This window comes from Micromys minutus, assembly GCF_963924665.1.
Source record: "Micromys minutus genome assembly, chromosome: 1".
Lineage (NCBI taxonomy): Eukaryota > Metazoa > Chordata > Mammalia > Rodentia > Muridae > Micromys > Micromys minutus.
The window spans coordinates 10470167-10614345 of NC_137969.1; the positions used below are offsets into that span (position 1 = coordinate 10470167).

General features: G+C 39.3%; 1 protein-coding gene across 2 annotated transcripts; it reads left to right on the forward strand.

Moving 5' to 3' along the window:
• Positions 1-1842: 1842 nt before the first annotated feature.
• On the forward strand, positions 1843-96302 carry PPARGC1A (PPARG coactivator 1 alpha). Of its 2 annotated transcripts, none has more exons than XM_080932576.1 (13): positions 1843-1966; positions 7036-7215; positions 55490-55684; positions 57771-57893; positions 58743-58947; positions 63026-63071; positions 63181-63254; positions 77659-78574; positions 79057-79164; positions 79312-79432; positions 88844-88965; positions 89310-89461; positions 93866-96302. In XM_080932576.1, the coding sequence occupies exons 1-13, from the start codon at positions 1919-1921 to the stop codon at positions 93967-93969; spliced, it is 2394 nt and encodes a 797-aa protein (XP_080788702.1). In that variant the 5' UTR covers positions 1843-1918; the 3' UTR covers positions 93970-96302. The 2 variants fall into 2 exon arrangements, with proteins under 2 accessions (XP_080788702.1, XP_080788703.1); XM_080932577.1 differs by lacking the exon at positions 1843-1966 and adding an exon at positions 2938-3036.
• Positions 96303-144179: the final 47877 nt, after the last annotated feature.

Below are 144179 nucleotides of genomic sequence, written 5' to 3' on the forward strand. Positions count from 1 at the left end.
ATGCTACTAATTGCCTGTAGAAAGTGATCCCAGGGTTGTCTTTTATTTATTTATCTTTTTTGAATTAGAAAACGAAATGCATACCTTTCTGCTCTTTTGAAGAGCAGTTGTTGGAGTATATTCACCTAATTTAGAATGTCCAGGCTGTCGGCCATCTTGTTCTGTTCACTGATTGATAAACTGTCGATTTCTTTACCTTCTTCACTGGCTCAGAGTTATGGACATCCCAGAAAACAGAGCCTTCTGCAGGGTCTGCAGTAAGCAGCTGGTGGGCTCTGCCTTGTGCTGTATTTCTTGCTTTCACTTTACTGTTTGTATAACCGATAGAAGTCACCCATGTTTTCCTTCGAAGTGCTAGACAATAAAGAACACATTAAATTAACCTCAGAGGAACAGGAGTTTAGATGACTGGAGTTTTATAAATTAGATTTAGATGCATAGGACCTTTTTATTCTTTCCTTCTTCTTCTAAATTATTGTCAAGTAAAGGAAGTGAGCTGGTTTTTGAGTCTCTGGGGTTCAAAGAGTTGTGAAAAGATAAGTTCTCAAAGATCTCCTGGGTACTGCTCACTGTGTCTGGAAGGGTTAAGTCTGAGCACCCAAATGTTAGGGAAAGAGCTGAGCGTTGGTTGTGAGCTCCGTGTGCAATGCCACAGTGAATCGTTGCACACGTGCTGCTCCTCGCTGACTCGGGTACAAGAAAAAAAATATTAATGTGCAAAGCTCAAGACATGAGTATCTCTGCTGACACATTTTCACTGCTTCCCCTCATCCCCAGGACAGTTCAAAAACAAGCTGTACAACCCAGGCGTAGGGTTGGAATCCAATGCTTATTCAAAAAAGGCTCCTGAGACGATGAGGAAGAAAATGCTACATGTAGGAAAAGTAAAAAAAAAAAAAGGGGGGGGGGTAATTTTGTATCCAAGCTGTTTCCCGGATGGCAGAGGCAACTCTATTTACTAACATTTGTTTTCTGGGAGCCTGTGAGAGCCATGGAAAGAATCACGAGGGGAAGGCTGGAGTCTAATGTACTGTGGCTTGCTGGACTTACAAGGAGCAAAGCAAACTGCTTTGAGAGTTTTGGAGACCGCATTCCCTACTGCCAAGGAGACAGCTGATTTGGGGTAGAGGAGTTTGTTTAGACCTAAACAAATGAGACTGTTTTGTTGAGCAAACAAGAAAGAAGGAAAGAAAGAAAGGAAGACAGAGAGACAGACTGATAGAAAGACAGGAAGAATGAATGAAAGAAAAAAAGAAGGAAAGAGAAAAAGAAAGGGGGATTCATTGCTTTCAGACACTCCCCAAGTAGGAAGAAAAAAAAAAGAATCACATGAAAATCTACCACAGGAGAAGCTTTTGCTTTAGTTCCAAACTGAGTCTGAGTCCACTCGGAACCAGTCCTTAAAGCATACACATTTTAGGCAAGGGTGTAGTTACTGTGTCAGTAACAGGGGACCTTTGCTATTTTCCTGTTTTGGATGGAAAAAAAAAAAAAGATTGCAGGAGCTTTGAGTTATTATATGCCGAGGGCTCCGGTTTAGAGTTGGTGGCATTCAAAGCTGGCTTTAGTCACAGTGTGATGCTTGAAGCCTCCCAAAGGCCAAGTGTTTCCTTTCTTTCTTCTTCTTCTTCTTCTTCTTCTTCTTCTTTTTCCCTCTCTCTAAACGTTACTTCACTGAGGCAGAGGGCTGCCTCGGAGTGACGTCAGGAGTTTGAGCAGCAAGCTGCACAGGAGAAGGGAGGCTGGGTGAGTGACAGCCCAGCCTACTTTTTAATAGCTTTGTCATGTGACTGGGGACTGTAGTAAGACAGGTGCCTTCGGTTCACTCTCAGTAAGGGGCTGGTTGCCTGCATGAGTGTGCTGTGTGTCAGAGTGGATTGGAGTTGAAAAAGCTTGACTGGCGACATTCAGGAGCTGGATGGCTTGGGACATGTGCAGCCAAGACTCTGTATGGAGTGACATAGAGGTGAGCAGGGGCTGAGCATTGCAGGACCGGAGCTTCCCTCAGACGCGATCCCTGGAGGGGGGATGGGCTAGGGGAAAGGAGGGGACAGGGGAAGTAGCTCGGGCGGCAGGAGCCTCTGGGGGGGGGGGATCTCAGTCTTATCTTAACTCCAATAAGTTTGCTATTTTAAGGTGGCTCGGAGATGCCTTGAGCAAATCAAAGCTTAGCTGCTGTCATCAGTATCTGTAGCAGTTAGAAACTCTTTCCATGTGCCTTTGGCTCTGTTTCTACTCATATGCAATATTTATGCTCTAAGATATTGATATGAATCAGGAGCTGAAGTCTTTCCAGTGTTCAGTGCCCTGCTTGGAAAACTGCCATTTCTATTTATAAGAAAATGAAGATAAACACTAAAATGGATGTGTTAAAAGAGAGTCCGTTTTGACTCTCGTCGGGATTTCTTTCTTTTTTTTTTTTTTTTTTTTTTTTTTTTTTTTTATGTTTCCGCCCTCCTCTCTCTGTTCATTAAACAGAGAATTTACAAGATCCTAAATAATCCTGCTGGGGCTGAGTTAGATTGCTTTTCCAAAAGAACACACAAAACGACAGTGCTGTTTCCTTTAAAACACTTGTGTGTGGCTGAAAAGGTTGGCTAGCGAGTTTAAAAAAAAAAAAAAAAATTCCCAGCCTTAAGAGAGCAGGGCTTTCTGTTTGCTTCTGTGGAGAGAAACCGAACGGTTAAATCTCTACCACGGAGAGCTGCCTGAAGCCGGGAGCCTGGAGAGAATGGAGTTTATGCAGACCGTGTGTGGAGCTGCTCGCTGCTTGTGTAAAAATAGACCGCAATACATCAATTCCACAGTCTCTGCTGGCTACAATTCATACAGGGGAGGACAAAACACACGCAGTTTCCTCGTAATCTCTGGAGTCGAGCTGGGGCCAGAGGACTTCAGCGTGTTTGCATTCAGTACAATGGAATGTTCTCGGGGAAAGTTTGGGCAAGTTGGAAAACAAGTGAAACTTTTTGTGGACTCTGGTGAGATGGACCCGAATTGAATTGCGCGGAGGATCGGAGCTGCGAAGTAACAATGGTGCTTCCTCTCGGTAGCGGGGGCACGTAGGGTAAGGGGGAGGGTCAAGTGCCACACGTGATTTGATTAAATAAGATGTCCGTGTGGTGCAGTGATACACATCTAAAGTGAAAATGATTTGGCGAGGCCGCCTGCGAATGCATTTTTCCTATCTAGCCAGGCGTGCCCTGGGTTCTTAACTCTTTGCTGGGTCTGCAGATGTTGGCTCCGTTTGCTTTCCCCAGGCTTTGGCAGATCGGATTTGTGGGTTATAATTATTGTTATCTTGTGATTTCTTGGCGCGGCAGAATAGATATGGATAATTCATGTGTCCTGTGGCTATTGGAAGTCAGAGTTCTAAGTGGCTTCAAAGTCCTAATTGTTGGAGTAGCCAGCGTAACCCGTGGGTGGTTGTCTGGCTGGCACCATAAGTCCCCTCGGAATCACTTTCATTTTTACCTCTTGGATTGTTCGGATGCTGCTCAGGGATTGAAGTGCTGGGATCTGAAGGAGATGAGGGAGATTTGCCTTAGTAGTCAAAATTCCTGCAGTTGTTTGCAAATAAACAACATAGCCATTTCTAACCAGGGCTTTAAGTTTGTTCCTTGTTTTTTTTAAGGAGCTGGGGATAAGGGCTCAGAGTCCAGCCTCAGGCTGAGTCTTGGGTCAGTTGTGACTGGCCAGTTAGTGCGGCATAGTAGACAGTTAGCTGCTAGAAACCCGTGCCTTCAAGGCTGTAACTCTGGGAATCATCCCTGCCTGTGGAAATACTAGCAGGTAGCGTGGGCACCTTTCATTTTTTGAATCATTAATGTTTGCTGTCATCTTAAAACCTATTATGCCCTTTCATACATAATGACAGGACAGCGTATTGGCTAATAAAAACCCAAACCACCAGAGCTGCTCAGAGTCTCCTGGCATCTCACAGCTTAATGGAGGTGACGTACAATAGGTTACAGAGATTGATAGGGACAGTTCACATGACACACTTCACGAAGACTGTCATTCTTTACTGTCTCCACCCCTCCTCCCGGCTCCACAAATGTTTTTATCAGAAGTCAAGATTCTTTTTTTTTTTACATATTAAAATAATTAATGCTGCCAAGTCCATTCTCCCCCCTCTCTCTTTTTAAGATTTACCATCAATGGCACCAAAACCTCTGAAAGGTTAATGGAGAATTATACTTAATTATAATGAATCATTATCAGCCACGCAGTTAAGCTAATTTATTGTCTGCTCCTTAACTAAGGGAAAAGACTGTCTGTTGGGGTGAAATAACGCACAATAATTAGCCTTTTGTGTTTAGAGACTGCGTTAGCCTCTTAAATCTTACTGTAAAAACTAAGACAGCAGTTGTGAAATGGCTTTCACAGTTACAAAGTGGCTGCAGACTGTCTGTGTAATTGAGGCAGGACACACCTGTTACAGACAGACAGGGGACCCGTCAATACCAGCATGCCAGGCAATACCAGCTCAGCCTGCTAAGTCTGGCATTGTCCAAGTCCAGATATGAACTTGTAGCGGGAGGAATTGTTTCTATGAATGTGCTTTAGATAAGCAGGTCCAGGCCATATTCAGAAGCATAGATTTGCTCAGGATGTCAACGTTGGCAAGAACAAACACTTGTTTTGAGCCATAGTGTAAGAGTTAAGCAGGAACACACACCACACATACATACACACACATACACACATACACACAGACTGAGACACAGAGGGGGGAAGGAGGGAGGGAGGGAGGGAGGGAAAGCAAAATAGAGAATGTTGAAACAAATTAACCTTATGTGTTCCATGGTTGTCTGAAGTTATATTCAAATAGATATTATCCTTTTCTGGAAGGTTAAATGGTCTTTAAACTAGTCTCCCTTAGAGTATGTGGTTAAAGAGAGACAGCAAAGACTGTCTCCAAGGATGTCAGTGTGACAATTCACCATCCCCAGCCATGACTCCTGAGCTTCAGACCAGAAGTAGAGCCAGAGTTACTCTGGGCTGTGTCCTGCTTCAGTTTTCATGTGGATGCTCCTTTCGGTTGTGGTCCTTCATGTTTCTCACAGGAATCTTCCACCAGTGACATCCTGTGTGTTGTTCGGCACTGTTGACAAAGTTCTTCCCCTCATCTCTGGGCTGACAGTGTTGAGGAAGAGTTAATAAAACGGGGTCGTGCTCTGGGGATGTGTAGGGTGGGTAAGAACTGAGCCTTGGAAGTGTTACAGCCATAACAAAACACTAACTGCCTCCGGACAAGATCCACTCTTTTTAGTCAGATTTCCGCTTACAAACCCAGCCAGGTTTTCTGATCTGTAATTTTGGGCTAACTCGGGTATTACAGAGAAAAGTCCAATGAGATGAGAAGGAAGGCAGCTCTCATGTGCCGGCCTTTGGGAATCCTCTGGGGCCTGGTGGTCTTCCAAAGTACAATGATTCGCAGACTCTCTTTCCGTCTCTCCTCACTCTGTGCCTGCTCCTTGGTGCGTGGCTTCCAATCACACTGTGCCATATGACCTGTGTGATCCAGCCTGCCAGGGGTGACAGGGGGGCTCCAGAAATAAAATCTGCATAAAACTTATTTTATTCAAAATCTAAATGTCAAGGAAGTTTATCAGCTTTATGTCTCACTGCTGCCGGTATAGGAACCAGTAAATCCCTTCTCCACAGACCTCGGAAAGGGGAGGCAGGAGAGCCTTGTTTCTCTCTGTGTGAGAAATGCCTTGATTCAGGCAGCTGGCAGGTGAGAGGTGAAAGTCCTGATAATCCCACTGTCATCAGACCCCCAGAGTAAGAGCTTCTGTAGGGTTCTTTAGCCCATAGGGAGCTGGCTCAACAGCTATGCATCCAGTTACACAGGAAACCATCTCATCGGTAAGGGATTCGGATAGCTGCAGAAGGCAACAGGTCATGGGTTGCAAAAACTATCTAAAATATGTATATATATATATGTATATATATATATATATACACATATGTATACACACATATGTATGTGTATATATGTATATATATATATTGATTTAAAATAGTTTTTCTGATAAGTATTTAAACCTTTCAGTATATTGAAACCATTTTGTATCTCTATACAAATCTAATCATTTTAAAATTCACCATAATTTTTTGACATACCTCAATAAAATACAAAGTGTAAACATGGTACAGAACTTCTGTTTATCTTTCCTTTTAGGTGACAGGTTACCCCACACCCAACACACACACATACACACACACACACACACACACACACACACACAGAGAGAGAGAGAGAGAGAGAGAGAGAGAGAGAGAGAGAGAGAGAGAGAGACCTTGCAAACCATCTCTAGTGAAGGTTACGAGGGCCACATAGAAAAATAATACGAATTTAGTTTTTTAACTCAAGGGACTTGCATTTGACCTGTTAAGGATGAAGTCAGGGAACTCATAAAAAGTCAAGTGAAAGTAAATGATTTAAATAACAATTCTAGAGAGCTGGAGATGAGCTAGTGGGCTTGCATCATTAGTTGCTAAATGAATGGTACAGATTATAATATGTAGAGGGAGTGGGCCTAGAGGAAGTGTTTCTTGTCTAATCCTTGAGTTCTGTTAGCTCAGTGACCAGCTGTTCATAGCAATCTCCATTATATATCTGATGGTGATTCCAAGGTGTTCATCCACTCGAAAACGTCTCTCAAACAGTCCGATGATAAGGACAAAATTAATCCATCTGTATAGGTGATCTAGAAGTGGGTTAAAGCTCATCAAGTGTAACTATCCCTCAGGTAGAAAAATTCCTGTTAGTTTCTATGTGGAAAACTCAAGGAGGCCTTCTTGGGAACATGGTACTTAGCTTGGGTTTAGTGTGTGGATGGAAGAAATTTAACAAAATACCCCTTGGGAGCCAAGGGACAAAAGAATGGAAGGTGTTTCCCCTGGTGATTAAAGCCTCAGAGGCCAGCTTTGGTGCTGTCATTGAATTAACCAGATTTAATTCCCATCACATGGCACTGCTGTTTAGTTTAATAACTGCTGTGTTTCCTTTACTGCCTCCTGCAGTGTGCTGCCCTGGTTGGTGAGGACCAGCCTCTTTGCCCAGATCTTCCTGAACTTGACCTTTCTGAACTTGATGTGAATGACTTGGACACAGACAGCTTCCTGGGTGGATTGAAGTGGTGTAGCGACCAATCAGAAATCATATCCAACCAGTACAACAATGAGCCTGCCAACATATTCGAGGTAAGCGTCTCGGCGGGAGAAATGAACTCTCTGTCCACGCCTTGTGTCAGGTCAACGTGGTGCTGGGCCCAGAGCATATTGGGGCTCTTACAGTGTTACCAACAGGAGAACATATCATCACAGCTAGAGGGTTTCTGTCATGGAAAAAACGATATTTGGTAAACAGTGCTTTTTAGAATTAAAGTGCTAAGGACCACAGAGTGTGTTGAACTGTGTTGTAATACACGGGGTTGTGAAAGCTTTGGAGACAAGGAAGAAAAATTTGTCAAGCTGTTTATGCCTCTCTGTTCCCACAGAAAGGGACCCAGGAGCAAAGGGCGCCTGATAGAAATTAATACGGAAGAAGGCATTTCTGGTCACTAAGGGGTTAATGTCTATCGCGTTTGTTTTACTTTGTCAGTGAGTGGTTTGGATTATTGCTATTATATTATTGTTTCAGACCCCTAATTTTCTCACATGATGGAAAATTTCTAAACTCAAAAAAAATCTAGTATGTACTTATAAATTAGTCAAAATTCATTTTCCTTTCAGTAGTGAGAATTACCTCCCAGACTCTAGACGCCTATTATGAGTCTACCCTATAATAAAGAATGTTAATCTACCCCTATTAAAGTGTTACTCAGAGAAACGAAGTTCACTCTCACAAGATCGGGAGTCATTTACTTGAAAATAAATCATTTCTGATAGTGCGAAGCATTCAGAGAGTACGGCGACAAGTGAATTGGGTGCAAATTGCCAAATCAGCTAATTTTCAGCATCAAAATCAGCATTAGCAGCACCATCATCCGAGAGTTTCTAAGCCCCTCTGTGCCAGGCTGCACAAAATATCTTCTGTTAGTCACCAGTCTGCAAATTACTGATTATCTTCCTACTTACTTCATTAAAATCTCCATCCTTCAAGAGATCACATTTTTATAAGGATTCAATTTTTCTATCACTGGGTTCATAGGTGATACTTAATAAATGATTGTTTAATGAGTGAATGATCAAAACGATTCTGTTGAGAAGAACTAATTAGTGACAATAATGGCCACCATTCTGGAACACTTCTGCCTTTTGTGTATTGTTCCACACATCTCTTTTATTTTCATACAGTATTTCATATGGAGGCACCGAGTTTTAAAGAAAGATAAGTAGTTTCACCAAAATCACACAGTTGACCAATAAAGACCCAACATTGAATTTCTAAATTTGTCTGACCTCAAAGTCTATATTGTTGATAAAAATGGGGAGATGGTACTTCTTGGGTGACAACCACCCTTTACCAAGATGCATCAAGCTGCTTCTTTGCTTAATATATTTAAAAATAGAACGGAATGTCTCCTCTTTGCGTTGGCCTGTGTGGAGGCACTGTGTAGTTGACGAGCTGATGTTCTATGGCTTGGTAAGATTCTGTCATGTGCCTGGAACATTGCATGGGTTTGAAGAGAATGCTCCAGGTGTGTGTGGTGGTGGTGGGGGTGGGGAATGTGTGTGGTGGTAGGGGGGGTGTGTGTGGTGGTGGTGGTGGTGGGGTAGGGGAATCAGGGCTGAGGAGCAAGCAACAAACAAAGGCTTGTGGTTGGTTATTACTTTCCCAGGCTTCTCTGCTGGGTCTTAGAAAGTTCATGCAAGGACTTGGCCGGTTAGAACTGGTAAACTGAACATTCCTCATCCAGTCCACTTGTCAGGTTACAGGGCCATTCTAAGTCGTGCAGCATTAAATAAACAGCTCTTTTAGAACATGCCCATCCCTATAGACCTTCTATCACATGATTAGCTATGGCCCCTCCATATTGGGTGAATGCCACACATTTTGCAGATGACAGTTAATGTGGGGGTAACTGGAAAGCAGGGGAGATTATGTTGTAATTCTCACCTCCCAGGGAGGCTGGTTTCAGAACTTTCCCTATGACCTCATGTCCCCATATTTCATCTTGTGGAATCTGCATGGAATACTTCTCATTTATAGCTTCAGGAGTATTGGCCCCACAGCCAGTCAGTTGTCTATATATAGACACTTAATCTGTGCTACGCCACTCCTTTTGTTTCCCTATATAACTTCCCACACTGATAGAATCCTTTGCCATGCTCTAAAACGCATGGTTCATTTAATTTCATCTCTCATTAGGTCATTTTAAGACAATGATTCTCAACCAAAGGCTATTTTGCACCCCCAGGGGACATTTGACAGTGTCTGGAGAGATGCTCAATTGGTAAGAGCAGGTTATAAGGTGATACCCCTGGTACTTTGTAGGCAGAGACAAGGAATGACAATAAGTACCCTACATATAGAGAGCAAACAAGGAACCGCTGATTACAAATGACTGGTGCTGAGCTTAGGAAGCCCTGGCTGATTGTTGTTGTTGTTGTTGTTGTTGTTGTTGTTGTTGTTGTTGTTGCTGCTGTTGTTGTTGTTGTTGTTGTTGCTGCTGTTGCTGGTCACTGAAGTTTCCCTTTATGAAGTGGTTTGGTCAGATTGCTAAGGAGAAAGTCTTGCAGTGACGAGTGAGTTTCCTCATAACACTGTAGAGAGGCCCGGGCCTGAGGACTCATGTGTCAGCTGTTCTCCACCACAGAGAACTAGAGAGACTGTTTGGAAAGAGGCTCAGAGCAATCCTCTCTGATGTCACAGGATCCCTTCTTCTTTGTCCAGGCAAAGGGTAAGGTCATATGTGGCAACACTGTCACCAGCAAGGGCAGCAGCGTCACGAGCCCTTTCAGAGCACACTGACTCCCTTACTCTTTCCACTATAGTGTTAAACTCACACACATCCCTCCCACGATGAAAAAAAAGAGTGAGCATCAGTGAATTCTAAAACAGAGTCCTTCCATATTTAGGGACAGTCTTCTTTGCTGGCCATTGCCTTGTGTGCCCTCTGCCAAGGAGCTTCTCACAAGAGCTGTTTCCCAGGGCCATCTACTCCCATGGACTTTCCTCCTGTGTTCCTTCCCCTTCTGCTGACCCTCAAAGTCCTGCCTCATCACATTTGAGAAGGCCGTAGCCTTGAGCAAGCCAAATCGTCCCAGCGTTGCCTGTGCTGATCTGTCAATTATGAGCATTATGATGTACCTCTACCTCCCAGGATAAAATAAGCTATTGAGGAGTTAAACATTTTTCCCTGACTCAAGTTGCACATTGATGACATTGCTGGAATCCGGCCATAGGGTTTTAAATCACTATCAGAACAGCGGGTGAGGTGTAGGCTGGGATGATGGTACAGCTGAACCATCACACGATGTTGGTCGAGTGTTGGGAGTATGGAATATTCACTTCCTTTGGTCTCTAGCGTATGTGTGAATCTGAAGTTTAGTTTTTGCTCCACATTACAAACATAAAATAAGGGATGGGAATGAGCGCCTGGGAATATAGCTCAGTGGATAAAGTACTCGGTGCACAAGCAGGAGAACCTACATTTGAACCATAAGTACCCCTGTCCGAAGACGAGCATGGTAGTACCTGGAATACTGATTGGTAGGCAGAGACAGGAGGTTCCCAGGATCCTCCTAGCCAGTCAGTCTATTTAACTTGTCATCTCCAGGTTTGGCGAGAGATCTTGTGCCAAAATGAAGATTGAAGTCGATTAATGACAACTTCTAACCTCCATATCAGCATACTTAAGCATACACACACACACACACACACACACACACACACACACACACACACACTATTCACAAACACCCTATACAAATATAAATTATTTATACACATAAAATAACACATATAAATCTCACAATTTAAGGAAGAACAAGTACTAAATATGGCAAAAGCACTGGTTAAGTCATTCTCTGGACACAGATGAACCAGTGCCTACAAAACTCATAGTTGGATGTGTCAGCGAAGGTGACTACCTAAATCACCCAGAACCCATTTGGAGAACAGGGCATAGAGCCCACAAGGACAGCCTCCAGTGCTTGATCCATGTGTAAGGAAAACAGGATGCTGTCTGTGAACACACTGGTAGCAAGATTTATGTTTTAGAATATTGCAACATGACTTCCTTCCCCAGTTGCTTTGTGCATTGTTCAGTGGAGAATAAAGAAGGGCTTTCAGGGAACAGTGCTTGTAAAGATGGGTGGCATGGACTTCATTTAAGCAGCTCCCTGGCCTTTCTGGGTCACCGGGAGCCACCTTGTCTGTGCTTCATTTTAACACCTGCTTTAGTGCCTTCATGGTACGAGTGAAGGGACATCTTTCATTCATTCCTTTGGTACTTCTGAACGAAGCTGCTTAGGATTCCTTAGAACGCTGGTATGTGGGAGTACAGTTGTCTTGAGGTCATTTTCCACAAAGGACATAGAGGAGAGCCTATGGAAGAGGACTCAACAGTTTTAGCCAGCACTCAGAGTGAGGTTTGAGGTTCTGAACTTGTGTGGGTGAAGGATGAATGGAAACTCCTTGTCCGTGTGGAAGGTGTTCTCCTGTGCAGTGCCTAGGAAGTGTGTGATGGAATCTCTCAAAATACTTGATTATCTTGGGAGGACTACAGGTGGCTTCATTATATTTTCCCTGTGGCTTTCTATTATGGCCTAATATTTTCAATCATGGTTATAGATTATACACATTTTTAAAAGTTAAAACAACCAATCTTGGCAAATTCACTAGACCCTTATTTCTGATTCAGAAGGATTGAGGCTGATTGTTGTCGCTGAAGATTTCCCAGCTTAAAAGTGATTAAAAAAAAGTCAGGTACTTATACAGCTCAAAAAGAGATCTGTCTTCATTTTCTAAGGAAACTTAATGCCAGTTTGGGAGGCCAAATGCAAAAATGTAAAACAATTAGCCCAAAATGGAATGCTATATGAGAGTATATGTGCACAAGTGCACGCATACTTTTGTATGTTAACAAATGGAAAATAATATAGAATTGTAAGTCATATACGTACATATATGTGCATAATAGGATTGTCTAACACATGTAGACATACATATAGAACAAGTACTATATTTATATTGGCAACTAGCAAACATTACATGATCATATTTACACGTGTACATGTATGTGTGTATTTCTATCTAAGGAAGGAAACAATAGGGTAAATTCACCAAGGCTGGTGAGAGAGTGAAAGTAAGGTGTTTAGAGAGTAGGGCTGAAACTGAAGAATTTGGTTCACTCAAAAGAAAATCTGGACCCACAGGAAGATGTGCTGTGAGTTTAGATTTAATATAGTTGTGCTGCTATGGCAGGCCAAATTCTGAAGTATTCATGAGTTCACATGACAGAAATTAGTGCCCCACGGGGGGCAAATACCATGGAGGATGTACCAAAGAAAGATCTGGAAGATCTAAAAGGTAGAAGCAAGTAGGAAATAGGAGAAACCAGACAGTATGCATGCAATACTAAGACAGGCAATAGAGGGCTGAAAAGCATAGGGTACAGGGAAAGAGTCAAAGAACCTTGAAGAACAATTCCATCAGCCCTGATAACATGAGTTATATATAGAAGGAGCTGACAAGCAATGTTGCCTTGAACACATTCCAAAGGAATCAGGTCTTCATGGATAGCTCTCCTGGTCACAGCTGCACCGTGTTACAAACTGAAGTACTTCCTTCAACTGTAAATTATTTCACAAACAGTGCTTCATGGCCCTATGGCTTCAAGAAGACCATATGCACCCTAATGTACATGATGTCTGCTCTTCCTCTCTTGTGTGCTTGGAGGACATTTTACAGCCTTCTATGGTCATGAGTTCCTACTGCTGACTGCACTGGTGCCCAGGAAGAATACACCATGAATGGTGATCCCTCTGGAATTTTAACAAAATAAGCAAGAAAACCAAGTATGTAAAAACAAACACACAGACTTCCATTCATTTAATTGTCAAAAAAATTCCCCTTTGTTGTGCAGAGAGAGTGAATTCATTTACAATAATCACTTTTTAAAGATTTCCAGGATTCCCAATTTGCAACCAATAAATGTTTGCCATTTAAATTAAATTTACAGCCCACAACCAGATTTTTTGCCACACTTGGTAATGACACTTTCCAAGAGCGTAGACTTCAAGTAAGAAAATAATAGCCATTTAAATGGGGAGATAATTGGCTGTAACATAAGAACATTGAAGAATGTTGAAGCTCACGGAGACTTATGGAGTATTTTAAAAATTTATGTTGTACTTATCTTCGCATTTGTAGTCTACCACAAAATTCCAAATTCTAAGCATAAATCAGTTAGATGTTCATCTTGGAGACTTGCAAATCAGAAACCAACAATCTGATCCATCCAGTCTGTGTGCTTGTGTGCTGTTGCTGTTACTGTTGCATTACTACTACCATCAGCTTATCATATAGACCAACTGGGGCTTGTCCTATGTGTGCATGCTTTCTCTCTCTCTCTCTCTCTCTCTCTCTCTGTGTGTGTGTGTGTGTGTGTGTATTCATTCATGCCCCTTAGGTAAACACTATTTTAGACCTCTTGGCTCGATAACATCTGGCTTATCTTGGGAACATCTGGTTTATCGCCCGATTTCTCCCTGCCATTATGCTGACCACTGGAAAATATGGCTTAGGAGTTCTGCCCCACAAGGCTGTGTCTTTTGGCATCCACCCTTGCTAATAAATAGCGAGTCACAGGATTCAGGTTGCATGACCATGGGTCACTAACACATACTTCTTCAGTCGTGGGTCTTGTTAATAAAAGTGGTAATTGCGAGGGATGAAGCTGGCTACTCTTCATCATGAAAGCTGATCCAGTTACTAGCCTTTGTAGTCTAGAAAGCAAGAATCTATATGTTTAATTAGACGCACTGATTATTTTTTATTATTTTTTAATCATTGCCTTTGGCAGTGCTTGAGATTGAACTCAGGGTTTCCTGCATGCAAAGCATGCAATCTACCTGCTGAGCCTCATCTCCAGCCTAAACTTTATATAGTAGTGATTATCTTGTGATTAGGTGAGGGGTGTTAGAACACATTTTTTGTCAGAGACTCTGTATTCTTAGAAGTGGGTAAGACATTCGTTTGTCTTAATGCTTTTAGGTTTCCCAGAATCTCAAGCGAGTTATCTTTAAGTAAACATTTCTTTGCTTGGATATGTTTAGGGCTTAGAAAGAGTTGAGAAAGAGAGAGAGAGAGAGAGAGAGAGAGAGAGAGAGAGAGAGAGAGAGAGAGAGAGAGAGAAAGAAAGGAGACCCACATTCACAGGAAGAAAATCCTGAAGTTGAATCAGGAAAAGAATAACTTGCTGACTCCTTTGGTTACTTCAAAGCTGTCCATCTAAGTTAAAGCAAACACTATTCTGGGTTCTGCATTGGGCAAACAGTCCTGTGCACAGCACCTGGGTGCTATGTGGAAGTCTCATACATATGCTGTTTTTATTTGTCCATAGACATCTGCTATGTGTATTGTCATAGACACACAGCCCAGCAGATGGCTCACCTAGGAACAAGAAGAACCCACAAAGCTGATACAAAGAATGTTGTTAAAGCAAGAGCCAAATTGTTCTTGCCGTCTTTTGTTCTAGACTTCACACTTTTTAAAACAAGGTTAATTTGTCCCTATAATTATGTGCCTATTCTTTTAGCAATGAAAACTTTTATTGTGATTTTAATAAAATGAATTGCCTGTGATATGAAATGATTCTGGAAGGCTTAGTTTTATCATTTTCCTTAACCTCTCAAGCCTCCTTTTATGATTCTTTCCTGTGCAGTTCAAATGGAAAGCAAATCATGAAACCTCATTTTAATGTCAAAGATGCTGACTTATAAGTAGCCAGAATGAGAAAAGGGGGAAATCAGAGAGAAAGCCACGGTGAGGTATCCATAGCTTACTCTTCCTAAGGGTACAATTTTCAAAGCAAAAGTAACTTCTTATCCATGAAACCATACAGTCTGAAATGATGTTAGATGTTACTTGTGTGCCTGTTCTTTCCAAAAATGTTGAGGAATCACACAGTTTTGGATTCACACCTGGCCTTCAGCAACTATTCCTACTGCAAACTGCTCATTCAAGGTTCACAGCCAGATAGATTAATGAATTACCAGATCTTGGGGAAAATATCTTCACCTGACTTTTATATACAACTTTCTCTTTCCCTGACTCTTTAGTCTTGTGATTGGTGTTATCACTTCTACAACCCAAGCCTCTGTAGAATTTCCCCCCAGAAATATCTTCTTTTGAGCATATTCATTCCTATTCCGTGTCAACCTCTGTTCACAGGCAGTTAGTTATTTAGAGGAGCAACAGTACATCGAGGTTGGTCCGGCAGGGATGGGAGAGAAGGCCCAATAGCCAAATCTTTGGTACCCAGTGACCTTCCTGATGTCAAATGTGCAGCATTTCCTCTCCACTCAGCCTTGAGAATGAGTTGTGTAGGGTTCCTTGCTCAATGCGTATAACTGGTGCTCTGAACTTTTCAGGAAGTCCTTAGAGCTATTTGAAAAGTGCTGGTGCTTGGTGAATACTAAATTACATGTAGGAGATAGTCTACAGTACTAGTTACACTTCATTTATATTCTTGACACAGACACCTAAATCAGAGAACAGTAACATTTTAGAGATTATGCAAGCAGTTTGGGTATGTTCCAACACCATCATAGGATCAGAATTTTAAGGCTTTTTGTATTATTACCAATACTCGCTTAGTTTCTACCGCAGTGTACTTTGTAGGGAATTACAGCTTTTACTAAAAAGATTAAAATGCTATTATGCAAATGATTGCAGTATGTTATTATGTTTACAAATTAACATCCATGGCTCAACACACAAATTAACTAACTATTCTATCTGTGTTATTAAGGATTTAATAAAGTAACTGTTAATAAAAATGGGTAGCTTGGAACACTTAATAAGAAACAATTGTGATTTAACACACACAACTAAGAGTCTGGTGTTTAATGTTCTAGGTGATCTAATAGTAAAATCAAGTTGAGCAAAGGCTTTAGAAAAACCACCATTGTGTGAATGGTAGAAATGTTTGCTTGAGATGCTAATGAGCAACAACAAAATAGCTTCAGGCTCCAATATACAGTGGGCAGCATATCAATATATCTTAGCAGCACATACAAACATCTTCTATTAAGAAGGATCTCCTTCAAATGATAATTGCCCTCTGTTCCATGTCTGATATGTTCCACACTCCTGGAGAATACGTACATTATTCTAAAATGGAGCTCAGAGCCCATTTTGCTGTGGCAACTGGGACTTAGCTGCAGAGTATCACCGTGTGATAAAAGAGGAAAAGGCTAGCTTCAGACTAAGATGGCTTTACAAACAGTCTCCAGATTGCTATTCCTGGCTGCTCATGAGAGATCATAAAAGCCAGTAGATAAGAGCCGCCAAGGTCTCTGAGAAATGAATGTGTGTGATTATGTTATCTCTCACTTCGGATTTACTAGATGGACCGACAGCACCTTCACATTAGCTTCACAGGAACCGTAGGGAGAGGTACAGATTTCAGATGGTAAACTTGTCTGGGGTGGTTTAAATACTAACACCATATCAAGTACTTTTTCGTATAAATGTGTCCTTCTATAACTCAACACCAAATGCAATGGATTATGTGTAATAAAAATTTATATTAAAAATGATTCTAAAATATCTTGTTTTGAAGAAATGGGACTCAAGACAGATCTGGAATTCCAGTATTAGAATCTCCCGATAGGTCACATGATAAGAGGTAGGGGGTATTACCTAAAATTAAGCAAGCCAACAGACAGGAGACACAGGAATTACTCAAGAAGGTACCAGAAAACTCAGTTTACATTTCCAATATTTTGAATATATTTCCCCATTCATCAAAGATGAAGATAACTTTAGAGTCTGAAAACAGTTACCTGTTTAGATCTAACAGCTGAGATTAGTACCCTGACCTTCCAAAATGGAAGAGCTAAATGTACTTAGGGGATCTACAGGCAGGGAAGCCATCACAAAGTTGGCCAAGGTTTGTATAATTTATTTTGTTCCAAATAACACCTCTGTTGTTGTTGGGAAACTGCTTATGCAAATTCTTGATATCTAGCTTTAGCAAGGTGCCTGGCTCCTTCATTTCCTTCCTCATTTGGATAAATTGTGTTGTTCCTCACCATTCCAAATTTGTCCTTGTGGAAGTGAACACTTGCAAATTGTTTGAAGCTTCCTAAGAGAAAGAAAGCAAAGGGAGGAAAGGAGGGGGTGATCCTGACCAAAACCAGTTTCTGTGACAGCTTATGATTTGATGGTGTGTGGCCTTGTCCTGTTCTCAGGCACCTGATCGAGAAAGTAGTACAATCCTGCTATGCAGGCATTCCGGAAATCTTGCCAACATTCACCTGACATGACCAGGGTTTAAAGTCCTTGAGGCAACTTTATGAAACAGGATGGAATGCTCTGCTTCTGGATGTGGGTGATGGTATTCTCACATTATCTTATTTTATAAAGATGAGGTGGGGACGGGGGGGGGGGGCGTCCGGGATCCTTGCCACCAAAGGGCAGTAAGATAATTAGTCCAGGAGACAAATGTCTTGGACCATGTTTAAACAGAGCTTTAAGGACACCGTGTTCCCAACACTCACATATCTAAATACAAACGGGTGTCAGCTGTTATACAGACTCCAGCCTAGCAGCCTGCTTCCACATGGGGCGACGTCAGTCCATTTTGGTCACAGTCACACTGCACATCTGTTTCTGCTACAGCTTCTTAAGGTGGCACTTGGACTTCATAAGAGCACAAACAACCGAGCTATAAATTGCCACTGCTGGAGTTATTTTGAATAAGTGTATACTGTTTCATATTTATAATGGCGAGGCTTCATAATAGTCGCAGTGAATATATAACACCCATCAGTTCAACAAGCATGAAATTGTGTGTTGTCAACTTGTCTCATAAATAGAGTCATCTTCTGGCTCACGATAATGTCAAACTAACATCTTTTTCCCCCAGAATTGTCGGAAGGGTCGTAAAAAATTAAAATTAAAATTAAAACAGGAAGGAAATTTTTAAAAAAGCAAGTAAAAAAAAGCAAAGGGGGAGGTGCTTCCTTTATGTAGTTTTTGTAGCTGAATCTACCTTCCTTGTTCTGTTCCTCTCTCTCCTTCTCTCTCTCTCTCTCTTTCTCCCTCTCCCTCCCCTTCCCTTCTCTCTCTTCCTCTCCCCACTTCTCCCCCTTCTCCCCCCTAAGAAGCTTCCTTTCTTTAAATGAATGCTAATTTGGTTAATTGGAGGTGTTTTCTCTGTCATCCAGTGATGCCATTTCTACCCAAACCTTTTGGGCTTGGTACATTGTGCAGGTCTTGCTGAGTTGCGCATTTGTGACTATTTTTATTTTTTTAAAGAAGTTTTTTTTTTTTTTTAATTCTATTCTTGTGATGAGAATCAGCGCTAATTGTTGCAAAACTCTCTAACCCTTGTGTTCTGTTGAGCTTTCTGCTTGCCTTTGCGCCCCAGTTAACTATTCATTCATCTTCAGGGCAATAGGAAGAAGCGACAGGAAGACACTTGGTTCAAACTTTTCTGAGTCAGAAAATGTAGAAATGGAGGCAGAAAAGAAATGATCATACCAAATTTGCAACTTGCTGTAAGGAAAAAAGACAAATGAAAAGTGCTCGCCGGCAGCTAGGGAACAACTCAGACTGGTTTTCACGGTGGTTGGAATTTCTGCACCAGAGGCACGAGGAGAAACCAGTGCAAGTCTTTCTCTGCTTTTGAGAAATTCTTAGATGTGTTCGGCTCTCCCCATCTTTCTTCAAATGGCCCGAAGACAAGAAAGCATTGCCGCCTGTGTCTGCAATCATTCTGACTTAGCCAGTTAAGTTGCTAACTTTAAGACCTCAGGACACTGTCTTGTCTTAAATCAAACACTATGCAGATAGGACCGAGGCTTATGGCTAACCCTGCTCTCTTCATTGCGGGTTGTCGGCGAGATGGATGGCCACGTCTTCTTGTGGGAGAAACGATTTGCTGGTCAAAGCCCTTGCTCTCAGTTTTGCATTTCTTTGTGCTTTTAAGTTTAGAAGTTCACCCATTCCTTCTCTGATTTATGTATCCATTCACCAGAAAATAATTATTATCATTCTGTACCATGTTCAGCTACTTGTCGATTTCTAGGGAGACAAGACAGGCTTTGAACAGGGCATGTCCCCCGACTCCAGGTAGCTCATGATGAGTGATGTGAACAGACTAATGCTGAGGGGGGTAAACACTGTACTAAAGAGAGCACAGCAGTCTGATAAAGACAGCATAGCAAGGGCTAATTTCACCTTAGTATACTGTTCATCAAAACAATGCAGTCTGCTCTTCTTTCTCGTTCAAAAATACCTCCAACTTGAAGTGTTTGCTGCTGCTGTCTTTTCTGGGGACCACGTCCCTCAGCTGCAGGACCTTTCTCTTTCCAACTAAGAGCTGAGAGGCAGGATCTAAGGACTCTCTGGCAGGGGCTGAGAATTTCGAACTGAGGAGACTTGAGGTAGGCGAATCAGGAAACTCACTGGGTAAAATGAGAATTTGCTCATTGGAATTGTGGAGGGGGGTCTGGAGGAAGGCAACCTAAAAGAAAGCAACCCCTCTGTCAGCAGGGAGCTCTGGCAGTGTGTGTTGGGGTTACCATGGACCACAACCATTTCATACCATTTCAGGCTTGGTGACCTTTCTCTCTGAGAATGATATTTCAGTCCAATTGGAAAGGCCAGCATGCTTTTGGCTGGTAAGAAGCACCCTGCATAAGAGGCATTGCTCTCTCTGAGCAAACTGTCTCTAACCCCTGTTAACTGACATCCCATTATCTCTTTCAGTAGAGCAACCGATGGACTGTCCTGTCCCCTTTAGCAAGGCACTGTGGGAAGAATGTCCTGTATCCCCCTACTCTCCTCTCTGGAAAAACCAAATATCATTTCCCTAAAAGCATTGTCCAATTAGATCCCATTCAGATTTCTATAATGCTCTGACTCAAATCTCTTCTCCCCAGTCCCCTTTGAAAAGTCTTTTTCTCCAGTTGAACAGCTTTTTTTTTTTTTTTTTTTATCTAGATGAAAAGAGACCTCTATTAAAGGAGTGCCCTTGCTTTTTCCATGGTGTCTTTGGACTAAGGATATTACCTTCCCTGGGTGTCAACTCATCTGCTCAGATGTGAACTTAGAGCTCCTGTATTCCAGACATAGTTCTCTTGGGTGTCCAAGGAACCTCGCCAGCTCAGATTATGTCCAGAAAGGTTCTTGTGTCAGGATCCTCTTGTGTCTTGCCAGCCAATTCTTAGCAGGGACACCCTGCTCTCCTTTGAGCTGCATGTCTCCACCTGGTATTTTTGGTAGTGCAGCCTAGTGGTAGGCTTACTTTTTTATTCATATTGGAGCAGAGCCTAGCAAATGCCCGGGAACTGGAACACAGTGATTCTTCACAAGATAAGTGGCTTCTTTTTTCCTGCTGGTTCCCAATTCCAGGTCTCTGCATGCCGCAGATTGGAGGGTTACTTTAGGTCATGATGCTACCGTCTAGCCCCTTTAATCCTCAATCCTAGCTGCTTGGCTGTCATGTCAATTTCTCCTGGGATAGATCTAGCCTGGGCTGCTTTGCCATATTTGTCGAAACTGACAATTTTGACAAAGGCATTCTGTCCACCCTGAGCTAAGTATGCCTACATGTGCAGACATACTTGGAGGTGACTAGATACGGCCTGGTCTTCACAGATAATTGAGCCTGTGGCTCTGCATAGCTCAGGCCTCACCCTGTTTAATTTGACTCTGAATGGCAAATGCGTTCCTTCTCTGAGTCAGCAGGCATGGTGACCCGCCTGCCACTTTAGGATGCAGCAGAACAAAATACGAATCTTCCATTTTACCTTCAGCATCTGGCTCACTGTGACTCCTGGGTCCATAGACTATGGCGGAAAGCGAGGTTGTCTTTCATATAGAAGATGCGTGTCGAACTCAGTCCCAGCAGTTATTTTTGTAACTTGCACCAGAAGACCTCATTTCTCTGACCATTATTAATGTGATTAATTGTCTGAATCCGAGCTGAGAAACACACCATCTTGTAAAGTTGTCTTAGAGAAGCCGAACTAGGTTCAGATAGAATTCCTCATATGTAACATGTTTTATGCCCAGATAAACTTTCCCAGTTCTCGCCTCACACTTGCTATCTTGTTGTTATGAGCATGTGAAACATGCAGTACCAATGACTTTAAAACCCATAAGATGGAAGAGACACAGTGATTGTGGGGAGATTTTTAGGCTGACCAAAAGAGGAGACTAAAAAAAAAATTATAAGAATCAACACCCAGAACCAAGTTATCTGGGATTATTTACTATGAGGTCAGCGAAGCTCTGTGTGCCTCATCTGTTCCCCATGATTATTTTGTAAGAGCAAATGGTGCCAAGAGTATCAATTCTTATCATTTATAGCATGGCCAATCCTTCAAACCTTCCCATGTGTGCCGGGACATGTATGCCCACACTCAAGTGGGCAAATGAGTGTAAAAAGAAGCTTGCAGTGGACAAACATCTTTGCTTCATCACACAGGGCCAACTGGGTTAATTCCAGATTATTCTTCTCAGTGGCAAATGGGAGAATGCTCTTTGAAAAGTGGCAGTGTTTGTTATTATTAATCATTGTTGTTCGTAGTAGTAATAGCGTAGTAGTCATAGCAATCTCTTGCAACACTTCTTCCCTCAACAAACCCATCTATTTAGATGCTCAGCAATAACGACACCTCTGGTTATTTTACTTGTTAATCACAAAACTCTTTGGAGACAGAAAAGCTTGTTTTGGGGAATTCAAATACAACTCAGCCCGCTTACTACCATTCTTCACACTACAATGAAATTACTGTTTTCCCCTCCACTGCCTTCATCTTCATGTAGACCCCAATAACCCACAGCCACCCACCCCAGTGAGCAGCCCAGACACATGGTGCCATTTAGAACATGTAAAATATCGGCACCAACAATTCCCCCCCTTCGCAATCTTCCTATTTTGCTTAAAGATTCATATAAGCAAATCAGCAGACCTGTAAAGAGATTATTAAAATTCACTACTTGCCTTTGGACAGAGGATTTTAGTTAATGTATAAGACAAAGTTCCTTAAGTCTAATCTTCCCTTAGGAACCCTGGGACTCCTCCAGCTGCACCTTCCTCTAGATTTTCCTGATTAGTTCCCATACCTTGTACCTAAAAGTGAACAGCCCGAGTTTCCCCAGTGTGGACCCTCAGCCGTGGTTAGGCCATGACCCCTCATTAATATTCAAACTTTGATAATATCAAAGAGTGCTGTCTTGGCCACCACTGCCCCCCCTGGCCCTTTCTCGAGCTTATTCTTTGTAGAGAGGCATTTGTGTCTTTCTTCATGTCCCTTTTAGGAGCAATTCTTTCCCGTGTCCAATTTTTCCCCTTCTCTTTATGGCTGTCATAATGGTGCCTAATACTATCAGGCAGCCATGACCCCGCCCATCACTCACCTGCAAGCGATTCCTAGGCTTGTAGATGGTCCCCGAGTGACCAGATTAATTGTGCCAGCACTAGCCCTTTCCACCTGACCTTTCTGTCCAGTGGCAGAAGAGCTGATTCCAGGCTGTGTGTGAGGCAGGCTGTCCTGCTCTCTTTCTGTTCTCCGTGGATCTCATTGGTGGCAAGGGCAGCATCCATGCAAATGAAGTACAGAAGCTGGGCTGGAAGAAAGTGCCTGGTTGCAGGCTGCCCAAGACCAAATCATCCCTTGCCAAGGGCCATTGGAAGTAAATCTTAGGGGAAAGGATCCTAGAGAAATTTTCTATGGACATCATTTCCATAAGCAGTACTGTAACCATGTGCTGTTTTAAAGATGGGTTTTTTCATCTCCTTTGAGCCTGGGGCTTTATCAGTCACAGGATAAACTTTTAATTTCCCCACATTTAGGAAGGTCGGTGTGGTCCTTCTTGGAATACAGTGAGTTGTAGGCTCAACAGTGTCTTTTTCTATAAGTTTCTGGGCTATGACACAAGTCATTGATTCCATGTCTGGATGCATTGTGGGTCACGTGAAAGAAAGCTGGCTGTGTGTTGGCCTCATCCTTACCCAATGTCGTGCACACCGGGACTGCCTCCAGTGCTTCTTAATGAAAGGCTTTACAGTGGTTTTCCTGAATTCAGAAAGAGAAAACAAAGTGACCTTCCTAGCCATTCTGACCAATCGGGCTAAAAATAAGACATGTCAAAGATCTGAGAACCTGTTCTCCAGGAGATGGTTTATAAACAGAGCCAACGTTGGCCGTGGCATGCTGAGTGCCTGCCAACATGGCCGAAAACCTACCTTCTAACTCATTGAACAGAGCTGCTGTTCAGATGAAGATGTGAGGGAGACTTCGGTGCTGATGAGATGTGCATCGGTGTTGGGCTATGTGTGTACACAACACACTGCTCAGGGTACGTGTCATCTGCTTTTCACCTGAATTGTATGAGATTAAGGTGGGGTGATGCTCCCCAATCATTCAGTGAAGTGCTGGTGATCTGGTACAGTTCCAGAGTTCAAGGATCAACTGGGCACCTCTGCCTGTATGTAAGGAACTAGCTAACTCTCACCTGGGTTCATAATGATGAAGTTCTGCAGCCTTACAATACACCGTTCCCAACACGGAATTCCTATCTCTAGGTCTCTTCTGACTCCCAATATTTTGCAAGCATCTGATCATCATTCTTGTAGTTTTCTTGTCAGCAATCACAGTGAAAAGAATTTGTGTCTTGTGGATAAGTGTTCACGAGACTGCAGTTTAGAGTGACATGTGTGTAGTTGTTACCCGTACTCTTAGAAGAATCAAGGTCAGGCTCTAGTAAGGAAACCTGGAGGGTGGAGGAAGATGGCTAATTCTTAAGGTCTGTGGGTTTCTGGAAGTTGTGAATGTTCCCGTTCTTGCTTTCTTTTATGAGCTGTGCCAGAGTTGAGGATGCAGAGGGGACAAAAGTAGATTGGTGGCTTTTCTTGGTTTCTCCTGTGAAGCTGCCATTTTGGTCTCCATTGTAGTTTTTTTAAGGGCTGTGGTCAACATTCTTTAGATGTTCTGTCTACAAGTTGAGGACATCAGGACAACTTTTTTGTTGTCAGGCAGTCTGTTCTTTTATTAAATGTCCTAGGACAGGTCTGATCTCCTTTATTTGTTAATGGACAGAGTTATCAGTCATTTAAGGAGCAGCTGCCTCTGCGCTTACTCCAACGCAATGACTATGTACGAGACAGGGACTCCCCTTAGGCATTGCTTGTCTACTGAAGTTGATACTCCTGAGTTAAACGACAGAAGATGAATCCTGCAGCAAAGGAGGAGGAAGCATCAAGGAGACTTCACAAAGGCTGCAATGTCTCCTGAAAAGGACTGAGAGGAAGATCGGTCACTGTTATATCATATTTTTACCTCTGAGACATGAACAAATCAGAGGTGATACAAATGTCTGCCTGTGTATAAATTACATTTCCAGAAAGTAGACATAAATGTGAGTATGTCAGTTATGCTGTTTTTGAGACAGGGCACGCTGTAGGTCAGGCTGGCAGCTATAAATGCTCGCATATAGTCAAGAATGACCTTGAACTTACGTTCCTCTTGCCTTCCTCTCCTAAACACTGGGATTACAGAGGGATGTCACCCATACAGTGATGGATATTTGTGCATGCTAAGCAAGACCCCATATGGACTGAGTTGCAGCCCCAGCCCCACGTAGTAGGTTTTTAATGACATGTTTTGATGAATTTAACTTCTATCCACCTCCGTCTACTCTGTGGCTGTGCTTGGCAATCCAACAGCTCATTAGATTTCAACAAAAGCAGCCCAGCTAAATAAGAAGGGTTCCTTAGTCAAACACCCCTGGGCGATATCTCTGAAAGCAAATGTGACAAATAGAATCAGGAATGAATTAAATAGTCAGCTACAGCAAGCCAAACTAAGAAGAGGGGGAAAAAAGCTCTAAAATGACCAAAAATGGAAACATTACAGTTATCTGCATTCACCGTACAGAGCAAGTTTGGTCATATTTAAGGTAATTCTCTAGTGCCTGCTATTTTTAGCCCAAGGGTAATCTCCCTTAAGAGCCTTTCCAAGCTGCATCCCTTTAACCTGGCCCAAAAGACTAAGCCAATAAGCTGTCTGCCTTGCCTTGTCCATCCACGAGGAAAAGCAGTGGCTAAAACAAATCATTTACGGGGAGAACGCTCAGCCTATCATGTATTAATGGCTTCCTTCATATAGATTTTTAAAACACCCCACTATTGAGTGTTGCCTGTCAGGGACCAAAATGTCCAGCTTTGCTGTTTGGAAATTGTAGACTCACAGTTATGAAAAGAGGATTTTATAGGCCAGATCTAATGGAAATAAACATTACCCCATTACCTTCAGTAGAAGCAAATCTTTACAGTTCAAGCTATCATTATTAATGGCTATAAGAAGAAAGAAACGTTTCCAGGAGGTTATTTATTTAATTTTTTTTTTTTTTAGGCAAAGGAAAACCGGCGAGCTGTACCATAGCAAATGAAAGTTTTCTTAAAGCTTTCTCCTTGGTGACTTTGCAATGTGTAATTTAAAAGCAGAAAGCAAAGAAGAAGCCGTTTAAAACAGTAGGCTGTGCTTCTCGGCCCAACCAGTCCTGGGGCTTATGCTTAATAAACTATCCCTATCTGACTGAGAAAAAAAAGTGCTCTGGCTATTTTCTAGTATCTTTCTTACATATTCAAAAGCTTTTGTGAGACTTTTGCTCTGTCAGCTCTTGTCTGTCTGTCTGCCTGTCTGTCTCTATATAGTGTATTCCAACAACTCCATCATTTCTTAGCATTTACTATCTTTATCAGAGAAAGTGTGTGTGTGTGTGTGTGAGAGAGAGAGAGAGAGAGAGAGAGAGAGAGAGAGAGAGAGAGGAGAAGGGAAGAGGAAAGAAGGAGAGAGGAGAGAGAGGGGAGAGGAGAGGGTAGTGTTTATTCATAAATGTACATAGGTGTAGATGTAAGCTGTCCAACCATGGGTCACAGCATCATAAAATTTGTTACCTGCTCAGGTCCTGAGAAACAATGGTTCTGACTATTCAAGTTCCAGATTAATCCCAGGTTGGCTAGTTTATCCCAGTCAGAAGACTGCAAGAGCTACTTCAGCATGAAGTCAAGTTCAGCTGCAGATGCTAAGCATGAGGCATCGATTGCCAGATGCTTTCTGAGCTCATGCGTTTTACATCCCATTACTTGGTGCAGTGGGAGAAACATGGCTGTAACCCAGGGCCTCAATTTTCGGCAGTTGTGTTCCAGGGCTGTACAATTGAGATGTTTTTACCCACAGAAGAGCCAAGCAGACAGAGGACACTTACAGAGGCCTTCCTCTGTCTGAGACCCCATACGTGCATCTTCCAAGGCATCTTCCAAGGTAGAGAGCAACACTTCCTACAATACCAGCCTTCTTATAAATGTTTTATGGGGACCCTTGGTTATGTATGCTTTCAGTCTTTTTACAGATTAGGAATTTAGAAGTTAGTATTTAATCAGGCTCCATTCCTGGTTCCTACTCTTTCTCTTCAGTGGCAGAAAGGTAAGATTGCCATTCTTCCTCTGGAAGTCTAGGAGCACTGGCTACACTCATGGCTGTTTCCAGGGACATAGTTGGACCACCCCGGCTATCAAAACGAGACCTGAGATCTTCTGACAGTCAGGGTCCTGCAGGGCAGACTGCCAGGAGGTGTTTGGTGGTGCTTTGCTGGCCCTGCCTGATCTTTAGTCCTCTTTGAGTCTGGCTGTTAATCTTTAGCACAGGGCTGACACTGCAACATGGGGCACACAAGGTTGCCTAACTTCTTGTTTGTGTGCTCTTAGGGATCAGAAGCCAGGGCGTTGTTTCCCCTAAATCTCAAACCTCCAGTCTCTCTCTCTCTCTCCTTTGCTGTTGTTTTACCACCTCCTGTGTAGTCCATTTAAAAAAGTCTGTTGCAGGCTACCTTTCTGCTCTTTGATGAACACTCACAGTCTTTGTCGCTTTGAACCTTCTCTATCTAGTGTTTAAGTTATCACGCCTGTCCCCACACCCCCACTGCTTACTCAGCCCTGCTTGCTGCTGTTCCTGCGAGGTCCACATTCTATACATATATCACTTGAATATGAATCCAAAGGCTGTAACTTTACAGCTCCTGCTATGACCCTTGAACTTTGCAGGAAGCTATGGTACTTAAAAAAAATTATCTAGGATTCAATGATTCCCTTCCTAACCTTAGTAGTTTAGCAGATTTACATATGTGGCACAGCCACCAGTCACAGCTACACTATAGGTCATTGTTTGACAACACTAGGCCTCATATGGAATACATACCTTCATTAGCTAGCCCCTGCACTCAGTATCCATCAGAGGCTAATCATTGCATGAGGAAGCATGTGGCCATTGGTAAAGGATTAGCAGACTTTTAGGGGTGGGAGGTGAACCTTTAAATTTGTAGGACAAAGGGAAAGCAGCTATGCAGAGGACACATCTTCTTATACAGGAAGTATTTTCATTGGTAGAGTAGAAGGTAGGCATTTCAGGCATCGAAGTTTCTTCGCAGTATTCCTTTAATATATATTTAACACCTTTTCTGTGCAAGGATATAGATTATGTGTTAAAAGAAAAAAACTGCAAGGAAAATGGTAGCAAGGCTGTGGTGCAGGACACTCTGAGATGAACAAGAGATGGAACTAACCTGGGGAGGGGGAAGGAACAGTAGCTACAATGGGACAGAATTTTTGCGTTGGTGAACACTGATGATGTTTCAGTCATACGGAGTCTTGTATGCTCATTTTAAGTGGGGAAGGTGAGGTCCAAGAGCTTTCCGTTGCTTGCAGCAAGAAACCATCAGATGGCTTCTTAGAGACCAAACAGAAGATGACTCAGGAGAAAAGCGGCAGAGAAGGGCTGAGGGACGTCTACTTAGGAAGCCTGAAGTCATGCAAATGGGAGGGTAATGGAAACACTGAAAAGAAGGGGTGGATATTACAGATGTTGGGGAGGGGAATAAAACTGCTCGATGCAGATTTTTCAGTACAGAAAGTGATAGGTTCGATGTCGGAGTGTAACAAGGGTTAAAATGACTCTAGTTACATAGTTTGAGTGATTTGGGAAACTGAGGATTAGTTAATAAAACTAGAATCATGTGGTGAGGGGTTGTGTGTGTGTGTGTGTGTGTGTGTGTGTGTGTGTGTGTGTGGCTGTTGCAAGTAATTTTGTTCACAGAGTATGGCAGCTATGGAAGGCCGCTTGGAGAAGGTTGTCCTCAAGGAAATAGTCACAAGATAGATCTGTTGTGGAAGAGATGTCAGGGCTTTCTTTTGCCCTGGATATCAAAGATGTGTCACTCCTGAGTTCCAAAATTGGCAGACTAGATTTCTCTTAGCCAATAGTAGTAGAAGTTTGATATGTGTGCATATGAGGTGGGGTGGGGGATCATCTGCAGGTCAGGCTCTTGGGCTATACATATTTGAACAGTGTTTTAATGGAAAATGAAAACTTTAGTTTTATCCAATTATTTACTAAAAATGCTACTCCTGGTTAATTCTCATAATCGCCATAACTGTTTTGGAAGTATTCCCTGATTTTACAGTTTGGAAATTGAGATTGGGTAAGCACCTTGCCCAGGGCCAAGTCTCAGAGCAGATACCAGAAGGAATAAGCATTTCTGAACCACGACTACGAAACTGAAGTTTTCAGCCGTTCCCTATGCGGCCTCTAATTAGGTCGGGCATTGGCAGGTATTGAGCTTCTCATCCCTTCACTCCCCACCACTTTCACAATTTCCAAATACCTACGTTTAATTCTGTCTCCTTCTTTTCAGTCCCCCTAATTTAAAAACCACAGGAGACGCTGAAGTTCTGGAATTGCTCTCTGCTGAATTCTACTTCCACTTGAACAGCTAGCATAGTCAGGGATGCTTTCCTTCCCAGTGTGCACTGGAAAGAGCACCTTGAGCATCCATTGTTCTGCAGCAGTCAGCAGATGAGCCCCCATGTTCCTGCAGCTCCTAGAGCCATGGGTGTTTCCATATACGTAAGAACAGGTATTTTCTTTTAAGGAGATACTACCATTGGGAGGCTTGGAGGCTTAGTTTTCATCCCTAATCTGAATGTTCTTGGCACTTGTGAACTGATTGCCTGAAGTTCTCCTTGTTACATTTCATTGAAGAGGAAGGCAATTATGAAGTACTGATAACGCATCCTAAACTTGGCTCCAAGTTCATTCAATGGGCCGTTAGAAATGTCTTCATAAGGTATGTTCAGACAAATGTCTGGAAGGCCTCCTGGAAAGTAAAGTTCAGTGGTAACTACAATTCCTCGCTCATAAAGTTTTCTTATTTTCATGAAGTGATGCTAATTATCCAAATCGCCTGAACACTAAACTATATCCAGGTTTACTCTCACTGCAACTCCAATATCAATGAAATGCAATATTAATTAATGCAATTAAAACTCTAAATGCTCCTTTAAAGAAACCATAGTTTATAAATTCCACTTAGGACCAATCATTTTTCTCTCCTAGTGAGTATCAACTCTTGTACTAGTGATTATGTAATTTTTCCTAATATTTTATCTTTCCTCATGCCTTTGTGCAGGTGCAAATTCGCACCCTTTCATCTTTCCCTCACACCCAATGTTTGCAGTTGTTACATGCCTTAAGTGGTAGTGTCCTGTACCAGCTCAATTATAAGCAGAGAGGATGATATTTTTTTAAATTATTTCTTTCGACCCCTGTGTTCTCCAAGCTCCCTGGGTTTCTGATTCAAAATTATGTAGATAAGCAGAACTGAGTAGCTAGCTGGTAAATACATGAATGAGCACATGACATTTAACTTATGATCTTCTGAACCATTCTGGAAGTGATTCTAGAGGACCTGGAAAATTACTTGAGTAATTGGATCTGTTGAACAACTGCCGGGCTGGGTCTGGTGACTGCATCGAATTCTGCAGATGGGTCAGTAATTTTGCTTCAGTTTGCTCCTTCTTTGTTTCACATGGTCCAGGTCTCTGGGTCGTAATGTTTAAGATATAGTGGCACCCATTCTGCCGTTCTTGTTGCATTGCCAAAGCAGTGTTTCATTGCTGTCTCCACCTACTCCCACTGCTGCGCCCGAGAAAGGGCTGTTGTGTGTCTCTGCCCTTCTGGTTTGGGTGGCAAATTATTGATTGAAGTTCTGTGGGAACTGCTGTCCTGCTGATTGGATAAATATAAATATCCAAGAATGCAACTGGTATTTTCTGACACGATTGCTTCTCCTGGGAGCTCAGTTATCCCAAAGGTTTTATGGGAATGTTCAGTAGGTGTATACTTGGAGCTGTGATATAGGAGAGGACAAACCTATGCTCTCGGATTCTTTCATTCATTCATATTGCAACTCTCACCTCTGTCTTTCCTTCCTTCCTTCCTTCCTTCCTTCCTTCCTCACTACTTTCTTTTCTTCCTTCCTTCCTCCCTCCTTCCCTCCTTCCTTTTCTTCTTTCCTTCCTTCCTCCCTCCTTCCTTCCTTCCTCCCTTCCTTCCTCCCTCCCTCCCTCTCTCCCTCCCTTCCTTCCTTCTTTCCTTCCTTCCTTTTTTCCTCCCTCCCTCCCTCTCTCCCTCCCTCCCTTCCTTCTTTCCTTCCTTCCTTCCTTCCTTCCTTCCTCCTTCACTCCTTCCATCCCTCTCTCCTTTCCTTTCTTTCTCCCTCCCTCCCTTTTTCCTTTCCTGTTTTCCTTTCTTCCTTTCTTCCTTTCTTCCTTCCCTCCTTTTTCATTTTCATTCTTCCCTTTCTTCCTTTTAAATACTTTCTATGGTGGTTTTTGAAGTGTTGTGAGCCAATTCTCCCATTGCCTATAACTTTTTTGTTCTTGGTTCTAATTCTCTTTCTTCTTATGTCCTCGAGTGTCTCTTTGGACATTATTTTTGTTGTATATATTGAGGCTGTACAACATGGCATTTAGGTAAACATTTTTATGGTGAAATAATTTCTACCTGCAAACAAGTTAACCTAGCAACCACTTTATTTATTTTCCCTTTTGCTATAAAAGCATCTAAATTCCAATTTTAGTAAAATACCAGAATATAGTCCAACACTATTTCATTCAATCCAGGTCCAAGTTATTTGATGTTATTATTCTACAACTGCAAGTTTGTAACCTTTGATCTGCCTTTTATTTTCTCCACCAATACCACCACCAGTCTGTCCTAGCACCTTCTTGGTTGTTTAACAAAAGTAATTTGTCAGGTCTCCATTCCTCATGAATTACTTGCCAGCTTATAGTGGAACTATCTTTGTTGGTGTTTAATATAAGCAGTCGAGGGTTTGTGCCTACTCTTTATATTCTAATGTTTTTCTTCTTCCATGAACATCTTTTTTCCTTTCCTTTTTTTTTTTTTTTTTTTTTGCTAGACTATCCTGAAGGTATCTCTCTCTTACACATTAAGTATTCAGGTAGACTAGAGCTAACAGGGCAAGCCAAAGATTGTGTCTGAAATGGCTCCCTGGGGCCTGAGTGTCTGATTATGTTGGCACCACTGGACTAAGAACCTTGTCTTGGCCTGACTTTACACTGGTATTGTAAGCAATGCCTCCTCCCCTTTAATTAACATAGACAATCCATGGAAGAATGGCTTCTGGAATGATGCTGAAGTGGCCTTTTACTATCATCTCATTCCCTGAGGAGTCTATGGGGTTGATAAGTCATCCTAAACTAGAGTGTACTAGAGTATCCTAATAAAAAGGTAATTATAATTAACACTTTAGTTTATAAGTAAATTGTCTTTCATGATATGAACTTTTAGTTGTATATTATCTTAATTTATGTTATTATGTAATTTGTTATATACCACAAGCTATGTAGTTGTAGACCTTAATTTATTTTTATAAATTGTTTCATGTAGACAACCCATGCAGCCTCCATACATTCTTTCTGTTTCCCTAATTGAACTAAAGTACAGGACAATTGTTTTGCTGTGGAAGTGAATCTCCGTGAAGAGCCCTACCAGTCTGTGAAGTAATAATAGAGATGAACACTGACCTTATACCAACTTCCTAAATATTAAACAGATTCACAGGTTCAAGAAAATAGTATCATTCGACAGTATTTCTTATGGGCAAAGACTTTATAGGCCTCAGAAACCACAGAGTGACCATGTCTCCATTTCCTAAGGATGGACCCTGAATTCAGAAGACCTTCTCAAGTTCTTTGAGGTCACCAGACATCAGTCTCTTCTTCATACTTTATGACTCCAGAGGCACAATTGTAAGATGGCTAGGGGTGGGGCAGGCAGAACTAAAGTCAGAAAGAACTGAGTTTCTACCTTTTGTCTATCACTTGATCCAAGTGGGACCATGGATACAGTTCTTCCTCTCAAAACTGACACTTGTTTTATAAGATAATAATAATTAATAATAATAATAATAATAATAATAATAATTATTATTATTATTATTATTATTAATCATTATTCATTTGGGGAACATTTACAAAAAACCATATTGCATGTGAGAGTCTAGGGACATTCTAGTTAAGGAGCTGGGATTCCTGTCTTTGTCAAGCTTCTGTTCTAGATGATTGAGCTAAGTCTGAGTGAGAGGATGTATTAGGAGTGCTTCCCAGTGCCTGAAGTCAAGAACATGCCATAAATGTTGCTGGCAAAATGCATACAAATCCATGATCACTTGGAGGCAATGGCAATTGTCACTCATACATAAATACATGGACAAGGAAAGCCAAATATTATTAACGTACACTTCCGTAGAAACCATTAATATTTAATCATAGTAAAGGGGGTTTATAATGTATAGATTTTTGGTTACAAATGGATAATCATCATCATCATCGTATCATCAAAAGAATCAACTGTACTGTCCTCACTGATAAGTACATGTCCTGGATAAAATTGCTGAGAGGGAGTGGAGTTGGGGGTTGGCAACTAATACCTGAAACATAGAAAATGTGCTTCCTAGTTTCGATAAGTTCCTATTTTAGTAAGTTTGGGCAAGGTCTGTGCCAGCTCCAGGGAGGAGAGGAGAAAGTGAAGGATCTGCCCACTGTCCCCCTGTGTGAATCCAGGGCAACTTAGTCTCTAAACGGACACAGTGGCATTCTTCTGTATGAACTTATTTGTGATAGGCCTTGGGATTTAAAGTTGTAAGGGAGATCTTGTAAGCAGAAAATGTTTGCCATTAAGAGAAAGAATTGGAGGGCTTGTTCCCAGTAAAACAGTAGGAATTCTACCACCCAGTGGCTGTCCTCTGAAATTCCACAAATGAAATTAGTGTTTATGTTTCAGTTATTTTCTTTGCCTTTAAAACATGTTGCTTAAATGTTTATTTATCTGCATACACATGTGTGTGCAGACATAGGGGCCTTAAATGTGTTTTGTATAACTTCATTTCAGGTATTACTTGGTATAGATAAGTGCTCTTTGCCCATTTCTTGTTGTCTCTGAAGCTTCTTGGAAGTTAAAACTGTGTATTCATTGCTTCTTTTATTGTTATCTCAGCCTTAGAAATCCAGCACATGAGTGATCAGCATTGCTGTGAGCCCAAAATTGTGCTAACTTTGGAAACAGACACAAATATTTGGCATTACCTGCTATGTTCCTGAGAAATCAGCTATGTGTTTCTGCCTGACAACTTTGTTTTTCAGCTGCAAGTTTGCTTGTTTGTTTGATCTGTATGTGGGCAGTCACAGTACATTCAGAGGTCATAGGACAACTTGAAGAAAATAGTTCTCTCCTTCTACTATGTGGGTTATGGAGGTTGGAGTCAGGACATAAGTCTTGGTGGTAGGAACCTCTACCTGCTGAGCCAAACCACTGGCTCCGATTTCAATATATTTAGGTTTTCTAATAATAAATGTATAAGATTAAGAAGAAGTCTAGTTTGATTTTTGTTCTTAACTTTCAGTCAATAAATGACTATTTGCAAGAATACCCAATACAGTAGATTTCCTTGGGAACACAGTGCATGAAAATTCTGGTGAAGATTCAATTTCAAGGGAGAAAGCATCTAATTACTTGTCCCTGGCCCCTGGGAGAGTCATCTAATGAGAACGGGGCTTCTGCTTGCTGGCTATCCAGTGTGGCTTCACTGTATACTTGTATCAAAGATGAATTTCAGGGGTTTGTTTTATACATCATACACACTTGGAACAGTTCCTAGCACATAGAAATGACCTAAAAAAGGTGGTTTGGAAAAATGACCTAATTGGGAAGCTCTAGACAGAGGCCAGAAGGAAAGGAATAAGCTGTTTGCTTGACCAGCAAGGATCATTTTTAAAAACACCTCTAGGTAAGTTTAGTGCCTAGCTTAACTTTGTCATGAAATGTCACCTTTGCCAGGATGACAGGCAAACAAAGTGTGACTCCTTGAGTTACTTGAAGCTCTGGGCTTCTCTCTGATGTGACCAAGGTAGATCAGCAAGCAAAAATATTTTATACATAAAATTACACTCCATCCAGTCAGAGATGCTTGCAGTGACTAATGGGTCCTGGTAAGCAGAAATCAGGAAGCCTTGGCCTACTTGACTGAAAATATCAACATAGAGAATATTGCTCAGAACATTAGCTACAGATGTTTAGTATTTGATGTGTTCAACAACTGCTGTGTGATCTCCTTTATGCTTGTGATGGCACGTTCTAGAAACATGGTACGTTCTGACGCATCTTGTGCCAGCTCTAGGAAATGGATATGCAGATATAAATGATTTGTCTCCTATTCTAACTGTGGTAACATATTTCTGTATACCATACTTTATTTTGATTCAGGGCATTGGAAAGACCTGGTTTTCATAAATACCAACTTGTTCCTATAATAAGAGTATAACTACTCATTTATTTGATGTCTGGGAAATGAATGCTGTATGCCAGATCTGGTGACCAGACATTTCTGAGTGTATAACACATTGACTTTTTTTTTCTGATGTGGGATCACTTTTATATTGTTCTTTATATACTGAATTCTTATTATTAACCAGCATTCCCTTCCTATATTGCTACTAAAACCTGGTACCCTGTCATAGCCCATGTGCTCCTGTGTGCCCTATAGCTTCTGCCTAGGGTTCCTTGTTTCCCTATGTGCTCATAGCCTTTTCTTTCTTTATCAACCAGTGAGCAGAATCCAATTTGTGGCTGAGTATGTTAACACAGTGCATGCTGTTTATACTGAATGATATAAAATCAGGTATTAAATAATCTACAATTATTCTTGGGATACTTTAAGCAAAGTACAGCACAAGGTATTTCAAGAAGCCCCATGCTATTTGGGTACCTGGCTACTGTTGAAAGGGAACTTCTTGTTAACTCATCTATCCTCATTTATTTGAAATATAGTTTTTGAACATCTATCCTGTGTTTGGTTCTCAGAGTTTACCAAGACTAAAGATCAGACTTTTAAAAATATAACTAATATTTGAAATTATTTGTTATTAGTGACAAAAATGTAGATTTTTCAAAACATCCGGGTTTTAGAATTATCTGGAAGAACAGGTGATTTCCCAGAGGCAGATAAAATGTTATCTGTTAAAAAAAAAAAGACCTTTCTGTCCCCTCCTTCCCTGCTTTCCTTCGTATCTGCTCATCCATCCATCTGAAGGTCATTCATTTTTGGCTTGCTCCATCTTACTAGATGCCTGGGATACAAAGATAAATGGCAATGCTCCCCAGGAAATGTACATTGATAAACATTTGTTAGAAGTTTAATCTATCTGCCTTTGAGTGAAACATTTCAGTACAGTGTTTATCTTCATGTAAAAACCCACCTTGCTAGGGCAAGGCCACCCTCCTTTACAGATGTCAAATTTCTTTCCTAAAGCAAGGTTGCTATGCTAAACCCATGGAACTCTTTACGTCTGAGGCCCCTGGGTCTGGCTAAAGACAGGAACACATGAGAAATGTGTCTCATCTCTAGTGGTCAGCTAGGTTCCTACTAAAACTTACTTAAAGTGCAGTCTTGTTCTCTTGCTTCCTTTGCCCCTCTTCAACCCTCTGTCTAAAGCAAAGGCTGGATGGCCTCTCTCGTCCAGATGGGAGGAGAATTCTGTTCTGAACAAGCTGTTGAAAAGATTTCCATGACCAAAATAACATAACTATTCTAAAAGTCCCGTGACCTGATAAGAAATTCCTTGCCTGGATTCTTGGCAACATTATTTAAAATGCAAAACGATTCTTCTCCAAGCACACACTCCTTATCTGAGTGACTTATTTGCCACTGTCATGTACACATAGCCTTGTGGAGTTAGTTATACTTTTACTATTCCTGTCTCACTTCCTTGACTAGATTATAAGCCCTTTGAGGATAATAAAACGAACACTGATGATCGTTAAAATTTACGGGCGGCCTGTATGTGTCTGGTAGCTTTCTGAGCATTTAGCATGTTTTAAATTCATTTCAATCCATGCGACAGGGCACATGTTAGGTGTTTAATCATTGTCTTAACGATGGGTGGGAAGTGGAATACCAGAGGAATTTAGCAGCCCCTGGAGGTGCCAACACTAGGCATAGAGAGGACTCATGGCCAGAAATCTCACTTCAGACCCCACAGCCCCCAGTAATCAGTTCATAGCTTTGTCAGAGGCTTCAAACTTTGACCAATAGGGTGATCTACACCAGGAAGATGCTCCAAAAATATTAAAACATTGATCATTTTTTAAGTATTTTTCTAAATATCTTTTGTAATTTTATCAACGTTTTTTAAACCTTTCCAGTAGGACATAGAAAGCAGTTGTCTGAGTATCTTAGTGAGACTGTAGAAAATGTGAGGAGTTCTTTCAGGTATAAGAAGGATGTTTATGTAGGATGCCACTTACTATAACCATCAAAGGTTTCCTGAGGATTAGGGTTTCTAGGATACAAATTTGAAAATATGTTGGCCCCTAAATTTGAGATTAATCTAATGTATGTTCTCGTCTCTAAAATGTATCTCATTATCTGTGACAACATTGAAATATATCTTAACTTTCCTTTACCTCTTTAATAAATGATGATCCAAAGGTATATTGTAAGGGTGTCTAATAGAGTATATATAATATAAATGCTCTAACTTAAATACTTCATTAATGTTTATTGATGCTTAATTTATTTTTCACAATTATTCACACCTTTACACACACAGAAGCACATGCACAAACACACACTCACCCTCATCTTCACACAAATTTGATCATATTCCCTTCCATTGCCCTTTCTCAGCCTCTTCCTCCGTCTAAGTCCTCCATCTTTGTTATGCCTCCTTGAATAAACTTACATTTGCTTGCTTGATCATGAATGGATGCCATTTACTTGAACAAGAACAAGTTATCTGTACCTATACATTGAGGAATATGGCTCTTCCTCCCCCAAGAATGATCAGTTTAACTCCTCAGTGGAGGCTGGGGCACGATGATGTATCAATGGGCCCAGTCTTGCACAGCTCTTGTGTTCGCCATTTTAAACACTTAAGACACTGTAGACCTTGGATGTAGGAAATAGAGAAATTCAGTTGGAACACTGGAAGCCTGTCTCTGTTGTGAGTTCTTAAGGGCACCAGCCATGTCATGTCTTAGATGACAGGATGTCACAGCAATTTTTCTTACCTTTTGGCTTGTGCATTCTTTCTCCCTCTCACTTCTCTGATGGTTCTGAGCCTTGGATAAAAGTTGACTTTGTACACTAAGTATAAAACCTGTTATGCTGTATCAAGCCAGTTGAAAGAATAAGGCTTGTGCACCTAACCAATATTTCATAAAACAGAAGACCTCAAGCAGAAGGTTAACCCATCGAATTTCTATGAGGAAAAAAAAAACGGGTGGAAGTATTTGGCATGAGATATGCCAAAATGAGGAGGAATAAAAGGAAGAAAGAATTTAAAGAGGAAAATCAGAGAGACTCCAGTATTGGGGGCATAGGCAGGTATTGAATGACATGATCAAAGGGTAAGTGGACATTGGGATCGCCCCAGAAATCTCTGTCAAGAGGGTGGCCACATAAAGGTATCTTGTTTCTGAAGTGGTCATCTGCTCCTTAACTCCCATTTATCTACATTTTCTGACCAGTTTCTAAAATGTAAAAGTTGCAGATGAAAATTTCCATTCAGGAAGTGCCATTAACTAGCCTAATAATTGTACAAAACCCTTAGTGAGCTAAACCATGTTAACTAAGAAAAAGCTATGTCTAAACTTATTATGAAGAGATGCCTCCATTTTGTAAGATGAACCAGCATGAGTGGAATGGAAGAATGCAAGTTCATTCTTCAGACTGGGGTAGCATGCCTCCACAAGACGGGAGAAACAAGTGTATCAAGAGAGGATTCTGTGTAATCCAACTCTTTTTCCCCCTGCTCCGTAAGATTTGAGAAAAGGGATAGAAGAATGTGCTGACTTGATTAAAAATGTAGACAATTATTAAAGCACATTGCATACCTGAGTGAGTATCTCATAATGATGGGCCATTGAGACGGTTCCGAAGACTAAGAGACTTGTTGGCAAGTCTGATGCCTGAGTTCAGTCTCAGACCCACTTAGTAGAAGAGAACCGACTCCATCAAGTTGTTAGTTGAAGTCCACAGGTATACCTTGCCATGCTGGTACAAATGCATGTACATGCCCACATGCACACACACACACACACACACACACACACACACACACACACACACACTCTGAATGAATGAAGGAATGAATGAAGAAATAAATAAATTAATGTAATTTAGAAGGTTAAAATTTTACACTGGAATCCCTTTTTGTATGAGTAATGGATATTAATTGCACATCTTTAAGAATGGAACTTAACACGGGTAAAAACAAAAAAGGAGACCCTTGCTACTCCAGCCTAACTGCGTGACTCCTTTGTGATGAGTAGCTTATGATGATCTGGAAGCTTGTTCATGGCTCCGAATGTCCTCACTCCCACATAGCCTGACCCAGAATCTGCCTTTTACTATCTCCAGGTGCTTTGTGCGCATGATCATGTCTGAGGATCACTGGCTTTGGAGGACTCCTATCTTCAGGTGCTTTGTGCGCATGCTCGTGTCTGAGGAACACTAGCTTTGGTGGACTACTATTTTCAGGTGTTTTGTGCGCATGCTCGTGTCTGAGGCTCACTGGCTTTGGTGGACTCCTATCTTCAGGTGCTTTGTGCGCATGCTCGTGTCTGAGGCGCACTGACTTTGGTGGACGCCATGTTCTTACTTCTATCAGCCTCAGCAGAAAGTGCTTAGAGCAACAGTTTGATCAGGTAGCCGACTTTCAGGGAGGCGTCAATATCACCAGTGGAACTAAGGAACAGCCACCTCATAAAGGGTTGCTCTCACTGAAGCTGAACAGAGCAGTTAATATAGTAATGGGGACATATTTAGCAATGCATTCATAGGGCTAGCTTTTGTACAAGAACCTGAAGAGCAAAACATGATGCAATACACAGGTAATGCTTCCATTTGGTAATCAGTAGTTTGCCTTATATAGTCAGTAAATTGTTAAATCCTGGACAACTGATAAGATTATTTGCTTTCTCGTTTTTTTTTTTTTTTTTTTTTTTTTTCTCCAATATTGTGCTGAGCCTCTAGTATAAATTGAATAGAGTGACCTTTTGGGGCTCTGTGAAATTGACTGCATTCCCCAAGATTCTTTGGTTTCAATTACCATACATTTTTTTGATATTGGGTCTTCAGCCATAGCATAGCATTTTCTGGTCACTCGTTCTGATGATACCTTCTGCAGCAGCACAACATGTTACTAATGAGGATCTGACCATGGGCATGTGTGTTCCCAATCAGGACTTCATGTCAACTATAAGAACAGTGTGTAAATCACCCAGAGCAAATTGAATCACAAAGTTGATTGCAAAGTACTGAGTGATTTGGGGCCCAGTGATGGAAACTGTGTTCTAGGTTGCCGGATCTTGAGTTTGTGAGATGGATAAGTCAATTAGTGGCTCCTCAGTTTATTAGCAACTTAATTGTCAGAATGTAATGAAACTTCTGAACTGCAACAACTCATTAGAAGCAATGAAACACGTGACTTTTCTTTTTCTAGAATATTCAGTGAGCTGTATTTTTCTCCCCAAAGACATCTTGAAAATAAAATGAACAATTAAGTGTAAGTTTTTAAAAAATCTTTGAAGCAGGAAAGTATTTAAATTCCCTCCCTAGAAAAATGTTCAGGAAAGGTTAAGTTCACTCAAGAAAACAAGCCTTGGCTCTAATTCCCACTGTTTCTGTATGTTTATGCCACTTGGGTTGAAGCCCGGACCTCTTCAAGGCTCTGTCTTGCCTGTAGAATAGCCCAGTAATGTTTATCGAAGGGGTTATGGGGCTCACAGACGGAAATAGCGCCATGTAGTGTATAAAAATAATCTTATCACATGTCACAAGGCCTTTTGTCTTTATCTTGAGATAACTTAGATTTTATTTTTGAAGGTTAGGTATTAGTAATGAGCACGTAGACCCTGTATGATCTGTCGTACATCGGGTAGCTGTATCCTGATGGTACCTTGTACCTTGTAGACATGAACTGTCTCTGAATATCAGGTTTCTTGTAAGTGGTGACTGAATGTACTTGGCCTCCACAGGAGCTGACTCCAGTGCCTGTATCAAAAGCTCAAAGATGAATATGGGTGCTCCTTTTACACTTTATTATCCCTGTGGCTCACAAAGAAAACGGTGATAATGTTAAGAATAAAGAGCGATTAAAAAGTCCAGGATGGTGATTAAGACTTTAATTCATATTTTAATAGCAGCAATTATTTCCCGAAGTCCACAGCCCTAAAGACTATGGAAAGAGTACTTCATCCTCAAGTAAAAGTGAGAAAAAACATCAGGTATCCATCCATCTATTCTCCTGGCTTTCTTTTCCAATTTTTATTTTTCTTTTCTTCCATATTATTATTACTTAGCCTATTTTGACCTTAATTAAATGAGTAATTGTATTCACTTGTGAATGAATGAATACAGACTAACTAAGATAATGTTTCCCTGTAAAGTTGAGGATAGTGTTTTTCAAGTTTACCTTTTCTTCCTTACTTACTTGAGATACCTACCTTCCAAAAGGCATTTTCTCACCCTAGTGGATAAAAGAAGAGAGAGAAGAGCTGGGCAAATAAAATATGACATAGAAGCAGGGGGAGGGAGGACAGGACAGGGAGTTTCCAGAGGAGAAACTGGGAAGGGGGATAACATTTGAAATGTAAATTAAAAAATTATCCAATAAAAGAAAAAAATGACATTATTCTCAGATAAGCTTTGCTGTATATTGTGGCCCTTCTATTTTGATTGAGACAAAATATCTCTATATATTTTAGAATTAAGTATGTCAGGGTATTATGCCTATACAATAGACCTTTTCATTAGGGAATTTAAGTGAAATATCTACTATATTTATTGAAGACTATATCCACTACTCATATTCTTAGATAAGACAACTTATTTTATTTCTTCCTCTATCAAAACAACTTTTCACATGTATATTTTCAGTTACATTTTTTATGAATCACTGGTTCCTGCTTTGTTTTTAAAATTATATTTCTGCCCTAGTTCTGAACTTAAGGTACTATCTGTGAGCCTTTTATTCTCTGGAGTCTACCACACTTATCAAGATTAGGCTGTGACACATCTTGGGTAATAGATTCATGCTATGTAGCTTCCTGCGTCTTCTCTAGAATGTTTGCCCTTTGTTGGTGATGTAACATTTTGAAAACTCTATGGAATAGCGAATACTTCTATGGAGGTCTGTCACAAACTTTGTGCATGCCAAGCAACTATGTCCATCTGACAGGGCCCCAAGTGACTTTCCAAATGACACAAGCTTCCACATGATAAAATTAGAACTTAATCTCATTCTTCTAAGGCAAAATCCCATAAGATTCCCAATCTATGTCTTGTAATTATTCACAATGGACGTGATATCGATGAGGAGAGCATTGGACTTGGGTTAATGTTTGGAGAATATTGAATGCTCTTCCAGGACAAATTGAGCAGCAATTGATACTTTAGTGGCATCTAACTATTTTGCTATTAATTGCTAAAGTCTGGTGTTTTTGTAGTATATCTGGAGGCAACAGCATCCACTCTGGGGCCAGCCACATCTAGCTGATAGCATCAGATTTTTGAGCCCAGTGTGAACAGATTACAGCTGCTGGCTGGCTATCCCAACAGTGTTGGAAAGTTTGTCTGTCACTATTGCACCCTGCCTAGTTCCTGAGGATTCAGATCAGGCTAGGGACAGGCACTGTGGGGACTCTGCTGCGCCACAGCCTTTGCTAGAGTCTCATACATGTTCCATTACTGTTCTTAACACTGGCTGTTACTTTCCACTTGCTGTCGAAAAGTTTTATGAGCAAGAGATAAATTCAATCCAACTCTAAGTATAATCCAAATTCAGTAAATATTTTGAACGATTTAATCTGAGATGCATGCCATCACATTTGTGGTTGTAAAAATACTTCTTATACAGATTCTCCCGGGTGTCCTTCTATTTTCACACCCAACTCAAGTAGGCTGTCTGGTCAATGGGACCTGATATTGTTTTTGTTTGTTTGGTTTTGGATGCTGGTTTTGTTGTTGTTTATTACAAGCCATTTCATTTGATATTAGCTGTCAAAGGTCTTGGTTGGTAGGTGCCCCTATCCCACACTAGTCTGACCTACTTGAAGGAATTATTGGTCTTGAAATAAGATTCGGACAGGTGAATGAACTCTACCTGTACAGGCTGCAGGATATGTTAAAGTATCTATAGTCCTCAGACAGGTGAAGTTTTCTGGGCATCCTGAAGCAGTACAGGTGGACCTTATCTATTGGCAAGCTTTGCTTGCTTGAACTCTTGATGAGAACACTCATTTTCCTCTTTCCTCAAAGGCACTACCATTTAGTCTTTTATTGGAGTGACTCTCAGTCCTGACTCCCATTAGAATTCCACCTGGGAAGCTTTAAAAATACTAACTCCCATTTGCAAAGGTACTGACTTAATTGCTCCAGAATAGGGCTAAAGCATAAATATTTTTAAAGCACACACATGATTCTATTGAATAGCCCGTATTGAAAATTACTGTTCTCCAGCTACCTTTCACTTCATATAAAAGATAGTAGCAAACTGTTCTGTGAGTCAAGTCCTTGTAGTACCAATTATATTTTTAACTTTAAGTGCTTCTAAGCTATCTCAGTGTGAAGTCTTGCCTAAGAAAACTACTCACGCTCTGCTTTTATAATTAAATATGATTTTTAAATATGTTTGGCTTTTCGTAACTGTGAGTACACGTTCACATTGCTCTAGCCATTCTTTTATTCCTCACAGTTGTTTGTCATGTTTATAGTAATTTATGTTGTCAGTCACTTCTCCCCTTTCTTGCTTAAAATAAGCTCTGAGGGAAAGGATTTTTCTATTTTATTTGTTGCCATATTCCCAGTATCAAGACTTCCTGATACATAGTGAAGTCTCAATCAGTAATTGTTAATGTTCAGAATCAGTTTGCTGTGCAAATCACAATAGCTAGCTCTAAGGTGCATATTGTATTTTGGAAAACACAGCTTTAGGTGCATAATTTGGTAATTATGCTCTACTATTTCTTTGGAAGTCAATATATTGAGATTTTTTTTCCATCCATGACATTTTAAATGACGTTGAGTCTTAAGGAAGGAAAATAGCATTATACAAGAAGTAGATAGAAGTAGATACTTCTTCAGTGTTACTTTCTTTTATTCCCCTGGAAAGCAACAAACAGACTGCCCTAGAGCAGAACAAACACAGACGTTGATCAGTTGCGAGTTGATCTTGAAAAAGTCCGCTCAGCACGCCGAATGTCTTTCCTCTCCATTCCCGTGTAACCGTATTGCATGATTTGACTCCCCACTCTCCCCATCTGCTGCTTGTCTGTTACTCCATCGTGATATCATGAGAAATGACTAAAGGGTGAGCAGTTAAATCACCCAATTTCTCCTTTGTTGTTTTGTAACTCTAAAGTCTTATCCAGATTGACCTGGCCCACTCTTGTTATCTCCTAGGCTACTCCGGGGGTTGTGCCTTTTAAGGCTCTGATATCAAACTCACTGAAAACAATGTTCTGGATGCATTAGGCCAGTTTATCTAAAGGGTGTCTCACGCTACCTCACCATGCATGCTCCCTGTGTATGCATACAAATCACCAGTAGCCACAAAGGAGGCTGCATTTAGAACAAACTCGGTGGAAAGTGTTTAAAGATTCTTCATGAAAGGTGCACTCAGTGTGGCATTAAAAGGAAGCTCAATGTCTAAATGCTAGGAGATTGCAAACTTATTCAGAAGCCTCGGAAAGTAAACTGCACGTAGAACTGTTAGATGTGAAATCATTGAGAAAATGAAGCTCTCATATTGTATTTATTTGGCAACTATTTATCGACAACTCACTCGTCTGTGCAGAGCACTTTAGTGGGGTAGGAAAGTTGCTCAAGGAGTCTCAGATCCAATCTCAGCTCTAATGGTTTCTGCTCTCTTGGGGAAGGGCCAGGGACAGGCACAGAGGATTACCAGGAAACACACTTTGATTTCCTTTACCCCAGATGGCCTCACAGAGGACAGGCTCGCCTCTGAATAGCTTGCAGCTACCCTGAGACAATTTTCCTTCATTCTATGCTATTGCTGGTATAGCACAGTAATCAGATCATGTGACACTGTCTGCTTCTTAGTGTACCCAACCTGAAATGCCACATGGATCCAGGTGCTGGGGATCTGCAGCTGCAAATCTTACACATATCCCGTGGTGCTCAGTCTTTGTGAACAAGTAACATTGACCTTTTTGATGATGCTGTCTAAGCAGTTTTTTTTTTTTTTTTAGGCAGAAAATGTACTATCATATATAGAAAAAAGATTGCTTACATCGCCACTCCAGAAAAGTACTGTCTCTGTCCTTGATTCATATAGTCTGTTAATTTGACACAAAAAAGCCATGCAAGTTATTTACAGGCATCTCCTATCCGAAGATCTGCTGCTGATGTCCAGGCTGATTAGGGCTCACCGGTAATTGCTGGTCACAGTTTTTTGACTGTTAAAATGCAAACTTTATGAAGTTAATTTTTCTTAATTGAGGTTCTCATCTTGGGGTTTATATATTTATTACCACTTACTCAAGTGCTCTCTGTTCCCATCCTTTCTCCCTCCCCCCTCCTCCTCTTCTTGCTCCCTCTCTATTTCTCTTTCTTTGGGAATTGATCTTGAAGAAGTTTGTTCAACACTTCTCCTATGCAGTGGTGTTGCCTGACTTGACATTACACTCTTGTGTCTGTTGTCTGTATGTTGTTCTATCCTAGGAATTTGGAAGTCATTAAAAAATGACTGGTGAAATTGCCTGATTTCTGCTTTTGTCATTTTGAAATTGTTGAATCCTTATCCGTATTGGCTTTGTCCAATAATTATTTTAGTGCTGTTACTCTGTTGATGCTGGATTTGTCGATCCACAATTGGTTTCAGATCTCTACTTTTCTGTTTTCAGGGCACCTGTTATTCAACTAAAGTAGCAGGTGGCTTTGAGAAGTCTAGGGCATCTGGGTTTGTGCAAAACCGCCTTAGAAGGAAAAGAATGTTTGAGGTCGGCTTTCATATGAGGGTAGCAGGAGCAAATGAAGCAAATGGAATGACCATTCTAGCAAAAGAACCAATCACATTCACTGGGAGTGTAGCAGAAGAACCAATCACATACACTGGGAGTGTAGCAGAAGAACCAATCACATTCACTGGGAGTGTAGCAGAAGAACCAATCACATTCACTAGGAGTGTAGCAGAAGAACCAATCACATTCACTGGGAGTGTAGCAAAAGAACCAATCACATTCACTAGGAGTGAAGATGGATTATGAAGTAACGGGAGCCAACAAAACCAGGGAGAAGCAATTTTAATGTGATTCTCTTGCCACACGGAGGATTGCTTGTCTCCTGGAGTATAAGTGCATAGACAAGTTGGTTTTTAATGTGTTGGTAAGGACAGACTTCACTCCTGATCTGAAGATAGATTAGAATAGCACAAATTTACCCCCTTCCTATAAAATTTTCTTTTCCATAAAATTTCAATAAAGAACATGAGAGCCATATTTTATCAAATATGATTAGCTTAGTATCCAACTCTACCTCTTATTAGGCACACAATTCAAGACTAATAAAATGTTAAATGAATAATTTAAGTCAAATAGTGCACATATGCTAATTAACTCGGCATTAGATATATAGGAGGCATCAGCTGCTATAGGGATAGTTGCCAGCACAAGACCTACACAAGATCAAGCCAGCCAGCATTTCTAAGTGGATGGGGAATGGTACACAGTGCTCTACTCTTAGATGAGAATCCAGTGCTCTACTCCTCACTCCTCGATGAGGAGCAATTGGCAGTTGATGACTACAGTTGGGATTCTTTGGGGTGTGAGCACTGGTAGGTTGCTCATGCTCCACTGGATGGCTTTACATAATACACGCATACAGACAGAAACTAAGTGGACTCAGTATGTTATTTATAAAGAAACAAGAAGAGGCCACAACGTTGGGAAAGTGACCTGGGCTGGGGCAAGATAAAGAGTAGCAAGGGGGTTGAGGATGGAGCATATGGACAAATATGTTGCATACAGAGATGAAACTCTACGAGGAAAAGAAAAGCACTACATTTAAAAATAAGCTGTTTTTGCTTAGATGCTTTAAATTAAGGTAGCATCCATCCAAGAGAATTATAACACCAAATGAACAGACAAAACAATTTAGCGGTAAGACAATGATCAGTATCTTATAATGACTTTTAGCAACAGATTATTTTGTATTTTGGTTAAATCAAAGAGGATTGAGAAAACTGAAATGTGTGTGTCTCTGGGTTCACACTGCCCTTTCTCACTTCTCACATTTCTTTTCCTAATCTCGAGACAAAGTCAAAATGACACAGTTGTATGGTTAATGCAGTGACGATGTCTCCTCTGTTCACTTATGAGCTAAATAATTTACCAGAATTGGTGCTTTCTAAAACATATCAGCCTTTAAAGTCAGTGAAATAATGCCATAATATACATCAAATTGATATTCACTATTGATTCTTACAGCAACTATACTAATGACCACTGTTGCACAGAACACCAATTTAAGGTCCCTGGATAAGATGAATAGACAGCCACAACTCAGAGAAGACCTTGTCAGGCAGTGATACAGGTGATCCTGATAGATTCTATCCATATTTTATTCTCTTTTGGTCACCAGGTATTCCAGAGGTGTGTATACGTTTATATGTCACAATTTTCTCTTCAGAACGTCATTCTGTTTCTTCTAAGATGTTTGCACATTGGCTGCTTGGTGATTTATTCCAGCTTCTTCCCCCAAACAGGGCTGAGATGAATTCATCTCTGCATTTAAAGGGGTCAATACAATTTTTTTCTAGGGATACTGAGTCCACGAGGGCAGCTTCCGAAGTAACCCCTCTGGATTCCTAACTGTTCACATTTCCCTCTCTCACATCAGGAATATATTGGCTGCTTGCCTGGACTATCATCTGGTATGTGTGAGATGAATACAAACTAATTTTAAATCACAGTTGAAGATAAACATTATTAAGAAGATAAATATGCTGGGGGTGGGCGGAGGTGGAAATTACAGGGAAAAGTAAAAACAAAAGAAAAAATGAAATGTCACAATATATTCTGAGTGTTCTGAAGTTCTTATTCATTTAAATTAGCCATATCCAATATACTTGGTGTCCTTTTGTTTTCTGTGCCAAGCCTTACAGCTTCCTATGTGCAAGTCAAGCTTTCCTACATTCAGCTGTCCTACGAGCTCTATATGCTGAGTATCCTAAGGCTAACCAAATAGGCCTCTCGGAGATGCTGTTTGGGATAGAATATGAATAAGCAAAGTGACTCAAATACACAATGACCAGTAGAGACAAGTGTCAAAAGAGTCATAAGCTAGGGAAGGTGGCAAGAATGTGGTTAGGATCATTGGGAAGTCCTCACTGAGAGGGTCTGTTTGAGTGGATAAGGGAAAGGAGGGTAGAACATGTGGCCACCTAGCAGGAGAGACTTATAGGGATAGGAAACATCAAATGCCAAGACCTCAGGAGTGAATACCTGGCTCGCCGTGGACCAGTGTTCGAGAATTCAGGCAGGTCAATGGTAACACTCATGCTGAGATGCTGCTGCCCGAGAGCAGGATAACTACATCCTCATTTAACCTGTGACGCTGTGGGTCAGTCTTGTGAGGCCCTTCACCGTGGTTTCGATAATACACCATTCGGTGAACACCAGGCTAGTATGTAAACCCTTTGGATTTGGGGTTTTGTTTTTGGAGACCTGAAGGGGCCACTGGTAGGAACTGGTAAAGAAAAGGGTGAGACTTGACTGGTTTTCATCATGGTTACTTAGTCCTCTGCGTTGACAACAGAGGATGGTCATTCTTGATCACGCCATGAATTGAGATTTGAGTATCTCACTGGAGGCTGTGCAACTGCTAGCACTGAGAGGGGAACATCTGTTCTCTTAGTCTGCTGTCTGGTGTCATTGAACTTTCTGCAATGATGTTTCTCTTCCTTTACATCCAAGGTCGAAAGGAATGCCGCCTTGCTGGCTGTGCTTCCTGCCCCCACTCAGTTCCTTCTTCCCCCTACTGTGAGAAACAGATAGGAAATGTCGCTTTTCTGTTTCTCCTTTGAAATACCTCATTTTGCCCACACCAGCCATTCTATTGAACTTCTATATTTACACTTTGGTTCCTACAAAGGCTTCAGAATAATGAATTCCACATGTTCCCTACATGCTTATTAACTCATGAATATTATGATATAAGTTAATAAGTTGGTGTGGTATCTAAGTACAGATGTGAATATGAATTTTATGCTTGCTTAAATAGGGCCATATGTATTCATGGAAATTAAATGGATTCCTACAGATCTAAATATATCCATGCAGGAAAAAAAACTTCAGATTTTCCTGTATTTTATTTCCACTTGCATTTTATTTCATCTTTGAAAGAATTAACCTTAGTTCTTGATCATTGCATATTTGGTTGAAATGAATAATTGAGACAAAGAGTAGAAAGTGCTAATTATATATTATCTGTTGAGTCCTAGTAACTATGCAAGAATAGACCAGAGACTGATTTTTACACACACACACACACACACACACACACACACACACAGTAGATACTGCTTTAAAATGTGTACTTGTTTTATATATACATCCATCAGTTCTAAGATGGATATTATGAGTGCATATTAAATGGCCCATATGTGTACCCAGATAGAGAATTTAAAATTTGTATTCTTTGTCTTGGCTCTACTTTAGCATTTTAGCACCCAGCATAAGTTGTTGCAATAAGCAAACCCTTGATGTCTCTATAAAATGTGAAAACACACTGAAGTATTTTATAATGTATGCCGTAAACTAAGGAGGTCTGTTTGAAATCACTGTCTGTCACTTGCACATGCTTATGGGGTTTTCAAGTCCTGTTTTTTTGTTTATTTGTTATTAGTTTTTTGGGGTTTATTTATTTATTTATTTATTTATTTTTGCCTCCAAGTGTCAGTTCAGTAGCTTGTTCTAAGCTCATGGTAAACAGAGGTGAATGGGGTATTTTAGGGTCTCTGGTTACATAACATGGAAGGGTCTAGGATTCTCTATGTGGAGTATGTAGAAATCTTACCTGTTTGTTGTTGATAGTCGGGGAAAAAGGAGGCAGGCCAGCTGTTAGAGTACCTGTTTGGAAAAGGAAGAAACTCCACAGTGGATTGTGACAGTGCAGGCAGAGAAAGAAGAAAGTGGGTGGAAAGATTTGTTCGAAGGCCGTCAACACACCTCACTTCTCTTCCCACCAAGAGGCCTCTGGGATCTCAAGCAAGAACTAAGAAGAGAAGAGGTATCTACCTTGACTACAGGGGTTTGGGAGGCTTAGACTAGATTACTGTCTGTTAATTTCATTCCAGAACATAACAACAGCAATAGCAGCAGCAGCAGCAGCAACAACAACAAAAACACTTTTTTCTTCTTCTTAATAATAATAATAATAATAATAATAATAATAATTATTATTATTATTATTATCATTTACTTTGGATAGAGCTTCTTTCAAACACTGGGATGTTATGCATCAAATTTGATATTTATGCATGCAGTCTTCACTGTTGGTATTGTTATTTACCAATTCATATGAGTACTTTGTGCATGAAGACATCCAGGTGAGGGTGCCTGCGATCAATTAGATTCCTAGCTTGAGCTTTCAAATCCATCATAAAAGTTGCTTTTCTATTTACTCATTAGAACTCTTGGTAGGATATAGTGGAATGAATAATCCAAAATAGTGGATAATCCAAAAATGTCATTTATATTTGGCATTGGAATACACTACCAGATGTTATGCTAGCAGATTTCCCTTCCTAATTAGGCCTCACTTAAAGTAGAAGTTAATTTCATCTTCATTAGCTGTTTCCAAATCAGCAGGATAGGGCAAGAAAGAGGCCTAGGGCATGCTGGGTACTTGGGGGAAGCTGGCCCAGAGTGGAAAGCCAGTGGTAGATTTTGCACCTAGAAAGACACTCAAATGTGGGTTATCAAGATGCTGGGTGTGTACACTGGAAATGCTTCTGAGAACAAGCTTGAAGAATTCTCAAGTTACATTGACACTTTTTCTCTTATTAATCATAAATTCGGTAGAAGAAAATGGCGTTCTATAGCAGGAATGAGGCAGAAAACCTGAAACTTTGCACAGGAAAAATAGATACACTAGAAGGTTAAGTGACCTCTCACACAGATTGATCTTTGAGTCAACAGTTCCTAAGAAACTGAAATTGATTAATGAGTGATAAGCAGAACCCCCCCTCCAGTTTCCTTCTTATTGATGATTTGAATAATGAGGAAGCCAGAATTCTCATGGCCTAATTCACATTAAGAGAGCTAAGATAATGAAGCTGTGATTAAATGGCTATTAAACTATTTTTATCAAACAGAGATCAAGCGAGTGTGAGAATCTGGGGATGCAGACTGTAATTGCAATTCTACAAGATGCAGAAAAAATTACTATCATAAGCAGGGCACGGTCCTTCCATAATAGACTGCATTTAGGAACCTTTGGGATGCCACATGCGGTTTTCCTCTGTGTTTCTCCCTCCAGGTGTCAGGTAGCAATGAATCCTTCATCTTTTCCTTGATTGGGTGGATTTATTTTCTCTCTAGGCTGTGTGGCTGGATGAACTGAACGCACCATGTGCCCAACTACCATGTCTTTCTTCGTTAGCAGTTGGAAGGTTTGCTACTGTGCACAAAGCAAGGCAGCCCAGTCCAGTCCTGGAGTCTGGGATGTTAATCTTCAGCTGATTGTAGAGACCCAGAGGGACATGGTCTACCTTCTTCAGCTGTGCCATTTGGATTATGTCACACTCAGTGCACAAGTCATTTCAGGACACTGGAGTCTCAAAGAGGTGTGATGAGCCTCCGGATTCTGTTGACTGTTCAAAACCATTATTTATTAATGACTAGGCATGGCTTAGGAATTGTTGCAGATTCTAGATTTTGGCTCGTCAGTGTAAAAGCCAGTGTATCATCTGTCATTAGAAATTCTTTACACCTGGAGTGAGGTTTTGTTGCTGTGCTTCCTTTTTTCCTAGAGAGCCCTTGGAGAGTGGAGTTTTATGGACTTAAAGACCTTTATTTAGGTCAGAAAAATAGCAGCAGAATTGTACTGTGTAAGGAAAAGACAAGGTGAAACCCTTTCCCCGCCCTCTGTCCCCCATCCCGCCCCCCCCCCCAGAAATGCCCTTGAAAGCTTCAGAGAAACGATGGGTGCCAGTTGACCTGGACTTTCCTGTCTCTACTGTGGTGAGGAATCCAATGGGAGTTGGTGAGCTCCACACAACTAGTGTTGATCGGCACCCATTCTCCATTATCTACTTTTCAATCTTTTAATCCGTGACTTTCAACCTCCCGAATGCTGTAACCATTTAGTACAGTTGCTCACCTTGTGGTGACCCCAGCCGGAAAATTATTTCCTTGCAACTTCATAACAGTAAGTTTGCTACTGTTAGGAACGGTAAGTATCCAACATACAGAAGATCTGATATGGCATCCCCAAAGAGGTCTAGACCCACAGATTGAGATCTTCTGTTTTGGCTAGAGTGGAGAAATACTCTGTTTTATAGAATTGTAATTTCAAGCAACTAGAAGGCATGGCCAAGGCCAAGGCTGTGACACCTTGCAATGTCACCGGGCTCACTCATGCACCGCCATTCTCCATTACATATGAACAGACATGTGTTTATAGGCCGCAGCGCTTCATCTGTGGCGACTTTGATTTATTTGCTCTGTAAATTGGGACCAGAGCAGTAATGGAAAGTGACATTAATTGTTTAACAGAGTCCCCTTTGTCATATCCATGGCTTCTCTGAAACGATGACTGTTGAAACTCACACATAGCTAATTGAAACTTTCACAGCAAGGAACAACATCCACTCAACTTTATATGGAAGAATATTTGCTGATCTTTGACATAGAGGTATATCAATAAGCTCTCATAATTAATGAAAAAAATAGTTTGGGATCATAACATTCATTCTCCCCAAATTTAGCATAACCATTATGCTTTGGTAGCATGCAGGGATAGTAAACACACCTTATGAACATTCTTAGTTGACACTGTTTAAAATGGCTGGTCTTACTGGTATGTACTGGTTGAATAGTAGCTTCCTGCACCCAAGCATCTCAGAAACGCTTACACATGTTCTGTGATCGAATCCCTTTTGCAAGCCTTCCCTTCCCATTGTGCTTTCAAGAAAGAGGAGAATTAAAATAGTTGATGGTTTAATCAGATCTTGTAAATTAATTATGACGTTATCAAGATCCAATATTTCTGCCACTGTGTGTGGTATACATTCACTCGTACTTATTAAAGAAATCCATGAAAATTATTTAATTTAAGTGTTCTTTGTCATTTTGGCTTGATTGGAATTATCAGAGTTTGTTTACACAAGGGATAGAGCTGAGGCGCTATTGTTTTCTGTGATGGAAAGCAAATAGCAGCTTGTAGTACCACTGGAAAGCCAAACACAAATTTTAAATCAGGGTAAACAAAACTATTCATTTATTTGTAAACATTCTTAACATTTTTTCTTGACTTCTTTTTTTTTTTGAATTCAGCAAACTGACCATTTTGAAAATGGGATAGGTATACACGAACAGTATTCAGTTTAATGAAAGTGCATCTGTACCTTGTTTGGATGTGTATATGAGAGGACTCCAAAGATTATGTTATTAGAAAGTACTGTCACTTTTTGCAATGCAAATTTCATTATTTTGATAAGAATTGGTAGGATATTTAAATGCAATTTTACTGAGAAAAGTTTTGATTTTTTTAAATGAAAAATGATTTGCATTTGCTTTTTATTTTTTCATCCATGTGATGGCAATTAGAATTTAAGGATACTCAAATTGGAGTCATCAGAATTTTTGGATACTAGATTATGATAGAAGGCAGAAAAGAAGGAAAATATTTTACTATTTTTTCCTCTTTTTTATTGGATAGTCTATATTTGCATTTCAGGTGTTATCACCTTTCTGCCAATCCGTTTCTCTATTTTTCTTACTGGGAGACACAGAGGAGCTGGAGACTGAGGGTCGTTCCTTTGTTTGCTTTGTTTTGTTATTGTGCATTGTAGATTTTGATGGATGCTTAGTTGATGGAAATAAATATGCCATTTGAAAGAGACTGTGAAATTCTGGTTGGATTTCTCTTCTTCGTTAGAAGTTAAGATTCAATCCATTTGTCACACTGTAATGTGCTCAAAGTACATGACTATAGTCTCAAATTCAGAGACAGTATGGACATGCCACATGCAAATATTAAAACCCGCAGAGAATAAAAATGACTCTTCTGTGCTACTGGAATCCAAAAGAAAACAAAATCTGTCGTTTGACTTCCAGACAGAAAGTGATTAGTAATAAGGGAAAACATTTTTTTTTTTTCCTTGTGAGAATAGAATGTCTAAGTGATAGGCCCTGCCTAATTTCTCTAGTAATACAATTTGATTTTCTGATTAGCTGTCTTTTTCAGTGATTCTTGTAATTTTGTCAGGTCAATTAACTAGAGTTCAGTGCTGGTGAGACAGAAAGAGTGAGCATCACCAGCTTCATTAGATGTCAGCAACTTAGGTGCATTTTGGAATAGAATCATGTGGGATAATTTAGCCATATTGTTAATGTCATAGCTTACAAAACTTGACAAAAAAGGAAAAGAAAAGGGAAAAGGGGAGTCTTTGAAAACAGGTTAGCTTGTACAAACAATGTAGAATGCTAAAAGAAAAAAAGTGATATATACCTTCTCTGTGTATGCCAATAAATACCATCAATGACTTATTCAACTAACCATTGACTGTCTCTTCCATTGCCCAGCACTGAGGATGGTTGATTTCATGCATACTTAAGAGCACATTGTCATATTAACAGATACAAACATTCCAGTTTTTGTACAGAAACTCCAAACTAATATTATCTCATATAATTTGGTTATAGACTGTTTTCCTTTCCAGCAGAAGGGAGAGTTCAGTCTTCTTTTTCTTGCTATCTGCAGTCTTTACCATATCCCCAGAGACTAAGGCATTCTGTAACATCTGTGGAAGACAAGATTAGCTTTGTGTGTGAGCATACTAGAAAACGAGTTCATGAGTTCTACGACGTATTGTAGAAGCCCTTACTAAAAGCCATCTCATGCCTGAGTTATACCTCTGGCACAAGAGATGAGTTTAGTTAAGGAACATTACAAAGGAAAGTTTCCCCTTACCCACCAACTTCATAGCAAGAAGCCCGGGGCTTGCAGAACATAGACCTGAAGAACTGACAGTCAAGCAAAAGAAGTTAAGAAAAAAAATCAGTTTTGCTCTGAAAGGTCTGAAGTGGTAGAAGGATCCAATACGCAGAGATTTATGACTTAAGTTTGGAGGGATGTCAGGGAGAGAAATAAATGATTTGCTAGTGCGCAGTAGTGAGATCGTATTTGAGATCGCCAAAGTGTGTAGATTCCCTTAGTATATACTGATCAAGTCTCTGATGGTGCTCAAGTGCAAATTTATCTAAATATTTGGAGTGGTATACTTTGTGGGAGATCTAAGAACTATCTATGAAGATTAGATGATGCTTAAAATTCTCTCAAGGCTTGAGGTTTGTTGAGTTAGAAGCAGAAGACACGCGGATATAAATATGAATATAATACAACAGAATTTTTGCAACAGTATTAAAAATTCACCTAAGAGATTGCCAACCTGGACAGTTCCCAGATCAGTAGATATATTTGATAATTGTATTATTCAGACCACATATGAGCTAAGAGTTTGAGGAAGACCCATCCTTTGTGTTCTGTGTGGGCATTAAAGATTTTCCATACGGTTTCTTCACTTACCCAGGTATGTCCAGCCTCTGCTAATCAATCATGGTATCTCCTTCCTCATGTCAACCCACTCATGTCTTCTATTTTTTTTTCCTGCTTCTGCAGAAGATAGATGAAGAGAATGAGGCGAACTTGCTAGCGGTCCTCACAGAGACACTGGACAGTCTCCCTGTGGATGAAGACGGATTGCCCTCATTTGATGCACTGACAGATGGAGACGTGACCACTGACAACGAGGCCAGCCCTTCCTCCATGCCTGACGGCACCCCTCCCCCTCAGGAGGTAGAAGAGCCGTCTCTAGTAAGAACCCTTCTTACTGTTTAATGATGGTCAGAGTTGCCTCTGTCTGCCCAATGCATGGCTATGGTGTAGGAACAGTCAGGTTTAGATTCTTAATTCAGATTTGCCCATTCTGTAATTCTCTGTTAACAGTGTTAAATACGTTTCTTACACGGTGCAATGAAAATTACTTACTAAAACAATCTTTTACTATTGTTTTGTGTATGTGATTCTATGTCTTAGAATTATTGAAATCCATGGTAAAAGCTTACAGCACAGGTCTAGAAAGAAAAGGCTAACCATTCACCCGTGATTTTTGAAAAACCTTATATTAAGATGATTTGATGTTTCTTAAATTTTAGGTTTAAGCTGAATATGTCACTGAGTTTTTTGATTTGTCAAATTTTAATTCTTTCCAAATTGAAATAGAACTTTATGAATGTCCTCAATTTTCTACCGTTGTCTAACCCTTCCTAGTATGTCTCTCTTAACCTCTCCATGCTCCTATTCTCAAATTAATAGCCTCTTTTTCAATTATTATTGTTACAGACATATATGTATATGTGTATAAATGTATACACAAACATGTAGATACAACCTTCCATGTCTGGGTTTTTTTGTTGTTTGTTTATATGCCTTCAGCATATGCAGAACATTTTAATGGTTACATACTGGCTTTTTTTTGTATGAAGATACTATGATTTATTAGGCAATCCAGTATGATGAAATACTGAGGGTTTTTTTTTCTTTTCCATGTTTTTGCTGTTAACAGATTGTGTAGTAAGGTTTACCTGACTTTGCATATGATTCTACAAATAGAATTGCAAAGTCAAGCACTAGGTTCTAGCTTAAGCCTTTCAATCAGCATTTCTTATGAAGACCGGAAAATGGTAGCCCAAGTTACTGAAATCTGTGGTCAGCAATGGAGACTAATTTGGTTGGCCATGAGAAGTGACTTTCATCTTCAACAAAATGCTTGACCAGAATTTTATTAGTTCTTAGTACAGTTTGTCTCCTCATCTATGATAGGCATTCGTCATTTGCCATAAATCTCATGGAAGAGCAATGCTGTGTAAACTATTGAACGCCATAGTTCTAACATTAATAAAACACTCTGACATGCTATTTGGAGGTTGATTCTCTCAAATCCTTAAGTCTGAAGGGACGCTACATGAACGTATGGAAATCTGCTTGTTTCCTCTTTGTAGTCTAAGATGTGTGCTCTTGAGGAAAAACATTACACGTGTAAATTATCCCCCACTCACCATGTCTTCCATGTGTCAGTGGCTTTGTTGTCTAGTATCCTAATTCCTGAACAGGGATGCCCATCTGTACAGTTCATTCAATTAGGAAGTGTTGTTGGGTCAAAGACATCCTGCATGGGCAGAACAGGGTGGCACTTGAGAGTGACTAAGGTAAATCCAGGCCTCATAGTGCATACCTATGATTCAGGTGCTTAGGAGGCTGAGGGAGCTGCATGCCCAGTTGGAGTCTTGTTTCGGCCAAATACAGGGGCCCTGGCTCTAAAATCAGAGACACAGACAAACGGAACACGGCATACTTGGCTGTAGTATAACCCATATCTGGGCTGTTGAACAGCATTCTGTTTACAAACCCTTAATTTCCTTTCTCATTTCAGTGATTGCCACTGCCATAGTCCAAGTATTATTTTTAATTCCATAACTTTATATATTTAGTTTTGAAACATGATTAAGAAATGATTTTATTGATTTTTCTGTGACCTTGATGGGCCTTCAGAAGAGGGTTTAGTTTTTAACCTCTTCCCTTAAAAGCGTTGGTGGGCCAGGCAGCCTGGTATTGCTTGGAAATCTTTTTAGGAATGGAGTCATTATGCTATGTAAAAATCATTTAAATATTAAGGATAGTGATGTTAGGTTTCAAATAAAAGAAAGGAAACTATTTTCCTAGGCAGTACTGTAGCTGTCAAATCCTTTCTTTTAAATGAAACTGTTTCCTTTATCATTCTTTGGGTAAAGTGTGGTATAGTTTAAAAGAAACATGATTAATTCTATTCAAGTTTTTGTTACTAATTCAAAGCTTAGATGTATAACTTTTCTTGCTTTCTCTTTTCCTGGTATGTGTCTAGCTTAAGAAGCTCTTACTGGCACCAGCCAACACTCAACTCAGCTACAATGAATGCAGTGGTCTTAGCACTCAGAACCATGCAAACCACACCCACAGGATCAGAACAAACCCTGCCATTGTTAAGGTACGCATGCAAGCATTTTAATGCAGGGGAGGGTAGTGGTGGGGTAGGGGGAGTTTCATGAATCTGTGTAACAGACCTAAAGTTGGTATGTATTAATTTAGCCAGGATTGGCAGCTGCCTCTACGGAGGAAGTGGATATAAAGTAGGTCTCCACACACTGTACTGGGGCTTAGGGAAACTAGAATGGGTTCCCTTATGCATTGCTTTTCTGATTATCGGAATGAATGATTTCCTTTCCCACTCGATCAGTGCGTGCAGTGGTCTACCCTACAACACAACTTACTGATAGGCTGGTAGCTGCAGTCTGTGGGTGACTTATAAGATGCAGGGTGGCCGTTTTGCCAGCTGTTTAACCCAAGAGAGACTGTTTCGGATTCATTGTGAAAGGCTCGTCTCTGCCATTAATCGGAGACAAGACTGGCAATGACATAATTCAGTTAGCGGGCTGTATTAAACAATGTTTGTCTTGCCATTTACTGCGAGCAAAAGCAGAGCATTAAGGGGTACTTAAGAGAGCTGTGGATACTGGGCTCCAGTAGTCAGCAGTTTCCAGCAGCTTTTTTTCCCCCTTTACTCACAGTAAAGACGCTGTAGGGTCTTGTTAGTTACATGTTGCTGAGTGGGAACATCAGGATGTAGGGGAAATGATATAAAAAGCTGCATAAATGACATTTAGGAATTTTAAATGTAATTTTCCTCCTTGTTCTGCAAACAATTATTCACAGCTCATAGATCCAGTACACTTAGACTGAGCACTTCACCGAAAATCTCATCTCTTCAGAAAACCTATATCCATTCTGATAAGGTTCACTTCACTAACTTTAGCTTTCTTTATGCCTTGTTTTTAAGACCGAGAATTCATGGAGCAATAAAGCAAAGAGCATTTGTCAACAGCAAAAGCCACAAAGACGTCCCTGCTCAGAGCTTCTCAAGTATCTGACCACAAACGATGACCCTCCTCACACGAAACCCACAGAGAACAGGAACAGCAGCAGAGACAAATGTGCTTCCAAAAAGAAGTCCCATACACAACCGCAGTTGCAACATGCTCAAGGTAAGGCAGGCCAGGAACAGAGAGCAGCCAGCAGGGGTGCTGAACTTGGGGGTGAAGTTTGAGCACAGGGACGCCTACTTTGTCCCACCTCTGCTCTTCTGAAGCAAGGGGACGAAGAGGGTGCGAAGGTTTTCCACTCACACAGATTGATCGGATCCTATTCAGCTGACGGGCAGCATGAGAAATGAGCTCTGAAGACACCTGCATGGGTGGCTGGGTGGAGTGGGGCCACGAGGATTACAGCACCTCCAAGGCTTCTACACATCTGGATTAAGGAGATCATTGACTGTTATGTGCAATCGTTGGCCAATTCTTTATGGGACTCTTCGATTTTCCCTTTTCAGTTATGGAAAGGAGAGGTGGGGGGGGGAGGGAGGGAGAGAGACACTGGAGATCTCCACCTACCTTGTGAAGCACTAAATAGCATTATGTAGTTTCTCTGATTAAATGCATTCTTGTTTTAAGACCACCTGCTATGCTCACAGATTTTTTTTACTTTGCATATAAGAATTTGGAAATCTCTGACTTCCTCCGCCTTTCATATTTAAGAAATATTATGTAGATTAAACAAAACATCTGGGTTGATCTTTATTAGTCCCATATGTAGCCAGGAGGCTGAAGCTTCCAAGGCAGATTCAGTGATTTGGGGGAAATCTCTCTTGGCAGAGATAGAGCTTTCTTTCTCCCTTGCCTCGTCCACTTTTAAATGTTGAACTCCAGGAAGCATAGAGTTTGGTGAAAGTAATTGTTGCTTTAAAACATGCTGGCTTCTGCTTTGTACCTGGAATTATATCATGGAAGCAGTCACAGTCTGTAGAAACTACAAGCATCCCTCTCTTGTGTTTCCCGTTTTCTAAACTACAGCTTCACGGTAGTAAGTAGATCCTGTCTTGTTTGAAGTGTGATCATTTCATACAGATATGCTACTGCTTTTGATGATGGTGATGGTGATGATGATGTTGATGATAATTTTAATAAGGATATTTTTTCTTAGGGTTTGTAATTCCTCTGCCATCCTACCTTAGAGTACTTTAAGATTTCCAATAGGTTTTTGCTTGTTTGTTTGTTTGTTCTTTCCTTGTTGGATGTGTCAAATGTGCTGTTCATCTCTGACTGTCACTCTGGAGGACTAAATGTCACTAAATGGACCAAATTCCCTCACAGCTTTCTCTGCCAGGATTGGCCCCCTCATACTCTTGTCATTTGTGTGTTGGCTTTCATTTTAGTAGATAAATTGTTGATGTTGGAGGCCTAGGAAAAGGAGCCCATTGACTGAACTTAATCCGCGAGTGAGTGAAGAGTTTATTGGGCTCCTCCTGACCAATTCCCTGTCATTCATTCCTTTCCTGGTGCTGAATTGAGAGTTCCAGGCTCTTTGAAATCCCATGCTCAGGAATCCAGTCAATAAGCATGTGATTTAAAGTCCTCTTCCTCCTTCTCTTCTTCCTCCTTCTCTCTCTCTCCCTCCCTCCCTCCCTCCCTCCCTCCCTCTCTCTCTGTCTCTCTCTCTCTCTGAGTGTGTCTCTCTCTTTATCTCTCTCTCTGTGTCTCTCTCTCTGAGTGTGTCTCTCTCTTTATATCTCTCTCTCTCTCTGTGTGTGTTTGTCATTCCCTTCCTCTTCCTTTCCATCTCTGTGTGCATGTGTGTCTGGTATTCTTTTAGAACTTGAGATTTTCTTAAAGTTCACCTACTATTAAATATTGCTATAAACTTTTACAAACCATGGCACTAAACAATTGAATAGGTTCCTGGAAGAGGGACTCTCTGAGGGAGACCCAGTTATATGCAGATTTTTTTTTAAGAGTAAAAATTTGTGGCAAGTCCTAAAAGGCTCATCACAGAACAAAGTCTGCTGATTCAAACAGAAAAGAAATACCACAGTTATTAGAAGCCTGGGAGAAATGAAGCTTGGCATGCTATTAATAACCGATAGGGGATATTAATAACCAATAGGTGCTTACTCTCCAAGACAAGTTATTTAAAATTAGAAAGCAGAAATCACATGAACACTCAGAGATCATCTGATGAGAAAAGTTAGGTGACTTTCTTCTTATGTTGGCTTGTTTTTGCCTGGGCTTTTGGTGGGCTCTTTGTTTCACTGTGGCAGCATTCACAATAATTACCTAGTTCATAGGGTATGCTGAGTATCATTTATTCACTCACTCACTCACTCACTCACTCACTCACAGATGTCGCTATTCAAAAATAGCATCTCCAGGAACGATACTGGGAGGGTCCTAGCATCCTGTGGTTAGGCAGTGTTTGGAATAGCACTGGTGCCATTCCCTGTAGATGAACTCAGTGGTCCTCATGAGATAGTCTGTGTGATCCAATGTCAAGTCAGGGTTCCAGGCTGAGGGTGACTGCAGGACTTCACCCTTTGCACAGGCTTTTCATTTCTTAGTTGCCTCTGCTGGCACTGGGCTTGCTTGGAGCTAGTTCTTTCCCTCTGATGGCTTAGGCTTCTCTGTACCTAGCTATCTGGTTTTTGAGAAACTTAGTTTTAAAACATTTATGTGAGCACTTATCATGCCCTTTCTCCATTCCCGTTTCTGCTTTTCAATGTACATTTATTGTGTGATTTAAAGGTTCCTTGTTCCTTATTGGATAGTATTTTCTATAGAACCCGTGTAAATTATCCTGGCTATTAGAGAAATACTATAAAAGCGAGTAAAATTTGTTCATAAATTCATTCTCTTTGAAAGGCTGATTAAATTAGGCATACTCAAAAATTAATGTACAATCAGCTCATCTATCTGTATATATGTAAAAACCAATTAATCAATGTACCTAATTTGTAGAAGACAGCCTGAGCTTCATATTTCTGCATGTATATCGAATAGATGATATACTTACTATTCAATTGTTTAAAAACGAAGTCCTAATCCACAAATTAAATATGTAAATACTATTTTTCCACATAAAGTACCTTATTCCAAACTAATTTAGACATAAATAATAGTTTTACATTTCAAAGGACCTTAATTACTAGGGTTGATTAAGTTACTTTAAAGTGCATTGAATTTAATTCTTTTTGATAATAAGAGGAAGGAAATATTGTAGTTCCTAAATCTGGCAAGAATCAGTTTTATAGTCCTGTAGCCATCGTTGAGTATCTCTGTGTCTCAGATTATTCAACCATAAAGTAAGAAATTATTCTCGAGACCCCTTTTGTTTCAACTCTATGATCCTCATTATACATGTAACTACCTCTTGACTTTCTGAAAGTAGTTAACAAAAAAAAAAAGGACAAAGGCTTACATGCATACATCTCCATAGATAAGCATATATATACATAATATAATTCTCATCATCTATATTCTTCCTGCTCATCGTACAGGATTGACATGCAGCAGCAGCTAACGTATTAGAATGGGAAGGTTCTTACTCATGTGTTTCTTGCTAAGGAAAGACACTAAAGGAAGTGAGACAGGATGACATTCAAGGAGGGGATGGAATAGTGAGCTTTAGAAAAGATATCTATTGATCTTTTGACTGAAAACTATGATGTCTTCCATTGTCTATCAGATTTGGGATGCAAACTCCATTTAAGCCATCTGGGTCAATAGCCACAATTTGTCATCATTGCTCAACTAATTTCCAGTGACTAGGATGGTTATTGCTTGAGCCTTAGTCATCTCATAGAAATTTCCTATTCTCAGATCTAGATATAAAACTATACATTTTGGGAGTGAAATCAGCTGAATATTCATAACGATCTGTCACCTTGTAGTTAGTCTGCTGTTTCCTCGTCTAAACAAACCATGTACTGGTTCCAAATTAAAAACAGAAAACAATATTTCTCTTTAATGCTATGATGCAAATTTTGTGTCCTTAACGAGATGGTGTATTTGTTGGAAAATTCTGTGTTTGTATGGGTTCCCTAATGCTATTGCACTGATTTGAATGTTGTTTGGAGTTTTATTTAGCATAACGGACCACAGTCTCACTTTGAGCCAACATTCAGGGGTTTCCTTAGTTTATTCTTCCAGTTGCCTGTTTGTTTCCTCCTGAAGCAGAAATTCAGTCTTAAAATGACTCAATATTTTATAATTCATTTCTTCTTCTTTCCTTTAGCCAAACCAACAACTTTATCTCTTCCTCTGACCCCAGAGTCACCAAAGTAAGTATTAAGAAATGCAAGCATCTTCAGAAAGGGAAGGGGGTTCTAATACATTTGGCTACAGCAACTCCATTTCAGTTTGTTTTTATAAATGTGCCATATCTTCCAGTGACCCCAAGGGTTCCCCATTTGAGAACAAGACTATTGAGCGAACCTTAAGTGTGGAACTCTCTGGAACTGCAGGTAAGCCTTTATTTCAGTCAGAATTTCTCTCTGTGAAATACATATTCAATGCTAGGCTCTGTTTTAGGAGGAATCAACCAAAAGAGCGCATAAGTACAACTGGATCAGAAGACACCCGCCAAGTGTCTTCAGTGGCTTCCGTCGGAAAGTAAAAGTAAACTTGAATTAAAAACATGTTTTAACGAGATAGCATTTACTCACTATCAGAAGGGGCCCAAACTTACTCATACATGGTTTGTCACATATTCTCAGAGAGTGGTCCTTCAGGTGAAGACAACCAGACATCAGTAGAAGAACTGAATTTTTCTGTCTTATTTTTTACTATTTAATTTAACAATATCTTTTATAAATTATTTGAGAATTTTATACAATGTATTTCTAATTTAATTAACATCTTTAATTTCCCACCCTGTAAGTGTACTTGACATCCAAATGGTTTCAGTCTCTTCGAAAGTGACCTCCTGAGGATAAGGGTGGTTTTTGTTTTGTTTTGTTTTTCAATTTTGAGATGAGAAAATAAGAGTTAATGGCTTTAAATAACTTGTAAAAGGGCACCAAGGCAGAAAAAAGAGAATGCTTGGATTCATATTTATTAGCAGTACTTTATGAATAATATTTTCTTTCTGCCACATGTAGCAGCATAATGATACCATATACATCTATCATCTATCTAGCCCTTTTAATAAGCCACAATGTTTTTGTATATTTTCTAGCAAGAGCCCTTATCTTCATCCTTTTACATCCTTTTGGACCTTTGAACTTCTCTGTCTAGTTCTGTGTCACATGGGGACGAAATAGCTAAGACAAACCTTTGGACTATCTAAAGGTTCCTATACAACTTCTGAGTTGGTTGCAAATGGTGCTTTAGGTTGAGGCTCTTAACATTTACCAAAGAGTAAGTCTTAGGATGTCTAAACCATACAGTTCTGAGATCTGACAATTGCTGATAAGGATAATAAAAGAGTAGGTTAGACAAGATGCTTTCGACCAGAACTGTGATGCCTACATGCACACTGGTCATTGTTGCTAAGTTTAATTTCACACTTTGAGTTGGCTAAATTCCCTTCTTATCAAAGGTCTACTGCATGATTGCATGGTTTGGTCATGTAGTAGAGTAGTAAATTTCATGGCATATACATAGTGTATGTATACAGATCGCACATAAACACATATATACAATAGGCTTGTACACACATTCATGCATGCATTCACTTGTAAACACATACATAACTTTGTTTCTTTTTATAACATTTTATTTTTAGTTTTTAAAAATAATTTCATATGTGTATGAGTGTGGAATTGTGCACATGACTGCAGGTGCCCAAGATGTACAGAAGAGACCAATAGATCTTATTGAAACAGGAGCTACAGGTGGTTGTGAGCTACCAGAATTGAATGTTGGGAATGAATCTCAGGTTTTCTGGATGAACAATGCATGCTCATAGCTGACAAACCATCTCTCTAACTGTTCTCTTGATCCCTTCAATTTATTATAACTTATATATTAATTTTGTGGTAAAAATAAATGAATAGCAGCTCCTGATTCCTGTTCCGGGTCCTTCTCTGCCATGCCACTTCTACACACTGGCACCTTAACGGGTTATCACCATGCTTGGCACACATATCGCATTCCACAGGCCAGAATGGCATCACACAATGCTAGCCCCTTTATTCTCTAGCCTCCCTCTCCTGGCCGTGCCTCTGACTGCAGAGAACTCTGCTCACATTCCCTGCAGCCTGGTAAAAAATCAAAGCTCTTGAAACTTGCAATTTATCAATCAGATTTATATGTTAAATTCTCAGTCCACAATACATCCACACGATAAACTTACTACCAGTTGACAAAGATATAAACCAACCACCTAGATAAGACAAATTGACCCACAGAAACTCTTAAAAATATTCATATCTACCTACAACCAATTAAGACCACCTGGATCTAGATCCTCCTTCTCTGGCTCCATCTTGATTCTCTCTCCTTCCTCTTCTCTTCCACTTTACAAAGACTTTGTCTCCACCCCTGTCATGTTCAATCATGTATCATCTTGACCTAACTAGAGCCAACCCTCACCTGCATATAGACATCAACTTACATATCACCCTTTATGTTTAATAGTAATAATAAAAAACCCTTTTCCTTCAATGCAAGCTGTACACAACTATTACCATGAAAATCATCTAAATGGCTGTGTTTTCTCAAAGTTAATTAGCTTGGGTAAACTATGAGACGAAATAATCTTCAACTTCATCAGAAATCTGAGAATGACCAAACATCTGGAAACATAGGAAGCCTAACACAGCTTCCAGAACTGAGACAGGTTGCAGAGACCATTTTCCACCAGCAAAGTTCCCTGTTAGCAACATGTGAGAGCGTTTTCAGCCTTCTGGCCCAGGGTTAACTGACAGACCTTTGAAATGCAGAAGTCTTGAAGAGCTGATAATTCTGGCTCAGAAAAGATTATAAGCTGACATTCTGTGTAATGTGTCCCATTTTGGACGGTATAAGTCTAAGTAGGTAAAGTAGGTAGTTCTGCCCAGTGGCTGCCTAGCCACAAAGTATTACCTTACCTGGAGCTAGAGAGTTTCTTTGTTGAATCCACCAAATGAGAACTGTTAAGAGCAGATATGTCTCAAGAAAATAGTAATAACATTAAATGTCATATTTTTGTGGATTTCTGACATTTTTGTATATATAAGGTAATCTGAATTGTTGTCCGTTAACTATTCTCAGGTATTTCGGATGACAATATTTTAGTGACACCCTAACGGTGAACTAGGAGCCATGAATTTGTTCTTTGGCTGCTAATTTCTATGTTTAATCAACTCAGAAGTTTGTAAAGAAATCAATAGAAGGACTTGGTCTAAACCTTTTACTTTAATTTTCTTTGTAACAAATTAAGTTCTATACCGATGTAAACACATGACTTTAGCTTAGTAATATAAGGAATTTTACCAAATGAGTTTATGACTGTACAAATAAATTCTAGCTAATTCCTCCCTGTTAAATTATGATCATATATAAATTCTTCAGAAAAACAACCTTAGAATACCTTGAGCCACACAAAGTCCAGGGAATCAGGGCAATGACTCTTCAATGGCTTCTTTGAACTATACTTTCCATTAAAGAAAAAATTATTATGAGTAAAAAATAATGAAAGCTAATATTCTCCCCCTTCCTCCTGCTTCTATGAGGATTCCCATCTCACCCTCTCGGCATTGAGTAATTCTTCATCATTCTCAAATTAAAATATTCATAGCTTTCTTTTCTGCAGATATATGCATATGTTTCTGATCATTATGTACAGCAGTGAATCCTTACATCATTTTAAACCCTAGTTTTCACCTAATATAAATAGATTTTTGTAATGCTTCAAAGTCTATTATTAGGATATAGCAGTAATATATAATACTCATTTGAGTAGGTAAATAGATTTTATTTCTCAAATGTGTAATTTAACATATTTAGGTTGTTTTATAATGTGACTATTTTAAAATAGCAGTGTGGGGAAATCTTTATGCATACATTTTAAAATCTGATTTAATTAGATTTTTAATAGACGTTAATGCCAAAAGTAAGCACTTAAATGTCTTAGGACATTCTGATACATGCATTTCTACATTGATTTGCAAAATGATATTTCTATTTATAGTCCCACTAGTGCCAAGGGGACATCCATGCATCATTACATCCAGGTCGATAATGAATGTCTTCATGCAAAGGCGTCTTTCTAATTTACAAATATGAACACATCACACTGCTTGTGTTTATTCCATTAAAGATATTATATTATAAACCACTTATTTTTGTTTTCTTCTTTTATTTATTTATTTGGGTTTTTTTATTTCATTTATTTTTGTATTTTTATTTGATGGATGTTTCTCTTTCATGTGTGTCTGTGCACGATACCCATGCAGTACCAGCACAGGTCTGAAGAAAGTGTTGGATCCCTGGGACCGCAATTACACGTAATTGTGAGCCACTATGTGGGGTACTAGGAACAGAACCCAAGTCTTCTGCCCTTAATCACTGGGTCATCTCTCTAATACTTTTTTATTTATATTTGTGGTCTTTGCAAGAAAGGAAAGTCCTTGAACTTACTAGGCAAGCACTGTACTACCGAGTTTCACTCTCCAACTCTGGGGAGTATTTTTAGTTTTAAATAATTTACTTAAAAGTTTTAGATTATAGTACTCTATGAAAAGGCAGGTGGAAATTATTTTATGAAATCAGACATGCTTAGCATTTTATATAGTACATTTATTTCTGTCAGGGATTTCCCTATCATATTTTTATTAAAATCCTTCATTCTTTGTTTTTAAAAGATTATTTGGTATGATGAAAATCTATTTACCAGGGTTGTTTTTCTCTGTTCACTCTTGGCAATAAGTGAAGTCATGGTGAGAATACAACCAGTCTGAGGCAAATAAATAATTCCATGTCTATTGCTAACAATGGGGTCAGCCATAGGAAGTATTAACTAACAACTCTAAAGTTTGAGATATCTCCTAATAACTGATTAAGAAAAGAATGTTTGTTGATATGTGGCACAAAAGGAAAAAAGCTCATTTATATATAATATTTTGGCATTTTTAAAAAAGAGGTGCCATGAGTTGTTCATAGTTTGCTAAGCAAAATGTCAGTGACGATGTAGGGAAGCTGAAGTGAAGCAAGACTGAGTTACACAACAGAGAGAATTGTGATGAGGAGATGAGGAGGGAAGGAGTATCCCAGCACACATTACTCTAGGGAATAGCATAGGTGATCTATGGGAAGGAAATGGCTTTGAGTAGACTTGGATAACTTGGCAAGTCTTAAGCAATGAATATATTTACACTGCAGTTTGGAACAGGGTGGAGGGAAAGAAGCAAGAGGGCAGAGTCAAAGGAATGCCAGATGACAACGTGAGTGTATCATTGATGAAACCAGCAAGAGACTAAAGAAGAAGCCATACCCCTTCCTTTCTACCTCTCCATTACCAGGGCTGCTCTGTGTCCTTGGTCATTCTTCAGTTTTAAGGTGATGTTCATAACCATTAAATGAGACTACGTTCATACTATAAGTAACAATTACAAGTAGAAATACAATATTTATGGTACTTAATTTGTGCCCTACCAAAAGAATAGCAACGGCATGTAAATCAACTTGAGTTTAAGCACTTTATAAACAGCAGAGATGAAAATGAAAGCACACCATTAGAATAAAAAAGACAGCATATCTTAGTGAAGCTGTACAAAACCTGGCTTTGATGTTGGACAAACTCAAGTTCAAGTCAGTGACTGAGTCTCTGTGGGTTTTAACCAAGACTATGACAGTGGGCATGTTGTGCAAGCATTCAGTATATATTAGCCTCTAGTGAGGCCGCCTCACTTGCTTCTCAAGTTTCCAAGTCTGGTCTGTCTCTAGCCTTGCTGATCTCTCTGTTGTAGCCAGCTTGGCAATGTCACATGCTGTGTTTCCTGTTTTGCTTTGTGGCACACACACAGCCACTCCGACTCTAGCAAACAGTGGATAACTACTCTTCTGGTACAGGTACAGGGTTTAGAAAATAGAGGTACAAGCACCAGAACTTTCAGATTCTGTCAACAGCCCCTGCTCCCTCCAATGCTGGTGATTCTTTACTGGCAGCTGAGGCACAGTATCTTTCTGACTCTCTGCCCATTCCATTATCTAGGAAACGACTATACGTTGACAGCAGCTTCCTGATGAACTCTGGAGTTCAAAGCAGCTCTGTTTGTAGATTTCTTTTCTGAATTTTAAAGATAGTACTTGTTGGCATCTGTTATGTTAAATAGCTTTCTTTCCCCTTGCCAAGTGCCATTGATTGGTATTGGCTGCCAGAAGCACTGTGTTGGGAAAGATTCTGAGGCCAAGTTTGTACTCAGTGGGAATGTCATGATCAATTAGTGATATCTGCCACAGGGGCACCAGGGGGTGAATGGAGTAGAAACATCATCCATACAGTTGATATGTTGATCTTTGATCTATATGCTTCTTCAGTTTGGTTCAGACAGAGGAGGGAATGAAACTGCTGGGTGTACCCTCCTAGTGTCTCCTTTTACTCTACTTGAAATTATTTTTTTTTAGTGAATTTCCCCAAACATTTAAGTGAGAATGTAAAGACTCAACAGAATTCTAAGACCTCCAGAATAATGTGGGTACCCCATCTGTAGCATCTTTGGGAGGCAGGAGGGATGAGATAGAGAGTTTGTTTTATTGGGTATTGCCAGCTGCTCTGAGTTCCTTGTGATGGTCCTAAGCTAGCTCATTGTGGATGGTAAGAAAGACTCTTCTCTTTTACAGGTGTAAAAACTAATTTGACTTCAAAATAGCAGTTGTTAGTAAAACAGGAGGAGAGGAAGGAGAATGTTCTTGTGGCAGAAGGCAGTTAAATCTCTTGCATATGGAGATTTTTCAGACACTACCAATAGGATTTTATGTCTGAAATGGAAATAGCAAGGCCATGTCAGCCTAACAAGGTGATGGTTTGAAACATGAGACTGGAAGGAGCTTTCTTAGGGACCCAAGTAACTGGCCCCCAGTTTTATGTATATGCATGTACGTTTTGATTATCACTATAAGCATGGTGAAAGAACCATGCCGTTTTATAACTGATAAAAAGGATGAACAGGACAAAATAATCAGCTGGTTTTTCACTCTCAGACCACTGGGCTCTGCCCACATTTACTTCTGATCACATCATTTTAAATGGGGTGGACATGTAGTTAATTTGGTTTGTTACTGTATTTGTCTGAGAATTTCATAAATGAGTACAACGTATGCACATCATTTCTACCCCAACTCAAATGATTTTCCTGTTTCTCTATAATTGTTTTTTTTTTGTCATATATTACATACACCGGCACACACACAAACGCACACAGTACAATTAATGTTTATTATTAGGTCTAACCTCTTAGGGTTCAGGTCTCATCCCTGAAAAATGAAGAAGAAGAAGAAGAAGGAGAAGGAAAAAGAAGAGACAAAACCAACTGCATCAACCTCCCTTAGCAGCCATTCGTTGCCTGCTTTTTCTTCAGGTCTTTTGCAGGCAGCCATATTGTTTTGAGTTCTTGGGTTCATTCATGCCCTATCTAGAAGATACTATCCCAGAAAAGTTATCCTGGACTTTAGGTTCTTACAAATTTTGTGTCCCTTCTGCTGTGATGGTCGCATATGCACACACCCATGTGCAGCCATGAATTAATAACAACAAAAGGTCAACAATAATAACAATAAATGTAATTTTTGAAAAGGAATGTACTAACTTTGGAAGTGTGTTTAATTCATTTGTATGTAGGAAGAATCCATGAATGGGAGATCCAGCTGTCCTGCTATTTTCTTTTTTTTTTTTTCTTAAAAATTTATTAAGAAAAAACAAAAAAACAAAAACAAAAAAAACCCCAGAGATTCACATACAGCTTATTAAAAGCATTTTAGCACTTGACTTATGCCTCAAAATCTTACTATTTACAATGATCATAAAGTACATGTAAAACAAAATGTAACATGGAAATAGTCAAACTTTTCTTGGTGTGTAAAGATTAAACATGATGATATTTAAATACCAAATATTGCCACAAGTCTATCTTCTTAGCTTTTGAGTTATTAATGATTTAAGGTCTAGGTGTACTCCACTCTGAGTGGGTGGGTGCTATACATTTATTGTTTTGTTTTGTTTTTTTTCTAAGAAGGACTGAGGTTTCAACTTTTTGGCTTTTTTTTTTTTTTTTTTTTTTTTTTTTTTTTTTTTTTTTTGAGCTTCATACGGTCTGTGAGATTTTTCTTGGGTATCCAGAGCAGTCCTGTTCTATATGTCCTGTTTGAGGCTGGGTCCTCCATCTGCTTCTTAGGATATCATTTATTTTTAACTCAGTATTTTTTTCCTCAGTTGAAATAACTAATCATTCAAAGTGCACTTTGGTGAACTTGTGATTAAAACAAGTACGTACGAACCAATTAATTTCCAATTTCTCCTAGTTTAAATTTCTCATCTAAGAGAAGAATCTTTATTTTTCTAAAAGAAGCATTGCTTAGACTCCATACAACTTGTCCTTCTGGGAGCTATGTCTTCTGTATTTGATGTGCTTTGAAGAAAAGAGACAAACACGAACTTTAAACAGCAGCCAGGAGTTATCCAGGAAAAGTCACCAACAGCTTTAGATAATTTGGAAGTGATGGTTCAATGGATAATCCACTTGTTGCTAAGCTTGACAACCTGATTTTGAATGCCCATGGTAGATAGGCCAAACCAACACCTGTGGCTTGATTTCTGACCTGCATAATCTGAAGCTCGAGCATACACACACACACACACACACACACACACACACACACACACACACACACACACACAGAAAATCTGTGCATGCACATACACACATACTCATATGCACACACCCATGTGCTACCACACACATACAGAATTTAATAACAACATCAACAACAACTATAGTAACAATAAACATAATGTTAAGAAATGAAAGTACAAACTGACTTTGGAGGGGTGTTTAATCCATTCCTATTTAGGAAGAATCCATGGAAGGGAGACCCAGCAAATTTTCCCTGGAGCCCAGTGTAGAGCTTGGTGACTGACTGTCTATTCTCCTCTATTTTCAGCCTCATTCATCTCAGCCAGATCGGCAAAGCTTCCACTTTCTTCTTCTGTTTTCTTTTGTGGGAACGATAGCATCCCATTGCCCATTTTAGCCAAAGATAGCAAAGAAACTTCCAACCACACATCAACTTTGGGCTTTAGTAGTAGATAACTACAATTGCAGGTTCCCAGCCCCAGGTCTGTGGGACAGTAATTAAGGGACAATCAATGACAACTTCCACTTGAGATTCTCCAAGTGAAACTTGTGGTATTAGGTGCATTTTGTAGGCAAGTCTTGAAGGTCTTCTGCTAAGTCAGTTTCATTCCTAATGATCAGCCATGAAACGTAGCACAGTTCATGACATCAGGCTGGGAATTCCTAGTCAGTTTGGGTGGGTGCCAGCCAGAGAGCACCAGGGCAATGCAAAGGAGGCCTTACTGTGCCAAGTATTAACACTTTAGTGGATGGATTTCGGGTTGCACGAGTGACTCTTGTGCAAAGGTCAAAGGACATCAGCCAAACTAGGATCAGCCAAATAATTTAGCACCTATTGTAAGAGTAGCTACTGTCCCACTGTATTAGCCATCTCTACACTGTCTTGACGTGCTCTCCAAGTTCTGAAGCTCCGGGGTACAGAAGGAAGCCAAGGCCTGCTTGTCTTTGCCCTGCCTTCCCGTCTTGGTCAATTTCTAAGCTAACTTAACCCCTCACTATTTTTCCTTCAAATCCTAAATTGTCACACGGCCAAAGCAAAATCTTGCTAAGTGAATTTGGAAGAAAACTTCAGAGTTAACAGAAGATTCTGAGACAGATTGTAAATTGTATACATAGATATGTACACACACACACACACACACACACACACATATATATATATATATATAGAGAGAGAGACAGACAGACAGAAAGAGCTAGAGACACATAACCCAAGTAAGAAAATAAGGTCCTGCAAAAATATAAGTGGATTCTAGTGCTCAAGAAACAGGTCAGAAGCCTCACAATTAGAGTCGTCCAAGCAAGGAAGCAAACAAAGTCCAAGGAGAGCTTCTCAAGAAAATTATTTCATGACACATAATGAAAAACAAAACGAAACAAATTTGAACCAAACTTGTCTCTGACCTTTTTCCTTGAATAAAAGCACTGTTTAAAAATGATGACTTGTAGAGTGTGCACCACTTCTCCCAGATCGGCTGTGCACAAGTGTGAGGGAATGTGAGTGATGTAGAGGTACTTGTTTATTATGGAGCACATTTCAATGCAGTAATCATAAATATTGCTAAGGTTGTGCTCTGTTGAAATATGACCTACATACTCTTGATTGTTTGTGTTACGTGATTTGTCTGACACCCATTACATTCTGGGTAATAGCAGCCATTTGTTGCTCTGCACAGCAGGCTCTTTTGACAAAAGAAAATAGGCAGCAATAAAAAAGCTATAGTCTGAATTACATTCTGCACGGAGCTGTACTGCTGAGAGTTTGTGCAAGTGTCTTAACAATGCTCTGAACTGCCTCTTGTCAGCCTTCAGCCTGTAATGGCCATCTGTCCTCACATAAATCTGTCAAAACCTGCTAAGTTCAAGAGAGAGCATGGAATATACCTTGTACTGTCAACACTAAAATGTACACATTCCCCAGAAAAATCAACACGCAGGGAAGAAGCCAGAGGTTATGGGAGGCATTAGCGCTGTTGATTTAGGCTTGTGGCATGAAATTGAGAGTCCAGCCATTAGTGGAGAGATGAGAAAGGAATTGAGGATTAAGGAATTGAATGTTGACCTCTCCCGAACCACAGAGGAGGAAACTGTGGGCAGAGCAAGTCAGGTTAGAGAAATATAGCTGATTCAAGGGCCAAGAGCGGTAACCTGTCCCGTCAGCGATGTTTAAAAGTTTGACACAACACTAAAAGGAAAAAAAATGTTCTTTGTGCTTTCTTTTTGCTGTAGCTTGCCTTAGGTCTTGACTCTGTCTGGAAGTAGATTTTCATTAAGCATCAAGTGATATAAAGTCTGTCATTCATGAGATTTCTCTGACTCACATAAAGACACTCATTGATTACAGGGGTTTTGGTAAAGAATATAAAGAAAATAGCAAATTATCTAAGATCTTTCCCCTAGTCTCCCATGCACACACAGTGAACTGTTTCGGTCTGTTGAACAAGTAGAATTTGTCTTAGTGGGTGATGTGAGTGGAATCGCACAGCCCTGGAGTACCAGCCATAACACACGTTTGCTTTTCCCCCAAGAATTTCCATCCATTTTAAGCATATCTTCAACAAAAAACATAATTATTTCAAAATTGAAAAAATGACCTCCTTATTAAAAGGAACTGTACTGTCCCTGAGGCTAGAGTCTTTAAAGTACCAGCAACCCCATGTAGCATCCAGCACATAGTAGGTGCCCTATGAACTCCTACTCGGTGGCAAGAGGTTCTCCACTGGGAAAACCATAAGAAAGTTTAGTCTTTAACAGAAATGAAGTACAATCAGAAGATCAGGACAGCGGAGAACAATTGGAAAACCATTTATTTAAACAATAATTAGCTTAGATACTGGGAAAGTGTCTCAGATGTTCAAGAGTAAAAGAATTTCTATATTTAAAATCCCTAGATAGACAAGGTATTTTTAGAGCTAGTCTCTCTTTTATAGTGGCCTAATTTGGCATTTCTGAAGTTCAGGGTTTCTTTTTATACATCTGGACTGTCAGTCAAAACATAGATATTTGGAGTAAAGGCCACGTGCTATCCAGATGTTCAAAGACCTTGGCTCCCAGTATGTGGTCTGGAAACCTTCTCATTATAAATGTGCAACCAGCCTCCTAAGTGAGTCTTAGGCCACTGACACGTGAGAGAGAAACCGGAAAAAAAATGAACAAAATAACCTGTAAGGCAATTAAATCCACACAGCATCCTCCAAAGCATGCACGACCCCTGTGGAGAAAAGTGACATGCTTCTTGTTAAAAACAGCAATGGCAAAAGACACAGAAATTTGGAGACATGCAACACAGAGGATGTGAGGCATCCCAACCCCAGCCATTAGAAAAGTAAACCTTACACCAAACGAATGAGCATAAAGAAATGCATGCAGGTGAATGACATTTACTTACTCCGGTGTCAAGGGTCACTTCTCTGTCTCTCTCTCTCTCTGTGTCTCTCTGTCTCTCTCTCTCTCTCTCTCTCTCTCTCTCTCTCTCTCATTGGTGGCACTTATAGACACGCAGATTAGTCATTATTAGTGTGCATATGTCTACTATGTCTAACTTCATGTGGGGTAGACAGCTGTTGATCTTGACATGTTCATGTGTGGTACACATTGATGTATCATGTGGTAGCCAGGGTTTTAGAATCACATGGCTTTACTCGTGAGCTGTATTTATTGATTGATTTTGATACAAAGACTCTAACTGAACCTGATATCATGTATTTGGAGAACCTTTAGAGCCAATGACTGTCAGGGATTTATTTGGCTTTGATTGCCTATCTCTTGTGCCACAGCAGACTTTTTTCATGGCTGTTGAATATTTAAGCCCAGGGGAGGGGGAGAGCCCTTACGTTTCCAGTAGGAACCATACAGCTGAGTCATCTCCCCAGTCCCTCATCATCAGTTGATGAGCATCTTTGGCTCCAATGGAGAGTGTTCAAGGACCTGACATCTTCTCTTTTGAGCATGAATACTTGAAAATGTGTTGCCTTGTTCAAAGATAACCTGTGGTAGAAATCTCACCACACGAACAGAGCAATGCCTTGTCTAAACAAAAAGAATAGGGACCGCTCAGTGTGGAAACAAGTCCTATGCATCTCTAATGGAGAAGGGCGCAGAGAGAACACTCACCTCAATGGTACCGATGTTTCATGCCTGGGAAACGTTACCTACTTCTTGGCTGAAGCAAAGAGAGGGTGGGTGGACAAAGCCAGCTCCTGTGCAACTCAGGTGTGGCCAAAGGAAGAACACCTCTGCTTGTATTGTCTTTCTGAATGTTCTTTGCCTTTCTCCACCGAGATAATGAGCTAAACAAGCAAAAACTTGCAAGGATTGGCACGAAAGTCTTTTTTAGCAAAATTTTAATTTATTTTATAAAATTAGTTACATAACAAATATGATAAATATATGATTTTTCTTTTTTCTTTTTCTTTGTTTTTTATTCTCTAAGAAGGACCAGAGCTTTCTCATTTTGGCCTTCCTTCTTTTTGAGCTTCACAAGGTCTGTGAGTTGTTTCTTGGGTATTCAGAGTTTTCTGGTGCTAGTATCCCATTACCAGTGAGTGTGTACCACATGTGTTCTTTTGTGACTGGGTTACCTCATTCAGGGTGATATTCTCTAGTTCCATCCATTTGCCTACAAAATTCTTTTAAAGAGAAAATATTAATTTCTTTCATATCTTTATTATCAAGTAGTAGAACAGACAAAATTTTTATTTTATAACAAAATTTCATGGCTCTCTGTGACCTACTTGGTTCTTGACATATTTATATGTATATTTTTTTCTCCAGCAAGGTTGGAATTTTTCCCCCTTGAAATGCACAGTTGCCTTGAGTCTCACCCCAGGCTTGTTAACCAGTTTGAAGCCTTTTTTTTTTTTTTTTTCTGAATAGCATTCACCCATCCTCCTAAGTATAAAATCTATTGTAAACTAAAATGTTTCCTTGTCAGTATAAAGCCATTTAAACTGTAGCCTGCCCTCCTTCAAAGTGCGTTGGACAGTGGATCTTCACAGTGGTTCTTCCTGGGCAGGGTGGGCTGACTAGAGTTTATTCATGGGTGAGTCTTAGCGGTAACTACTCTGTCTCAGAATATCCCACCCCCTAAGATGTTCTGTAGCACGGCAGACAAGGCACCAACTCTTAGGCTTCCTGGTCTTCCTTTATGTGTTTCTTACGTAATTAGCTGCTGAAACTTGGATTCTTTTCAGTCCTTCTAGCTCATCACCCTCGGTGACAATTTGCTCTAAATAAAATGGTCCCCTGGCATGGTGGTATTTAGAGCCACTTTGCACTTAGCTTTCTGTTGCAGAACCATATTTTAGACCGAAAGTATTAGCTATGCTTACAAAAAAGTATTATACCTACATTAGCCATGGCTTCCCGAGCTAATGAACTATGGAGACAAAGACTCACTGCCTTCAAGTGTGGAGGGGGCTCTGGTTCCCTATGTTCACCAGGGCCATCCTATTTTGCTGAACTTCTTTCACAGATGTCTACGTGCATAAATCCAACCGTGAATAAAATTTGCTGTCATCATTCTTTTTTTAATATTATTATTATTTTCAGTATTGCCCCAAGGGTGCATTCTTGATTGTTCAAAGACCCTTGGACCACATTTATTTGTTTGTTTGTTTGTTTGTTTATATATTTATTTATCTCCTGCAGTACTCATTGCAAACAAATGCCACCAAAGCTGTGTCATGATTTTTTTTAAGTCCCAACACATGGATTCTCTTTAAGTGACCCAAACAACACCCTGCAAAACTCCAGTGTTGGTGATGCCTGCTCTGAGGCAGCTGGCAGTGACACATTCCTGTTTTCTAGGCAGTGGGATTTGTTAGCGGACATGTTTGATCTACACAGCCTTCTCAGCTGCCTGCTATTGTCCATCCATCTTTGCTGGACGACAGAGGCCCAGAAGAAGAGTCAATTTTTCAGGCCTTGTCATGGATTTAGTTTGCTTCTTCCTCATTCGGTTTTAACTACGGTCTGAAATCTTAGCAAAGTTAGGAATACGTTCACCCTTGAAGAACGTTATATCCACCTCTGTTCTCTCTCTCTCTCTCTCTTTTTTCCTCCTACATTTATTTTTGTTTCTCTTTTGTCACAGGCCTAACTCCTCCCACAACTCCTCCTCACAAAGCCAACCAAGATAACCCTTTCAAGGCTTCGCCAAAGCTGAAGCCCTCTTGCAAGACCGTGGTGCCGCCACCAACCAAGAGGGCCCGGTACAGTGAGTGTTCTGGTACCCAGGGCAGCCACTCCACCAAGAAAGGGCCGGAGCAATCCGAGTTGTACGCACAACTCAGCAAGTCCTCAGCGCTTAGCCGAGGAAACGAGGAAAGGAAGCCGAAACGGCCCAGTCTACGGCTGTTCGGTGACCATGATTACTGCCAGTCAGTCAATTCCAAAACGGATATACTCATTAACATATCACAGGAGCTCCAAGACTCTAGACAACTAGACTTCAAAGATGCCTCCTGTGACTGGCAGGGGCACATCTGTCCTTCTACAGAGTCAGGCCCGTGCTACCTGAGAGAGACTCTGGAGGCCAGCAAGCAGGTCTCTCCTTGCAGCACCCGAAAACAGCTCCAAGACCAGGAAATCCGAGCCGAGCTGAACAAGCACTTCGGTCACCCCAGTCAAGCTGTTTTTGACGACAAAGCAGACAAGACCAGTGAACTAAGGGATGGCGACTTCAGTAATGAACAATTCTCCAAACTACCTGTGTTTATAAATTCAGGACTAGCCATGGACGGCCTATTTGATGACAGTGAAGATGAAAATGATAAACTGAGCTACCCTTGGGATGGCACGCAGTCCTATTCATTGTTTGATGTGTCGCCTTCTTGCTCTTCCTTTAACTCTCCGTGTCGAGACTCAGTGTCACCACCGAAATCCTTATTTTCTCAAAGACCCCAAAGGATGCGCTCTCGTTCAAGATCCTTTTCTCGACACAGGTCATGTTCCCGATCACCGTATTCCAGGTCAAGGTCAAGATCCCCAGGCAGTAGATCCTCTTCAAGGTACGGCTGTCAAAACCTCTCCCAGTTCTAGTCGTTCCCCGGAAGTCGTAGGAAAAAAAAATCCAACCTCGGGTTGCTCTTCTGGAGCCTCCCGAGTAACAAACAAACCGAGGGTTGTACATCCCCCTCCCCTCCACCTTCTCACGCACCCCGCTCTGAGGGCTCTACCTCGGCCAGTCAGGACGCAGAGAGCCATCTGTAAGAAACTTGATTGGGTAACTGTTTTCCACTACCTGACAAACAGCCCTATCCCGGGAAATCGATAAACCTGACAGCGCACCTTCCTTTGAGCTATGCTAGTATCTGTAATCGACACGGAGAAGGAGTAGCTCACTTCTTGGTCTCCAGGCTGACCAGCTGACCTCCAGCATTGGAAGATCTTGCTAGGAAAGAAAGGGCGACCAGTGATGCTCAGTGGTCCCGGTAAACTCACGCTAAGAGGCAGTTGCAAATGTCCTTTTGATTTTTCTCCTCTCTCCCAGATCCTGTTACTACTATGAATCAAGCCACTACAGACACCGCACACACCGCAATTCTTCTCCCTTGTATGTGAGATCACGTTCAAGGTCACCCTACAGCCGTAGGCCCAGGTAATGAGGCCTGTGCTCCCCACCCCACCCCCTTTACAATGCAAGACTGTTACCCAAAAACTCTTTCTCTCCCCTTCACAAATGCTGATGTCTTCTCATTGGTGCAAACGGAGACGGTTGACTTAATGTTGAAGTTGTGTTTCCCAGGTTTGACAGCTACGAAGCAAGCGAGAACGAAAGACTGAAGAGGGATGAATACCGCAAAGAGTATGAGAAGCGAGAGTCTGAAAGGGCCAAGCAGAGGGAGAGGCAGAAGCAGAAGGCAATTGTAAGCAGCACGCAGAGAATTTGTTTTCTTTCCTTTTCCTCTGTGACTTTATTATTATTATTATTATTATTATTATTATTATTATTATTATTATTATTATTATTATTTAAATTAAACAACAATTAAAAGTTAAATGCTTTGTTCACATGGATAAATAGTCAACATTTTGGCCTTAAAATATCAGAGTCTTAGGGTCCCCTTATTTGAAAAACAAATGGTGTTCTTACTACTTACTATCTGTCATTATAGTGGAGTTAGGGAAGTCCCTTAGCTTTCTCAAGTTTTGTTTTGAAGGAATGGAGAAAGAAAAGCTTTCTTTGGTTTGAGAGGAGTTGGAAAACGTGGTTTTTTTAAGCTGTGTCCTGACGCTTCCTTTTCTGAGTAGAGCGTCGGAGATTCTATATTGCATTTGTAGGTCCTAGAGGAAGTCTGGCTGAGAAAGTCAGCATTTCTCACCTCTGATGGCCTGCCTCTGATTGGAGGGAGGGTTGTACAGTCACCTACCGTGTGGGCAATGCTGACTGTTGTTTAGGAGTGAAGAAACAGGTTATGCTGAACCTATTTGTTCCTAAAATCCCGATTCAGTCCTTCACTAGCTGTTAATAGGCAGTCTGGACCCAGATTTCTCCACTAACCATCATAGACTGTGGTTGGCAAAACCTGTGGTCAGAATTCAGGGCATGACCACGGCAAACAACCTTAATCTATCATACTTCTGTCCCTCTAAGGTCCCACCTAGGCTGCGGTCTTTCCCAGCACAGTGTTCCTGTGAACTATGGCTGATCAATGAGATATGGCACTGTTTTTGGTTCATCGCACCTGCTGCCTCCTGTGCCCGCCACCCCAAGTCACTGCTGTGCAAGGCAGCATTTGACACATTTTGCATATGAGCTAACCAGGCTTTAGAGAAACAGGCTCCAGCCATTAGAGCTGAGTTCCTGTCATATTAAAAAAAGAACAGGAATATAAAAGAATTAATAAATTCCCTGTATCAAACATATCACTGATGGTGTCAAATCTTAGCTAATAGTCACCAACTGGAGAAGAAAGGTTAAATGAGGAGTTTGTTAATCATAAACACTGAAAGCATCAGAAGCGAGAAATAATTGAACGGTTAGGTTGAATAAAGTTCTGGGTGTTTGCTGCCATTAAATACCAGGTCTACCAAGGACCGAGTCAAAGGTGTTCTGCGAATTATAACACTTTACATCATTTCTTTTCTCCTCAACTTTCAAATAAGCTGTGATGCTAAGATTTGCCAGAGTGTCATTAGTTCTCACTTAGGAAGACTAATGAAAATGAAAACTTCTACTTTTCTCCTACCGCTATCTAATGAATGCCTTATCCAACAATTGTCATAACGCACATTATGAGTTCTGTATAGTTTACAGAGCCCGTTCACCACACGCATTACAGTTACTCATTACAACAGAAAACTACATTGAGAGACTACGCATTGCGGACCTTTGCCAATTCGTGCATTGACTGTCTCTAAATTCATATCATATAAAGTTCTTGATTTTTTTTTCTTAAAAAAAAATGGGCTATTTGCTCATTTGGGCAAAATGTAGTGCAGTTTTAATCAAAGCCAGATGAATGTTTTAATCAAAAATATGTAGATAAATGACATGTATTTATTTTATGCCTACCAAAATAATTTAAGTCTGGATACTTAATTAGAATAATGAAGCAGAGACAGACAGCATTTGCTGTCTTAACTGTCTCTAAAGACATCTCGTAATTCTGTCTCTCAAATGTTGATTTAATTCTTTGACCAAGACAGTTTTTATCAGTACCCTTTGAATAAGGACTTAGAGTAATTCAAATGTTAATTTGTCTATATGAAAACATTGTGCATTAAGTACCAGGCACTGGTTAGACATTTGGCATGGGTGTTTATTTAGATTTGAAAAGGCATTTGAAGAAAAGCTAGGGAACAGAAACTGTTTACGAACACAGGAGTTTATAGGTAGTAAGTGCTTCATGCATATTTGAAACTTTCTGTTGCATAAATCCTCACCTGGAAAGTTATATGCGGCTTTTGTTGAACACACATGAAGTCTTAGAATCTGTGACAAGTCACCCCAGGTGCTTGAGATGTCAATTTAGGTAAGACTTGATACCTGAGTCTAAAGAGCTTAAAATCAGCTGAGAGATGAAAATGTAGAAACTCAAAATACAATGTGATTAGCAGTGTCACAGAAGGTTCATCAAAGTTACATGGTTAAAAGTGGCCATCCAGACTTATGGGTGAGAAAGAACAAACATGGGGAAATGAAAAGTGATTAAAAATTTGAAAATAGGGAGGGCAAAGTTTTTTTTTTTTAATTATTACTATGTCCAATATGGCACCCTAAATGAATTACATAGAATTAAGATGAACCATGTGAATGGATTTTGAAATATTAGTACAAAAAACAGTAGGAAAGCTTGAAGTGCTTTTGCACCAATCATGAGTCATAGTATATTTTAGCTATTTTAAAATAAATAGTATGTTTTATTAGTGTTATTTTCTATTTCTTTTTATGTTAATGTGGCTCTTAGAAATTTTTAGATTACTACTATAGAACTATGCTTTTTCGAACATTCCCACTCAAGGTGAAGGTGTGCCTAGGAAGTATCTCTGGAAAATAGTTCATTATACTTTAGTGATTTGAACTCTAATGCTGGGGTAGGATTTTATCTATAGCACTGGGGTAGGATTTTAACTGTAACACTAGGGTAGGATTTTAACTGTAACATTGGGGTAGGATTTTAACTGTAACATTGGGGTAGGATTTTAACTGTAACACTGGGGTAGGCCAGACAAGAAAGCAGCCAGTAGGTCTCAGTGGCAGGAAGGTTTTGGTGTCTTGTAACTCATGTTAAAGATTTTGAACTGTTTTGAAAACACAGTGTACTGTGTAATGGCTTTAACCACAGGAAGATTTTTGTAATTGATTTGCTTCTCTCCCTATCCTAAAGGTTTTCTTTCATGTGCCATGATGCATTTAAAAATAAAACTACTTATATAGGCTTGAGCACAGCTTGCCTACAATGATTACTGACTCACATGGTTTAAATTCTATTTAGGAAGTAGCTATGGAAGCCAAGATAGGCCACCTAAGTAGGCTAGATAGGTGACTTCCATTCAGTTTTTGAGTACTCTTAAATTAAAGAGATGGATAGCCACTTGAGTTTGGGATGTCTTGGATGTAAGACTTCCTGGTTTACTCACCAGAGCAATCATGTACCTAGAGGATCAGCAATTCCAAAGTTCCAAAAGAAAATTTAAGAAATCTTAAATTGTGGTTATTGATATTTTACAGAATACGTGTTCAATTTTGTCTCGAGGGCTGCAGTGTGTTTATGTTTAATTTTTCACGTAAAGTGGTCTAGGAGGTCGACAAGTTTGTCATGAATTGGAGCTCTAAACGTCTTAATAGAGCCCCGTTCGAGCAAATCTTCATAAAGCTAAGGGAACAGTAACAATTAGAAACTGCAAATACAGAATTCTCCATCATGACTGAATGTTACCTTTGCATCAGTGTCTGCTTTTGCGTGACTTCCTTTCAAAGCATCTCAAAACCCAGATGACTCCCTGCCTTTCTCTGTCCCCTCTGTTTAAAATAGTTCACATTACACTGGGGCTATGAACACCAGAGATTAGTGCTTAGTGTCTGAACTGTCACTGTTTTAATTTCTTGTTGGAACCCAAGTCCAATTCCATTTGCAAGCTGTACAGTCTCTGCTAGAAAACATGATAATGGGATGTTAATTTAAAGAACAAATCTAGACAGTATGATATGGCTCAGTGCTTAAAACCAAAGGAAGATGCTGAGAAATGGCTAGCCTCTCACCGAGCTCTGCTCTATCGGTCACCACACAGCCAAGGAACCACAAGCAACATATCGTAACTGAATGTCTCTCTCCAAAATGTAGCTCTGTCAGTTATGTTTATATATATATATATATATATATATATATATATTCAGTTTTGTGAGAAAAAGAAATGTTAGAGGATCGATTTTACAAAATTATTCTTACAGTGTGCATTTTGATAGGTTTAAGTGTTAGATCTGATATTAAGTATACACAGAGAGAGATGTGTAGGGGGGAAGCACGAAAGGAACCAAGGAAATCAATGCCTTATTATAGCAAGTTTTGGCAGGTGCAGTCATATGTCCAAATTCATCAAAATACTTGCATTAAGTAGTGCAACTTTTGTATTCTAAGTATATTCAAATAAAACTTTTAATGAATACTATTAGCAGTCTATAAATCTGGTTACATCTCAGCTCGTACTTGATTGTTAGGTCCTGGATTAACTCAGGGTGGTCTTACATTCCAACCTGGAAGATTCTATATACTATTTGCTTAGAAGTAGTTTCTTAATGCTCAGTTTTGTTTCTGTCTCAAAAATACACTTTAATAGGAAACATTTAGTAAATTGCTTTTCCACTTCCTAAGTATACTCAACATTAAGAGCAAAGACAATATTTTTTCAGTTAACCTTTCTTCCTGACCAGCTATATATAGAGCTGGCTATCAACTGTGTTGCCTTTTACAAAAAAACAGTATTTAACTAGACTGTTCAGTAGTATATAATATTCATAATACTGTGTGTGTATGTGTGTGTTTGTGTGTGTATGTGTGTGTGTTTATGTATGTGCATGTGTGTGTTTGTGTGTGTGCATGTATGTGCATGTGTGTGTTATGTGTGTCAGTGGAGGTGCTGAGTGTGGAACACAGGATTTGCATGCTGAGCATAGGCTCTACCCCACAAGTACCACGGGAATTAGTGCTGAAGTCATTTTGCAACTACTCTGGCATTGAAAACAAAAATCTTTTGTTCTAAAGGTTTAAATGGAGTTCTCTTTGTAGAGAAAGAAAAATGAACAATTTTTATGCTACTCCAAATTACAAATGTACAAAGTACTGGGAACCAAAATTGAAATTGTTCTAGACACAGTCTAGAAATACAGGCCATTCCCCTGTATTTGAGCTCATCCATTTTAAAGTATCTAACATGTTACTCAGTCTACATAGTACTCAGCCAGTGTCAAGTCCTGGCTGCTTCCCGACTCTCCTCAGTCAAATCCCCCTTTCTGAGAGTCACTTACTCTTGCATGAGAAACAACCATTGCTTGATTTCCCCAGCTAACCACAAGCTCGAGTCTTCCTGATAAAGATTTTAGTAATACAAAGTCAGTTAATACTGCCAGGCTTTATTTTCTTTATTTATCTCCCATGTTTTAGTATAACGAGGATTTACTGCAGCGGTTAATGCAACATAAATCTTCAGTTTTATTATCCACCCCATCAGCAAACTAGCCTTTGTGAAAATTGAAGCTAAAAGTTATTTGATAAATGTTCCATCCTCCTCAATAGTGAAAACTGGTCTGAAAATAATTTTTCAACCAGGCTTTTCCAAAGGTTCTGAGTTCCTTCCAGCCCTTAAGAAGTTAGAAATGTTATTAAGCATTTTGATTTCTTCTCCTTTCATCTCCTGTTTAGAAATTAATATCTTGAAAAATTGGATGCAAATGTTATTTTTTTAAAGATAGCAACTCAATTCATCCTTCTAATTCAACTTCAGCATGTTAAAAGTCTGATTCTTTGCTGGAAATCTTGGCCAATTGTGGACAGATTTTTCTCTTTGCCTTGAGGTTTAGACCTTAAGGTTTCTATCATCTATTTTCATGTTTAGCATGTGGGAAACAAAAGACATCAGATCTTTGTAGAGCATTCTAGCTTGTCTTCAATCTTCTGTTCTTTGTAAGGTAGCACGGCATACCCCATCCTTGTGTTTTGTAAAAAATAAGCTGGTAGATTAAAAATGCAATTTGAGTGATCAAGGAGCAACTGTTTCAAGCTCTATTTTCCTTCAGGGTAGAATCTCTCGGTCCTAGAAAAGGTCCTCTGGGTTACGCCTTTTTATGAAGATCATTGCCGTACTCACTTCTGTATAAAGGCGCAATTCAGAACCTGTCTTGATATGTCTGCACATATGGTCGATTTTAGCTGTAAGTTCACATTTCCTTGAACACATAGGCTGAGTGTATTCCCATAATGGTAGCTGAGCAATTTCTGTGCTGTGGTTCAATTTCTTTCCTTCTCTTCTGCAGTTCCCTCTCCTTTCTTTACACAGTAGTAACTTTCCTAAAACAGTCATTAAAAGAAAAATAAAGCATAACAACATGCAAGCCGGCGCCAGGAAGTTTAAGTTTGGATAACAGTCCCATCACAGTTGGCTGTTGGGCTGAAACTGGATGAGTAAATAGAACGGAATGTCATGTTATGATTCCCTGGATCTTGTATGTGAAGTACTGCTTAAGGCTTGAGCCTCACCAGCTATTTCTAGCTATTGACCATCCAACTGTGTTGGATTCACTGGAAAACACAGTTTTAGCCTTCAGCTGTGCCACACAATCTACATGGAAATGAATTATGTGTCTGCTTGCTTTACTTCATTGGGCCAGTTAGTAGGCCTGATAGCCTGATAGCCGTGGTCAGAGGAATGATGTTCACCAACTATTTCAGTGCAGTCTCCCCTCTGATTTCAAGAGTTCTTTTTAAAATGAGTCTTCTTGTATAGTAGACTAAAACGAGCATTTATTGGATACTTCTAAGCCTCCATTGTGTTCCATTTGGTCACTCACTCATTTGAGCTGCCTAGGCAGGGCTTTTTCCTTAATAGAGGGCCATACTTAGATAGCACCAATCCTGTGCTGGAATATCTCAGACAGTAAAGACCTGCCTGGCATGGTTTAGTGTTAAAAGTATTAATTGGGAGATGCAGACAATGGTTAGCTAAGAGTATTACTTTCTTGCCTCTTGAAAAAGACACAGTATTAGTTAGGTAGTCCAAAACCGTTATAGCTCCAGTTCCAGAACTGTACTTCGGAACTCCATGGGTATCAGGCACACATGTAGCCATGTGGTGTACAAGTATATATGCTATCAAAATAATTGTACATATAAAAGATAAAGCATTAATTGATTTTAATTCAGCTTATCTCAGATATTTATTGAGGTTCTCTTTTATACTTCACATAAAGAGGAACACGGGAAAGATATAGGCTCCAGTTTCAGAACTTCACTGTACATGGAAAGAGACATTGAGCAGTGAAGAAACTATAATGATTTAGTTATGCTTAGAGGACTACACAGGAAACAGGTTTTATGAGATCAGCTAACAGGACTTCACCTGAAGTCTCAGTCTCAAATGAAACAGCTATGGAGTTTAATGTAATTCTACAGAGTCTGTGTGAGCAGCTTGGGGTCCAATTTAGAAATATATTCCAAGTGACAGTAGAACACCATGTGAAAAGACTTTGAGATGGAAGGAACACACTGTAACTAGGACCTTGTAGAAGTTCATCATAAAAACTCAAGTCAAGGAAGTGAAGAGTTGTGGAGGAAAAGTCCACAAAGACAAGTTGGGATTTTGCCGGGCCTACCTAATAGGGCTTGTTATTGAATTAGATGTCTTCTCAAACATACTTGAAGCCACAAATACATTTAATTTAGGGAATAACTGATGTGACTGAACCCTCTTGATTTTGTTGGAAATTGTTCCATTCCATGTGTGGGAAAAGGACAAATTAGAAGGAGCAAACATTCACATGGGTAAGGAAGCTGAGAACTATTTCACTACCCAGAAAGAAAAGTTGAAAGTTTAGCCTCAGAGGAGGGAAGAAAGAAGACAACTAGAGAGAGACTAAGGACCTAACACTCAATAGGACCTGAGTTCAGTTCTGTGTGCCCACATGGTGGCTTCCAGCAGTTTCTATTTTTAGTTCCAGAGGCACCAGTGCCTTCCCTTGGCCTTCTTGTGTGTACCTAGAATGGTTGATTTAGCAATGTTTTTCCTGTTTAAGAGGTTTAGAGAAAGTCTACAGAGGTAGTTGGTAATCTGAAGCTCAAAGGAACTTTTGTCCCTGATGAAGGTGGTCAGTAGTGTTTATGGTACATGTGAGTAAGCGTAGCTGAACAGGCCATCCAAGAAGCTACATAACATGCAGATTGCTCAGTTTTGCCTCAGAAGTAGTAGCAAGTGCTCATTCTGTGGCAGACCACTTGCTAATATCTGTAAAAACAGAAAAGCTGCCAACAGATGTCAGTGGACTTACTTCTCTTTGCCTTAAGCCTTATGTGACTTTTGCAACTTCCAAGAATGAAATATACTGTAACTAGGGGTAAAAAACAAAAAACCTCTTGGGCAACTGAACCTGCATTCTAACCTCATGTTTCCCAGACTTTGCCTTGAATTTAAATCTTTGCAACCTCAAGTTCATTTTTTTTTGCCTGTCTCTCGTAGCCACATAAACACGTTGGTTAGGGCTGTGTCTACAGTTGCTTCAAATGTTCTCAATTTTGAGGCATAATTCCATTTGGCCACTTTTTAGAACAAAATATTCAAAATTGTTTCTTTACCTAAGAATGAACCCTACATTTTGATATGCAGAATCATATATACAGGCAACAATATAATCTTCCTGTGTTTTGTAGGTTATAAATTTCCAATGACTTCTACATTATGATCATATTTACTTCACTTGTAGAAATGAGCCACACCCCTTTAAATTTGTTCCTAAAATAGGACTGAATTTATTGACAAAGGACAATATATATATATATATATATATATATATATATATATACATATATATATGTATATAGATAGATAGATAGATAGATAGATAGATAGATAGATATAACAAATTTATATATATTTAAGTCATGTCATATGTTTCAGAGACTCGTGGCTAAAAATGGCTTACATTTTAAGACTGTTTGTCAAATGATTGTCTTTAGACCACACACTTTAGAATCTCTGAGTCCCTGCTATAAATGAGGACTGTCGAAGCTTTTCTCCTGGTAGATTTTTGTTTAGCTTCTGGATAAAGCCCAGCAATTGCATTTTGAACATGTACCTTCAGGAACTTTTTGGTGTATTAGCGATTAAGAACCACCCTTTAAGGAACTCTGAGTTGATGGGAAATTAAATACTTTTGTTAGCCAATGTTATTCTTGTACCAATTCTGAAGATTACTAACCAAGTCATAAGAGTTCACATATTTCATAGGTACTGGTATCCACTCAATGATGTAAAAAGAAAAAAAAGACTTGCCACATAAATCTATCTTCTGAACATAACGTTCCTGTGGTAAAAAGACAAGAGTGGGAGAAAAAAAGTAGGGAAAAGTCAATCTGCTGAGAAGAAAGCTTAAGTGTGAATGAAAAGCCCAAACCTAAGACATGAAAAGTCAAACTTGGTTCCTGTGTGGCTTTTCCTTAAATGTGGTGTCAGTTTTGCTCTAATGAGATTGCTCTGTACACGATTCTGAGTCCACGGATGCTTCTAGTGGCACATCTTCATTTTGTCTTTAGAGTGAGAAAAAGTCTCTCCTTCCCATTTGCTTATAGGAAGAGCGCCGTGTGATTTACGTTGGCAAAATCAGACCCGACACAACGCGCACGGAACTGAGAGACCGCTTTGAAGTTTTTGGTGAAATTGAGGAATGCACTGTAAATCTGCGAGATGATGGGTGAGAATCTTCAAAATTATTTCTTGTTTAGAAGCTGACGTATGTAAAAAATTATGACCCTACGATTACTGGGATGGGAGTTGCCAGTGTAAGTGTTTTGACAGATGACAAGTTGAGTTCAGAACCTTATTTATTTTCTTTCATCCCTATTTATTAATCTTTCTAGTTGAGATTTCCTGTCTCAGAATAAGTATTTAGCTGCCTGACAGGACAATCACACTGATAAATGGATGTTGGTGGCAGAGACGCTGCCCCAGTGATGTCTTCCAGAGGAGAAGGGGTAGCAGTCCTCAGTGCTGATGCTGCCTAACTAGCTTTCGATGTCTCTTCCCTGCCCACTGCAGAGACAGCTATGGTTTCATTACCTACCGTTACACCTGTGACGCTTTCGCTGCTCTTGAGAATGGATATACTTTACGGAGGTCCAATGAAACCGACTTCGAGCTGTACTTTTGCGGACGGAAGCAATTTTTCAAGTCTAACTATGCAGACCTAGGTAAGATATAGAACCATTGTACATAGAAGGCTGGAGTCGTAGCATAGAGCTCAAAATGGAAATGAATGTTCCACAAGCAAGGTGCTTAAGTTTGAGCAATAAAGGGCAGATGGCCTTGGATTGTCTGAATAGATGCTATGTCTTCACAATCCATAACGTGTGTGTTATTGTCTTGTGGATGAATGTGATTGATGTGATATTTACATGTATTCAAGCTTTGTACATATCTCTGTGTTCTGTGTCTTCTCTGCCTGCCTACTCTCCATCCTTTCCAATACACTCAGGCACTCTCATTGTTTTGTGGCACGAGGTGTGCCAAGGGCTTGTTCATCCTTCCTTGTTATGTCACTAGCTAAATGACCACATACTTACTGAATAAATTATAACAAGCACCAGGTTTGTGGAGTGTTTCAATACTCTACATGTTGCACAGGAAGCTTTGGGTGCTTTTCTTATTTAAGAGCAAAATGACAGTAAGAAGACCATGGTATTATCCTGCCCAGTGGACATATGGTTAAAATAAAATCCAAATAACTATTTACTTTTTCCTGTACAAAGGAGACCCCTTAGATGATAAGTAAAATTCCAATCAGCTTACTACCCATGGATACTATTAGCAACTAATTTCGGAATTTTGTCTTAGACTGCTTTTTTTCTTGTAGTCAAGATCATGATACATATGTGCATACATGTGCTTATACCTGTGCATATAGTTAAAATACCTTTTTCAGCAATAATACATATATCAATTTTCTGATATGATTCATAGTACTAAAAATAGCTAATCCACATATTTAAATGTTTGACTAATATTTTCCCAGGCATGTAGTGTCATTATATTAGATAATTAATTGTAACTCTATTTGTATTCAATTTTTATTATTTTTGATGTTATAAATAATGGTACAATGGACATCTTAATTTCCTTTCTAATTTTAATTTTGTTCCATTGCATGCCATTCACTATCTAACATGTGCATTATATGCCCTTTAATTCTTTGAGGAAGGAATGAAGAAAGGTGGAAAATATGCATGTCATGATTATTTGAAATTAAATCATAATAAGGATAAAATTAGCATACGCATCTATTCCTCAGCATTATTAGCTATCCATTCACAGTTGCTCTGATACTATATAAAGACAAATGGGAATAGCAAATGCTGAGATTTCTTTCTCCCTTCCAGCACAGTTGTGTCTTCCTGGCATAACTGATATAGGTGCAGTGCATTGTTCAGGGGAATATGCTATAATTCACTTCACAAGCTAAATAGATAGAGGGGACGGAGAAGCAGGAGCTGACTGCAGGAGAGATAGAGGCCAAGGGATGAAAATATAAAACCTGGCAAGTCATTTGTTCAAATGTTGGCTGATAAAAACCGTCAAGACAGATTGAAGCCTTGAGTTGATTTGACTTATTTTCTTTAGTGATGGAGGCTAGGGTGTTTCCACTCTCTCATAACAGCTAGAGTTTAAAACAAGTTACCTAGAGGGGTCTTTAGATCACAATACATCATGGCAGAAGGAGGGCTGGATGGTATTTCCAAAATGAACTGGCTGAAGTTTTTCTAAGACAAATTCTCCTTCTCAGCTGGTTATCTTCCCGCCTAGCCAGCAGCCACGGCAGCTTTGCCATTGGTAAGCACACTCGGTGTTTTATTGGTTGTTTGTTTTTATGAATTATGCTTGATGCACATTGCAATACTTTGAGATACTGAAGCTCCCTAAAGCATACTGGGGTCATTAAGGTGTGGGTGTTCTGAACACATTTAGGGGGTAAACAGAAGCGCCCCAGCTTTAGAGTCATGCTCCTCCTCGGTCCGAGACCTGATTCACTGCTAGCTTCTGATTATATCTTTTAAAAATATCTCATATCTTTGTGTAAGTATATTAAAATCTGTGGAGACTTTGACATCGTGATGACTAAACGGTGATAAATAGGTTACACCTAAAAGGATGAGTAATCAGAAGTTAGAGATTTTGAACTGTTTTTAAATGGAAAATGAACATTAGGCTGTAGCTTTGGCGCTCAACAAAGATGTCAAGGGTCTTATTTTCATCAACCATGAAGAATTTACAGTAAATATTTCAAGCCACATATGATCCCTAAATACAAGGAACATAGTAACATACTCCAAACATAAAGGGGTTGGAAGCTTATAGCTATGTTAAAATTAAACAAAACTAACATAACAAGTATTAATATTTCTGAGGTGGGAAATTGTTTCTTAGGTAGATTTTTTCCTGTTTTATTTTCCTCTCCAAATAAAGTTACTCCTCAAAAGATGTCCTATTACGTCTCTTACCAGAAAGCTGGTAAATGATGTCTACAATACTATTAGAAGAAAATATAGTGATTCTAACTACTATTTATAAATCAGAGTGAAAATCTCATGTCAGTTCATTAGGGCTATAGTGATAAAGCCAGGAATGGAAATCTCCTACCTAGGACTTTCTATCTTTTGGTTCTGTCTACTGACATGTAGGCAAATGGCCCTTACTAATGAACTACCCTGGTAAAAATGTTAAACAGGGCTAATGATTTGGATCAACAGTTAATAATACGTATCACTCTTTCAGAAGGCATGGTTTGATTCCCTGCACCCACATGACGGCTCCCAACTATCTATAACTCCAGTTTAAGGGGATCTAACACTTTTTTATCTGATCTTTACCGGATGAGGCTTGTACTTACATATCAGCAGTCAAAACACTCTTGCATATAGAATGTGGTAAACAAATCGAAATTAAAAAATAATAATAAATGTTATACTAGAAAGAAAGGATTAGAACATGATGAAATTCTACTAAAATGAAACAGCTTTGATTAATTTTACACAGGAATCATATTCAAGCATGCTTGAAAAGTGAAGTAATCCATTCACCATACATTCTTTGTTTTTACTCAAACAGAATAGTATAACATCAGATACTGAATATCTGTTTCTTTGCCATTTATTAGTAAATAATTTCCAAATCCTACCTGAATATTTATTTTCATCCATGGTTTTTATAGTGTACATGTACTTGAGATTAATGTCTTTACTCAACAACATTAATTTGAGAACCTACATGTGCCAAGAGTTTTCCAGTTGCTAAGAATACAGACGTTGACAGGTTTTGATTCTATTAATACAGGATCATTATTTATCACAATTTTTTTAAAACAAGAGGGTAGCTTTGAGTTTATTTCCATATTTTTCATTATATGTTACTATGTTCTAAATCTTTTCCTCAATATGAGAAGATATGGTGGAGTTCCTCCTGCTGTCTCATACATGGCTGGTCTTATCCACCAGGAATATCTCTTTCAGATGTGTACTAAGAGGCATGATGTGTGTGTTTGTTTAAGTGAGTGCCAATGTTGAAATCCATCATGAAACTCCTGAGAAATAGTGTCTCATAGCATTCTGAATATTTATCAACATTAATATAGAACATTATATTCTGGATAACCATAAGGATAAAACAACAGAGGCAATGGAACTCTCTAAATTCCCTCTAGGAAAAAAGGTGCAAATTACGCTTCCTGGTCCCCTGACACCTTATGCCTTACACAGTTCCCCAGTGCTGCACCTGAGCCTCAGCCAAGCGTGTATTCACACTGGGGTTTATGTTTCCATATTCTCTTTTGGCACTGAGGCCACTTTGTACTGTAACTTAGCGCAAGAGAAATGAGAAGTGCTTATATGGTTAGTAGAATTGTTAATTTGTTCCTGAAAGGCCTAATTTCCCTTCAAATATTTCCCATGAAAATAATTCATTCATAGAAGAATCTGGTTATATTTCCAAGAAGCTCTCACTTGTAAGCCCTGCATGAACTATCTACGTTTCCTTTTGTAGATATGAATAGAGGTAGAAATATTTAACAGAATTTCACATTACACATATTGCTAACCACAACTATTTAAAAGATTTATTTGGAATAAAGTGTGGGATATTCCATAAAATCTGATTCGAACTAGGAGAAAAATCCAAAACATTATAGAAGAATTTTCTTTATCCTTTTCAACAAAATTTTATGCTCAATAAAGTTAAATCCATTGAATGGGAAGATTATTTCCAGCTTCTATTATACCTTTGCTTCAAAGTTATTGGGAAACCACTGTCAAACCACTTGAAATGCCAAGATAAGAGAAAATGGTTACTTACAAAGATCATAAATATTAAACAAATATTAAAGTCTACTACTCCTGTGTGCTCTGAGCTTTTAGGTATACAATGAATCTATAAAATTTTGGTTTTTGAAAATTAACTACTCCTTTGTTTACACTTATACATCCAATAAAATTTAGGCATTGTTTTAAGTACATTGATGGGCTGTATTGTGACTGAACCAGGTATCTTGAATTGCACTAAAGGCCACCAGCAAAGGATGCATCTAACCTGATTTGTGTTTCTTTCAGATTCAAACTCAGACGATTTTGACCCTGCTTCCACTAAGAGCAAGTATGACTCTCTGGATTTTGATAGTTTACTGAAGGAAGCTCAGAGAAGCTTGCGCAGGTAACGTGTTCCCAGGCCGAGGATGACAGAGAGATGGCCAATACCTCACAGGACAGCGTGTCCTTTCCCAAGACTCTTGCAAGTCATACTTAGGAATTTCTCCTACTTTACACTCTCTGTACAAAAATAAAGCAAAACAACAACAACAACAACAACAACAACAACAACAACCATACCAGAACAAGAACAACAATGGTTTACATGAACACAGCTGCTGAAGAGGCAAGAGACAGAATGAAAATCCAGTAAGCACACGTTTATTCACGGGTGTCAGCTTTGCTTTCCCTGGAGGCTCTTGGTGACAGTGTGTTCGTGTATGTGCATGTGCGAGTGTGTATGTGTGTGTGTATGTGTGTGTGTGTGTGTGTGTGTGTATGTACTTGTTTGGGAAGTACATGTGTACACATGTGAGGACTTGGGGGCACCTGACCAGAACGAACAAGGGCGAACCCCTTCAAATGGCAGCATTTCCATGAAGACACACTTAAAACCTACAACTTCAAAATATTCATATTCTATACAAAAGGAAAATAAATAAATATAAATTAAAAGGAAAGAAAACTCACAAGCCACCCTAACATGACTCTGCTGATGCCTGTTGTCAGCCTCCGTCCAGTACCGTCTTTTCAGAAAGTGCAAAACCCAGAAAGTGCAAAGCCGACCTGCAGCAAGCTCTCTTGATTATGTGACAATCTGAAGACACCACAGGTTCCTTCCATAGAACTCATTTCTCCCTCTCTCTCTCTCTCTCTCCCTTCCTTCCTCCCTCCCTCCCTCCCTCCCTCGCTCCCTCCCTCCCCCCCCCCTCTCTCTCCTTTGCCATGGAATCTGGGCGGGAGAGAATAGTGCAGGCACCAGATGCTAAACTTTCCTAACATTTTGAAGTTTCTGTAGTTTGTCCTTTGTCCTGACACTTATGTATATGTCCAAAATGTTGATCTTCCACTGCAAATTTTGAAAAGCCTTGTGATTGGTCAAGCGGGGAGTGTGTTCAGTGGTTCCTTCTGAGGAGCAGACGTGGTGTTATGTGACTACTGAGAGTTGAGTAGAACTCTCTGGATATGTTCAGATAGTGTGATTGCTACATTCTCTGATGTAGTTAAGTATTTACAGATGTTAAATGGAGTATTTTTATTTTATGTACATACTCTACAACTATGTTCTTTTTTTTGTTACAGCTATGCACTGTAAATGCAGCCTTCTTTTCAAAACTGCTAAATTTTTCCTAATCAAGAATATTCAAATGTAATTATGAGGTGAAACAATTACTGTACACTAACATATTTAGAAGCTAAACTTACTGCTTATATATATTTGATTGTAAAAAAAAAACAAAACAAACAAAACAAAAGACAGTGTGTGTGTGTGTGTGTGTCTCCATTGAGTGCAAGTCCAACAAAATGGCGCTTCACGCACATCCATCCCTTCTTAGGTGAGCTTCAATCTAAGCATCTTGTCAACAACAACAAAAATCCTAGGCCCCTCAAGGTATTAACCACTTCTGCAATATTTTTCCACATTTTCTTGTTGCTTGTTTTTCTTTGAAGTTTTATACACTGGATTTGTTAGGGGAATGAAATTTTCTCATCTAAAATTTTTCTAGACGATATCATGATTTTATGTAAAGTCTCTCAATGGGGAACCATTAAGAAATGTTTTTATTTTCTCTATCAACAGTAGTTTTGAAACTAGAGGTCAAAAAAAATCTTTTTAAAATGCTGTTTTGTTTTAATTTTTGTGATTTTAATTTGATACAAAATGCCGAGGTAATAATTACAGTATGATTTTTACAATAATCAATGTGTGTCTGAAGACTATCTTTGAAGCCAGTATCTCTTTCCCTTGGTGGAGTGTGATGATGGTATTTAATCTGTATTTTTTACAGTTATACATCCTGTAAAATACTGATATTTCATTCCTTTGTTTACTAAAGAGACATATTTATGAGTTGCAGATAGCCTATTTATTATAAATTATGAGATGATTAAAATAATAAGGTCAGTGGAGACTTTCTACCCAGGGTGCATGGCGATTGTCAGGTTGGAGTGTACGTTCTTTATTTGGGAAACTCGCTCTTGCAGAAGCAGTGTTCCATCTCTCACTCGCATGGCCTCTGATATGACCATGATGTTGTTCTTGGTGACATTGCTTTTGCTAAATTTAATTAATAATAATAATTGTCAGGAAAAAAAACCCTCCATTCTGAGCATCAAGATTTCATCTGAGTATGGAGTCCCTGCCATGGAAGTCACTAAACTTGGGAGTGTGTATTTGATTTCCAAATTGAGATGTGTTTACTGTTTGGCTGACATGAATTTTCTGGAAGATGTGATAGACTACTACTTAATCGTTCTTTTTTTTTTTTTTTTTTTTTTTTTTTTTTTTTTTCTCTCACCCTACAAGATCTTACAAAATGGGTTTCACCCCCAGGCCAATGCAGCTAATTTTGACAGCTGCATTCATTTATCACCAGCATATTGTGTTCTGAGTGAATCCACTGTCTGTCCTGTCGGATGCTTGCTCAAGTGTTTGGCTTATTATTTCTAAGTAGATAGAAAGCAATAAATAACTATGAAATAAAAGAATTGTGTTCACAGGTTCTGCGTTACAATAGTAACACATCTTTAATCCGCCTAATCCTTGTTCTGTAGGTTAAATGCAGGTATTTTAACTCTTTGTGAACGCCAAACTAAAGTTTACAGTCTTTCTTTCTGAATTTTGAGTATCTTCTGTTGTAGAATAATAATAAAAAGACTATTAAGAGCAATAAATTATTTTTAAGAAATCAATATTTAGTAAATCCTGTTATGTGTTTAAGGACCAGATGCGTTCTCTATTTTGCCTTTAAATTTTTGTGATCCAACTTTAAATACATACGTTTTCTCGTTTGCCCTGGATCATGGACATGACTGAAATCTGTGGTTTCTTTTCCTACTTATCAAAAGACAACACGACAGATTTCACGTTGAGAATTCATTGACCTCCCTCACTCTCTGGCCTGACAAATCTTGTTACCGTGAAGATAGTTTTCCTCCGTGGACTTCAAATTGCATCTAAAATTAGTAAAGCTTTTGTATCTTATGCAGACACTGTGGGTAGCCCATCAAAATATAAGCTGTAAGCTGTGTTTCTTTCATTTTTTTTAAACTTCTTTTGGGAGAGAATATTTCCAACAAACACAAGCACCCCACCATCAGGGGAGGCAAATTTCAGCATAGATCTATAAGACTTTCAGATGACCATGGGCCATTGCCTTCATGCTGTGGTAAGTACTACATCTACAATTTTGGTACCCGAACTGGTGCTTTAGAAATGCGGGGTTTTTATTTTAAAAAAAAAAGAAATGTAGCAGAATAATTCTTTTAGTGCAAAACTCAGTTTTTGTAAAGGACTCTGAGTAAGGTTGGGCTGTCAACATTCAACGCAGCAGACAGGGAACTTGGCACTATTGGGGTAAAGCGTTTGGGTCAATTGAAAAAAGGAAACCTTTTCATGCCTTTAGATGTGAGCTAACAGTAGGTAATGATCATGTGTCCTTTTTTTGATGGCTGTACCGAGAACTTCAATCACTGTAGTCTAAGATCTGATCTATAGATGACCTAGAATAGCCATGTAATATAATGTGATGATTCTAAATTTGTACCTATGTGACAGACATTTTCAATAATGTGAAAACTGCAGATTTGATGGAGCTACTTTAAGATTTGTAGGTGAAAGTGTGATACTGTTGGTTGAACTATGCTGAAGAGGGAAAGTGAGTGATTAGTTTGAGCCCTTGCTGGCTCTTTTCCACCTGCCAATTCTACATGTATTGTTGTGGTTTTATTCATTGTATGAAAATTCCTGTGATTTTTTTTTTATGTGCAGTACACATCAGCCTCACTGAGCTAATAAAGGGAAAAGAATGTTTCAAATCTACTTCTGCTCTTCTTATTTATCGGAACCAAATGGTTGGCATGTTTCTCGGATCAGAGCACATCATGGTTCAGTATTTGAGTTCCTCTCGGGCTCTTTCCCTTCTCCCGGCCTTTCTTCATTAATGGGTGTGCTTTAGCTATGAGGACAGGTACACCTCCTGGTTTTACCTAGTCAAAGTGTGAAAGGCAGACATGGTGATTTCTCTTATACAGGTTGAGAGGTGAACAGTGACATGGGGACTTTATCAAGTGCCTTCACTCCGTGTTTGGGTGTAGCCCCAGAAACGATATACTTTTAACGATAAGCAATTGCCTAGAGGGTTATCAGGTAGCTATTTAGAGTGGAACATGATACTGTGATAGATGGGTTGGATACTTTGCAATGACGTGAATCAGGAGAACAGCCTTGTAGTACGCATCTTGCCAGACTGTATATGGAGTGGGCTGGGAGCTGCAGGTGTGTCGTGCTCTTGGGCTGTGTGCTGTGCCTGGTAGCTGGTGGTGGTCTTAATGACAGTAGACATTATTACTACTAGAGCCTCTCGAACCTCATAGGATCCTCTGAACTCCAGCATTTGCTTTTCAAGAGCAGTATTAACACAGCATTGGGAAGATCACAACTAACTATATCCTCTCCATCACCCCACCAAATCCCCTAGAGAAAAGAATGTGAATATTGAAATGTGATGAAAGTCTCAAATGCATTAAAATCTGTCAAATAACAAGCGCCACCCTCTGCATGGAACCACTCCCTTCCTATATTAATAGTAAAATTCATCCATTTACTTTGCCAACATGTTTGATAAAAAAAATTCATGTTTAGTCATGCAAATATTGCATTCACCTGCAACTATAGATCTTAAGTATTTCTGAGACACAGGGAATATACCAGACCAGACTTACCTTCATCATTGCTTCTGTGGTTATTAGGCACCTTTTTTATTTTCTGGCTAGATGCAGCCAAGATATTAACAGATTCTTCTGAAAGGGTTACATTTTATGCTGATAAGCCTTTGGGGAACAGGTGAACAGATATCAGAGATTTCGTGGCATCTAGCAGGGCATTGGGACATATGGAAGAGACAGAAATGACTTGTCTCATACTACCTTCATAATGTTAAATCACTTTCATCCTTGATGGGATTATTGGCAAAAATCATTATCAAAACGAAATGTAACCAAAAAATGTAATAGGGATAGTTTATTAGAAAGAGCTTGTTTCACTTAAAAAGTCTTCAAAATTAAAGCTACCTAAATGATATACAATGTGCTATTGAATTGAAATTCTTTTTCAACATTGTGAGTATTCTCGTATTTGCAGGGTTATTTACCAAATTTCTGGATGTAATTTGCAGCTCCAATAACATTATAATACTCATCTACTACTGGGTCCACAGTTCTAACTCAGTGTTAATTATGGGTTTTTTTATTTTTTAACAAAGCCTACTTTTTGGAATATGTACTTTATTTTAATCTTATATTGTACAAATTCTCCTTGGCTCCCTATTCATTATACACTATTATAAATCAATGTTTATACCTTATCTAACAACAGAGACCAATAAAGAAGGTCACAACTCAGAGAGAAGTTCCTTGGAGGTTTGTAACATCATGATTTAAATCTCAGAAAGATTTAATCAAAAGCTGAATTAATCCCTGAGGAAAAGATGTTATATAGATTCAGTTGATGGGTAAGAAGCAACCTTTTTTCCCCCACTGGTCTCTAGTGATATGTTGAGGGATGGACTGGCCTTTCTATGGGGAAGGACACAGATTTCTTGGTGTGAGAAGGGAGACCACCCATCCCTTTCAGGTGAGCTTGCATCTCTCTGTGTTTCTTTCTGCTTATGTGGGCACTGGCCAATGTTCTAGTGCATAAAGTCAAGTGTTCTCCCTCTTCTGCTTCTCAGCTATCCCATGTGATTCTGTAACTTCACAGTGTCCCCAAAGCTGCACTCCAGTGAAGCATGTGGAATGTGTGGGTCACATGGGCTGCTTTCCAGGTCTTGTCTGTGTAATCAGGTGATTGCTCCAGGGTAAATTCTCAGCATTCAAGGACGCCGAGAACTTGCAGGAAGAAATGAATGTAAAATTAGAATATTTTCAAGACTCGGATCTTCTGGAAAGCCTAACAGGGATCACTGAATAAGGTCAAGCTGCTGACACCTTCCCAATGCCTTCTTGATGCCCACAGTTTTGTAGCAACACCATCATATCCCTGTTAGCTTGATACTCCTTCCACATTACTGGAAGACTTATGGATAACACAAACTATAATTAATTATTTAAAAAGAAAGAGTGAGAAAACTTTTAGAGGAGAAAAAAATGTAATGATCCTGTAATATTTTCATGATTAAATTAAATGAACATAATTATACATGCACATATGCACACCAAGACATTATTATAATCAGGAATCTTAAAACATTGCATTGTTTCAAATTTATGCATATAGCACTTACTGAAGGCAAGTAGCTAGTGTGATATTTGAATTTACATATTGACCATTTTCATATATTTTCATATATTAACTTTTAGTAGGAAGAAGCTGAATTCTTAGTAAAAATCCTAGGGTGCTTGAGCAAAAAAGTATTGTGATTTTTGCTGGACTTTGGGCTTCAGGGCACTTAGGAAAATTATCTACCTCATCACACACACACACACACACACACACACACACACACACGTGTGCACACACACACAGGAACATTGTTCTGATTGATTTCAGCAAGATGACATTCAAGTAAAAGCTGAAATTAAATGTGAAGGAAGGAATGTTAAGTGGTAATTCCTAAATAGCTTATTAGACAACTTAATTGGAAGGAATTTGTTTTTGTGACTGTTGGGCATGTTATAGTCAACTGTCCTTGTAGCAAAACTACTGATGATTGAAGTATAGTTATGTGGTTACCACACAGTACCCTCCGGCAAGTCATATAAGGCAATTTGCGGGTTCTTTCCTTTGATTGGCTTTGGTGTTCCTCATGCTTTGGCCTTGTCTTCAATTGTGTAGCCACTTTCTCTGGTTTCCAACCAGGAACCCAACTTATTCTTTCCATGACTTTCCAGAATGCTTAAAAGTCTTACTTAATACTTTGAGAGTAAAGTCCTTCCCCATCACTTAACCACTTAGCAGGTTTTCTATTGATAAGTGAAGCCTTTCATTAAATGTTTCTTTCTGCTTAGAGATATCACCCTTTGAAAGCATGTTTGTATCCATTGGCAGGACTATGTGTTCACTATCACAGAAAGAGGGTTCATTTATTGAGCTCATGCACTTATACATCCCTGTGTGTGCCTTACAATGCAGAATGGGGACATTAGTGACCTGGATGTATATCATGTTATGTGGCTACATTGCTTTCACGTAATTCCATGTTCAAATGCAACATATGAACCAATGTTCTTCCATGTACTAAGATGGGAAAAGCATCCTGGTGTTAATTCAGTGAATGGCTGTACCCTGTGTCAATGATATGAACTGAAATGCAGATTTCCAGCAGGAAAATAATTACCGGGAATGCTATAAATTCACTACCTATTATATGGCTTCAGCATCTGTAGTTTTGGAGGTCCCTACTTTTGTTCTGACTTTTTCCACTTCCAATAGCACCTGCATTGTAGCACATAGAGATGTATAGTGCATGAGCCCAATGAATGAAATAATTTATAGGCAGCTCATAAGAGTTTCTTTGTCACAAAGTTCCAGTGTATCACACCATCACATGGACTAAGTGGAAAGGTCATCTGAAGAAAAGAGAAGGAGTAAATAGAAGGCTAATCAAACACCTTTGAACATCATGTTCAAAGATATCTTATGAACTGATTGCTTTTGATGTCTACACGTTCCTTGATATTGCGCAAGCAGAAGAGATTGGGTAGGTAGTTAGCTGACTGTGAAGAAGGGAATGAAAAAGGGAAGACTGGACCCATGAGTGGGCTGGACTCTGCTTGTGCACTTAGAGGGTCTCACTAAAGTCCTGCTTATTTGTCTGGCTATCAGAGAGATGGGAATGTGGGTCAGTTTTCAGATACAGCCTAAAAGTATTGGTGTTGTGCAGTTATAAAATATAAGGTCAACCGCACATACAAAGGGCACTCCATATTTCAGGAAGATTCCTTCTTTTTTTTTCTCCTGAATGGCTCTTTTTATGCCATCTCCAAGTAGCTGTTTGCGACAAGGTATCTTGGCAGGCTTTCCATAGTTAGACACTAATATTAACCTCCCTTAAAAGTCATATTATTTAGTTAACATGAACATATGTAACTGTGTGGCACTGGGGGTATGGAAAGACTCTCTAAACTTTACACTGTTAATCTCACTTAGAAACATGATCAACTTAGGAGACTTCTTTTTCCTGGAGACCATGAGGAGATATACCTGGCTATTGCTGTTTCCCAGAAATTGGACCTCAGATAAAGGTGTGGCTGGACCTGAAACTTTTCCTTAAATACCCTCCTTTCAAATTAAGATAAAGCTTTCACTGAAAGAAGGCACACGTGAAAAGCCACCTTCGAGTTGAAAGTGCAGTAGATAAGAGGCCTGTGGGAATGTGAAGATATTGGAAGTTACAATGATGTAATAGCTAAGACTTATTATGATTTCTCCTCTCAGCATTCACTCTGCCTAGCTGATTACACTTTACTTCCTTAATGGCTCTCTATAACCAGAGGATAAGAGAGACATAACCCTGCCCATTTTATAGATGAGGAAGTGAGGGTTTGGGCCAATTGCTGTCTAGAACAAGGCAGTTAGACTGACCTCAAAATTTATTTCCCTGTCATGAAATAGACAGTGCCTCCAAGCATAAAATATTAATTTGTAAAAGGGAAAAACATCTTTCAGAAGTAATTGACTATTTTTTAATTGAATATGTTATTTATTTACATTTCAAATGTTATCCCATGTGCCCTCTGGAAACTCTCTATCCCATCCTCCTTCCCCCTGCCTTTATGTGGGTGCTCCCAACTGATCCACCCATTCTTGACTCCATGCCCTGGCATTTTCCTAAAATGGGGCATTGAGCCTTCCCAGGACCAAGGGCCTCTCCTCCCACAGATGTCCAACATTGCTATCCTCTCTCTGCTACATATGCGGCTAGAGCCATGGGTCCCTCCATGTGTACTCTTCAGTTGGAAATTTAGTCTCTGGGAGCTCTGGTGGGGGTGGTCTGGTAGGTTGATATTGTTGTTTTTCCTATGGGTTGCAAGCTTCTTCAGTCGTTTCTCTCATTCTTCCATTAAGGACTCCATGCTCAGTCCAATAGTTGGCTGCAAGCATCCACCTCTATATTTGTCATGCTCTGGCAGAGCCTCTCAGGAGACAGCTATATCAGGCTCCTGTCAGCAAGCACTTCGTGGCATCTGCAATAGTGTCTGGGTTTGGTGACTGTATATGGAATGGATCCCCAGTTTTGGCAGTCTCTGGATGGCCTTTCCTTCAGTCTCTGCTTCACACTTTTTTTTCAGTATTTCCTCCCTTGAGTATTTTGTTCCCCCTTCTAAGAAGAACTGAAGCATCTGCACTTTGGTTTTCCTTCTTCTTGAACTTCATGTGGTCTGTGAACTGTTTCTTGAATATTCTGAGCTTTTAGAGTCGTATCCACTTATCAGTGAGTGCATACTGTATGTGTTCATTTGTGACTGGATTACTATTTCTAAACATTTGTTTAGCTTTGTTCTTTCCATTTGGTTGGATCCAAACTCTTCCAAGTATATGTCCTTCCACTCCGCAGTGATGAAATTCCAACATGCAGGAGACTGCAGCCAGTACTGCATGGAGAAGGGAATAGTTGGGAATCCTATTCTACAGCTAGCTACCAGTACAGAAAAAAAGTATTAAAATGTAAATTTCCGAAGAGTAACAATAGGGCATCCAGAGCCTCTGTGTGAACCTCATGCATACACATACACATTCTAACTTGCCATGTTTTCTGAAAAATATGCTATTGTACAGCAATGGGAACTGGAGAATATATTACAATAAACATATCAGAAACTGAACCTCATTTAGTCGGGAAGCACCCCAAACGTGTAATATCTAAGCCTTCAGAGCTGAGAAGTACCAGAAAATGCAGAGTACTGTCTCTCCTAAACTCAGGAATCACTGGAAACTCTAATCTTCCTGCTTGTCCATTGCACAGAGAGTATTCTGTTGAGAAACAGCAGCATGAGAGAAGATCAAAATGTAAAGTGTACTTGTTAGCAAATGTGTGTTATTTTCATACCATTCTAATGCAGAAATCTCACAAAATAATTTTCTTCAATCATAACTATTTCTATGCCCAGTGCCTATGAAGACTGAGGTGAGATATTCTCTATGAAAGGAAAGACCTTTTACTGTGAACTTATGGCACAAGGCCTCCATTAGAAGCACTGCACTTGCATGAACCAACATGTAGATTTGCAATGTCTTCTAATTAAAACTTTAAATGCTTTGTTAAGGAATCTGTAATAGGTCTGTGTCATAGCCACTGTTAATCCAATAATTACACAAAAGAAGATTTGGAGGTTCAAGATACTATTGCCTTACTACTGAGAAATTAAATAAAAATAAAAATAACATGTTCAGTAGATCTCCATAATTTTTAAGCATATTTCAAAGCTTTTGTATTAAGGTTGGGGTACCTGAGGGGCAGTGGGCATACCAATTAGCCACCCTTTGACCAGATATTTTCTCATTTCTATGGCCCCAGTGATGGGAGCAGATCATTAGGACCACCTTCATAAGGGTTCTTCAATATGTGTCCCTGGATTTCTTTTATGCTAACCTGGCAATCCTTACACACTAGGTTTACTGTAAGAAAGACAGTACTTAATACTGCAGAGTCTGGGGCGTCTCCCAAGCAGTGGTCAGGCTCAGGGAGAAACGTTTCCTCTAAGAACTAGTGAAGAATAGAAGTCAATCATTGATTTTTAATTTCTGGAAGTCTTTGAACTGTCATTTTTTAAAATATGGGGTTTCCATAACGGGTAAAGAAATTTCATTAATTAGTAATAAACGAGTAAATGTACACAGTGATGGGGGGAGCCACATGAAGCCACCACTCAAACTGATAATATTTCAACATTTTATCAACAATATTTATAATTGTTTTTTTCTTTTTATTATATAGTTGCTATTTTATGTGTTTGAGTGTTTTGCCTGAATATGTATAAGTAGATAACATGGGCACTGGGTATGAAGATTTCAGAGGAGGACATCAGATCCCATAGGACAGGTGTCATAGTTGTTAGTCACCATGTGGGTGCTGGAACCTGAGCCCTGTCCCTTTACAAGAGCAGCAAGTTCTCTTAAATGCTGAACCATCTCTCCATCCCCAATACTGTTTCTAAAACTGCCCACTTTCCTCTTTTGTCTCCTTTTTACTGACTCAGTGATGACTTCATTGTATTTTTTCCATTGTCTTCTTCATTTCTCCATGTATTCAAACATACAACACAGAATTCCCTTGTGTGTTGAATGTTTGCTTAGCGTTCTCCACCTTCACCTATCCTTTTGCAACCTTCCAGTTATGCCTTCACACAAAAATGTAGTTGGGATAATTGAGCCTCCAAGGAAAGATGGAAGGAAACCCTTAGAAACTTGTTCCTGTGTTCCAGCTCATCACTCTTCATTGTACTCTTGACATTCCTCTTTGGTTTACATTTATCAATTTGGCTCATGGTTATAAATGTATTTAAGCAATAGCTGTAAAATTCTTTGACCTTTGGCCTGTACCTTTGCCTTGTTTATGGATTATTATAAAGCTGTTCTGAGGAAAAAGAAAGCAATAAAATCATAGCAGAAAATAAAAACCAAACCTCAGGTGTGTGTGTGTGTGTGTGTGTGTGTGTGTGTGTGTGTGTGTCTGTTTGTGTCTGTGTTTCATGTATTTTCTTTTTTATTCATTAGATATTTTCTTTACTTACATTTCAAATGTTATCTCCTTTCCAAATTTCCCTTCTGGACTCCCCCTATCTCATCCCCCTCTTCCTGACTCTATGAGAGTATTCCCCCACCCACCCATGCACCCTCTACCTCCCACCTCTCCAACCTGGCATTCCCCTACACCGGGGCATTGAGTCTTCTTAGGACCAAGGGCCTCTCCTCTCTTGATGCCCAATAAAGCCATCCTCTGCTACATGTGCAGCTCGAGCGATGGCTTCCTCCATGTGTATTCTTTGGCTGGTGGTTTGTCTTTTCTTTAGTCATAGATTTTTTTTTTTTTTTTTTTTTTGCTAGATTTCTCAGAATGTCAGTCTCAAACACCTGAGCATGGTTGTACTCTTTCAGGGAGAGAAATTGGAAGCCCCAGAACAAGAAATTACTTCTCCCAACTTTTCAAAAACTACTCACCACTTGGAGCACATGTTTTTGTACTTGAGGTAATTGGACTGTTTCAAAGTAAATATGATTCTAAATTGTTTCAGAACCCCAAAGAACTGGGAGACTTACTGAATTAGTCTGTTATATGGAAATAAGGCATACAACACTGACATTTAGCTTGATGATCTGATAACTGCAGTGTGCACCTTGAAACTGACTGTGGGCTGTTTCCTCCCATCTCTTATGCTGAAATCTACTTTGAAACTCTTGAAAGGTAGTGTGACAGTAAGTACAAATCAGATTGGAATTAGAAAGAGAACTGTGTGCATCAGGGTTTTTCTAACATTTTTCCAGAAAATAAACTCTTCATAATTTATGTCATGGGCCAAGTAAGAAAGAAACTGTTGAAAAAAATTGAGCTTAACAGGGGAAGTGCAGTATTTTATTTTGGGGTGGGAGGAGCTAGGTTCAAAATTGGTATATGGGTCTGTTTTCTGGGTATCACTCACCACTGAGCATTATCAATAAATATCTAATGTTTAAATGGAGTTGACCCTGAGGGAAAATTTTTGATGTCCACCCCATTACCTAATACATACATACAGAAAATTTCTTTTTCATAGATTGACACTGCTACAGGTTTTCTGGACTCCTACATGGACCAGGGAAAGGTATTCAATAGGACAGTGTATGAAAGACCTTAGTGGATAATTTTGAGTAACAAGTAACACAGAATCCACAGCAAGTCTCATATTCCTCCACTATCACTCTGCTGATCCCAAAGAAACTCAAGAAGATGAAGTGAGTCCTGCACCTGTTGGCTGGTAGACTCTATTTGAACAGATAAAGAAGCCTGGAGAATTAGAACTGACTTCAGAGTGTGGTTATTAGAGAATATAAAGGGGCTGCTCAGAGCCTCAGGTGGTTAAAGCCTTGTGTTGGGACAGTCCAAGAGAGAACAGAGTTGTTTGTTACAGCAGAAGACACCTGGCCTCACAGAATATTAGAATATGAACCAGAAAGTCCTTAATCAGACCATACTCATGTGGGACAATCTGTTGTAAGGACTGAAAAAAATAAAATAAAATGGCCCATCAGATGTGGGTGGAAAGAGAGACAACATCAATAGGACAGTCAGGCAGACAATGAAATCCAAATAATCATATGAAAGACACTAACTGGCACAGATAAAAACTAGACACTCTACCCATTAGTGCTACCATGAAAGAGAGAGAGCATATGCAGGAAAGTGCTCTATGCAGATAAACTTATAAGGACTCAATCTGCTAAGCAAAGAATAATAGAGCTTTTGACTTTTCTTTGGCTGTGGTCCTTTTGCTATCTTAATAAACAGTCTTTGCTTCTCCCGTGCATCACTGTCCACTATCCTGTTCTAAGACATAAGAACTAAGAAATGCCAGAGGGTGCCCACCAGACTCCCATGTCTAACAAACTACTTTCTGTATAGCTTACAAGTATCACTGAGCGCTTAACATTAAGTGACTTCCATACATTAAATTAAGCTGGGAAAATAAATGAATCTGTGTACCAGTGTGTTCTTGCTCTGTTCATTTCATGTAGAGCTAGCTAGATTGGGATAAAAGGGAGAGAATTTGGACACACAAACCCTCTCACTACATGATGAGCACAGAAACCACAGATAGTTTGCGCTAAGGGAGAACATGTATGCAGTGAGTATGCCTTCAACTTTACACACAAGATTGCTTTTAAGTAGGTTCTTTAAATATTTTTTTCTGAACATGGACTTTGAATACCTTGCCAATTATCTGAGGAGTAAATTGATTCATCGCTATGTCCGAGGAATACCTATCCAAATATAAAAATATATACAAAATTTGACAAGCGAAAAAAAAAAAAAAACCAAGTTCTATTAGGTAACAGACACTGAGTCTGTCATGAATGTGGCACATATAAGTTCACAAGCTACCCTGTGCTCAGTCATGTTGAGATTCAATTAGTGTCCCCCATGTGACTTGGGTGAGGAACTAGGAAATATCCCAAGGTATACAGAAGTACTTGCCTACTAAGGAGAGAGGACTGACTTTGAAGATTTTGCAGACACTGAGCTGCTATTGCTCCTTCTCTGTGCCCAGAGTTTAGACTTCATACTTTCTTTCTAGTGTCTTCAGTACATTTGTCTACCTATCTAGCACTGAGAGAATCATGTCCTATTCAGAGTTGCTATTTTGCTTTTATTTTGCCCATGGCATTTGTGTAGATGTTGGCTGATTGAATGAAGAATTAAATAAAAGTGGATAGAGTTTTATGGCTACCTAAACTAATCCCCAAAGGTAAAATATATGAATTTCTGATAGAGTGTCATTCTTCTGAAACTCATATAAATGACAACTTATGATGTTTCATTTGGAAAAATGATTTTTCTGGACTTTTTCCAAGATATTACATAGAAACATCACTAGCATAATGGTGTTTTCTCTTTCCATGGCTTATTTCAAGAATAACCCAGGCTACAACAGTCCGTTAAGACATCATGGTGAGGTCTCACTTAAGGGCAGAAGAGTAACAATGAGCTGTCCTCCTGTGATCTTTGCAGAACATGGACAATCCTCAGAGTCATGGTTCCTCGTAGCCTACAACACTTCTGTAGAAAGGGGTTATGTGCTTCTTTCTCTCTATACATTGCAAACTTTGCTTCTTAGCTGTGTGGCTTGCTTGGATTATAGGGCACTCAAGCCAAGTGTCTTGATTATTTGCACAGGAGAAACTTGGGCTAGCTGAAGGGACTCCTAAGGACGGGGCTACACAGCCAATCTTCCTGTCATTTTGGCCAGGTGTGGGAGTTTCTCTTAGTCTCCGAGGAGGCCTACAGATTTCTGCTGATACCGGTGACTTAAGGAAGCTTGAAATGTGGGGCAAAAGACTTTCTTGTACTCAAATGGATGAAGTCTGGGGAAAGTTGCTCGCAATTTCCAAATATGTATTTGAAAAATGTCTTGTTTCTGCTATTTCTGTGGCCAAATAAATCGTCACATTCATGAGCATAACTTAGCCAGCAATCTGTTTTTCAAGAAAGAAGCCAGTTGCCTCCTCATTTCTGCTTTCCAGGTGACTGATATTAATTAGTTTGCAGCAGGCATGGTTTATCTCTTCTCAAACCAACGCATATGAAAATGCTTCTTTGAAGTAGTTTTTTTTCCATCCACAATGAATGGGATGAAGATATTTATCTGAGAGAACAGGTTTTGGCTAGAGCTTCCCTCAGCAGTACTTTGAAATGCATTGTTAGACTGGCTGATTCGCGTAAAGAATAAAAATGGTGTGTCACATTGTGACTGCATTAAGTCCATTCTAACACAAGGTGTGTGGCCCTGCACAGTGGGAGGCTTGCTCTGATCGGAGATTGACCTCTACAGAACTCTGGAGTTACTTCTCAACGATGGCCATTTCTTCCAAGATGCTGTCAAGTTCACAGATGTTGACGCATTGCCTTAGATTCATCTTAGTCCTCGAGTAGAGATACCAACACGTTTAAAACCAACCTACTCTTTATTAGGTAGTAATAAAATTGTCCCCCTTAAAATGATCTTTTAGGAGTGGAATTTGTGTAAATTAAACAATGGACTTCAAAAGTAGAAAAACAGAACAGTGAAGCTGCAGAATGTAACATAGCTACATGTGGACTATTAAGGCCCTGGGCTACTTATTTCTTTATATTTTGGATCCTCAGTTTTAGAGAAATGGGATTTCCTTTTACCCATCCAAAAGAACTGTCAGTGGTCACGCACCCCCATTCTCTTTTCTCAGTGGCCCAATGGGCAATGGCCTTATGAAAATGGAAATTTCAGGCAGAGGAAGTCCGAAAAGATGCGTGTTTCCACCTATTCGCTTGAGTTCCATGTACTGTTCTCCATACTAAGGCCAAAGAAAACAGAAAGAAAAGCAAAAGCAAAAAACAAGGCAAATGGAAATTTTGTCTTGGGTTAGAATCAGAAACTTTGACTTCCAGTTCTAGTTATAATATTGGCCAAAAGCAAGCACTTGTGAGTGTGTAAGTCTCCTATTACATCTGTAGTGTGAATAGGCAGACAGCTCTCAGCAGGGGCATCTCAGGAGAACAGAATGATGTCTCTGTCTATTAACATTCTGTGTTGTTTTATTATTTATTTATTTATTTATTTATTTATTTATTTATTATGTTTTTGCTACTCTAGCTGCTACTTTGTATTGCTCTTCTTTAGTCCCTTTCTTTACTTGAATCTCTCCCACTGCCTTCCTTGGTCTTTCTGGTCAATTGTCTTTGCCTTTGGAACCTTCTCCTTGAGACACATCATTGACTCTGGTCAATGATTGACTTCACCAAGCCCATGGAGGTGACTTCCAAATCTCTTTGTTCCATGAAAGTGACCTTGTTGAGCTTTAGAGGTTTAGGTACTTTACTACTAGAGATCTCCTTTTGAGTTCTCCATCTCTATTATACCCCAAACTGAGCACAGCACCACAGTTGAATCCCTCTTTTTTTCCCTAGAGTTTGCCAAACTGTAAGTAAACATAGAAGGAGTCATGATAAATTTCCCCAGACTTTTGTAACCTTAACAAATTAAATACCAAATTTTGTTGACTTCACTTTTCAAAGTCCCCAAATTAAATCCCTTTAATCATCACTGTTTCAAGTCTTAAAAATATCAGTACAACTTTTAAACCAAAACATTGTTTCCAAAACTCTAATCTTATCTTCCCCGCCCATAGTGAAACTTGTTTAGAGCCCGTGGTAGGTTTCAGCTGGCTCCATAAAACCAAATACAACTTCCTTGGTGTCAGTAAGTCTGTGATCAGCCCACTATCATCTCCAGGGTATTTTCATGGTGTCTTCAACCTCCCTGTCCTCATGTGCTACAGTTGCACACTCAATACAGTTTTGCAGATTCTGGAATTGACAGACTCTTTATACTTACAAAAGTTAGCAAAGTCGGAATGGCTTCTCTTTTTCTACCAAAAGGAAGTGGGTATGTTTCCAAATGAAGTAAGGTCAAGTCTCTTGAGTAAGACTTACCCACAACACAATACTTAATTTAGTAGTTATAATGGAAAGAACAGATTCTGGAGATTTAAAAGGGCATATTTAGAACAATACTTGGTAGAAGATAGCTAATACCTGTCCTTTTCCACTCAATTCTAAGCACCTTATTTCCCTGTCCTCAACCATACTTCCAATGTCCAGGTTGTTTAGCTCTGTGGTGGCCCAATTGTTTAGTACTTGTCACTGCTTGACAGACAGCAAAGCTGATGTAGATTAGCTGTTTCAATCAAGATTCAACTCAGTACCACTCCTGGGAATCTTGGGTTGAACTTGAACCTTCTTTCAGTATTACACATTGCCCTAAAATAATAGGTTCTACTTATAAGCTCCAGAAACAGTTCGCTTTCTTCTCTAGATGCCTGAGTTTCTAGAGGTGAAGGAGGGGATCCCTTGTATCCTGGACCTCCCACCACCTTCCCCACTTCACACAGTTCTGTGAAGGGTACAGGGAATGAGTGCATAGAACGAGCTGAATTCTTCTTTCCTTCACCCATGTTTTCCTCTTCATTTTCCTCTTACTGTATTCCATTAGCTTTATAAGAACCAAGTGGATCAGCATCTGAGGAGATTTCCCAGTTCTTACAGAGAATCAGAGTTGGTTTCCAGCCCCACTCCCACCATGTCAGGTGGCTTACAACAGCCTGTGAACCTACACACACACACACACACACACACACACACACACACAAACTTTCAAAAATAAGAAAAAAATCAGGCAAAAATGCTAGAAAACAGTGGGCATGGGCCTTTGGACACCACTCCTGCTCCCAGACCAGACACATAGACAGTCCCCTGGTACTCTAATGAAATGAATGTTGATGGTGTCACCTCTGAAGAGGGGGGCTTCCCCATTAAAATAACTGCTAACAGCTTTTTCTGAGCCAGGGCATCAAAATGATACAAATGAACCTGTGGGAGGGACTCGGCAGACCTCCCTAAAAGCAAATTGTAAAGCTTGGGTACAAGTGAGAGTTCAACATGGGATTGTGGCTGATGAGAGTGCCAGTGAAAATGTGGGTGGTGGGTGGTTGTGTGTTTCTCTCTAAGCCCTGGTGAAAGTGGCTGACTGCCTGCAATAGATTTCTTTACCCTGTTCCTTGGCCATGGCCTCCAAACCACCTTGCAGGCAAGGCAACAAGCCCAGCTGACCCTGATATGCATCAGAATGAAAGGGTTTGTGTGCAAATCAGGGAAAAATCCCTTCAGCACCTACAGGAACAGTGCCAGGGAGTTAACATTTGGAAGCCTCAGCTTGGTGCCAGGTCGTTGTTTGAAAAGGAGCAGATCTTGAAGCAAATGCCAGGGAAGAAGTGAGGACAAGGACTCCAGGAATTATAAGTTCAATTAAAAAAAAATGTGTCCAGACACCTGATAGCTTTCTTCCTTGTCAAAAGGGAAGAAGAGCGAGAGGCACAGAGGGCAACGAAAGGAGCGATCTTGGAAGCAGGTTGCTCAGTTTCCAGGGGAACTGAGAGGGCAGATGCTGCAAGGTTATTGGAGTCAGTGTCAGACGTGAGAACAAAGTGTCAGCGACATGAGCCGAGAACTGACTAGGCACTGGAGGCTGGGAGCAGCTAAGAGTTGGATCCCACTGCCAAATGCAGCAGTTGTCCCAACGTATTTGACTACGTTCTGAAGAGGTGATGAAAGCCTAACAGGAGGGGAGGAGTCTCTCCTAGGCAAGCATATCCCAAGGTGGTGAGATAATGCTGTCTGCCTGCAGTACTGGGGGTTGAGATCCATCTCTCTCCTAAGTCCTCAGACTGTTTCACGTCATTTTTTTCTGGTGTTCGAGAGTGAAGGTCTTAGAGACCTACTTTAGAGAGACATTATTTCATAAAGAGAGGTTTTTCAACTTGCAGTTTCGGGTTCCCATCTCCCCACAAGGACTGCCTGGGGCTCGAAGAGCAGAGAAGGCAAGTGTATGATTACTTTAGAACATCTCTCTCCCTTGCCTTTTCTGTTTCTCCTTTGATCTCCATTGCTTGTGTATATTAAGATCCTGAAGTCTTGGGGGCCTGCAGGACACTGGAACAAGAGCAGAGGACAGGGCACCCAAAGAGTAGCTGAGCTGACATGGTGCCCACATGATACGGATCTGCCTCCACATGTGTCTCCCTCTTTCTTTGCCATTTGCCCTTCCCTTGGCATCTCTTCCTTTCTGCCTTACTAACAAAGGGGTTTTTAGGGAAAAAAGATTTTTTGGGATTCATGAGATGACTCAGAGGTCAAAGGCTCCTGCTGCCGAACCTGATGACCAGAGTTCAGGGATGCACATGGAGGGAGGGAGAACTGACCCCAGAAGGTTTTTCTCTCATTTCCACATGCCCCCACCTCACAGAATAAATACATACTATAAAACCATTTAAGGAAAAAGATTGTATATAAGAAACACTCGAGGGTGACAGCATCCATTTAGTAGTCCTTTGCCTCAAACTCTGCATCAGGAGTTTCACAATCCCTGTCCCACTATACTGCAACCTGGAATAAGATGCCCAAATAGAGTTGGTTTATAAATGAGAAGTTGGCGCTAAACATAAAGTAAGTCACTTGGCTTTGTCAGTAAAAACAATGATGCTGGATCCCAGACTCAGCATTACTGTGCTCCACCATTTCTCTCCTACCACACGTGAGAGAATGTGTGCATTCTTGGAGAATCACACAATCCTTTGCGTACTTACCCACTGATAAATCTTAGATGAGGGGGCCAAGACCTGTGACATAAGTCAAGGTAGATGTGTCTAAGAAATAAGACCAATATTTGACCTGTGACCTTTACATTCACAAATACAAATATATATGCTCACATATACATGCAACTGCACACACTTGAACACACATTTATATGCATTCATGTACACACACAAACACAGATAGACAGAGATAGTCAGAGACAGAGAGAGATGATGTTGATTAGAGGTTTTTCATCTTTTTGGGTTTTGTTTTTGTTTTTAATGTAGAGAGTCCATTACAAACTCACATGCCAGCTCTTCCTGGCTCACTTTTGCTCATAAAAGCTCCAGTGAAAAACCAAATGTGGAGATCCAACTTTCTAGTTAGGAATGACTTTTCTGCTATGTTCCATTTTCTCTTTTTGAGTGCTGACTATACTAAGCTGTGTCCACAGAGCCAGTGGGAACAATTCCAGTCCCTGGGAGGAATTTCCTTCTCTGTTCCAGTCTCATTGGACAATTTCATACTTTGTTGACCACTTAAAAAGAAATCTTTGAAAAGATCAAGTAGGTGGCTAGGGAGAAAAGGGATTAAGGAATAAAAAAAGGGGGATATTCATTTTAAACTGTTCATTTAGAATAACTAGTTTCAATCAATGACAATTTGAGGATATTAAATGCATTCTGGAGTAACCTGTCACACAGAGAAGGAAAAGGTGCTATTACTGATACTCTCCAAGGCTTTTCTAATAAGATCAGGGTCAGTGATGGGAAATAAGCTGGAAGATGAATAGGATGTCAAAATGCAATTGAGTTCCATGGAGTTATTGAAAGTTCCCAGTAAATACTCTATGAACAAGTTTGTTCCAAGATGATGGTCAGGGATGACTCTATTGAAACTGGTCCAGGGAAGAGCTGTGCTTTCACCACTTGAAATAGTAAAAATGTGCTGTTTAAGCTATTGAAAATAGCTCTAGGTATTTTTCCTTGAGTCAAAGCAGAAAAGGACAACAAACCTTTTATCTTCTGGTTCCACACTGGTTCGAATTTTAGCAATAGCTTCAGAGACTGTCTAGAACACAACACCTGGCACATTCTAGTTTGTTTCTTATTGCCTGGTTCCTTTGGCCAAATATGTAGCTTCTTCTAAACCTCAGTCTCCAAGGCTAAGGAATGGGCATAATAATCTTCTGGCTAATCATAACAGCACACACTGATGAAGGGATTGTGTCTTCAGAGACACTGCTATGGTGGACACTCAGCAGTTCACCAGCACTTGTACAATGAATATCACAGCCATTAGTAGCTTGTCAAGAATAAGTGTGCAGTTCATACATCACTAGGGATGAGTTTTTAAAGAATCATGATTATTTTCCCCAAAGCACAAATGATGTATAAAATCTTCGGTGACCATCTCTACTGGAATGAATGCCCACTTCTTCACTAGCAGATAATTTCAGAAATGGAGCATTAGTATCTACCAAGGTGGATTTACTAGATTGGGTTACACAATGCACACTGAGTTGCCCAACAATAATTGTCTTCAAAACCGAGGCCTGAGAAATCCATAGTTTCCTAATCTACAAGGCTGGATACCTTAGCAGTCTCAATCGTTGCTTACAGACTTTGAGGATTCAGGGAGTGTCACTGGTATTCAGTCTACAGTGGACCAGTGGACAGCTGAAGACATTGGGTTTTGATGTCAGTGAAGAATGCAGTAGAAGTAGCAGCAACAGAATCGATGTCCTCGTAAACAAGGGGTGAAGGTGGGCAGGTAAAAAGTAGTAAAAAACATTCTTTCCTTGAATGTTTGCACTGGGGTACCACTACCATAAGGACATTCTGGGGGAGCGACTTTTCTCCCATTTAATTCCTCTAAGAAATAGCTTTAGAGACCAAACCAGAGCCATGTCTCTTACCTGAATCTAGATTCAGTAAAGTTGACAACAAAGCTTAGCCATCATCACGTTTTTTCTACAACAGGCAGATAGTAGCTCCTTCAGTTGTCACCAAGTCCTCTCAGGTGATGTATGCCAAGACCCATGGGTTAGCTTCCTGTTATTCTAATGAAACAATGGAGGTGATTAGCATATAAAGAAAAAGTTTGTGTTGGCTCCAAGATCTGGAAGCTTCAGTTCAGGAGCAAGTGGTGCCAATGCTGTGGGCATCCACAGTAGGACTGAGCCTGAGTCTGCCATCTGCTCACCTCCATGACTCGGGAAACATTAAAACACAGAGAGAAAGGTAAGGGTCACAATCCCCTCTGAAGGCATGCTTTCAATGACCTAACTTCCAGCAAGGTCTCACAGTATATATTTTCTACCATTTGCTCATAGTATCACCTTAGGATTAAATCTTTGATAGAAAGAATTATGGGGTACAGTTAGCATCCAAAATACAGCATATTTCATTGCACTGATTGCAAATTTCTGCTGCTCTCTTAGACCATTTGAATGACTGACTTATGTCTGTGTTCTGTGTGATGATGTTTATTTAATCCAATATTTAGGAGGTGCAATACTATCAAACTGGGATGAGCTTTATCATCTTCATTATCATCATTGTCATAGTCATTGTTATTATTATTTTCTATGTGTATGTGCATATATTTCTGTGTGAATGCATGTGTACCACATAGGGACTGTGGAGGCCAGAAGTGGATCCCGGACCTCCAAGAATGAGAGCTACAGTTATTTTGAGCCAAGCATATAGTTGCTGGGAACCCAACCAAGATCCAAGAGCAGTAGGTACACTTTATCACTAAGCCATTTTTCTAGTCCTATGGCAGGAGCTTTTCGTAACTGTTTCATAACAACCTTTCACAAGAACTTAATGAATCTAGAGAAGCCAGCCTTAATTCCTCCATGAACATAACGTCACATTATTAGATAATCTCTTCAATATTTCTTCATTTCAAAACTTGAGGACTAAGCTTCTATGACATGAAACTTCGAAAGACAAGCTATATCCAAATCATATTTAAACTAGAGAAAAGGTCTATTAAATAGTCATATAGTATACTTTTATGCAGTAGAGATTTTTTTTGTTGATTTTTACAACCATAATTCAACTGCCACAAATGCGAAGTAAAATAACGAGTGTTACCACCTGACCCTGACTTTGTGACCTGTTGTTGAATTTGTCCTACACACCCCAACCTTCTCAAAGATACATATATTTCATCTTCAGCAGAGACCTTCTGAGCCTCTTCCAAAGGCCTCAGTCCATAGAGAGAGTGTGCTCTCCTTTAAGAAGGAAGGAAAGCATTTCATTCTCTAAGCTCCAACAGAGCCCTTTGCTCCTCTATCCATGCCTGTTAGCTAGCCTCTAGTCTTTTCTCTACCCCACTCTCATTTAGGAATCTGTAAGAGAGGAAAAATCACTTAAGGAAAACCCACAAAGTTTGCTTCTGTATCCTAAAACTACATCTGAACTAGCCAAGCCACAGTTCTGCTGAGTTACTGTTCAACAAAGTTTCCTAATGTCTTCTCACAGATCCTTTATGTTATCTTAATTAGTTAGGAACCTCCTTTTGATAGGAGACAATTTTGCGGTTTATTTTATTAGAACCATTTAGGAAGTGAGTTATCCTGCAGAAGTGAGGATATGGGCTGGAAAACCAAGCTTGGATACTTTGCTATTGAGAAATAATGATCCCTACAATGGTGACTTCTGATGGTTCTGAGCACAGCTAAAGAAAGGTCTACCTTTCTTCTCAGGCTCTCCTAGTCCCCATATTCCCATGATCGTACAATAGCACCTTCTAAATAATTTACTTATTATTTCAATGTAGGCCACACATGAAAGAAATTATATAGTATTTACTGAATGTTTGATAATACAAAAACTGTAGATGCAGCCATTTTCTTAAGAATTTGGTCAAGTCATTGTTTCTGGTGGCTGAGTAGTATTCCATTGTGTAAATGTACCACAATTTTTGTATCCATTCATCTTCTGAAGGACATCTGGGTTCTTTCCAGCTTCTGGCTATTATAAATAAAGCTGCTGTGAACATTGTGGTGCATATATCTTTGTTGTGTACTAAGGTGTCTCTGGGGTATATGCCCAGAAGTGGAATAGCTGGGTCTTCAGGTAGTATTATGTCCAATTTTCTGAGGTATCGCTGCATCTAGAGAATATCATTCTGAGTGAGATAACCCAGTCACAAAAGAACAGACATAATATGCAGTCACTGATAATGGGATGCTAACCCCAGAGGCTCGCACTACCCCAGAAACAACTCACAGACTGTATGAAGTCCAAGAAATAAAGTAAACAAAACAAAACAAAACAAAAAAATCTCTATACAACAAGAAAACTTTGACTATTTCCATGTTACATTTTGTTTTACATGTACTTTATGCTCATTGTAACTATTAAGTTTACAATGCATACTATCAAACCTTTAAAAAAATCAAGTACTGACTAAAAAATATATTCATACAGTTTTATGTAAAAATTATTTTAAAATCTGAAAAAAAGTACTGACAAAAATATATTGTATAATTTTATGCAAACAATGCTTAAAATCTGTACATTTATCTTTGTTTTGTAAAATAAAGTTGTTAAAAAAAAAAGATATGTGAGGACAAACAAGTACCAGAAGCTGCAGAAGCTGGCAAGGGTAACTTAAACTGGCAGCCAGTGAATTCAAGCTATATTAAAAAAAAAAAAAAAAAAAAAAAAAAAAAAAAACTATAACGAGCAATGCTGGGTTCTAGCTTGTTAGTTGGAGAAACAGGCAAGTAAGTTATTGAGATGTATGTAAAGGCAATGAGTTCTGGTGTTACTAAGTGCTTTTCAAGTTGCCTGAGAATCCCCTGATTTTCTACAGAGGCCAGAGAGCCACATTGTAAATATGTCCAAAGACAGCCGGAATATAGCAAGTCATAGACATCAAGGATGAGGTCTTAGGGAGGGATGCAGAAACAGCACCACGGTTAGATATCAGGCATGCTAAGATACAATGTATGTCACATGTGAGCTGTGTTAGATTTGACAAGCTCTGATCTTGTCTAACTGCAGCTTCTTGAACTCTAAAATAGGCTCATTTTTGCAAGGTTTCTGTCCAAATCAGAACATAATCTGTAGATTTCTAGGATCTGCCTCATATAAATATGCAAATATACAATACATGGAGATTTATTATTTTATCATGCATCGTAAAAGCAACAACTCAATAAAAATAAAAGCTTGAGCATTAAAAAGGTATATATTTCCTTTAAGTTTGGCTGATATTTGCAATGTTATAAGATAAAGAAAACCAGGAGTCTGAGCATTAAGGGCCTTGTATTCTCTATTTTGGATTATGAATTATTTCTTTAAGGGGGCTAGGGCTATTGAAGGTTAACCATATTTTAGGAAAGACTGGGCAAGCAATTAAATGTCTCCATGATGACCTGGTGCTCCTGTTGTCAGCTATCTGATCTTGGTTTGCAAAGCCTTGGGTCATTTACCACCTGGCTGGGGAAAATAAAAATCCATCCAGCACTTTGCCTCTGAGGAGCTCTCAGCAATTTTCTGGAGTAAAATATTTTCCGTGAAATTCCTGCGGATTTCTCCCCCTCACTCTGAAAGGCCCTGCATTTCAAACAGCTCTAATGTTGCTGACTCATTTCCAGTTTCATAAGGATCTGGGTTGCCTTGTCATATGTTATAAATCTCTACTTCACAGAATTTCTCCTATTGCTGTAAAGCAGACCTAAAAGTATGTCACAGGGATTCAAGGTGGACTAAACAGAAGGTGAGTTTAAAAAGCATCCCATCCTTTTGCTCAGTTTCTTCCTTGCTGTTTTCGTTCCCTTTCCCCTCCTATTCTTCTAACTTTCTTCCTTCTTTTCTCTTTCCTCTCTCTCTCTCTATTTTTTAATTTTATGGAAAATTATGCAATTTAAGTTTGTTTTAAGAACTTTATACATGTGTGTTGTATTTATATAATTCCTACCATAGACTATGAACGAAAACCTACCTACTACATCCATATTTCTTCCATTTTCTTAAACCAGTATAATTTCTAATTATATTCTAATCATGTGTCCTTACACCCACAGGGAGGTGTAGCTCTTGCCCCTCAGTATAGAACCATTATTTTTCAGCAGAAGGAGACTGTTACAGAACTATAAATGGGCAAAATTTAGAAAGCAGGTAAGCCTGAGATTTGCAATCCAAACTGATAAATCTACAGTTCAGACCCTACACACAAAGTTCTGAAAATAGAACGGAAGACAGGCTAGAAAGATTGAAAGATGCAGAGGACTAGATAATCTCTATGGGACCATCTTCTATTTATGACAGGGAAGTTGCTTCCCTAAAATCTCAACAATATGGGAACCTAAACAAGACCTCCATAATTAGGACACCGGTTGACCTACTAAGATGAATTGAGAACTTTCACAGGGCTTCACTCATAGAACAAATATTACAGACAATCAATGGCTCTAGGGAGAAGGAAAATTGTTTTTTTTCAAGTCTATCCAAACCCATAGGGCTCAACCCTAATAATATATACAAATAACCAACTCTAAATAGAGACAGTAGGGTGTGTGTGTGTGTGTGTGTGAATAGTAGGTAAGATGAACAGGTCATTAGTTTGAAAAGAACGAGATTCAGGAAGAGTGGTAGCTCAGTGCTATTATTGAAGATTCTTATTTTTGTCCTAAGGAAATGCTGGAGAATAGGTTTCATAGGCATATGTTCATGGATCTCTTAGAGATTCTCATAACATTTCATGAAATTTCAACATCAGGCACGCCAAAAACAAACCATGTCAATATACTTGAAGCAAGAAAGATTTCTGGTTTTAAGACTTTGATGTGATGACTGACTACTTGGGAAACTGAACTGAAACCAATACACTAAATAGGAAATGTGAATCCATGAACATGTACAGCAAGAGAAAAAGAACCCAGGCTGAGACAAATTTGGCTCATGTCACAGTTTTGTTTTGTTTTCCCAGAAATCTACTGTATTGGCAAGTCTACTGAGTAAACACCAGAGGACTTGAAGTATGAGTCTGCCTTATACAAGAGTAACTCTTTCCTGTTAAAAAAGCTTACCCATGTCATTGTACAAATTCCTCATCCCTTAGAGAACACACAGGTAAATAAACACACTAATGTATGTAAGCAAGTGGACAACAGGTAAATGGCGTAGAATATGTGCCCTTATCTAATATCACAAGAGCTTCATATGTGGATGCATATGCTTTTTTCCCTGAGTGTTCTGAAGATGTCGCTTATTCTGCTACAGGTTGCTTGCCTTCTTTCTTCTCTTTCATTATAACCTCCAGGAGCTAAAGCCATGATCAGATAGGTGGTATTGGGAAACTGAAGTTCTAGTACTTACCATGCAGGGTTTCCTTTCACAGCAGATGCTGACTCATAGACCTGCTCAAGTGGGTTGATATGCAAATGCATCATTTTCCTCTTACACAGATTTTTCTAGGCAGCAGGTTTGTGGAGTGTGAGGAGCTGCCTATCAGATGCTCTCCTCACAACTTTGCACAGCATGGAGCAGTGTCAGCTCCCGTTTTCCATGTTTGTATGATCTTTTCCCCTGACTAGAAATGAAAGCTTCCCATGGGCAAGAGTTTTGAGGCTTTTTGTAGTTAACATACCCCTTTATTTCCAACCCCTTGCACAAGGAGAAACTAATTAAATATCTAAATAAATTAACAATTGAACACAAAGTCAATGCACCTTTGTGATTCTTTTCTTACTGTGGCTTTATGCAGACCTCTTCTACCTCCCTTAGAAAAAGTTCCACAGTATCTCCACAAGGAAGCCCTTACTGTTGGTCTTCAAGACTGTGCCATTGTGAAACAAGGAACTAAGGGCTGAAGGCTAATTTTGTCTCACTGACCTCAGAGAATTGCTAAATTAACTTTTCTATATTTTTATAATCCTTTTATTTCTGATTTAGTTAAGAATAAACCTGTTTTTCTTGGGTTATTTTTATGTAAAATATTCATTTATAAAATATCTTTAAACCTGATTTCTCATTTTATTTTTTATAAATTATATTATATTTACTTTATAAAGTCTCAGTTGTCCTTACACGCAATTCTCCCCTTTTGAGACAGTAAATAGAAACTTGCTTGAGCCTTATGGTAGAATCACTCTTTACTTTAGTAGCATGAATAATGCCCTTTGGCACTCTAATGTATTCAAAGTCAAATTTCTTCCCATTTACTTGGTGAGAAGGTAAGCATTGGCTCCTGGAAACTTGCTTTTCTTTATCCATTCTTCCTCTTAAATTGTAAGATAAATTTGAAGTAGAAAGCAGAAGGTCACTCAAGGGTATCTATTTTCCTAGATAGGAGAAAGTCATTAGTCTACAACTTGTACCTAGAAGCAAATTCTCTCTAGTTCCAGTTGTAATTTTCCCTAAAGGACAGATCAACAGTTTTTTTTTTTTTTTTTAAAGAGGCAGTGAAGACATTCTTGTGTATATGACAGTAAGAGTAGTCATAGTCACATTTCAAATGCTCCAATATATGGCAAAGAGATAGAGATAAAAGAAATCAATTATTATTATGAAGTGAATGGTATTTGCCAGCATCACAATGAGGAAATTTGAATGAATTCAGTAAGAATCTATGTGTCTTATTGAATAGCCATCAAGATAAAGTTAATTAGGACTCAAGGGAAAGAGGAGACCCCAGAACACAACTGAAAACTCAGCATTTGTACTTTAACAAAAAGGGATATGATGACCTTCTGGGAGAGCAGATCTGTTTAGACCATGAACGGTAAGCCTACATAATGTACAGATGTGTTTCTAGAAAATGAAGCCAGCACTCAGATAGGGACTTGGGAGATGGTTCAGGAGATAAAGAAATTTTCTTATAACTTTCAACACATGGGTGTGGAGAAAGGGGATTACCTAGGGAAAGCTGGCTAAATAGTTCAGTAAGAGATCTGGCTTCAGTAAATAAAGTGAAGTATGATCAAGAAAGATAAATAAATCAATCTGTGCCTTCTATTTGTATACATATATACAGAAACACAAGTACATTCATATCTTCATATGACCACACTCATAAGTGCCCATATATGTGAGCATGCATACCCATTGGTTCACTATAAATATATGTACACAAAAGAAAACCAAGTGAAACTCCCCATTAAATGCCAGCTTCAGTAGACTGGCAATGGCTCCTGGAGCTGGACATTGGGGACATTCTCAATGTTGAGAGGGATATGGGTAAGAAAGAGCAATGATCTCAGCAATGACTGTCCTAAACATTGCTCTTGGGCATGTGGGTCTGCATTATACAATTTGTTCCTTGTTGATTTACACCAAATAATTGCTTCTAGGTATGTTTCCTCTGCTGCCTATAGTCTTATTATTGCTGTTGTTGTTTCCAAACCTTGTATTAATTTCTGAAAAGATCGATGTATCCTGAAATCTGGCCTTTGTATTGTTTGTGCAGTTGGGTCTGTTACTAAGTTGTACCAAATTGGTTACTTTTGACAGATTCCATAGCATAGAGCTAACATCCCACCTGGACTGAAAAGAAAAATACTTTGACCTAAAGAAGTAGAGAGATACTCAAGGAATAATTCACATTTTTTGTGAGTGTCTAAATTAGGAAACTGGTATTAGATACCTCCACTATACCACAAAGGACCCTCAATTGCTGTATGCTCTCAATTGTGAACAATCGCAAATTAAGTCAACAGTGGCTGAATGAAATTTGAGCAACATCTTCTCACTACACAAGAATCAGGAAGCAGATCATGGCTGATATTTGTTCATTGTCACAATATTGCTTGGAAGACACATTGCCTAGTCTCCCATCTACCTTAGAAATGTGGAGTCAGGGAAAGTACTGATGTCTTCTAATCATTTTCTAAAGAAAAAATATATACATATCCTTAGATGTTTGTCACCTTTTATTCAAAAATGTTATCCTGTGTCTCCACTAGTGGCAGGGAAGGCTTGGATAGAGAGTTTAGCTTTTCTAGATGAATAAATAAGGAACAAGTATTAGTGAACCAACTACTTGTATGTGTCACAAAATAGCCCTCAGTTTCGGGGCCTTTCTTCCTCTGTGTGCATGTTAAAGCTGTTTACTCATCTCAGTTCCATGGAGGGTAGTTCCATGTCATTTGTTTTAAAAATCTAGCTTAAAGTGCAGCATCATCAGATGTTAAAATCTCCTCATGGTCAGATCCAAATGTAGATTTTTCTGATCTAGTGACTAATACCACAAAGACATGCTTTCTGTTCTCCTTTTCTAGCACACAATGTTGATGACAGGACAGGATAATTAGAGTAACATTCCACCTTAGAAAATGGTGACTGAGAAATATAGGTATATAAATATATATATATGTACTTTTATGTATATATATATGTATCTACATATTTTTCTATGTTTATATGTATTTATGTATATCTATGTATATACATATATGTATACATATATTTATGTATATCTATGTATATACATATATAAGTGTATATATATATTTATGTATATCTATGTATATATATATACATAAAAGTGTTTGCACTCTAGTTGGGTACATTCCTGTAGTAGAGATCCACTCCTTCCTGTGTTTTCCAGTAGGAAGGCTAGAATCTGGAAGGACAAGGAAGCAGGTGATGGCTGTGCAAATTTTACTCACTGCCACACGTATTGTGGTATTTAGAGAAGATGTTCACCTAAAGAATAGTACCTTTCTAGTTCATTTCTTATTTAGGGAGATTCAAAGACCCATGGTTATGGCCAGTCTGTTGGCACTTTTCATGTGGAATAATGAGAGAATAAACAATGCCCGTGGAAATATAGTTTTAACTCAGGAGGAATCCTTTTTTCCTAGTGCCTTAGTTCAGGAATTAGTATAATATGCAATAGCCCATTAAGATATGAATGTTCGAGATAACTGATTTATGATACCATCTTAAACACAATCTGTATGAAATAACAAACGGAAAACTTAGTAAGTGTGGGACCATGCCTTAGATCTTAGGTAGCTGTTTGCCCATACTTCAACTCTGTTCCCTGGGAATCCACCCTTCAGAATCAGTGCTTGTCATCATACAGGACTCTTTGAGGGCCAGTTTTGTTCTCAACATCATTTGTATTCTTCATGGTGCTTGCATTTTCTTGTTGGTGGTGGTGGGGGACTAGTTTAGAAATGACTTTGATGGCCCTAAAATGTAAATTGTGATTCAAGACTTGGTTGTAGAGTGACATTTTTGAAAAGTGTGGCAATTGAACATGCTCATTGATAAGATTTGAGAACTCTAGTCTCTTTCATCTCTCTCCTTTTGACTCACTGCCTGGTGATGTAAATTCTGCCCCGACTTGGCTTAGTTGTGGTATGGCATGTGGAGATAGAGGGTTGCACACACAATGCACTTGAACTTTCTAAATGTGAAGCTAATGAAACTTCTTCATGAGAATACTATGTCAGGTATTTCATTAGCTAAATTAACTAACATGCTGGCCTTATATATTTTACACATTACATGTGGCATGTGTCCAGTTATGGCAGCATAGAAGTATATTCCTTGTTATGAGGACTTATGGAAACAAACCAAACATTTTTCAAGGCTATGATCACATTATTCGATTGTTAATCGGAGTCTTTCTTAAAAGAACCATATCAAGTTGTAAAAGTAAGTTACGAGGAAGTAATAAATGTGAAGAGAAGGTTAAATATAGGTTGGTTGGAGACAATGTGTAAGTTGGTTGAAAGTAGATTAAGGAGAAAATTATGCTAATGCAGACCAACTGCTGTGGCATTCCTTTCCTATGTATTTTGGCACAGTTTAGTGCCCAGGGGCATATTCTTAAAGCTATTGACCCCTCCTGGATATAGGCCAAACAAGGAAGGGTAAAGAGCAGAAGCCCAATTAATCAGGTACTTCCATGTAGGCAGACAAGAGGCCAAAGACTGGAAGGTCAGCTATGACAGGGGGGAGCATGAAGGTGTAATAGATCTTAGAACACAGGCAGGGTCCAAAGTCTCGAAGGTTATGGATTTGGCAGAAATAACTCTAGTAATAAGTGTTGAACTTGGACCCTAGGGCAGAAAGAGGTCCATTGAACTCATTACCATAAGACCTGATGAATGTGAGTGAATTGCTGTATATTGTCAAAGGCCTAAAGCTTTTTTTTGACCAAGAATATGCCAGAGATGTCAGTAGACCTTAGGTTTTTATTAGCAGACTATGTTTTTCTCCCTTCAATTTTTCAGTCATTAATTTAGTTGTAAAATTTTCTGGTAATACATAGTATTCTGACTATTAATAATAACTGATATTCTGAAAGAGACTGTCTAAGGCATACTAGCCATATGGCTTTCTGTGTCATTTTTACTTAACAGACAGATATAGGCCATCACTTACTTTACATTCTTATATGTGTTCTTTATATATTTCCTTTTTTTCCTTATTTATCAAATTACCTACTTATTTATCTAGTTATTTATCCATCCATTCATCCATCTATCCATCCATCCATCTATGCAGCCATTCATCCAAGCATCCATGCATGCTTGCATGCATCCATATATCATCCATCCAACCATGCATGCATGCATGCATGCCTCCATCCATCCATCTATCCGTCCATCCATCCATCCATGCATGCATGCATCCATCCATCCATCCATCCGTCCATCCATGCACCCATCCGTCCATCAATCCATCCATCCATCCATCCATCCATCCATCCATCCATCCATCCATCCATGCATGCATCCATCCATCCATCCATCCGTCCATCCATGCACCCATCCGTCCATCAATCCATCCATCCATCCATCCATCCATCCATCCATCCATGCATGCATGCATCCATCCATCCATCCATCCATGCATGCATGCATGCATCCATCCATCCATCCATGCATGCATGCATCCATCCATCCCTCCATCCATGCATGCATCCGTCCGTCCATCCATCCATCCATCCATCCATGCATGCATCCATCCATCCATCCATCCATGCATGCATCCGTCTGTCCATCCATGCATCTATTTGTCCATCCATCTATCCATCAATCCACCCATCCATTCATCCACTTAACACATTGACCTACAAGCTATCAGGATAGATACAAAAATGCAAGAATGAACAAAGCAAAAATTCAGTTTTGGACTATTACAATCTATCAGAAGGATTAGACAATTAAATACACAATTATGATACAGTGTGATAGTCACAACAATAAGATAAAAACCTGTAAATTTAGAGACAAGATGCATAGACTCTTTTCAAGAGACAAAAAAGATTTTCATAAAAACAGCTGAAGTGAAAAACAAAATGCCCCTAAAAATTCAGAGACGGGGGACATGTTCACGAACTAGAGAAGTGAAATGTATTGATTAGAACACAGTGTGAAAAGGAGAAGCAAAAAGATTAGGAAAGAAAGGAAGGTGGAATGCCAGCTCACCAAGGGCAGGGAACTTGGATTTTATTTTGATGACAGTAAGAATTCCTTGGTAAGTGGTTTAAAGTTTCTTTTTTTTATTTTTCGACATTGTACTATAATAATATCATTCATTCTTTCTTTTCTCCCTCCAAGTCCTCGCATATAACCTCCCTTGTTTATTTATTTTTCAAATTCATGGTCTCTGCTTTCATTACTTTTTGTGATATGCATAAGTACAAAGCATGCAGTCTGTAGCTCACTTGTACATACGTTTTCAGTGATGATCATTTGGTGTTGGATAGCCGATTTGAGTACCCTTCCCTGGAGTAGAAGAGAGGCATGATTTTACATGTTCTCAGAGCAATTCTGTGGCTGTGATGTGCTGGAAGGGTTAGATGGGAAAGGATCCTAGGCCATCAGTTACAGTCCCTAGATGAGAGACGGTAGTAGAGAGAACCCTGACAGTAGCTATTAAAAGATTTTCAAAAGTGGCTGAGATGGAGTGATAACTAGGAAGTAGAGTTATGGAGAACTTGCAGTGGGCTTTCCTTATGGAATATGTAATACTGTGCATATATTGCAGCTCATAAGAAGTAAATAGTACTGAGTTAGGATCTCAAGCCCCATTTTCAGCATCTAATTGAGTGCCTGGGGGATTATGGAAAGGCTGTGCCTCCAAAATGTACATTTTTGAACTTGATAATATATGACAAGAGAAGCTCATTTTCATATGATGGAGCCCAATATTTACAGCTAAGTACTGGTTATATTACAACATTAGGGCCTTGGATGGTATGTGAATTCATTTTTTAAAATCAATTATGGATACAAGGGAAAGCTACACTATGTGGCACTGAAATATGGAACTCAGTGAGGGAGGTCGAGGGAACTCTTCTTCCAATAACAGTTAATATGAAAAAAAGGGGTGTATCTGTACTGCTGCACCACAGTTCTGCCTTCTCCTTCCTGTAAGTGACTTCTCCTTTAAGGGAAGGACTTGGAGCCAGATTCTAAGAAAGCAAAATGACAGTAGAAACTTGGAAGAGTTGGCTCAACCTAGACGCCCAAGCGAGGCTATGATGTAAAACCCAGAGAGGCCTCATTTTTCATCCATTTCATAACCAGGAAGTACATGAATAGAAGCTCCTTTTTGGAAGTATATTGCCTCCCTATTGAATTTAACTTTTGTCCAACTGAAAAGACTCATATTTTACTGCCAGTCATTTCAGCTGCTATTCAGCAAACTATTGAGACCAGATTTTTTTCCTTGTTGCATGTGGTACACACTTGTCGTCTCTCACAGCATTTTGCAACCTGTTCATTTCAATGCTCTGGTTAGCTGAGGCCTAATTATTACTGTGTCATTCTCTGAAATAGAGCTCCTTGTGCCTTGTCTTATAAGCAATTGTATTATATATTTAAATTGCCATTCAGGTGAAATTAGATATAGGGCTTGTCCTGGTCAGAATATTATGGCCCTTTTTCCAATGAATTTCTGCTTTATTGACATTTCCAAGGCCCTACAGAGCTTAGAGACCATTCTCATCAATGGTCACAGAATGATTCCAGGAAGGACAGGCAAGTGTTCCTGAGGTACTGTCACTAGATAAAGCCTGAATGACAACAATTGCCTATGTTCTAATCTCTCCAGCTTTCATTCCCCAATTCTCCAACATAGTCTCCAATCTGCAGCAAAATATAACCTTATCTGTGCTGTTTCGTGCTTTAATCCCTGTGGGCTATTAGGGCCTTTTATAATTTCACCTTTTGCTAACTCTCACAGGAGTCTACAGTCTATCCAGACCAATCTTCCCATTTATGAATGGGCTTTGCTTTCATTGCCATCTGTAACTTTTACATGTAATTCCCTAGGTCTGAAATCCTCTCGTACGTCCATCTCTTCAGCCTGAGCATAACCTTCGTTGTCTTTAGGAAGTCTTCTTTCTGTAACTAGAAGCATATAGTTCTCTTTTCCTCCACCCCCAGTATTAAATGTCTTCATTCTTTTTAAATTTGCTCTTCACTTATCTGAATTCCCTGATGGAGGGTAAGTACTTTGAAATGGGACGGATCATATGTTCCACCTTTGATGCACTAACACCCAATACAATGGATACCAAGTGGAGAAAGCTTGATAAATTCATGTTGACTGCTTAGAGTTGTATGGAAAAAAAGTGTTCTCTCAGCTTCTCGCAGCAGAACTCCTCATTAATCAAGGGAAACATCTAATATTAATTAATTCATCCATGCCTATTCAATAAATATTTTCAGTACCTATGAATATGCCAGGGACTGTTTTGAGCACTGGGGATATGGAGATGAATGTGGCATTTTCCTTTTCCTCAAGACACTCAAAGTTTATGTGAAGAAATAGAGAAGTAAGTAGTTATGATGTGATATATGTAATAATAAATAAACGCATAAGTTGCTGTAGAACATAAAATGCAGTGCTTAAATCTGCCTGTGCATCTAAAGAAACCTGATGTACACAGGGTGTTGATGAATTTGCAAGTGCATAGCAGTCAAGCAGCCGGAAAGAAGCAAGTCCTAGTGGGGCAGAGTTGACATCTGTAAAGGTTCAAGTTGGTAGGAATATTGGCACATCCAGGAAACTGAACGGTCAATACAGCGACTGATGATGGTCACTCATTGGACCTGTCAGGCTTGTGAAGAACTAAATCATTGTGTCTTTTGATGCAAATAAAAACAAATGGGACCTATTGATTAATTCCAGGTAGAAGAAGGAGAGAGAGATGCTTAATGCAGTATGTTGCAGAGAAGCATTGTAGAGGCAAGACTGAAGGAAGGTAGTATTGAGCTGATAAGACCCTTTGGGAGCCATTTTTACTGACATTGGTTAGAAACAGAGAGGCCCTGCATTAAGGTTTTGAGCAGCTGACCTGTAGCAAAAGGAGAATGAGTGTGAGTGACCCTGGAAGTAGAACCTCCATGTTGCCTGTTCTCTTTCTTCTTGGATTACCTCATCCTTCCTTCAGCTAACTCTCATTCTACCATCCTTCCACTGAAGACTCACCTCTGTCAGGTTTCTTCTCGCTCCTTCACTTCAGTCTTCTTAGACTCTCCTTCCCTGAAGCGCTCATTGAACACACTATGCTGCCTCTGCCATAGCGAACCAGAAAGCAATTTGAGAGCAAATGTGATATACAACGCTGTTTCAAAATTTCATCAGAGTCTCTACCACTTGATGTGAGGCCAGTTGATACTTATTATATGGAAAGAAGATGTAGATGTGGCCATGTAATGCTGAACAATGAGAATGCTACTAAAAAACTGAGTCAGTGCAATTCTCAGACTTTTCTTTTGAACAATAAGCAATATGTTTTGGCTAATCAAAGATTTACAGATAAGAAGGGAAGGAAAAAGTCATAAAAAGACCTTAGGGAAAGTGTCAATGGAAGAATTGGATTTGAACAGCTTATTAGAAGAACTCAGGAAAGCTGAGGTCAAGAGTTATGACTGCTTGATGGACAGGTAGATGTATCTTGAAAGAATCATGTGCTCTAGTCATCTAGGGATGCTGAAAATAAGACAATGTTTACCAGACAAACTTGAAGATCACCGATAGATTATGTGGCAATAAAGACATTGAGAAGACCCCTGAGAAATGGGTAGACATTAACATAACAGTTTTAAAAGAACACAAAGACAGAAGAAAAGTCTCGGGGAATAGACAGCAATATCAAATATTTCCAAAAGGTCAAATAAAATGAGGGTTGAAAATGTCAAGTTCACAAAAATGCATTTCAGTCTTCCACAGTGATAGTAATTGAAGTTAAGCCTCTCACATGCTAGGCAAAGGCTTTACCATGGGCTTGACTCCAGGTCCCTCAGTTCCATTTTCAAAATTACTTACTGTCTGTGAAGGACAATGTTAATGGATTGTTGAGGATGACATAGGGTTGAGGGTGGTTTAAGAGAAGGGAATCATTAGAGTCAACAAGAGAAACACCTAAAATGTTTGTCAGGGAAAGGTAATTAGTTGAGTAGAGAAAATGAAAATTGAGAAATAGTATCTATCTTTGGAGGAAAAAATCTTCTTTCAAATAGAAGAAAACAAATATGGCAGCATCTTGAGAATAAGCTACAATTTCAGAAGGGTCCATTAGTAGCACAAATAAAGATAGTTTCTGTAACAAGGCATAGGCTGGGAAGGACCCACAGTCTCAGTACCCAAAAGACCATATTGTATAAAGGAGAAATCAGCTGTCCTCTAAAATAAACAGAAGAAAGTTTAAATTGAATTTGAGATATGAGAATTCATGTATACTGGGTTTCTTGTTTTTCTTTAATGGTGGTGTGTGATCATCTGCAGTGATTGAAGCAGGTAGGAACAATAAAATGGGTGTTAAATGCTCGTTGGCTAGCTTCTGTGGTGATTAAACAAGGAACTTAACGGAGTGATGAAAAATTATTGTGTAGCTGTGCAGACTTTGTGAAACAGATAAAAGCATATCCATTGTGTTGTAATTTTCACAGTTGCATGATTTGCTTAGCATCAAAAAAGAATAAGCTGGTGCCAACCTAAATTAGAGAATGTAGATAGTTTTAGTGGTGCTGATTAACATTAACTGGCTACCTACAAGGATTTTTAGCTTAGGACTCATGAGTTATAGTTCATGTGAAACTTCAGGAGTAGGTATCTTGGAGACTTTCAAAAGGAATACAAAATATTTCTACATTTAAAGAAATGAATGGAGGGACAATAATACTTCACTTAATATTTGACATTAAAATATTTTCGATAAAAAAACATAGACTAATGATAGTCTGGAGAGATGACTCAGTGGTTAAAAGCACTTTCTTCCTTTGCAGAGGATCAAGGTTTGATTGCAAGCAACAACAGTCACCTGTAATTCCAGTCTCAAGGCATCTAATGCTCTAAGCTGGTTTCTTCTAGAGTACACACACATATTACACATTTATAAGCAAAACACTCACACATAACATTTTAAAAAGACTAAAAGATTGAAAGACAAATGTAATACTTGAGGATAGGTAAGTGATACTCAAAGGTAAAAGAATAAAATTGAGTCCTTGGAGTTACAATATTTGCAAACAATTTTATATTAAAATACACATATGCACATGAAAGTATCTACACACACATATAATACAACACTCATACACACAAAAAGACACAACTGAAAATGGTTAATAGCTAGATAAGAGAAAGAAACATAAAAACTCAAAGTAAGAAAGGAACACAAAACAGGCAAGATCTTTGAACTGACATTCAGTAAAGAATAATATAAATAGCAAGCGATCACAGGCAAGAGTGCATACAAGTGTTGGCCAATAGAGAAGCACAAATGCTAACCATGAAGAAATATACTGCAATAGAACAACTCATTTAAAAAGTGCAATCCCATATACAGTAATTGTGCAGCTGGGTCTTCATGTGGGGTTCTGTTGTTGCAGTAAATATTAAACGGATGGCTTAACCTTTTATCAACCCCCAAGCTCTCACTCTTCAAAAGCTGTTCCAATAGGGAGCTGAGTCTGTGGACTCTGTCACATGGTCTGAAAGCCGCACTCTCTATGTAGTTCTCTTCCCAGGTGGTTCATTCTGCTCTCCTTGTTAATTCTGTCCTGGGTAGATACGACCTTCCTGACATGTTCCATTCCTCTACCACCTAACACAAACGTAACTCCAAAACCCGGTAGGGTAGCTTTTCAAGCAGGTTTAGATATTAAATTTTCAATCCACAAACCCTCTACACAATAAGCTTATAATAAGAGGACAAAGATAATAACTTCCCTTCTATATGAGATAAAATGACCTACAAAAACCTTTAAATTATTCATATCTACCTCTCACCAATTACGATCACCTGGATCTAGATCCTTCTTCTCAAGTTCCATCTTCATTCGCCTCCAATCGCCTCTCTACCTCCTGCCTCCACTTCTGCTCCTCAATGTTTTCCTGTCTATCTCTCTCCTATCCAATCATTTTTCGCCTTAACATAAATCTACAGGATTCTTAAAGCTGGAGCAATAGTTGTCTCTGACTGTGTTGCCTGCCTTTAAATCCCTTTCCCCTAATTGAGCTGCCCTCTCTATCCTCAATAGAAGAAGTTGAACCTTGTCTTAATAAAACTTGATATGCCAAGGCTGGTTAATATCAATGGGAGACTCCCCTTTTAGGAAGAGAAGAGAGAGAAGGCTAAATGGGGAAGGATGAGGTGAGAAGGGGGTGCTGGGAGGAGAGAAGGGAAAGGAAGCTTCCATTGTGATGTTAAGTGTATATATATATATATATATATATATATATATATATATATATATATATACATATCTCAAATGATGGTGACAATGTGAACTTGCAGCTGTCATTGCTTCATATTGCTGTCATTGTGGCTCAAAATGACTTATTTGAGGACTTTATTAGACATGCTTTTTTGTTGTTGTTGTTGTTGTTTTTGTGCACTAGTTAATGCAGACACTCAGAGCTGGTCAAAGTCCAGAAGATAAGTGTCAGTGGGGTGTGCAGCCACAAATGAGGCGGCACACCTCCACAGGTTCTGGGCATATCATGAAAGAGGGAAAAGAGGGAGCAGAAAGATTGTAAGTCAGGAGTCTGGGAGTGAAGAGATATCTTTGGAAAATGTCCAGAGGGACACACTAGTGAGCTCATAGCAGCTGTGGTTGCCTGACAAGGCCTCCAAAAGATAAAGCCGGAAAACATCTTAGCATTGGAGAAGGACTCAAAAGCCTCCATCTCTAACTGAAGGGCTACTAAGAGTTTATGATTTCTGGGGAATAAGAATCTTCTTTAAGGGTGTGGCCCCACACCCAGGAGTAAATAAGTAGCTCAAATTTGATTTGTTGAGTTACTAAAAACAGCAACAACAATAAAAAGAAGACCTAAAATTGAAAAGGGGTGTGGGTAGAGAAATTAGGGGAGGAGTCAAATGAGTCTGACCAAAAAAAACAAAAAAACAAAACAAAAAAAAAAAAAAAACAAAAAACAAAAAACAAAATTGAAAGTCTCAAGTCTCAAAGAACTGATGGAAAAATATAATGCCTTTATTCATAACTCAAAAACTTGAAACAATTCAATAATCTTGAGCTGCGAATGATTTTCAATAATGTGTTAGAACATACAATAAAATGTTACTCATCAAAATAAAAGGAGGAATAAAAGTTTGAAATGTGGGGCCAAACAGAAATCTCAGCAATATTATGGTAAATGGCAGAATACAAAGGCAGAGGGTTACAATATCTGGATGGTTCCTTTATGCCACATTCTGAAGAAAGCAAATGGTATCAACAGTGGTATTGACAAGAGTATTATTGTCTATAAAGAATACACGGTGATTGGTGGGAAGAGGGTTGTGAAGAAAAACTATCCCACCTAATTTGAATGGTTATAAGCTTATTAAGCAGGTAAAACAATGCAGCTGAATGTTAGAATGCTTTATCTAGTATGTGAATTATCCATGTCAGAGTAAGTGGGGAAATAATGCCCATAGATCTGCAGAGATATGCACTACAAAGAAAACAATAGGGCAGTTGTAAATGACTTTGGACTACATTTCCCTTAGCATTGTAGCTCTCCTTGATAAAAACCCTTCCCCAATTAGAAATGCAAAACACAGAACCCTCCAAGGTCCTTCCAAAGCTGAACTCTGGAAGAAGACATTCCATGTGTTAACAGTGTGGGACAGAAAGAACCCCACTGACAAGATGAAAATGGTGGAAAACATCTGGGCTTTTTCTACCTCAAGTCTTTTTCCCAACTCACATTCTAGCAAAGCTTTGATCTTACTCATAATCACTTCCATTGCCTCTTAGCATTAACACAAACAGAAGCTTGTGCACCAGGAAGAGGCAATTGGGTTAGTTTTTACCACATCTATTTCATCTTGGAGAATGATACTTATTATGCACTTACTAGGTTTTTGCATACTGACTAAGTCATTCTTGGATTGCATCCAGGGTGAGAAGATTCTTGCAAAACATAAAAAAGAGTGCTTGCTTCCTTGAAGTTCAAGCATGGATAGGAGTCAGAACTACCAGGCTTTAGCTGATCACACAAGAGTTTCTCATGCCTGCTCTGGATTCATGGTAGGGGAGAAGGGTGAGAGGGGAAAGTGAAAATGAAGATGGAGAAGTGTTGAGGATAAAATGATGATTCCATCCTCATTGTAGTTTTGACAATACTGAGAACATGTGGCTTAAGTGTTCTGTGTATATATTCAGGTTTGATTAAAAGCAAATTCTATTTAGTTGAACCAGATGGCCCGAATTGAAAGGCAGAGAAAACCATGAGTCTTATCTCTGAAAGAACAGGGTTTGCTAAGTATGGAAACTCAAATATCTACCACAAAGTGACTAAGGAGCTCAGCATGAGTCAAAAGTGCTTCTCCTCAAAATTCTATTTGAAAATATTAATGATGGTGGTAATCATGAGACTCTCATAGACTATAAGGTATCTGCTCAACTTTAATACTTGTGGTCCTTCCAAAACTCTTCAGCATAAATATCTTGTAATGACACTTGACACACTTCATGAAGAATTTCTACCTAACATTCAGGAGAGATAGTATACTTAACCTATACATATAACAGTTTACCCATAGCATCCCAAGAAATCGGAGTCATTATTAAACAAGGCATGATTTATTTGAGTTAAATTCTGAATTTAAAAAGTTATTTCTTCTAGAAAAATTCAGAATAAAATGTTTCCTGTCCCTATGCTGTACAGTTGATGAGAAGTGGGGTCTGAAGTGTAGGGATGGGGAAGACAGGCTATAGTGAGAGATCATTATCAGATGAGGCCATTTTAAAGATAAAGACCAGTGAGAACTTTTCATGATATACTAGGTTGTGTGTGTGTGTGTGTGTGTGTGTGTGTGTGTGTTATGATTTCTATGTAAAATGTTCATGTATGTGGGAATACTTGGTCCCTATTTGGTAGAACTATTTGGGGCCTATATTGGATAGTTTTATGTCAACTTGACACAAATTAAAGTTATCTTAGAGGAGCAAGCCTCAGTTAAGAAAATCTCTCCATAAGATCAGGCTGAAATTAACACTATAGGGCATTTTTTGAGTAATCAGTGGGGAGGGTGTAGCCTACTATGAGCGGTGCCATCCCTTAACTGATGGTTCTTGGTTCTCTAAGAAAACAGATGAGCAAAGCATTCAGAGCAAGCCAGTTAGTATCACCTCCCATGGCCTCTACATCAGCTCCTGCCTCCAGGTCCCTGCCCTGTTTGAGTTCCTGCCCTTCTTACTTTTGATAATGTACAGTTGTTATATGGATCAGGGAGGGAAAGAAACCCTTTCCTCTCCAAGTTGCTTTTGGTTATAGTGCTTCAGCATAGCAATAGTAACCCAAACCGAGACAGAGAGGTTAGGAATATTTCAGAAGGCTTAATTTAGCTGCGAGTCACTGAAGCAGATAGGCCAAGCTGCTTCAAGCTAAGGTCCCTCTGCATCCTCGTCCACTGAACCATAAGGCATCCTAGTCGCAAACTTCAAGTACCATGAAATTCCACCATTCCTTTCTTACCACAGTGGACCTTCTTCTATTATGACCACAAATAAACCCTTTCCTCTCTCAAGTTCTTTCCCATTTGGGTATCTTTGTCTCTGCGACAAGAAAAGCCACTAATGTAAAAAACATAGACTTTAGAAAAATACAAAAATGTCAAAAATCTAGGTGAAATTTAAAGCAACATAGGAAAGGAACCACCTAAACACAGTCAGGCATGGAGGCAGCCCAGGTCTCCCTCTGAGGACAGCTAAGTGCCATGGGTAAGAGTCTATACCAATTTAAACACATGGGACAGTTTATTTACATTGTTTGAGTTTTTAAAACTATAATTTATTTACCTATGCAGAGAGTTCAACAAGTCTGGATTTCTTGCCAACCAGGTCCTAACAAATACATGATTTCATACTCAAATAGAATAATTTGAAGAGTATTTGAAAAGGATAATATTTTCAAAGCAATAGCGAAATGTCAGTAAGCAAAGAACAGTATGTAGAGACCATCAAACTAAGGACACATGGTGCTCAGGACCTGTTACACAAATAGGTAGGAAGAAACATAGTGATTAGACCCAAATGGGAAGAAAATGAGTCATAGGTCAGTTCACAGGCCCTCTTGTCTTCTGAGGAGATAGTGGGCATTTTCTCAGTGGTTTCCTCGCTGACTGAGTGAAACATGACATCTTTGTGTTCTTTTCTCTAGGTTTCTTACTGGTTTTTCCATTGCCTGCCGCAGGAGAATTCCAGAGTCCAGAAGTCTATTGATGCAAGTCTGTTCAAGGCCAAGAGTAGAGTGAAGCAGGGAAGGGGCAGATCTGCCAAGAGAAGAATTACTTGTAAGGAGACATCTTTGACAACCATCTTGCCCTTCTATTACATGGTTATGACAAACAGAGACACAAACCTGCTGCTACATCAGTGCAAGGAGTGAGGTAAGTACTTTTATTATTCTGGAAAACCTGAAATACTAGAGTTATTATGATAGAAATTAGGGGAAAGACTAAATTATGTATTAGAATGTTAGCGTGTAATCATCCTCCTGCCTCAGTAGTTCAAATAGCTGGCCTTCAGACCTGTGCTACTAGTCCTCATCATTTATAATTATTTTCTTTGAAATAACATGATTCTTGACTTAAGAAATATTTGGTTAGTTTAGGACAAGCATTTATTTAGTAATCATGGCCTTTACTTCTTCTATCTTACCTTAGTAGCTGAACACAAGGACCAGTTTGTCAATCACAATTATTACCTGAGGTCATATGTTTAAGTTTCTTTCCACATTCCAGTGGGCAGAAGCCTGCAAAATAGATGAAGACCCGAACTCTCATTTTCTTAGTACTCTTGTTTTCTTCAGGGACATAGCTTTAACTTTCTATTGATTATTACCATGAGGTAAAAGGTGATAGATTTGTGTCTTGATAGAATCATTTGTTTCATCTTTCAGATATTCACTGATGACAACAATCCAGTTTCCAGAGATCCATCACTCATGGATCAAAAGTCAACGTTCTCTGCCTGATGGGGCAGGTGCCATACCTCATGTGGATAAGCAAAAACGTATCCTTCTACATCTAATGTCCAGGAACTCAAGGTTCATGTCTTATTCTTAGCATTCTTCTTATAACCTGAGGCCTTCCAAATTCCTTGGTAAGTCTTATGTAAGTTGAAACTATTAGATGTCAGGAATATTAGCTAATCCTTGCTTTGAGTGTGACTTAAACTATGCCATGTAGTGAGGGATCTGTTTTGGAAGGTACTCTACTAGTTTTGAGGCAGACATAACAAGTACTGAAAAGGAGTGGCCTAGAGAACAGAAAATTATACTTTTGCATATAGAGGCCAAAGTGTCAAGGGCACAACCTGGGCAGGGCTTGTTCTGAATGATGTATGAGAGACCCTGTTGCAGACTCTTGTCCAGCTTCACAAAAGAATGTAGCTATTCTCACAAAATTATTCTTGTGTATGTCCATGCGTGCTTCTGTTTCATCTCCTCTTTTATTGGGGAACCATAAGTATGGTGTGAGCTCCCTAAACTACCTGTATTTGCTATTACCTAATTTTCAAACACACACACACACATACACACACACACACACACACACACACACACACACATTTCTGAGTATATGTAAATTGGGACAAATTTAGGAGCGGTTTCTCAAACACTGTATTCTTATATTATTTGGCTCAATGATACTGCTATACTTTAATTTTTCTAAGTTGAGCACATAGCTTGCACACACACACATACACACACAACACACAATAACACAGTGGATATAAACAGCTATTTGTATAATATATGATCTGAGTGGCAATAAAAGACTCTTGCCTCAGAGTCAATCTTTCTTTAACTCATTTTAAATTCTAGAATTGTCACTTTGTTCCAGGCAAAAATCCTCCCTGCTACGGTATTCTGTGCAGAAGTCCTTTGTTCTAATGAAATTTTCCTCCAGACTAAGTATGTCTGGTACAGTAAGAAGATGACAGAATTGGGAATGTAGAAATAAAGATACTACTTCAATTCCTGTCTCTAATTGTCCATGTAGATGTAACAAACTGTATCAGTTTGGGCCCCTGTTACTTCATTTGAAAGATAAAGCAACTGATAAAAAAATCAAAGTTGTAATAATTGACTGATCAAAAGAACCAAATAGGATACTTACCAAATAATGGCTTCCAGACTGCTCATCGTAATCTCTGGAGTAGAATTTAAGTTTTCGAATTAAACCCCACACTGTACCCAGTGTTCTTAAACATCAACAATTTTAGGCGAATGCCATATCTGTTTTTTTCTAAACTCCATTCCTCTTGCAAGTAATTCAGGAAACTAAAAAAAGGCCACTGTACTGATTAACCCATGAGCTGACGTTATTTCAGTTAGAATACCATCAAGAGGGATTGTCTAGGATGGGTAGCTTCTGTTCAGCAGACTGTTGAGTGCAGTAGGAAGCCCAGATGTCAGGTGCAACTTGGAGATCTTGAGGACAGAATGAGGCTCAAATGGATAATCTGGGCATAAAAAATATGAAAGTATGTATTACCTATTAGTGTATGTGAATGTATGTGTAAGCATTCATATATAGGAAACAAATGTGCATATGCACATGAAACAGGTTAAATGCCCAAATTATAAATACATTTATAGAGACTGCTAAAAATGATAGCACAGAAATATACTTATTGAAACAGAAAGATTTTTCATGTGGAAATCAGCTCTCCCACAGCTTTTACTTTGGAGAAGAAATACTCCTTTTGGTTGTGGAGACTGTATTTTGGAAGGTTTGAGATAGAAGAGCACAGTCAGTCTTTATACCTTCTCTCCCATTTTCAATTCAACTCATTCTTTTAAAACACTAGAAATGGAATAGTTCACAATCGTAAGCAACAGTAAAGCTATTTTCAATATCCTGATAATACACATGCGAAATTTCACAGGGGAGACAAGGATGGCCGCTCTTGCTGTACATATGAAGCAAATGAATGAAGATATGAATGGTTGATGGATAGCAATGGGACAGCATTGTCAGTGGAGGGAAACCCAGGACAAGAGGTAAGGGGAACCACAATGCTGAGTAAGGCCTGCATCTCCTAGGTCACTGGTGTCTCACACTTGAGCTCAGATAGGCTAGCAATAATTCTTCAGTTTGTGGTGTTCTGCAGCAGTGAGAAACCTCGGTGTCCACACATCAGGGATGGTTGCTGTGACTGCAGGACACGCCGTGTTGTTTAAGATTTAAGTCCTTTGCTTCCCGTTGCCAGCCTACAAGCTTGCCTGTGGCTACCTGCTTCACTGACCAGTGTATTTATTTCTGTGTGCAACCAGCATTGAAGGGTTGACTAGCAGCTTGGAGGGTAGACAAGGGAACAGAGGCTGTTTATAGCTGACAGGAACAAAGGTTCCCTTTCTTCCCGTTAACGCCAGTTGGATTTCTCTGAGACTCTGCCATGTTGTGCAGAAATCAAAAGGGCAAAAGAATAGGTTCTCCAGAGCGGGAGGCAAAGTTCGGGGCTCTGTTTTTAGAGCAAATCTGCTAGCTTCAGAGGAGGCTGCAGCCACCCTTGGATTCTAAATCAGCTTGATGGTGCTGCAAATAGATGCAAATGAGGGTCAAATCAATTTCCATAATGAACAGCACAAGCAATGCGGGCCTCCTCTCCACCTGACTCGAAATGACTAGAAAATCCAATGAGGGGAAAAAAGAAACAAAGAAAGCACGGAGATGCTAACGTCCTAGTGACCTGAAAACTGTCCCATGAGATTGGGAAATGGAAACTCAAAAGGTCCAAGGATGAGGACTCTGGATTCATTTTGAAAGCATGCATATGTGTGTGTGTGTGTGTGTGTGTGTGTGTGTGTGTGTGTGTGTGTGTGATTTAGCATAGCTCTCCTAAGAATTGTTTTTTTTTTACCAGGTTTACTGTTTTCTTTGCTGTGTTTCTTTGCCCCTGGTTTCAAAGTTCCACCTGATATCACACACTTGTCCCTGATACATTACTGGAAATTTATTAAGATGCAACTTTCCTATTATAAAATTTACCCCTCTAAGCACCATAAATTTATTGCATCATGGACTTATATATAACTTTTGCAAATATCTTTTTTAAAAAGATTTATTTATTTATTACATATGAGTACATCATAGCTGTCTTCAGACACACCAGAAGAGGGCATCAGATTTCATTATAGATGGTTGTGAGCCGCCATGTGGTTGCTAGGATTTGAACTCAGGACTTCTGGGAGAGCACTTAACCACTGAGCTATCTCTCCAGCCCTATTGCAAATATCTTATGACAGTGTTTTCACTACACACAAAGAAAATTCATAGCCAGTAGTAGTTTTTTTTCTTCCAGCTGTGTTCACTTGCTTTCTAGATCTGTGGCTTTGACTTCTGAAAATGTTGGATGTATTGCCTTGTACTATGTAGCCCCTTCTGCCTGGCTTCTTTCACTATACCTAGTACCAATTTGGAAGCATGTTTCAGTATTTGTACTTTATTGTGGTGACTTAGGGTTTTTAGGAAGAGTGAAGGAGAAGGCCATGTGTATCTCTGTAACTGTGTGTCTCAAAAGAGGACTACGTCTTGCTCTTCTGAAAACTACAAGAACTTGGAGGTGATAGTAACATGGCCCAAATTTATTACTTGGTCATTCAGTTCTTTCTTAATGTACTTTCCTCTTGATTTCTATGTATTTCAGAATTTAGTTTCATTCCACTGGATTAATACTGATTTCTAAGTTGACAGACATTCAAAACTAGCAGATCTTTTTATGAACATAAATGTAGAGACACTCATTTCTTAAAAAATCCACGCTTCTATAGGTCCTGTATGCTCTATATGATTAACAATCATATCAGAAAGAGGAAAAATGTTAACAACTATACATTTTGGTTCATTTGCCAAAAGATTTTGACTGGTATATTTGTGTAATGTAATAATGTATAAGAATAAATTGGTTTAAATACATAAAGCACAGACGTATTAATTGAATAGATTGTTTTTCTGAAGGACACTAAATACGTTTGGGTAACTTTAAATTTCTTTCTCTGATTTACATGAAAGTCTATATGTGTAGGTCATATATAATAAAGGATTCTCTTGTATATGTCCACATTTTGAAGCAATAAAATTTTCATCACTAATTATGCACCAAAAGCATTCTTTATTTGATGTCTGAGTCAGTAGAATCTCACATTTAATAGAAAAATACGCAGGGAGAATATAAACCAAGTTTGCTGGACCTTCTTTGGAAGCAGTGCTTATATTTGTGAAAGACCAAGGAATCAAATGTAACCTCAAACTTATTTTCTTGCTGGCATGACCATTTCAGAGAATGCTTGATACACGGATAGAAAGAGCATATGAGCAATCTCCGGTCAGATGCGTTATGTGTTCCAAGTCTGATTTGGGAATTCCTTCTGAGGATGTGAGTTCTGTTATACTTTGTTATGGAAAGGGGAAAAATTCACCAAAGGTAGCATATCATATAGAGTTAGCTTTTATCTGGGATCAGATATCCACAGAATGTGATTAGGAAAATTTAAAGAAAACACACACACACACACACACACACACACACACACACACAGCAACATTATTTCATAAGGCAAGAAAAAGATAAATAAATTTGCTATGCAGAATAACTCTGGCATTACAAAGGGACCAATATGAATAGGAGGACTCTTTCTGACATCTAGATTATGACTAGCCTGAAGCAATCATCTTCACACCAAAACCTCTATAAAATAGAAAATCATAAGACAAAATCATTTTTGTGCCAATGCCATGCATGTAACACATAAGAAATGGTAGCAAAGTTTATTTTAGCACAAAAGTGTGTGTAACTTTGACGTGGCAAGAGTGTTAGCATGGTGGTAAAAGCATGCATATCTCCCAGGAGGTCCTGGGGTAGCAATGCCGAGATGTAGCCGTGTGAGGGTTGAAGGTGGATGGACGTAAAGGGGTAACAGAGAGTTGAGGGAAAGGGATAACAATTTAATTACATTATTGGTAGGAGCACTATTAGTAAGAAGCATTAGACAATTTCCCAGGTAGAATTGCTGTGGTCATAGCCTGTCTATCATAAGATCCATTTGTCTACCATTATTATAACTCCTTATATGGAGAGACTCATTCATGGGAGAATATTAAGAATAGGTTAGCAAAGTTATTAGGGACTTTAAAGATGTCTGTACTGCCAGAGTTGGGTGAGATCCAAACAAATAACGATGATTTGAACTGGAAAAAAATACAGCTATTGAATGTACTATATTCTAGGCTCTGTGCCAAGTGCTTACATTTAGAGTCTTTCAAAATAACTCTTTGAATTAAATATGTTTATTACATTCATGATACCATCAGAGAAACTGAAGCATCGACTTAGCCTTATCTTGGAAGAAATATTCTGAGAATTCACTAGTATCTTTCTTAGCCAATGTTCTTGACTTCTATGTTGTATTAACCCTACATTATAGCTTCAGCAACTTGATTTTTGGGCATTCATGTCTTCTGTCTTTCCATGTCTTTGGGTACATCTTGAGCATGTTATTTGAAACATTAATCTTTATGCAGAAATTGACAGCTATTTGTATATATTTAAGTGGACTCTCCTCAAAAAGCTAAATAAATTCACAAATACATGTGTCAACTTTATATAAGACTAGACTTCAACAGGAAAAAGACTGGTATTAAACAGGCATTTTTTTGTTGTTTATCCCTAAGCATTTTCAATGAGGAGTAAAAGGAAGGAAGACAAGTTTTTTGGCCAGTGACATAGTGACTTTATCAGTATCATTGCATGCTCTTCTTATTTGAGAGAAGTGATACCTGATACCAAATCTTGAGTC

Excerpts from the sequence above, each read along its gene's own strand:
- PPARGC1A (XM_080932576.1), top strand. The coding sequence starts at position 1,919 with ATGGCTTGGGACATGTGCAGCCAAGACTCTGTATGGAGTGACATAGAG. Across the intron at positions 79,165-79,311 it reads CCCTACAGCCGTAGGCCCAG|GTTTGACAGCTACGAAGCAA; the intron begins GTAATGAGGCCT and ends TGTGTTTCCCAG. Across the intron at positions 88,966-89,309 it reads GTAAATCTGCGAGATGATGG|AGACAGCTATGGTTTCATTA; the intron begins GTGAGAATCTTC and ends TGCCCACTGCAG.